We start from the raw sequence: 106,513 nt of genomic DNA on the forward strand, positions 1-106,513 counted from the left end.
GCCTGTAAAGTTGCGGCGGTGTAGCGTAAATCCCCCGGCGCAAGCCCGCCCAATTCAAATTAGGCGGGTAGGGGGCGTATAGCATTTAAATTAGGCGCGTTCCCGCGCCGAAGCTAATGCACATGCACCGTCCGAAGAATATCCCAGGGCGCATTGCGCTAAATGACGTCGCAAGGACGTCATTGGTTTCGACGTGAACGTAAATGGCGTCCAGCCCCATTCACGGACGACTTACGCAAACAACGTAAATTTTTTAATTTTGACGCGGGAACGACGGCCATACTTAACATTGGTTGCCCCTCGTATAGCAGGGGCAACCTTACGCCGCGCAAACCTTACATAAACGTTGTAACTTCACTGCGTCGACCGCGCGTACGTTTGGGAATTTGCGTATCTAGCTAATTTGCATACTCGACGGGGAAAACGATGGAGGCGACACCTAGCGGCGAAAAAAATAAATTCATTTTAGATCTGACAGCGTAAGAGCCTTACGCCTGTCGGATCTAATGGATATCTATGCGTAACTGATTCTAAGAATCAGTCGCATAGATACGACGACCCAGATCAGGACTTACGACGGCGTACATGGCGTTGCGCCGTCGTAAGCCCTTTGTGAATCTGGGCCTATATCTGGAAAAGGAAATGATAAAAATTGTATTTGTGTAGATTGGCGCATGATCGCGCAATTGTCATTAAAAAAGTGAGAGCGCTGAAAGCTGGTCTGGGCAGGAAGGGGGTGAAGTGCCCAGCGGGCAAGTGGTTAAAATCGCCCCAGAAACATTTAGAGGCCCCTCCCCCCACCTAAATACACGTGTCGGGGGCGCCTACACACGAGACCATCAATTGCGCTACATCTTGCAGAATCCCAAGCTGGCTGGGGTGAGAGCAATCATTCTAGGCCCATTTTTCATTCATTTAGAGTTATAAAGGCAAAAAACTATGTTTATTTTTATTGATAGTAATTATAATAATAATAATAAAAAAAAGATTTGTGTTAAAACTTATAGGATAAAGAATTTGAAAGCCTGAAGCAGCCCCCGTTGCTCATGGCAACAAACACTGTTCTTTCTTTAGACTCATGAATGTAGAAGGACTACAGACTTCAAGCAGACTACGTGGACAGTGTGAACTACAACTCCCAGAACCCCCTGCTTCTCACGCCTGCGCACTGCTATCCGCTGTTCTCGCCCAGTCACATAGTGACAGGAATCCAGTACAGGCCTATCAACAACTCTGCAGGGTGGCAACCGTTGCTATACAGACACTCAGGACCGGGCCCATGCTACATCCATGCAATCATTTGCGTCCTATAGCGAACTGACAGGCGCTAAGCCAATCATAGCACGCCTAGCCTAAAATCACCACGCCCACTAAGTGACGTTTGCGTCTCCTAATCAACGCCCCGAGAGCTTTGACTGACGCGGGCCTCAGCCAATCGGGCGCCTGAATCGCTTTGCATTGCGTTGACGACAAGGAAGAGGGGGGAGGGACGTTAGCAACAGTTGCCCGGGTGAGGGACGGAGCGGCCATAGCCACGGTAGTCGTGGCGACAAGAACCCCGGCAACAGGAATCAACAACAACAACCCCCGGCGCCACCGGGCCCGGTCCCCCGCCGCACCGGGCGGCATTTTTTCTCGCCGGCAGGGCGGTGCCAGTGTTTCCCCACCTCGGGCACACGCAGCTGTCCAGCCTCGGAGTGAAGCCCCAACATCACGCTGACTGAGCGGACACGGCGCCGCCGCCACGGGGGAAAGCGCTGCTTAGGTAAGGGCTCCGAACCGCGCCGACTACACGGAGGGAAAGCGGGCGGCATTCGGTCGTTATGACGACGTCAAAACGGTGCTGTCACCCCCTCCCCTTTTTTAAAATGGCGGCGCCTGCTACGAGCGGGAGAGGCGCAGGGCCGCGCGTCGCCATGGAAACCTGAGAAGAGGTGGGCGTGGCCCTGCTTGCTGCGCTCGTTGATTGGCCGAGGCCTTCATGACAGGCGGGTCTTAACAAGCAGGAGCCGAAACCATCACAGTGTGGAGTGTGACTGTATAGGAAGTGACTTATAGCTGGAACTCATGACTGGTCTGGAGTTATGTAAGGAACGTGCAGCGACAGCCAATGACAGGAGACATCAGTACACGCCCTTGGAGTATAGACACGTGACTGAAACCTTACTAAGTATAGACAGGACTGTGCCGAGGGGGCGGGGTCAGAGGCCACGTGATAAACACACACACAACTTCCCAGCCTGACCATCTATTCCCAGAGATCAGGGCAAAGGTTACAAATAGAACTCATTGGGGCTCATTGATTGGCTGCTTCCCTTCATTACCTTCTATTTGCTGATCTTTACAATAAAAGATCCCTTTCAATCCATAAAGCATTTAATGCATCAACGTTATTAGTTTTGTCTTTAGGGGTATTGAGCTTTACAACTTGTTCTTTAACCACTTGTCCACCGGGCCTATTTTGGCACTTCTCTCCTTCATGTAAAAATCAACATTTTTTTTTGCTAGAAAATTAATCGGAACCCCCAAACATTATGGGCCAGATCCACATACAGCGGCGCATCTCTCCGCCGGGCGCAGCGTATCTAAGATACACTACGCCGCCGTTTCAAAAAAATCAGTTACATTCCTGGAATGCCGAGATTGCTAACGGTCACATTTGTTTGTTATCTCAATTAATTATCAAATGGCTGGTGTCATGAGTGATCACATGTGCAGCACCATGGTGGTTGCAGATCAAACAGAAGCAGCTTCCTCAGCTGTAAAGCATAGGAGGGTTTAAAGCGGAGCTCCACCCTAAAGTGGAACTTTCGCTTATCGGAAACCCTCCCCTTCCGGTGTCATATTTGGCACCTTTAAGGGGGAAGGGGGGTGCAGATACCTGTCTGAGACAGGTATTTGCACCCACTTCCGGGGGTCCACTCTGCGGGTAGTGCGTCACTCCCCCCCCCCAGCACACGGCTCCCAGAACACAGCGGGGACCAGTGAGCACGCCGCAGCGTGACTTGCGCATGCGCCGTAGGGAACCAGGCAGTGAAGCCGCAATGCTTCACTTCCTGGTTCCCACACTGAGGATGGCGGGGGGGGGGGGCAGCAGGGTGACGAGCGATCTCTCGTCTTCTGCTGCCGACGTCGCTGGACTCCAGGACAGGTAAGTGTCCTAATATTAAAAGTCAGCAGCTGCAGTATTTGTAGCTGCTGGCTTTTAATATTTTTTGTACGGCGGAGCTCCGCTTTAAGGCTATCAGCAGATCGGCCATTACAAATTCAGCAGTGCCTAAAAATGAAGAGCAACTGAGCATGTGCAGAGCAGGGTGAGATCGTGTATTACTGGATTGTAAACAGTATAGACACTTATATGTAATGTTTTATATAGCGATACCTGCAAGAGGGGCCGGCCTGAAGTCATCTAGCAGGACTTCATTAGTTCCACTTTAACCACCTCAATACCAGGCACTTTCACCCCCTTCCTGCCCAAGCCATTTTTCAGCTTTCAGCGCTGTCACGATTTGAATGACAATTGCGCGGTTATGCTACACTTTACCCAAATGAAATTTTAATCATTTTTTTCCCCACAAATAGAGCTTTCTATTGGTGGTATTTGATCACCTCTGCGGTAATTTTTTTCGCTATAAACAAAAGAAGAGCGACAATTTAAAAATAATATAATAAATATCCCCAAAAATATATAAAAATAAATAAATAATTTCTTCAGTTTTGGCTGATATGTATTCTTCTACATATTTTTGGTAAAAAATTTGCAATAAGCGTATATTGATTGGTTTGCGCAAAAGTTATAGCGGCTACAAAATAGGGGATAGATTAATAGCATTTTTTTTTTTACTAGTAATGGCGTATGGGGTATCCTATGTCTCTGTGCGCCCCCACCTCCCCCGCCGCGTAATCGCGCTGGCCGGTAATTGAGGCCACGGCTTTGCGGCCTTCTGCAGGCCTATGCTTCCTTCCCCAGGCGACAGGTCGCAAATTCTAGTCACAATTGCGTCCTGGCGCCCGGATTTTGTCGAACCCTGATATACTGAGATTGAATTACACACATGGTGGACTTTTTTTTTATTAATTAGGGGACTTCTGAAGGCAATTGGTTCCACTAGATTTTAGTTAGGGGTATCAAAGTAAAGGGGGCTGAATACAAATGCACGCCACACTTTTTATATCATAGGCCCGGATTCTCAAAGCACTTACGCCGACCTATCTCGAGATACGCCGCGTAAGTGCACAGATGCGCCGTCGTATCTATGCGCCTGACTTTGAAAGCGAGATACGCCTGAAATTATGCTTCATCCAACCGACGTAAGTTTCCTACGCCGTCGTATCGTGGGCGCATATTTACGCTGGCCGCAAGGGGCGCACACATTGATTTACGCTTCGAATATGCAAATGACTGAGATACGCCGATTCACGAACGTACTTGCGCCCGTCGCAGTAATATACGCGTTTTACGTGAGTTGTACGTCCAGCGTAAAGTTATGCCTCATAAAGCAGGTGTAAGTCAGCAGCATCAATGCACCAGGGAACACAGCCGTCGTATTTTACGTAGTACGTGAATAGGGCTGAGTGTAGGTTACGTTCACGTCGTAGGCAGTGATTCGACGTATCTTAGGCGTTTGTTCCGACGTGATTCTGAGCATGCGCATTGGAGAGCGTCCACGGGACGGCGCATGCGCCGTTCGTTCGGCACATCATTTGCATGGGGTCACGGTTCATTTAAATGGATCACGCCCACTTCCACCTACTATGAATTAGGCCGGCTTAAGCCTACGAATTTACGTTACGCCGGCGCAACGTTGGGAGAATTTCCTTTGTGAATACTGTGCTCGCCGCTCTGCGCAGCGTCGGCGTAGCGTATATTCGATACGCTACGCCCGCATAAAGATGCGCAGAGGTATGTGAATCTGACCCATTATTTGTGAAAAAATAAAAATTGAAAACCATTTATCATTTTCCTTCCACTTCACAATTATGTGCCACTTTGTGTTGGTCTATTACATAAAATCCCAATAAAATACATTTACGTTTTTGGTTGTGACATGACAAAAATTGGAAAATTTCAAGGGGTATGAATACTTTTTTAACCACTTCCATACCAGGCACTTGCGCACCTTCCCGCCCAAGCCAATTTTTAGCTTTCAGCACTGTCGCACTTTGAATGGCAATTGCGCGGTCGTGCGACGTGGCTCCCAAACAAAATTGGCGTCCTTTTTTCCCCACAAATAGAGCTTTCTTTTGGTGGTATTTGATCACCTCTGCGATTGATTTTTTTTTTTTTTTTTTGCGCAGCAACTAAAAAAAGACTGAAAATTTTGAAAAAAATTACGTTTTTATTTTTTTCTGTAAATTTTTTTGAAAATAAGTACGTTTTCTCTTTCAATTACGGGCACTGATATGGCGGCACTGATGGGCACCGATGAGATGGCACTGATGGACATCGATGAGGTAGTACTGACGGGCACAGATGAGGTGGCACTGATTGGCGGTGCTGGTATTCGGCACTGATGGGCACACATAGGCGGCACTGATGGGCACACATAGGCGGCACTGATGGGCACACATAGGCGGCACTGATGGGCACTCATTGGCGGCACTGGGCACTCATAGGCGGCACTGGGCACTCATAGGCGGCACAGATGGGCACTCATGGGTGGCACTGATGGATACTTTTGGGTGCCACAGATGGGCACTGTGGGGTGGCACTGATGGACACTGTGGGGTGGCACTGATGGACACTGTGGGGTGGCACTGATGGACACTTGGGGTGGCACTGATGGACATTGTGGGGCAGCACTGATCTACCCATGTTGCCAGTCAGTGCCCATTTGTGGGCACTGATTGGCATCTTTTTATTTTTTTTAAAAAGCTTTTTTTTTTTTTTTTTTAAGACTTTTTATTTTTTTTCAATGCTTTTTTTTTTGTTTTGCCCACCCTGGTGGTCCAGGGTGGGCTTCCCTGGTGGTCCAGTGTGGCGATCCGAGGGGGGGCTGCGCTGATAAACAATCAGCGCTAACCCCCACCCTGTCAGGAGAGCCGCCGATCGGCTCTCCTATACTCGCGTCTATCAGACGCGAGTGAGGAAGAGCCATCAACGGCTCTTCCTGTTTACATCGTGATCAGCCGTGGTTGGACACGGCTGATCACGTGGTAAAGAGTCTCAGCCGGAGGCTCTTTACCGAGATCGGAGATGCAGGGTGTCAGACTGACACCCCGCATCACCGATCGCCGCGATGCGCACCCCCACAGGCGCGCGCGGCATGAAATCCTGCAGGACGTCCATGGACGTCCTGTCAGGATTTCAGAACCACTTCCCGGACGTAAATCGGCCATAGGCCGGGCGGGAAGTGGTTAAGGCACTGTAAATCATTATAATATGTTCTGTGCAGCACACCTGTAATGTCTCTTGATCTCCTCAGTCTCCCGTAGGGTTGCAGACCTGTTCACCAACCAGGATGGCGACTCAGACCTACGTGGCAGAACTCCAGACGACTTCACCTGCTTCTGGCCAGGCTACACCTCAACAGTATGTGGCAGAACTTCAAGTGGCTCCACCCACACCTACCAACCAGACAACGGGACCGCAGACGCCAGCCCCCCAGCAGTACATTGTGGTCACTGTATCTGGTGAGTGATGGCTCTGTATTAATTGAAGGGATGGATTGAAAAATCCCAACGTTTGTTACCTTCCCGTGACCAATGTACAGTGGATTACTTACTACCATTAGGATGTAAGAGGTCAGGGATGAAAACTTCCTAAAACCAAGACTGCCATTGTTGGCCTTTTCTGATAAGGCTGTTTGTCTGGTTGACACGTTGACCCTCTAAGTATATACAGTGCATCCGGGAAGTATTCACAGCGCTTCACTTTTTCTACATTTTGTTACGTTTCAGCTTTATTACAAAACATATTAACCACTTAAGCCCCGGACCATATAGCTGGTCAAAGACCAGAGCACTTTTTGCGATTCGGGACTGCGTCGCTTTAACTGACAATTGCGCAGTCGTGCGACGTGGCTCCCAAACAAAATTGGCGTCCTTTCTTCCCCACAAATAGAGCTTTCTTTTGGTGGTATTTGATCACCTCTGCGGTTTTTAGTTTTTGCGCTATTAACAAAAATAGAGCGACAATTTTGAAAAAAATTAATATTTTTAACTTTTTGCTATAATAAATATCCCCTAAAAATATATAAAAAAACTATTTTTTTTCCTCAGTTTAGGCCGATACGTATTCTTCTACATACTTTTCGTAAAAAAAAATCGCAATAAGCGTTTGTTGATTGGTTTGCGCAAAAGTTATAGGGCAGGGGGTAGATTCAGATAGATTAGCGGATCTTTAGATCCGCGTAATCTATCTGATTTCCGATCCGCCGGCGCAAATTTGAGAGGCTAGTGCAGTATTTAGAAAGCACTTACCTCGAAACTTGCGCCGGCGGATCGTAACACCCCCGGCGGAATTCAAATTCCGCGGCTAGGGGGAGTGTATTATTTAAATCAGGCGCGTCCCCGCGCCGATCGTACTCGCCGGCCGCGATTTTTCCCAGTGCGCATGCTCCAAATGACGTCGCTAGGACGTCATTGGTTTCGACTTTAACGTAAATTACATCCGGCCGTATTCGCGAACGACTTACGCAATCGACGTAAAAAATTAAAAACTCGGCGCGGGAACGACGGCCATACTTAACATGTGATACGCCGCACTTACCCCTGCTATAGCAGGGGTAACTTTCCACCGGAAAAAGCAGAACGCAAACAACGTAAAAAAAAAAGCGACGGGCGTTCGTTTCTGAATCGGCGGATCTCCTCATTTGCATATTCGTTGCGTATACAAATGGAAACGCTACCTAGCGGCCAGCGGAAGATTGCAGCCTAAGATCCGACGGTGTAAGTCAATTACACCTGTCGGATCTAAGGGAGATCTATGCGTAACTGATTCTTATGAATCAGTCGCATAGATCCGACCGTCGGATCTCAGAGATACGACGGCGTATCAGGAGATACGCCGTCGTATCTCTTTGTTAATCTCCCCCCCTGGATTCACAAAGAGTTACGCCGACGTAACTCGGAATCTAAGCCCGTCGTAAGTTTAAGTGTATGCTCAAACTGAGATACACTTAAACCTAGGCAGGCCGTCGTATCTTAGGGTGCAATTTTTCCGCTGGCCGCTAGGTGGCGCTTCCGTTGATTTTGGCGTAGAATATGTAAATGACTAGATACGCCGATTCACGAACGTACGCTTGCCCGTCGCAGTAAAGATACGCCGTTTCCGTAAGAGGTACGCTGCGTAAAGATAAAGCTGCCCCCTAGGTGGCGTAGCCAATGTTAAGTATGGCCGTCGTTCCCGAAAATTTTACGTCGTTTGCGTAAGTCGTCCGTGAATGGGGCTGGACGTAATTTACGTTCACGTCGAAACCAATACGTCCTTGCGGCGTACTTTGGAGCAATGCACACTGGGATATGTACACGGACGGCGCATGCGCCGTTCGTAAAAAACGTCAATCACGTCGGGTTACCAATCGTTTACATAAAACACGCCCCCTCATTTGAATTGGGGGCGCTTACGCCGGCCCCATTTATGCTACGCCGCCGTAACTTAGGAGGCAAGTGCTTTGTGAATACAGCACTTGCCTCTCTGACTTACGGCGGATGCGCCGATCTACGTGAATCCAGCCCACAGCGTTTACAAAATAGGGGGTATTTTTATGGCATTTTTATTTATTTTATTTTTTTTTACTAGTAATGGCGGCGATTAGCGATTTTTTTTTTTTTTTTTTCCCGGTACTGCGACATTATGGCGGACACTTTTGACACATTTTTGGTACCATTGGCATTTTTATAGCGATCAGTGCTATAAAAATGCATTGATTACTATAAAAATGCCACTGGCAGAGAAGGGGTTAACACTAGGGGGCGAGGAAGGGGTTAAGTATGTTCCCTGGGTAGGGGGGGGGGGGGTGGCCTCGATAGGGGAAATGACTGATCTTCTGTTTATACATTGTATGAACAGACGGTCAGGCATTTCTCCCCTGACAGGACTGGAAGCTGTGTGTTTACACACACAGCTCCCGGTCCCCGCTCTGTAACGAGCGATCGCGTGTGCCCGGCGGTAATAGCGACCGCCGGGCACGCGCTAGTGGCTGCGTGGAGAGCCGACATTATACTACGGGCTCTCGCGCAGAAGAGCCGACCTGCCGCCGCAGAACTGCGGCGGCTGGTCGGCATCTAGTTAAATTCATTATTTTCCTCAAAATTCTACAAACAATCCCCCATAATGACAACGTGAAAGAAGTTTTTATTTGAAATGTTTGCAAATGTATTAAAAATAAAAGACAAAACAATCACATACACATAAGTATTCACAGCCTTTGACATGACACTCAAAATTGAGCTCAAGTGCATCCTGTTTCCACCGATCATCTTTGAGATGTTTCTTCAACTTGATTGACGATCTATGTAAAGGAGGGCAGAAATGAACTCATCCTACTAAGTACTTACATGTCAATTAAGTCTAAACTATGTGAACACAAACATTTTAAGCAGCCACCAGTTTTCATGTTGACATGGTTTAGACATACCATATATACTTTTTGTGCTGAAAATGCCCCCCTCGGCTTATACTTGAGTCACCTTTTTGCACCTGATCTCCCGGACTTTGGGGACCCAGTACCGGCCGGCCGTAGGTCCCCTGGACCCCAAACTTTGCACACATATAGCTCCACTCTTCAAGTGTGCAAAGTTTGTTGTCCGGGGGACCTGCAGCCTGGGAGCACCGTTTTTTTTTTTTTTTTAAAGTCGGGCACCCCTTCCATAGACTCCCATGTTAAATGGTCATTTCTCCGGTAACTTTGGGGACCCGGTACCGGCCGGCTGTAGGTCCCCTGGACCCGAAACTTGGCACACATGTAGCCCCAGTTCTCCTCTACAAGTTCTCCTCTTGCTGTCTGGGGGACCTATGGCCGGGGAGCAACGATTTTTCAAAGCCGGGCACCCCCTCTATATACTCCCATGTTAAACGTTAGTCTGGTCATGGACACAGTGGGGCATGCACATGGGCAAAGTGAGGCATACAGATGGACACCTTAGGCTTATACTCGAGTCAATAAGTTTTTCCATAATTTTTTTGTGGCAAAATTAGGTGCCTCGGCTTATATTCGGGTCGGCTTATACTCGAGTATATACGGTAATTGACATGTAAGTACTTAGTGGGATGAGTTAATTTCTCCCCTCCTTTACACATATAGGGCCTGATTTACCAAGCCTTTACTCCATGACTCATGGAGTAAAAGCAGGAGTAGCAGCCGTTTGGCCATTTACTAAAGAAATACGCTGCTAGTGCAGTGTATTTCCCTAGTTACTAATGTGCTCCGTGCGCCCAGGAGAGGGTGCATTGTGCACCAGTACAGACCTGGCGCACGGCACATTAAACTATAAATTGCGGGGGTTTGGGCGGGAGTTTATTAAGGGGGGAGGTGGGGGGATGCAGGGGAAGTGAAGTGACATGTGTTTTGAAGTGTTTGGCGGGCCGAATTGAAAGGGAAAGTGTTTTTTGAAAACAGATCCCCGTACGCTTGCACAGTGCGCCTGAACCTCGGGAGGTTCATTTGCATACTGGGCATGCGCAGAGAGAAAAGTCAGGGATTCCCGTGCGCCCTGTCAGTACGCCGTGAAAATCTTGGTAAATACCAAGCGGCGTACCCGTGAATGCGCTGCGTGACGCGGCGCACGGGAATCTCCGAGCTGTTTTCAGCCCTGAAGGGGAACTCGGCGCCAAATTTCAAACTTGAAATCGGCGCGGGTCCCCCTTCAGGGCTACATTAGGCTCTTAGGCTTGGTCCGGAACATGAGGGGTTAAACCCGCGCCGATTCGGCGCGGGGGTCCCCCCCAGATCCAAACCAAGCCCTCATCCCAAGCATGCAGTCTGGCCCGGACAGGAATGGGGGCGGGGACGAGCGAGCGCCCCCCCCCCTCCTGAGCCGTACCAGACCGCATGCCCTCAACATGGGGGAGTGTGTGCTGTGGGGGAGGGGGGCACTGCCCCCCCACCCCACAGCACTCTTGCCCCCATGTCGATAGGGACAAGAGCCTCTTCCCGACAACCCTTGCCATTGGTTGTCGGGGTATGCGGGCGGGGCTAATCGGAATCTGCGAGCTCCCTTTAATAAGGGGGCCCCCAGATGCCGGACCCCCACCCTATGTGAATGAGTATGGGGTACATCGTACCTCTACCCATTCACATGGGGGAAATGTAAAGTAAAATAAAACACCACACACAATAAAATATTTTATTAATCAGCTCCGGAGCCCCCCCTTTCTTCTTTAGCTCTCTTAGAAGGGGGGGTTTCTTCTCTCCCGATCTTCTGCCGGGACCCTGGGCTTCGGTGATTTCTGCCGGGGGAGGGCGCCATCCCTCGGTCCTCTCCGGAGCCTTCCGCCGGATGCCCCCACCCCATTTAAGCTCTTTTTCATTAGGGAGGGGCATCCGGACTTCGGGGTCTTCTGCCGGGGGATGGCGCCTATCCCCCGGTCTTTCCGGTGCCTTCCGCCAGGGTTCCGGTCTTCCTGGTCTTCTGCCGGGGGTGCGCCAACTCCCAGGTCTTTTCTCTGCTCCCTCTTCTGCCTGGCTCCCCCGCGGAGCCAGGGCTTTCTTCCGTCTTCTTTCTTCTCTCTTCCTTCTTCTGCCTGTCTCCTCCGGGAGCACAGGGCTTGTCTGCGCTGTCCTCTCCCTTCTCTTCCATTGGATGTTGACACGACGAGGTTCCGCGCTGACATGCCGTGTCAGCGGCGGGCATGGACTTATATAGGGCAATGCCACCATGTGACCTCAACCCATGTGACATCACATTCCCTGGGCATGATGGGAATGTGATGTCACATGGGTTGAGGTCACATGGTGGCATTGCCCTATATAAGTCCATGCCCACTGCTCAGACGGCATTCCAGCGCCGGACCTCGTCGTGTCAACATCGAATGGAAGAGAAGGGAGAAGACAGCGGAGACAAGCCCTGTGCTCCGCGGAGGAGACAGGCAGAAGCGGAAGGCATCGCAGAAGCCCGGAGAGTGGCGCCCTCCGGCGGAAGACACCGTACAAGCCCGGGACCCTCCCCCAAAGGCAGGAGCCTCCCTGGTGAAGGGGGTCCCGGTGAATTACGTCGCTGAAGACGGGGGTGGGGTGCCAGTGCACCCCCCCCCGCAGAAACCGTTGTGGAAGCCCGGGACCCTCCCCCAAAGGCAGGAGCCTCCCTGGTGAAGGGGGTCCCGGTGAATTACGTCGCTGAAGACGGGGGTGGGGTGCCAGTGCACCCCCCCCCGCAGAAACCGTCGTGGAAGCCCGGGACCCTCCCCCAAAGGCAGGAGCCTCCCTGGTGAAGGGGGTCCCGGTGAATTACGTCGCTGAAGACGGGGGTGGGGTGCCAGTGCACCCCCCCCCGCAGAAACCGTCGTGGAAGCCCGGGACCCTCCCCCAAAGGCAGGAGCCTCCCTGGTGAAGGGGGTCCCGGTGAATTACGTCGCTGAAGACGGGGGTGGGGTGCCAGTGCACCCCCCCCCGCAGAAACCGTCGTGGAAGCCCGGGACCCTCCCCCAAAGGCAGGAGCCTCCCTGGTGAAGGGGGTCCCGGTGAATTACGTCGCTGAAGACGGGGGTGGGGTACCAGTGCACCCCCCCCCGCAGAAACCGTCGTGGAAGCCCGGGACCCTTCCCCAAAGGCAGGAGCCTCCCTGGTGAAGGGGGTCCCGGTGAATTACGTCGCTGAAGACGGGGGTGGGGTGCCAGTGCACCCCCCCCCCGCAGAAACCATCGTAGTAGCCCGGGACCCTCCCCCAAAGGCAGGAGCCTCACTGGTGAAGGGGGTTCCGGCAGAAGATGGCGAAGCCCGGGGCCTAATGGGGTGGTGGTGGGGGGCCCCGGCAGAAGACCCCCGGCTGACTAATAAATTAATTTATTCATGTGTGGTGTATTATTTTTTTCCATTTTTTTCCCCAGGTGAATGGGTAGGGGTACAATGTACCCCCATACTCATTCACATAGGGTGGGGGGCCGGAATCTGGGGACCCCTTTATTAAAGGGGTCTCTCAGATTCTGATAAGCCCTCCGCCCGCATACCCCGACAACCAACGGCCAGGGTTGTCGGGAAGAGGCTCTTGTCCCTATCGACATGGGGACAAGAGTGCTTTGGGTTGGGGGGGCAGTGCCCCCCTCCCCCACAGCACACACTCCCCCATGTTGAGGGCATGTGGTCTGGTATGGCTCAGGAGGGAGGGGGGCGCTCGCTCGTCCCCACCCCCATTCCTGTCTGACCAGACTGCGTGCCTGGGATAATGGCTTGGTTTGGATCTTGGGGGGGACCCCACGCTATTTTTTTTGCGCGGGTTTAACCCCTTATGTTCCAGACCAAGCCTAAGAGCCTGGTATGCACCTGGAGGGAACCCACCTTATTTTTTTTCCGGGGGTCTGGAGTTCCCCTTCATGAACAGCGATCTGTCATTTACACATGTCAGTCCCCCCCCCCTACAGTTAGAACACACCCAGGGAACATATTTAACCCCTCCCTCGCACCTAGTGTTAACCCCTTCCCTGCCAGTGGCATTTTTTGAGTAAGCAATGCATTTTTTACAGCACTGATCGCTAGAAAAATGCCAATGGTTCCAAAAAACTGTTCGATGTGTCCGCCATAATGTCGCAGTACCGATAAAAATCGCTGATCGCCCCAATAACTAGTTAAAACAACAACAAAAAAAAATTTGTAGACGCTATAACTTTTGCAAAAACCAAACACTAAACGCTATTTGCGATTTTTTGGAACCAAAAAGATGTAGAATACGTATCGGCCTAAACTGAGGGTTTTTTTAGTTTTTTGAATATATATTTTTGGGGATATTTATTATAGCAAAAAGTAAAAATAATTTTTACATATGTGGGCGGGACTTACGCAAGTCCCGCCCACATATATAAACATCGTTCAAACCACACATGTGAGGTATTGACGCGTGCGTTAGAGCGAGAGCAATACTTTTACCACTAGACCTTCTTTGTAACTATAAACTGGTAACCTGGAAAAAAAAGAAAAAGGTCACCTATGGGGATATTCACGGAATTCATTTTGGCCCCATTGCAGGAGTGTTTCCAATAGTAAAGCGTGACATGTAAGGTATCTATTTACTCAGTGTAACATCATCTTTCACATTATCCCCAAAAATTGGGCTCACTTTTGTGTTTTGTTAATTTTTAACCACTTGAGCCCGGACCATATTTCTGGTCAATGACCGGGCAAGTTTTTGTGATTCGGCGCGGCGTCGCTTTAACTGACAATTGCGCAGTCGTGCGACGTGGCTCCCAAACAAAATTGGCAACCTTTTTTTTCACACAAATAGATTATTAAATGTGCGTGTTTACTTCTGTCTTTAACACCTCCCCTTCAGGCTGGAAAGCATCAGATCAGGGGAAACCAAAAAAAAAAAGCTCTCATTCCATTGCAGCTTGGTTCCTACATGTGTGATGAACTGAGCATGCTCAAACACTTAGAAAAAAAATATCCTTTCTTTTTAAAAGGTGAAAAACACTCATTGGATGCTCATAGAGCGTGGTTTGGGTTAATTGCAGGTGTGCCCAATTACAAGCTCACCCAAACTAGAGACTGCAATTTGGTCATGTGATTTCAATTGCTTCATTACTAGCACTGTTATAAAAAGCTTGGATCGATCAGTCCTCAGCTGCCCTCAGAAGGGGCAGGATGCTGTTGCTAAACACAAATGTGGTTTGTTGCATGGGTTTTGTTTTATTTTGCCAATGGTTTTGGTTTATTTTTAAATGATGTTCACTTTGATGTATTTGTCTATGTGGCCTTATTTTCTGAAAAATGTGTAAAGCTATGGTTAATTAGAATTTTGAAATGTATTTTTGTTTGTTTGTCTTTTTTTGCTTTCCTTGTTTTGTTGACCAATAAAAATTACTTTAAAATTGTTAAGTTTGTCTTTTGTTACTTTTTCATGCTACATATGTTGACAGCTGCAGCTGAACTAGGTTAGGGCCTAACAAATTATGTGTGATTTTTGTCTAAGCTTCTTTCCTGGTGTGTAATCATGAAATGTTTGCCATGTTTATTCTCCCTGACTTTAAAGACAAAAACTGGTAAGTATTTTTTTTATTCTGCAGTGGTCCTCAGCCCTCAAGTACCCCCGACAGGACATGTTTTTGGGATTTCTCTTATCAAGAATTGCTGTCCAGACTATTTTAAAGCACATGTGCAAGATGAAGGAAAACCTGCAAACATGGCCTGTGGGGGGGGGGGGTTTGCTATTGGTGGACAGGCTTGACGTGCTGATTTACAGCACTGTGCTTAAATCTAGCGCAAGGCAATCCTATTCAAATTGTGGGTGTTTGAGGGAAGCCAAGTGAGTGTTAGAACCCCTGCTTTGTGTTTTTTTATTTTTGTGTTGAGCTTTGTGTCCCTTTTCTTAAAATTGGCTTCACTTCCTGTCACACAGCTGAACAGGAAGTGAGGTTAAAACCCTACCAGTGTCATTTCTTGGGGACACCGGTCAATCTAACTAGTGTCCCCATTAAGCAAATTGCACTCCAGCACTGCTGTGTACACCCCAAATCATGGGTCTTCAAACTACGGCCCTCCAGTTGTTCAGGAACTACAATTCCCATCATGCCTAGTCATGTCTGTGAATGTCAGTGCATTACAAGGCCTCATGGGATGTGTAGTTCTACAACAGCTGGAGGGCCGTAGTTTGAGGATCCCTGCCCCAAATGATTATTTAGTTTGGGGTTTAGTAAAGGCAAAGCCACTCTGCAGTACAAGCATAGTTGCTGAAAATCAGAGAGGAAGCACTGATGGTTTTAACATCCAATCCTGTAGAAGCAAAGTTGTTTTGTTTTCTTCCTTGCTTTGCACTTGTAGGAGTGGATTTGCCTTTAGTAAATGGACCCCAAAGTCCAAGATCCCTAATAATTTGGGGTGTACACAGCAAAATGCTAGAGTGCAATTTACATAATGGGAAACTATTTAGATTGATCTCTGTGTCCCCAAGAAAATATATTAGTAAGGTTTTACCCTCACTTCCTGTTTGGCTATGTGACAGGAAGTGAATGAATTAGAAAGGGTGAAGACACCTCACAAATGTTGTCACTATCAAGGGTGCAGACATCCCCAAAAAAATGAGCAGATAATACTTATTTGCAAATTAATAATTTTTTAGTTAACATTGGGTGGGGTGCTCTAACACACACATTCCTACATATTAGCAACGCTCTATCCTGGCCTATTGGCATGGTTATATTTTCTTAGGGCTCTCAATAAAACTCTATGAAATTTGTGCTTAAACTAGAACCAGGGGCGGACTGACAACTCATGGGGCCCCTGGGCAATAGAAGATTATGGGGCCCCTCTGGCTTACAGATGTCCACCACGCCAGGAGGTAGTGCAGAGGCGGGCAGCTAAAATCTTGGGATATTCACATTAAAAGCATGTCATTTTCGGACATATCAGGGACAGATCTAAAAAAAACACAGATTTTTACATACTGTCCCTGGTTTTACTGAGCCTGGCAACCCGGATGGGGCCCCCTAGTGGCATGGGGCCCTCGGGCAGTGCCCGAGTGACTCAATGGTCAGTCCGCCCCTGACAAGAACTATAATCAACAAGTTTTATTTTCTTTCATTTTGGATAGAGTGAGGGAGGGTTATAGGCCCTGTCAGTTTATTTTGTATTATCTGTGTCCAATTGGGGAGATTTGCCTTCACTTCCTGCCCCATAGCCAAACAGGAAGTGAGAGAAAAACTATGCAAATTAACCACTTCCCGCCCAGCCTATGGCCGATTTACGTCCGGGAAGTGGTTACACAATCCTGACAGGACGTCCTGCAGGATTTCATGCCGCACGCGCCTGTGGGGGCACGCAGCGCGGCGATCGGTGATGCGGGGTGTCAGTCTGACACCCTGCATCTCCGATCTCGGTAAAGAGTCTCTCACGGAGACGGAGACTCTTTACCACGTGATCAGCCGTGTCCAATCACGGCTGATCACGATGTAAACAGGAAGAGCCATCGATGGCTCTTCCTCACTCGCGTCTTACAGACGCGAGTATAGGAGAGCCGATCGGCGGCTCTCCTGACAGGGGGCGTTCGCGCTGATTGTTTATCAGCGCAGCCCCCCCTCGGATGACCACACTGGACTACCAGGGATGCCCACCCTGGACCACCAGGGTGTGCAAAAACAAAAAAAATATAGAACAAAAAAACAAAAAGCATTAAAAAATAAGAAAAAAGATGCCAATCAGTGCCCACAAATGGGCACTGACTGGGAAAATCAGTGCCACCCCACAGTGCCCATCCATGCACAGTGCCCACCTGTGCCACCCATAAGTATCCATCAGTGCCACCCATAAGTGCCGCCCATAAGTATCCATCAGTGCCACCCATAAGTGCCGCCCATCTGTGCCGCCCATGAGTGCCCATCAGTGCCGCCTATGAGTGCCCATCAGTGCCGCATAGCAGCGCCGCCAATCAATGCCACCTCATCTGTGCCGTCAGTACTACCTCATCGATGTCCATCAGTGCCATCTCATCGGGGCCCATCAGTGCCGCCATATCAGTGCCCGTAATTGAAAGAGAAAAACTTATTTACAAAAAAATTAACCTAAAAAAAGAAAAAGGTTTTTTTGTTTCAAAATTTGCAGTCTTTTTTTAGTTGTTGCGCAAAAAAAAAAAACGCAGAGGTGATCAAATAACAACAAAAGAAAGCTCTATTTGTGGGGAAAAAAGGACGCCAATTTTGTTTGGGTACAGTGTTGTATGACCGCGCAATTGCCATTCAAAGTGCGACAGTGTTGAAAGCTGAAAATTGGCTTGGGCGGGAAGGTGCGTAAGTGCCTGGTATGGAAGTGGTTAAGGGAATCCAGTGCCCCCCCAGAACTAGTGTGTGGGTCCCCTGAAAATTACTGGGCGGGGTTATACAAAAACAGGGTGTGACCTTGACAGGAAGGGGTGGGTCATTTTTCTATTAGGAGGTGCAGATATGTAGTCAGGCCTTGGGCAGAACCAAACCTTAATATACTACTGCATATTAGGGCTTATTTAGACCGGAACCGATTTACAGCGTGTTTTTATATTGTGGGAGGAAACCCACGCAGGCACAGGGAGAACATGCAAACTCCATGCAGATGCTGTCACGGGCGGGATTCGAACCAACGACTCTTTTGCTGCTAGGTCAAAGTGCTATACACTACACCACTGTGGTGAACGAACATGATTGCAGCTGAAAGCATGAGATCTTTTTTTTTTTTTTGCAATACCATGCTTTCCAGCCTTATTGACCCCGCCTCTCTCCATAAAGAGGACCTGTCACACACTAGTCCTATTACAAGGGATGTTTACATTCCTTGTAATAGGAAGAAAACTGATCATTTTTTTTTTATTTTTTTATTTCAGTGTAAAACATTATAAAACTAAATAAAAATAAATAAGAAAACCCCAAAAAAAATTTTTAAAGCGCCCCGTCGCGACGAGCTCGCGCACAGAAGCAAACGCATACGCGAGTAGCGCCCGCATATGAAAACAGTATTCAAACCACACAAGTGAGGTATCGCCGCGATCGTTAGAGTGAGAGCAATAATTCTAGCCCTAGACCTACTCTGCAACTCAAAAAATGCAACCTGTAGAATTTTTTAAACGTCGCCTATCGAGTTTTTTAAAGGGTAAAAGTTTGACGCCATGCCACGAGCGGGCGCAATTTTTAAGCGTGACATGTTGGGTATCATTTTACTCGGCGTAACATTATCTTTCACAATATAGAAAAAAATTGGGCAAAATGTATTGTTGTCTTATTTTTTAATTCAAAAAAGTGATTTTTATCCAAAAAAAGTGCGCTTGTAAGACCGCTGCGCAAATACGGTGTGACAAAAAGTATTGCAATGACTGCCATTTTATTCCCTAGGATGTCTGCTAAAAAAAAATATATAATGTTTGGGGGTTCTGATTAATTTTCTAGCCAAAAAATTGTGATTTTCACATGAAGGAGAGAAGTGCCAGAATTAACCCGGTGGGCAAGTGGTTAAAGTACTCATGGCTATAAAGAATAGAGTCATTGCTCATTAAAAAAAAAAAAAAAAAAAGGGGGTCCCTCCAAATTTAATTACCAGGCCCTTCAGGTCTGGAATGGATATTAAGGGGAACCCCGCCGTAAAAACCCCAAAAAAAAAAGACGTGCGGTTCCCGGCAAATATCCATTCCAGACCCTTCAGGTCTGGTGTGGATTTTAAGGGGAACTCCACCCCAAATTGAAAAAAAAAATGGCGTGGAGTCCCCCTAAAAATCCACACCAGACCCTTATCCGAGCACGTTGACCTGGCCGGCCGCAGAAAAGAGGGGGGGACAGAGTGCGGCCCCCCCCCTCTCCTGAACCGCACCAGGCCACATGCCCTCAACATGGGGAGGATGTCCCCATGTTGATGGGGACAAGGGTCTCATCCCCACAACCCTTGCCCGGTGGTTGTGGGGGTATGCGGGCGGGAGGTTTATCAGAATCTGGAAGACCCCTTTAACAAAGGGGACCCCCAGATCCTGACCCCCCCCCTGTGTGAAATGGTAATGGGGTACATTGTACCTCTACCATTTCACCCCAAAAAAAATGTCAAAGTGATAAAAATGACAGTAGCCGGTTTTTGACAAATCTTTTAATAAAATCTTCTTTTCTTCTTTCCTTCGGGGTTCTTCCGCTGCTTCTTTCTTCTCGTCCACATCTTGCCCGACGTCTTCTTCTATCTTCTCCGTCCGTCCTTCCGCCTTCTGGTCCCGCATCTTGCCCGTTGTCTTCTCCGTCCGCCTCCTCGTCCGCATCTTGGGTCTTCTGCGGTCTTCTTCTCGGTCCGCCGCCTTCTCGTCCCCTGCGTTTGAATTGTAATTGGCCGCCGTTTTCCCGCTCCTGGGACCCGCCCCCCTCTGACGCCACAAGTAAACTCCTTAGAAGGTCATGTGCGTCAGAGGGGGGCGGGGTCGCAGAGCGTCACACAGCGGGGGAATTCAATTTCAATCGCGCCGCCCGGAGAAGAAGTTCCCGCCGTGTCACACTCATGTGACCCCGCCCCCCTCTGACGCACATGACCTTCTAAGGAGTTTACTTGTGGCGTCAGAGGGGGGCGGGGTCACATGAGTGTGACACGGCGTGAACTTCTTCTCCGGGCGGCGCGATTGAAATTGAATTCCCCCGCTGTGTGACGCTCTGCGACCCCGCCCCCCTCTGACGCACATGACCTTCTAAGGAGTTTACTTGTGGCGTCAGAGGGGGGCGGGTCCCAGGAGCGGGAAAACGGCGGCCAATTACAATTCAAACGCAGGGGACGAGAAGGCGGCGGACCGAGAAGAAGACCGCAGAAGACCCAAGATGCGGACGAGGAGGCGGACGGAGAAGACAACGGGCAAGATGCGGGACCAGAAGGCGGAAGGACGGACGGAGAAGATAGAAGAAGACGTCGGGCAAGATGTGGACGAGAAGAAAGAAGCAGCGGAAGAACCCCGAAGGAAAGAAGAAAAGAAGATTTTATTAAAAGATTTGTCAAAAACCGGCTACTGTCATTTTTATCACTTTGACATTTTTTTAGGGGTGAAATGGTAGAGGTACAATGTACCCCATTACCATTTCACACAGGGGGGGGGTCAGGATCTGGGGGTCCCCTTTGTTAAAGGGGTCTTCCAGATTCTGATAAACCTCCCGCCCGCATACCCCCACAACCACCGGGCAAGGGTTGTGGGGATGAGACCCTTGTCCCCATCAACATGGGGACATCCTCCCCATGTTGAGGGCATGTGGCCTGGTGCGGTTCAGGAGAGGGGGGGGGCCGCACTCTGTCCCCCCCTCTTTTCTGCGGCCGGCCAGGTCAACGTGCTCGGATAAGGGTCTGGTGTGGATTTTTAGGGGGACTCCACGCCATTTTTTTTTTCAATTTGGGGTGGAGTTCCCCTTAAAATCCACACCAGACCTGAAGGGTCTGGAATGGATATTTGCCGGGAACCGCACGTCTTTTTTTTTTTTGGTTTTTACGGCGGGGTTCCCCTTAATATCCATTCCAGACCTGAAGGGCCTGGTAATTTAATTTGGGGGAACCCCTACACATTTTTTTGTTTGTTTTATGAATGAATCCCTTTAGAATTGTCAGAGCCGACAATTCATTATAGCCGCGTGTGAAATTTTAAATGACTTTTTTCCTTCAGAATGTCACTTTGTGCAGGGGGAGTTCTAAGTGCGGGAAAAATGCGCTATTTCACATGCTGACATTACACCCCCCCTAGGTACGAAATTTAAAGGAATATTTCACTTTTATTGTTTCACTTTAAGAATTATTAATTTCACTGCTCCCGAAAAAACGGCCGTTTTAAAAATAAAAAAAGCATTGATACATGTTCCCTGGGGCAGGACTGAGGTCCCCAAACACTTTTTAGGACTAAACTTGCAGATTAGCCTTTAAAATGAACACTTTTGATTTCTCCCATAGACTTCTATAGGGAGTTCGGCGCGGCTTTACATATTAGTTTCAATGCGCCGGCTGCTACGCTGGTTCATGCGCCTGATTAAGCCTCCACCCGGAGTACTAATTAATGCATGAACCAGCGCAGCGCACATAGCTTAGTAAATCAGGCCCATAGTCTCCCTCATTTTTGGGGGTAACATTGGACCATATAGTTTTATTTATGCTTTTTTACAGACATTGGTGCATTCGCCCCTAATGATTTGGTAAGAAAACCACAAAACGCATCTGGCCAATTCTGATGCACCATTTTCTTTTTATATTGTTTTATGTTATCCACTCCTAAGTTACCCAATCATGTTGCTTTTCAAGCGCTCCTTTATGATGGACAACTGTCTTATACCTCAATATATGTAATTTCTAAGTTGCTGATTGTTTTTATGAATTCAGTATCTGGTTAACCACTTGCCGTCCGCCGCCTGTAGATTTACATTGGCAGAATGGCACGGCTGCGCAAAGGGACTTACCTGTATGTCCCTTTAAATTTGCTGCCGTGCGGGCATGCGTGCGCCCCTTCCGCGAGCTCCGTGCCCGTGGGACCCACAGACTCGATGTCCATGGTGTCCATGACTAGACTGATGTTTAACATGGGAGTCTATGGAAGGGGTGCCCAGCTTTGAAAAATCGGTGCTTCCCAGACGTAGGCCCCCAAGACAGCAAACTTTGCACACTTGTAGAGAAGAAATGGGGGGCTACATGTGTGCTAAGTTCCGGGTCCAGGGGACCTATGACCGTCCAGTACTGGGTCCCCAAAATCACCGGAGAAATTACTGTTTAACATGGGAGTCTATGGAAGGGGTGCCCGGCTTTGAAAAATCGGTGTTCCCTGGTCGCAGGTACCCCGGACAACAACCTTTGCACACTATTAGTGAAAGAGTGGGGCTACATGTGTGCCAAGTTTGGGGTCCAGGGGACCTACGGCCGGCCGGTACCGGGTCCCCAAAATCCAGGAGATCAGGCGCAAAAAGGTGAATCGACTCGATATATATATATATATGTATGTGTGTATATATATATATATATATATATATATATATATATATATATATATATATATATATATATATATATATATATATATATATATATATATATATATATTACTATTTTTTTTTATTTATCCATGTTTAAATATAAAAACACTCTAAAAACATTTTCCATAAACAGACTTCTAATTGGAATATTAACAACATCATTTGAATGTAGATTCTGATGGTGTAGTGATCTCAACATGTTTCACCTGTTAAAGCTTCTTCAGGAGATATACAATATCCACTCCAAATCCTAAATACAAACACACATTGGAAACACAAGTCAATGCATGTCAATCACACACGTCAATGCACATTGACACAGGACAACACATTCACCTAATATGATAAAAAAATACACCTCTAGGCATACACATAGAGCTAAATGGGCTCTTAGCTGGTGCTTCAGGTTGATCATTCTGCAGTTACTTTACCCCAGAGCTATTCTCCTCACAGTGACTGTTTTCTCTACCACAGAAGGAGCCATGAGAGCCAGTGATGGAGAGCTGAGTCCCGGGGGATCCTCTACGCCGCAGACTTCTGTGCCCACGCAGGTAGTGCAGCAAGTGCAAGCTGCACAGCAGGTATGGCGCTATGCTTATGATGAAGTCACAATCAGCAGGTAGATTGGACACACAGGCCATCCCTCTGCAGAGAATACAGCCTCTGCAACAGTGCCTGGAAAAGAACAGTTACCTGTCCTGCCACAGTTTTTCTTTTCTTTTTTTTAGGTTTTTGTCCCTTTTGTCAACAATAAAAGAATAAACAGGAGGTACCAACTTCCCGATTTACTGTTTGTTACTCTTTCATTTCCCACACCTATTATCACCGCTCAAGTCTAGCACCAGCAAAGGGCATGTATTAAAAATGAGATAACTAGGTAGGGACAGAAATTGGGGAAAGGCTAGCTAAGTAGGGACATTAATTTGGAAGGGCTAGCTATATAGGGACAACCATTGGGTAATGACTAGCTCAGTAGGTACAGCCATTGGGGAAGGGCTAGCCGTATAGGGACAGCCATTGGGGAAGGGCTAGCTAAGTAGGTACAGGCATTGGGGAAGTACTAGCTAAGTAGGTACAGGCATTGGGGAAGGGCTAGCTAAGTAGGGAAGGGATTGGGGAAGGGCTAGTTAGGTAGATATTGGGTAAGGGCTAGCTCAGTAGGTACAAGCATTAGAGAAGGGCTAGCTATATAGGGGCAACCAATGGGGAAGGGCTAGCTATCTAGTGACAACCATTGGGGAAGGACTAGTTAGGTAGGTATTGGGTAGCTCAGTAGGTACAAGCATTAGAGAATGGCTAGCTAAGTAGGGACAGGCATCGGGGAAGGGCTAGCTATATAGGGACAACCAATGGGGAAGGGCTAGCTATCTAGGGACAACCATTGGGAAACGACTAGCTGTATAGGGACAACCAATGGGGAAGGGCTAGCTATCTAGGGACAACCATTGGGGAACGACTAGCTATATAGGGACAACCATTGGGGAACGACTAGCTATATAGGGACAACCATTGGGGAACGACTAGCTATATAGGGACAACCATTGGGGAACGACTAGCTGTATAGGGACAACCATTGGGGAATGACTAGCTATTTAGGGACAGCCATTGGGGAAGGGCTAGCTATTTAGGGGCAACCATTGGGGAAGGGCATGCTATATAGAGACAACCATTGTGGAAGGGCTAGAGCTATATAGAGACAGGCATTGGGGAATGGCTAGCTCACCAGGGACAGCCACTGTGGATGGGTTAGCTCAGTAAGGACAGCCATTGGAGAAGGGCTAGCTTAGTATGGACAGCTGGTGGGGGAGGGCTAGCCCAGCAAGGGCAGCCAGTGGGGAAAGGCTAGCCAAGTAGGGATAGCCATTTGGGTGCGGCAACCTACGCCACGTCCGGCGCCTCCTCCGCCCGCCCCCCTGTCTTCTGGGAGACACACAGGTCCCAGAAAGCCAGCAGGAACCAGTGGGATCGTGCAGCGACTTAACTTCCTGATTTCCTTACCGTTGATGGCGGCGCCTCCACCCAAGGGACAGATCGGCTTCGGGTGCTGACATCGCGGGCGCCCTCGAAAGGTAGATGTCCATATATTAAAAGTCAGCAGCTGCAGTATTTGTAGCTGCTGACTTTAAAAAAAAAAATCGGGGGGAACTACGCTTTATATTTATATTTATATATATATATATATATATATATATATATATACCGTATTTATCGTCGTATAGCACGCACCCCAACTTTAAGAGGGAAGTTTCAGGAAAAAAACTTTCCACAGCACCCTGCGTATAACACGCAGGCACAGTTTACCCTCTATTTTTAGGGTAAAAAAGTGAGTGTTATACGCCAATAAATACAGTATATATATATATATATATAGTCTCTTTTTTTATTTATTTTTTTATTGAAAACACATTTTTGGCGTTAGACACTTTAAAGTTTTTAATTGGTAACAGAATAGAAGCAGCTTCCTTTTCTTCTTCACTATCCAAAAATAAACATCCATTTTTATTCAGTCACTACATTCTGCGATATAAAACATGGTTAGCTACCAGATAAGACTGGCGAGAAATCATAGAGACAGCTTCCTTTTCTTCTGCACCATCTAAAAATAAACAGAGTAGAAGATCATGGCAGATAACCTGAATGGAGCCTTTATGTTGTAGCCTCAGTTCCTGAAAGCCACTTCCTGTCGCAGGATAACGGCTCTGCTCCTTGGCATTTTTATATTGTACTGATTGAGAAGAGAAAAAAACAAACAATACAGTTGGTGAGGCTCGATCCTGAAATCAGGGAGTCATGCCCCCTTGTAACAAAGTGATACTAGCTTCAAAAAGACACACAGAAGAGGGTACTGAAAATAAGACTGCTTCTTGTGGTAGATGGTTGCAGCAGGATTTCAATTTTTTTTTTTAAATGTTTTTAATTTTAAGGTGAACTACAAAAAATATATAATAAAAAAATAGGGTCCAATATTGAGTTGGCCCCGCCCTTTGCAGCTATAACAGCTGCAACTCTTCTAGGAAGGCTGTCCACAAGGTTTAGGAGTGTGTCTATGTGAAAGTTTGACCATTCTCCCAGAGGAGCATTTTGAAAAACTTTACAGGTTACCAGTTTAGAGTTACAGAGGAGGTCTAGGGCTAGAATTGTTGCACACACTCTAACGCATGCGGCGATACCTCACATGTGTGGTTTGAACGGCCTTTACATATGTGGGCGGGACTTGCGTGTGCGTTCGCTTCTAAATGCGAGCTACCAGGGACGTTTTAATTTTTTTTTTTTTACTTTATTTATTTATTTTTTACATTTTTTTTTTTTTTTTTTTTACTTTTTTTTTATTTATTTTAGCACTTTTATTCCTATTACAAGGAACGTAAACATCCCTTGTAATAGGAAAGGTGTGTGACAGGTCCTCTTTAAGAAGGAAAGCATGATATCGTGAAAAAATCTTTATTAAAGCGGAGGTTCACCCTAAATCAGGGCTCGACAAAATCCGGGCGCCAGGTCGCAATTGCGACAAGAAAATGTGACCTGGCGCCCACGCCCGCCGGTAATTGAGGCCGCGGCTTTGCGGCCTTGTGAAGTCCCAAGTTTCCTTCTGTGACCTGGCGCCATCTGGTGGTGGCCGTTGGCATTACAAGTAAAACCGCAATTCTAATGTGTAATCTTTCACTGTTTTCACTGCCATCTCCTTCCCTCTAATTAGAACCCCCAAACATTATATATATTTTTTATTCTAACAGCCTAGAGAATAAAATGGCGATCGTTGCAATACTTTCTGTCACGCCGTATTTGCGCAGCGGTCTTGCAAGCGCACTTTTTGGGAAAAATACACTTTTTTTATTAAAAAATAAGACAACAGTAAAGTTATCACAATTATTTTTTATATTGTGAAAGATAATGTTGCGCCGAGTAAATTTATACCCAACATGTCACGCTTCAAAATGTTACCCTTTAAAATTTCCATAGGCGACGTTTAAATAATTCTACAGGTTGCATATTTTGAGTTACAGAGGAGGTCTAGGGTTAGAACAGTGTTTCTCAATTCCAGTCCTCAGGCCCCCCCAACAGGTCAGGTTTTCAGGATTTCCCTCAGATGAAAAGGCTGTGGTGATTACTAAGGCAGTGAAACTGATCAAATCACCTGTGCAAAATAATGGAAATCCTGAAAACCTGACCTGTTGGGGGGGCCTGAGGACTGGAATTGAGAAACACTGGGTTAGAATGATTGTTTTCGCTCTAACGATCGCTGCGATACCTCACATGTGTGGTTTGAATACCGTTTACTCACGTATGTGTTCGCTTATGCGCGCAAGCTCGTCGGGACGGGGCGCGTTTTCTGGCTCCTAACTTTTTTAGCTGGCTCCTAGATTCCAAGCAAATTTGTCAAACCCTGCCCTAAATCTAAAGTATTCCTTAATCAGACTATGTCAGTGTGTATATAAACAGATCACTATCCATACTTTTAAATATCATTGCAATATCTTTGATCTGGAGTCTGGAACAGGCACTTCCTGGTTTGCCTCCCGCGGGAGTGGGCGTGTCGCTTTATCTCCCAGCGTCACGCTTCCCAGTAGACGATTCAGAAGACAAAATGAGGATGTTGTGCATATCGTCACAACGGGGTGTGAACTTTGTGATGGCAACGGAGAAGTGTTGACGGCGCTGCTCACCGTCAACACTGCAGAGCGGTGAATGCTGGGATATCCGCATTCACCGCTTCCCGGAAGCATTTGCTTGTGGGCTTCAACCTGCCCACAAGCAAAATGGAAACGGCCAGAACAAATTTTTAAAAAGTCACATTTCATGCCGAGGGAGAATGCGGGGCACTAAGAACATGAAACCTGTGAGTATAATTTAAAGAACATTGCAAGAGTTAAATTACCACAAAAAAAAAACATCTGGACTGCGGAACCCCTGCTTTAGACGGACACCTAAGTGTGGTATTTTCATTTGGAATCTATTGCTGTGAACCTACATCATGCATTCAAAAGTGCTGTCCATGCAAGTGAAACAGGCCATTGTAAGGCTTCAAAACAACATTAGGAGTGGCCAAATCAACAGTTTGATACATTCTGAGGAAAGAAGTTTGATACATTCTGAGGAAAGAAGTTTGATACATTCTGAGGAAAGAAGTTTGATACATTCTGAGGAAAGAAGTTTGATACATTCTGAGGAAAGAAGTTTGATACATTCTGAGGAAAGTTTGATACATTCTGAGGAAAGTTTGATACATTCTGAGGAAAGTTTGAGGAAAGTTTGATACATTCTGAGGAAAGTTTGATACATTCTGAGGAAAGAAGTTTGAGGAAAGTTTGACACATTCTGGGGAAAGAAGAAAACACTGGTAAACTCTGCAACTTAAAAAGGCCATGGAAGACAACAGTGGTAGATGATCGCAGATCCTCTCTATGGTAAAGAAAACCCCATATACAACATCCAGACAAATGAAGGACACTCTCCAGGAGGTGGGCGTAACATTGTCAAAGTCTACAATCAAGAGAAGACTTTAAGGCTGCATTCACACCTGAGTGTTTTGTTGCCTGAAGAGCGACGCTCAAAAACGCCAGAGGGGAAGAAATACATTATTCCCTATGGAGATGGTTCACATCTCCATGCCAATACGCCTGACGCCGAACGACTGAATCTCAAACAAGTTCCGGACCCTTTTTTGTCACGCGTATCGGGTGGTTTGGTCGTTTTTGAGCATTTCCATTTCCCATAGAAAGTAATGGAAACGCTCGATTCAAGCGACTAGCGCGACAACGAGCGTTTGCTACGGGCGTTTCGTCGCTTTAATCAATAGAACATTTCACCCAGGCAGAAGATTAAAAAAATCTACCAACATAGCAACAAGTGATGGAAAGATGATCATTTTTCCTATTGGCTAAAATTAAAAACCTCGAAGTACAAAAACGTCAGACGACGCTGTATGCAAACGCGCAAATAAGCATGAATACGCGCGAAAAAACGCCGGAAAAAAACGCCCGAAAAACGACCGACGCTCAGGTGTGAATGCAGCCTCAGGCCCCGTACACACGACCGGATCTATCCGCTGGGATTGATCCGCGGATCAGTTTCAGCAGACAGATCCGGTCGTGTGTAGGCCCGAGCGGACATTTTCCAGCGGATAAAAATCCAGCCGACGGATTTTCAGCGGATAAAAATTTCTTAGCATGCTAAGAAATCTATCCGCTGGAATCTGTCCTTCGGACTTATCCGGTCGTCTGTACAGACTCACCGGATAAGTCCGCCCGATCCCCATCCCTCGCATGCGTCGATGTGATTTGAAGCATGCGTGGAAGTATTTACCTTCCAGGGTCGCGCACGGCGCGGCACGTCACCGCGTATGTTTTCCGCTGGGATTTTGATCTGATGGTGTGTACAAGCCATCAGATCAAAATCCGGAGGAGGAATGTCCGCTGGAAACGGTCCGGCGGACCCAAAAAAACATCTAAAAAAGCCAGACCTGGAAAAGCATTCTTGGGACAGATGAAACTTAGAATAATCTGTACCAGAATGATGGGAAGAAAAAAGTGTGGAGAAGGCTTGGCACAGCTCATGATCCAAAGCACACAACGTCATCTGTAAAACATGGTAGAGCTGGCAGTGTGATGGCATGGGCATGCATAGCTTTCAGTGGCACTGGGTCATTGGTGTTTATTGATGATGTGCAGGGCTCAAGTCCTGCGGGAACGCGTGGGAACGGAGTTCCTGCACTTTTTTCACAGCAGGAACGCAGTTCCCTTTGCAGGACTAGAGCAGCCGAGCCACCCGAGCCAATCCTTCACTAAGCGGCGATGCCCAGCTCGAGTCACTGTCAGGAGCAGGCGAACCTTAGTAATCCTTCATGTTACTGGCCGCTTCCTGTATATGGATTCATCGGGTAGTGTGCGGGTATTCCGTCACTTCCTCGATGCCGCAATGTCTCCTGGGAGCTTTTGTCATTGTTCCCAGGAGACATTGCGGAGGTCTGCCACAAGTTATCACAGGATTTAGAAAGAACTTGCGGTTTAGTAATTATGCATATGAGCGTATCATTTTTTTTTTTTTTTTTTGGTGGGGGAGTGGATCTTGGGTGGGAGTTCCCACACTTTTTTCCCCAGGACTTGACTCCTGATCATGTGATAGAAGACAGAAGCAGCCGGATGAATTCTGCAGTGTTTAGCGATATACTGTTAGCCCAGATTCAGCCAAGTTGATTGGACAGCACTTCACAGTACAGATGGGCAGTGATCCAAAAAACACTACAAAAGCACCCCAGGAGCTTTTGAAGGAAAAGAAGTGGAATATTCTGCAATGGCCGAGTCAATCACCTGATCTCCACCCAATTGAGCATTTCACTTGCTGAAGGCAAAACTAAAGGCAGAAAGACCCACAAACAAAGAACAACTGAATGCAGTTGCAGTTAGGGGCTGGCAAAGCATCAGAAAGGAGGACACCCAGTCTTTGGTAATGTCCATGGGTTCCAGACTTCAGGCAGTCATTGCTAAAGGATCCTCAACAAAATATTCAAAATTAACATTTTATTTATTATTACATTTATTTGTTCAATTACATTTGAGCCCCTGAAAATTGGGGGACTTTGTAAAAAAATGGTTGCAGTTCCAGGTCAGGTTCACTGTAAATAATCTCACAAATGTACATTATACAGTAAAACCTTGGATAGCGAGCATAATTCGTTGCAGAAACATGCTTGTAATCCAAAGCACTTGTATATCAAAGCATTTTTTTTACAGGGTATAAAAGAGAAGAGAGGCACCTCTAAGTAGCAAAAAGTTGCTAAATGTTGTACGTTCATTAAATGTAACCATATTGCTACACTAAGAGGCTCCTCTCTCCTTTTTTTATACTCAGGTGTGACATGACACTACTCTTATATCAAGACATCGCTTGTATATCAAGGCAAAATGTATTAAAACATTTTGCTTGTCTTGCAAAACGCTCTCAAACCAAGTTACTCTCAAACCAAGGTTTTACTGTAGTTTCACTTTAATCTGTGTTGCATGTCTTCCTGTGGACTTTTTCTTACCTGTTCTTTTCCTTTCTCCAACGCCGGCCTTGCCTTTACACTACAGAGACTGCTGGTACAAGCCAGGGTCCAGCCTAAAATAACTGCTGTGTCCCCTCTGCAGCTAGCTCAGCAAGTATGTCACCATGCTGTCGCCAGTCTCAGTTATCTGTGTCTGTAGGCCCCATTGTCCTACCATCCTCCAAGTTTAGGCCCCTTTCACACTTGTGCGACTTGGGACTGCAAAGTTGCATGACAAGTCGCACCCCATGATTTCCAATGAGTACCGTTCATATCTGTGCATCTTCAAAGTAGTCCCTGCACTACTTTGGTCCGACTTTGATGCGACTTGAGGTCCATAAACGGGGGGGGGAAAGGAAATGCCGCTCTAGGAAGAAGGGTGTCTGGAAATGTAGCTCTCCTCGGAGTAGGAACAGGTGCAGGCTAAGCATAAGCAATTGGATGAGGAGAAAATCTGGACAGCCGCACTCAAAAAAATGCCGGACCCGGACCTTTAGGCAGCTAAAGGACCTGGCCAGTTTTTGCGATTCGGCACTGCGTCGCTTTAACTGACAATTGCACAGTCGTGCGACGTGGCTCCCAAACAAAATTTGCGTCCTTTTTTCCCCACAAATAGAGCTTTCTTTTGGTGGTATTTGATCACCTCTGCGGTTTTTATTTTTTGCGCTATGAACAAAAATAGAGCGACAATTTTGAAAAAAAATTCAATATTTTTTACTTTTTTCTATAATAAATATCCCCCAAAAATATATAAAACATTATTTTTTTCCTCAGTTTAGGCCGATAAGTATTCTTCTACCTATTTTTGGTAAAAAAAAAATCGCAATAAGCGTTTATCGATTGGTTTGCGCAAAATTTATAGCGTTTACAAAAAAGGGGATAGTTTTATTGCATTTTTATTAATTCTTTTTTTTTTTACTACTAATGGCGGCGATCAGCGATTTTTTTCGTGACTGCGACATTATGGCAGACACTTCGGACAATTTTGACACATTTTTGGGACCATTGTCATTTTCACAGCAAAAAATGCATTTAAATTGCATTGTTTATTGTGAAAATGACAGTTGCAGTTTGGGAGTTAACCACAAGGGGGCGCTTATGGGGTTATGTGTGACCTCATCTCTGTTTCTAACTGTAGGGGGGTGTGGCTGTAGGTGTGGCATCATCGATTGTGGTTCCCTATAAAAGGGAACACACGATCGATGACAGCGCCACAGTGAAGAACGGGGAAGCTGTGTTTACACACGGCTCTCCCCGTTCTTCAGCTCCGGGGACCGATTTGCGGGACTCCAGCGGCGATCGGGTCCGCGAGTCCCGCGGACGCGGAGCTTCGGACCGGGTCGCGTGCACGCTGGGCTTAAAGAGCCACGTACATGAATGTGCCCAGTCGTGCCATTCTGCCGACGTATATCGGCGTGAATTGGTCCTTAAGTGGTTAAAAAAAGGACGTAAAAATCCAAGCCACAGCAAACAACGGGATACAGGAACTGACGCGTTTCACACTTTCAAAAGTGCTTATTCATAGTCTATAGACCTCAAGATTACACAGGCATTGCTTCACGTTGCGTCAAAGTCGCAAGACTTTCAGGTCGTACAAGTGTGAAAGGGGCCTTATTGAATAAGTGAGGCCCCGTACACACGACCAGTTTCCTCGGCAGAATTCAGCTTCCGACCGAGTTTCTGGCTGAATTCTGCCGAGAAACCCGGCCGTGTGTACACTTTCGGCCGAGGAAGCCGACGAGGACCTCGGCGAGGAAATAGAGAACATGTTCTCTATTTCCTCGTTGTTCTATGGGAGCTCTCGGCCCGCCGAGCTCCTCGGCGGCTTCAGGGCTGAACTGGCCGAGGAACTCGATGTGTTTGGCACGTCGAGTTCCTCGGCCGTGTGTACGGGGCCTCACAATGTGCAAGGGGCACTAAACCGCAGCAACCAATCCGTATTCATTTTCCACATGCCAGCAAACTAACAAACTGAAATCTGATTGGCTGCTACAGGTTACTGCTCCATCGTTCCTGCTCAAATTCAGCCTGTTTGTTATCTCCGTCATCATGGTTCATGTGAAAAACTTGACATCTTGTGTGTTATGTTGGATCAGGGTGGGAGGCTTTTTCCGGAGCCAGATCTGTGGCCTTATTGGGAACATAAAGATTGACCCAGCATGCATTGGTGTAGTGACATGTCATACGTAGATTTTCCATTACATTGTTCGTCTATTTGTACTTGTATGTAGGTTTATGAATTGTATTTGGTTCTGATTTCACACTGTATGCTTTTTTCCTCCCCTCTATGTTAGCGTCTGGTGCTGCAGAGCACTCCGCAGGGTACCAAGGCAGCACAAGTCTCTCTCGCGGTTCACACGGTGCAACAGACGGCACACTCCCCACCTGAGGTAGGTACTGCCCATCCCATTTCATAGGGAATCTGCAGTCAGAGAAATAATAGGCCTGCTGATCTTCTGAAACAAATAATTGCCTGCATATATTTGACCTAAAAGTAGAAGTACAGCAAAAGCTTGTTTGGCCATACTTTTCCTATGTATCACAGGAGTGCAGTTCATTTTGCACTCCTATGACCCATTTCCAGTCGGTCCAGGCTCCATGTCATCATGACCATGGAGTCGGGATCCGCCTAGATCCGTGGACCAACACCTGGCTCATCCGTGGACCAACACCTGACTCAGCCTCTCAGCAAGCCGCAGAGAGCCTGAGCCGGCCGCTCCCACCCCCTTCACAGCCCAGCACTCCAGTGAACGAGGAGAGGGAAGAGCTCGGGGAGCTATGAGAACCGAGCGTTCGGCGGTGTTCGATCACTCGGTTCTCAGTGTTGGAGGAGTCGGGCGACAGATGCAGCATCAGACCGAATCAAAAAATGCCCCTACTTCTCTTTTAAGTGACTCCCCATTCTAGCTATATCCCTTTGGACTCCACTCAGATTAGCAGGTTACCAGGTCCGGAAGTTGCTGCCTACGTCTGGCCAAACAGCGCTCTTGGAGCTGGTGGGCACACATGGTACTGCACATACCTGTACGTGACCTTTTTTCCAAAAATCTAGGTAGAAAAGCTGTTAACCAGCAGGCATACATGTAGACACCTTTTCCTTAGGGTTTATTGACAAAAGCTGTTTATACATACAACTGCACAGCCCCACTAGCTGATAAGAGGACTGGAGCTCTCCGTGCCATAGGAATGAGGAGGGAGAGAGTTATGTAGGATTGGTGTTTTTAAAGGGCAATTTACACCTATGGGGCTAGATTCAGATAGCCCGCCGTAAGTTTGTGCGGGCGTAGCGTATCTCAGATACGCTACGCCGCCGTAACTTAGTGAGGCTGGTGCTGGATTCACAAAGAACCTGCACCCTAAGTTACAGCGGCGTAGCGTAAATCTGACGGCGTAAGCGCGCCGAATTAAAATTCTGAAGAGGTGGGCGTGTTTTATGTAAATAAAACATGACCCCACGTAAATGACGTCTCTAACGAACGGCGCATGGGCCGTCCGTGAACGTATCCCAGTGCGCATGCTCCTAATCACGTCGCAAATAGTCAATGCTTTCGACGTGAACGTAATTTACGCAAAGCCCTATTCGCGAACGACTTACGTAAACGACGCAAAATTCGACGCTGTCCCGACGTCCATACTTAACATTGGATACTCCTCATATAGCAGGAGTAACCTTACGCCGGAAAAAGCCTTACGTAAACGACGTAAAAAAATCCGCTGGGCGCACGTACGTTTCTGAATCGGCGTATCTAGCTCATTTGCATATTCTACGCCGACATCAACGGAAGCGCCACCTAGCGGCCAGCGTAAATATGCACCCTAAGATACGACGGCGTAGGAGACTTATGCCGCTCGTATCTTAGCCTAATTTAAGCGTATCTGGTTTCCAGAATACGCTTAAATTTACGACGGCGTATATTCAGAGTTACGACGGCGTATCTACTGATACGCCGGCGTAACTCTCTCTGAATCTAGCCCATGGTTTTTAACGCATGCATATCAACACACAGTAAGGAATTTACACAGGTTAGCCAGTGTTTTAAATAGCATTAGGTCACATCCATGCAACGTACTTTGGGTGAAAAAGTTCATATCCTTTTTTTGATGTGTCAAGATGAATTCCAGGCATGGTATATTGCTAAATAGATACAATTGTCCAGCTTGGTACTAATCTATGTGTATTCCCTACCTGGCTGATGCCCCTAGGAGCTGGAAATCACTGAAGTAGACACCACTACTCCAATAATCTCCATTAGTTTCCAGGTCCCCATTGTGAGCTGCTGGCCTGATGCATTGTGAACAAATGAGGCTGGCATTTTCTGAATGGCATTTTCTGAATGGCACCTGTACCGAGCGGCTGACCTCCTGTGTCCGGCACAAGACCCAGAAGCAAGTGAAGATCAGCAGTGTCTACTTCTGTCATTTCCAGCTTCTAGAAGTATCGGCCGGGTGTATTTTATATACATAGGGCTAGATTCAGTAAGAAGTTACGTCGGCGTATCTGTTGCCGCGTAACTTCTAGGATGCGCCGGTGTATCTTTTTTCTGTATTCAGAAAGCAAGATACGCCGGAATAATTGTAAAGATACGACCGACGTAAGTCTCTTACGCCGTCGTATATTAGGGTGCATATTTACGCTGGCCGCTAGGTGGCGCTTCCGTTGATTTTGGCGTAGAATATGCAAATGAGCCTGATACGTCGATTCAGAAACGTACGTGCGCCCGGCGGATTTCTTTACGTCGTTGACGTAAGGCTTTTTCTGGTGTAAGGTTACTCCTGCTATATGAGGAGTATCCAATGTTAAGTATGGACGTCGGGACAGCGTCGAATTTTGCGTCGTTTGTCTAAGTCGTTCGCGAATAGGGCTTTGCGTAAATTACATTCACGTCGAAAGCATTGACTATTTGCGACGTGATTAGGAGCATGCGCACTGGGATACGTTCACGGACGGCGCATGCGCCGTTCGTTAGAGACGCCATTTACGTGGGGTCATGTTTTATTTACATAAAACACGCCCACCTCTTCACAATTTGAATTCGGCGCACTTACGCCGGCAGATTTACGCTACGCCGCTGTAACTTTGCGAATCCAACCCCAGCCTCGCTAAGTTACGGCGGCGTCGCGTATCTGAGATACGCTACGCCGGCACGGCGGGCTATCTGAATCTAGCCCATAGTTACATTGGTTTAGCTTAAGCCTTTTTAGCCTTTAGCTATGCCTGGAATTCTTCTTTACAGGCCTACTGGTGACAGTGGCAGCACATGACAACATACGTTACAAATATGTTGTTAACGCATATAAAACCACATTCGCTTTGAATGTGAATCAAGCCTAGGTACTGTATAGGTATTTTCCAATACTTTCAGATTGACTTGAAGTTTCTATTTTAAATCTCAAGTTTCAGTTTTTGTTTACTGGCTTCTTGCCTCTTAAAGTGTTACTAAACCCAGGACCCTGCATTGACTATATCTGGTCTCCCACAGTACACAGAACATGGAAATGCATAGTTTTGATAAACATATACTGCTAAATGCTTTTTCTCATCAGAAGTTAGAGCAGTCTTGTGACCTCTATCAGTGTCTGGTTAAAGCTTGTAGGAGCAGTTTTTTTTATTCTGCTCTGACTGTCCTATGAGGTTACATTACCCCCGACCCTCTGTCTAGACAGTGCTGATTGGCCCTGTGCTGATCACATGCACCTTCCGAAAAAAATAAAAACTCTCTAGCACTACACACCAAACTGAGCATGTGCAGCTTGTCCCCTAGCCTCTGTCCTATCAGGAGATGGTTTGGGGACTGTGGAAGAAGGGGACGATCAGAGAAGACAGGATCAAACAGTCTTTTTACACAGTGCAGAGGATTAACCCCTTAGGTTCCACAGTGAGTATAAAAAGCATGCTTTACTGCATACATATACAGACTGATTTTACTGTTGTGGGTTTAGTAACACTTTAAATTGAAGTCATATTACCGCTCTCTGAAGATGATACGAATTGAGTTTTTACTATGAATCTGGAATGAAAACTGAGAACTCTTGTTAGGTGTAGGGTGTTATTTTTGCAGTATTACATGGATATTGTCTTGTGTTGCAGAGTGACAGCTCTCCGCTAAAGACAAATCAGAGCCAGGCACTGGTAATACATGGAACTCCACAGGAGGTAGGTAGATGCTGTATATTTTCCAGATATATAAAGCTTGCCTAAGCATACTGCTCTGTGAAGGATGGGGCTGTAGACACTGTACTTTGTTTTTCCTTTAGGGCTCATTTACACTTGATTTGGCTTCAACAAGGCTTCGGACAGGCTTTGTTAAAGCTCTCTGAACGCTAGTCAAAGCTCCTGTTACTAAATAAAATGGTTAGCTTACAGTCCTGTTTACATTACAATTTTGCTTTGCTTCAAAAATTATTCCCCATGATGCTTCAGTGGTGCTTCAAAGGGCCTTCGAAGCCTCCATAGAAGTCTATGGCAAAGCTCGCCCGAAGCCTCATCGAAGCCCCACAAAGCCTCATCGAAGCACCAAGCAAAAGCAGGTGTAAACAGGACTGTAAGCTAACCATTTTATTAAAATTAAGAAAGTTATGTTTAAAGCAAGCCTCTTATGAATTCAAAGTGTAGCCAAAGACAATTTGTTTTTCTTAAGATTTGGATAGGGTGGTGAGAGATTAGAACCACTGTCAGGTTTTTATTGCCGTCTGTGCCCTTTGTTATGGAGATTCAGGGGGAGATTTACTAATATATATATACACATTGTATAATATTTTTTTTTTCACTAAATATTTTTTGACTGTGTTGATACAGTTGTTTTTTTTCCTGTTTTCCTTTTTTATTTTTTGTATTTGCACTTTAATTGTTTGAATATAGAACATATATAGGTCGATTCACAAAGAGTTAGGCCGGCTTATCAGTAGATAAGCCGACCTGACTCCGAATCTACGCCGCCGTATGTTTAAGCGTATGCTCAAACAGAGATACGCTTAAACAAAGCTAAGATAGGACGGCTTTGTTCTATCTCAGCTTGCATTTTTTCGGATGGCCGCTAGGTGGCGCTTCCATTGTGGCCGGCGTAGATTATGTAAATGAGCATGTACGCCGATTCCCGAACGTACGCCAGCCCGCCGCAGTCGAATTATGTCGTTTCCGTAAGGCCTTAGGCGGCCCAAAGTTATTCCACCTATGAGGTGGAATAACAATGTTAAAGTATGGCCGCCGTTCCCGCCGCGAGGTTCGAATTTTTTACGTTGTTTGCGTAAGTCGTCCGCGAATCGGGAGTTACCTCGTTTACGTCCACGTCGAAATCAATAGGCCCGTACGGCGTACTTAGCCGCAATGCGCACTGGGAAATGTAGGCGCCCGGTGCATGCGCAGTAGCAAAAAACGTCAAAAAACTTGAGGTCAAGCCTCATTTCCATACAACACGCCCCCCTCCAACCAATTTGAATTAGGCGCCCTTACGCCCGCTCGTTTTAGGCTACGCCGCCGTAGATTAGCAGGTAAGTTGATTTAGAATCATTACTAGCCTAGCTAATTTACAGCGGCGTAGCCTAAAAAGGCTAATCTACGCCGCCGCAAGTTTAATCCGATTTACCTGAATCTACCTAATAGATTGTTACTTGTTAGATGATTATTGTAGGCAATGGCACAGTGGTTGAATTGATTTTATTTTCACATGTGTTAATAGCAGGGAGTTCATCACCACTACACTACAAGTTCGATGTGAGCTTTTGGTCGGAAATTCTGACTGTATGTAGGCTACATCGGACTTTTTATGTTGGAATTTCCGACTGCAAAAATTTGAGAGCTGGTTCTGTCTGTATGCAATTCCAACGCGCAAAAAAACACGCATGCTTGGAATCAATTGGACGCATGCTTGGAATCATTGAACTTAATTTTTCTCAGCTCGTTGTAGTGTTGTATGTCACCGCGCTCTTGACGGTTGGAATTTTGTGTGACCGTGTGTATGCAACACAAGTTTGAAAAAAAATTTTGTCCGAAATAAATCCACGTTTTCTTGTCGGAATTTCCGATCGTGTGTACGCGGCATAGTGTTCTGACTGTTCTCTCTTCTTCCTCTGCCAGCGCTCCGTTGTACAGACAACGTCTCAGCCCCAGAAGTCTTCTCCAGTGCACCAGCTCAATGTCCAGGCTCTGCAGCATGTCCAGAGCACATCGGAGGTACGGTTGTGTTGTCTTAGGGCTGAGGTTTTATTGTCTACTAAATCGGAAACACGCTAGACACTGTTTTATACACTTTGGGTGTAATTTTAGGAACTTGTGATTGTTTCTCATGTTTACATATATAAAAGGAACCTGATGAGATAGAAGTGTAGGAGCTACATTGGTGCATGTTCAGGATTGTTGTCATTTATCCTTCTTTTACAACTTGATGCCACTACCATGGAACAAGCATGTGTATATAGTGGGTGTTAATGACCATGCTAGAACATACCTTAACCACTTAAAGGAGTTCTCTGAGCTAAAACTTTTAACCCCCGCTGTGCCCGGGCTGTAAAACTATACAAAATAAACCTTCACTTACCTGCCTACGATCCCCCGTTGTTCCGATATCGCCGTCCCGTTCTCCGGTCCCGGTCTCTTCCACTTCCTGGGGGTCGGTTACTCACAGTGCGCTCAGCCTATCAGCGGCCGCAGCAATGTCCCGTTGCGGCCGCTGATAGGCTGAGCGCACTGTGAGTCACCGACCCCCAGGAAGTGGAAGAGACCGGGACCGGAGAACGGGACGGCGATATCGGAACAACGGGGGATCGTAGGCAGGTAAGTGAAGGTTTATTTTGTATAGTTTTACAGCCCGGGCACAGCGGGGGTTAAAAGTTTTAGCTCAGAGAACTCCTTTAATACCCGGACCAATATGCAGGTAAAGGACCTTGCCCCTTTTTGCGATTCGGCACTGTGTCGCTTTAACTGACAATTGCGCAGTCGTAAGACGTGGCTCCCAAACAAAATTGGCGTCCTTTTTTTCCCACAAATAGAGCTTTCTTTTGGTGGTATTTGATCACCTCTGCGGTTTTTATTTTTTGCGCTATAAACAAAAATAGAGCGACAGTTTTGAAAAAGATGCAATATATTTTACTTTTTGCTATAATAAATACCCCCAAAAATATATAAAAAAACGTTTTTGTTCACTCAGTATAGGCCGATACGTATTCTTCTACCTATTTTTGGTAAAAAAAAAAAAAAAAATAGCAATAAGCGTTTATCGATTGGTTTGCGCAAAATTTATAGCGTTTACAAAATAGGGGATAGTTTTATTGCATTTTTATTAATATTATTTTTTTTACTACTAATGGTGGCGATCAGCGATTTTTTTTCGTGACTGCGACATTATGGCGGACACATCGGACAATTTTGACACATTTTTGGGACCATTATCATTTTAACAGCAAAAAGTGCTATAAAAATGCACTGATTACTGTGAAAATGACAATTGGTAATTAACCACTAGGGGGCGCTGAAACGGTTAAGTGCAACCTCATATGTGTTTCTAACTGTAGGAGGGCCGGGCTGGACATGTGACGTCATTGATCGCCTTTCCCTATTTTAGGGAACAGACGATCAATGACGGCGCCACTGTGAAGAATGGGGAAGGTGTGTTTACACTCACCTCTCCCCCTTCTTCAGCTCCTGTGACCGATCGCGGGACTCCGTCGGCGATCGGGTCATGCGGTCACGGAGCTTTGCCGCACGCCCGCGACCCACGGCTGGGCATTTAACAATCACGTACAGGAACATGATTGTGCCCAGCCGTGCCATTCTGCCGACGTATATCAGCGTTAGGTGGTCCTTAAGTGGTTAAAGCGAAGGTCCGCCAAATGAATATTTTTTTTTAAGTCGGCAGCTACAAATAATGCAGCTGCTGACTTTTAAAATAAGGGCACTTACCTGTCCAGGGTGCCCGCAATGTGGGCACCGAAGCCGGTCTCTGCCTCGGCTCTCGGATGCTGCCGCCGCCATCTTCAGTAAGGGAATCAGGAAGTAAAGCTTTGCAGCTTCACTTCCTGGTTCCCTACAGCGCATGCGCGACTTGCGCTGTGCAATGCCACTGACCAGTGGCATTGCACAGCGCAAGTCGCGCATGCGCAGTAGGGAACCAGGAAGTGAAGCTGCAAAGCTTTACTTCCTGATTCCCTTACTGAAGATGGCGGCGGCAGCATGCTTGCTGTCTTCTGAGACCCGTGTGTCCACCAGAAGACAGCGGGAGGGGGTGCACCAGACATGGCGTAGACTCCCGCAGATAATGCAGGCATCTATGCCCAGAAATGGGTGCAAATACCTGTCTTAGACAGGTATCTGCTCCCCCCTCCCCATGAAAGGTGCCAAATGTGACACTGGAGGGGGGAGGAATCCGGACAGCGGAGGTTCCATTTTTGTGTGGACCTCCACTTTAAACAAGTCAGCAAAATAAGTTTTCCAATATCGTATTCTGACAGCTTCACTTTAAAAGCTTTAGTGATTTGGGTCATACCAATAATGGTACACTTTATGGCTAAAAGTAAGTCCAAGCGTTTCCAGAAAATTGTACTCTTCCAACCTTGTGGCAACAGTTTGGCGAAGGCCCTTTTCTGTCCTGGCATGATTGTGTCCTGTGACAGCCAGCCAGCTCCAAAATGACGTGGCGTGATGAGTTTTGTGCGGAGGGACTCGATTGGCCTGTACAGAGCCCTGCCCCCCCCCTAACTGAACACTGGAACACTGATTGCGAGTCAGGTCTTCTCATCCAAAATCAGTACCCGACCTCACAATTGTTTTATTTGTTTGGCTGAATTGGCACAGATTCCCACAGACACAACCCAAAATCTTGTAGAAAGCCTTCCCAGAAGAGTAGAGGCTCCTATAGCTGCTCAGGGGGGTCAACTCCATGTCTGTGCCCATGGTTTCACAATGGGCTCATATAGGTGTCCAAAGAACTTCGGCCTTGCAGTATTTCACCCACACACTTGTCAAACCTTACAATACAAATGTTTGACAACGGAGAAGAGAGATAACAGAATTCTGTAACAAGAATAAGGCCTCATTTCCATGGACGTTTTTACAGCCACTTTTCTGAGCGTTTTTTGCAGCTTAAAAACAGCTCTCCATGTTAGTCTATGGCCTCATGCCCACCATGACGTTTTTGAGCTGTAGATGGCTGAGCCGTTTTTAAGCTGCAAAAAAAAAAAACAGGATCAGTGCGTTCTGAAGCTCCAGCTTTAGAGCTGTAAAAAACGTGCAAAAACGCTCAAACGCGCAAAAACGCTACCGCAGCGTTTTTGAGCTCCAGCTCAAAAAAAAAAAAACGTGGACAGGCGTTTTTAAGCTGTAAAAACGTCCATGGAAATGAAGCCTAAGGGGACAGCGCATTCTCAGTGGGCTCATTTTTTAAGGTATTATTTCACCATTTACGTTAAAGTACATTTTATTGCAGCTTTAATATTTTCACACACCTGCCCTTACATATCCTTGTTATTTTCTTATTTGCTCGGTTTTGTTAAATATATTATTAAAAGTATTTTTTTATATCTGTTTGATAAGTTAAAAAAAATTACCTGTTGATCCTGCCAGAAATAAAGTAAGCTGATCACTTCCTGTGCACTCTGCAGTGTTATCAGTCCTTTCCCTCTGTGAGACACAGGACAAATCCCCTCTATGTTGTGTAGATGGGCAGATGGGGAATTGTTCTTTAGTTCCCTTCTAAGGTGACAACACTGTTCCAGTGTTGTCACCTCATCACCATTTGGTGCAGTGAATGAGCATTGTCTCCCTAGGACAGGAAGTGTGTTCCTGGCAGGAAACTAGGTGAAAAAAAACTGAAAAAATAAAACAAATGCACCACATCTAAGGACTAGTAAGTTGCAATATATGACAATATTCTTCTTGGGTTTAGGTACACTTTAAATGTAGAGGTATATCAAGCCAGCCACAGAAGGTTTGAATCCTGCTGAACCGGCCGAGATTGAAACCATTTATGGGTAGGCTGAATGTACCCATGTTAGATCGATCAACTTGGGTACAATCAGCCTGCTGAATTTTACATGTGATTTTTTGCTAGCGGCTGGTGTAGCTGCTAGCAGTAATTACTGTGTTCTTCCGGTGGGGAAGGCTTCCCCCCGCCGGGAGAACACAATAGCTCCGGGGGAGGGATACCCCTGTCAACACTGTCTGTGGTTGCAGGAAAGAAATTTGCTCCGTCTATGGCCGACCTTAGTCACTAGAGCTGGAATAGATCAGTAGACAATGCAGTGGCTCTACCTTCTACCTTCTAACTTCTTAACAGCTTTTGTCATAAGATATTCGCCACAGTACATTGTTTTCAGTGATTAGGTAGTAATGCCCTTGCTATAGATGTAGGCAATTTACATACCTCATGAAGCCTAACTGGAATACTCCCAAGATGTTGCTAGGATGTTGCTAACTGAGGTCTGCCTTCCTCCTCCATTACAGGACACAAATCCCTGTGCTGACGCTCGTGGCCAGCGGCAATTGCGATTGTGCCCGCCGGCCACCCTGTGCTGCGAGCCCGCGTGCCTCTGGCGGCGCTCAAGCTCCCTCTGGTGGCTCTCTTAGGCAAAGCCGTATATGTACAGGATTTCACCCAGGAGAGCCATTCTGCCGCAGGATATCGGCTGTAACACTGAGACCCGAGCTATCAAACACCGTTGATCGCTCGGTTCTCAAAGCTTCGTGAGCAGAGAGCTGGTGACTGCCAGTCAGCACTTTCTGCTCTGCCCCGCCCCACGCTCACTGGAGCCCTGGGCTGTAGAGTGGGTGGAAGCAGCCGGCTCAGGCTCTCAGCAGATCACTGAGCCGGGCGCCAGTCCAGGCATGTGGGCAGATCCTGACCATATGGTCAAAATCTTTCCCAAGCCTGGACCGACTCTGTGAAGTCAGCCGACAGCAGGCGTCAGCCGACAGCAGGCTTCAGCCTGCTGTCTGCTGAAAACAGGTCATAGCCGTGCAGAACAAACTACACTCCTGTGATCCACAGAAGTACAGCCAAAGCTTCTCTTTGAACGGTCAAAGGATTTCACATTTCTGTCCATCCTGTCTTCAGGTTTACACAGCCGTGGTTACAGCACAGCCAGGTGGATGACGCCATTTTCCCAGTGGTGTCATCTCTCCGCCCCCTTCCTGCTGACTGGGAAATGAAAGAGCAGCAGCAGACTCTACGTACTGTCTTTCTTCTCCTATTGGCACAAGCTGTTTATTTGAAATGGGATAATGAAAAAGAAAGTATGCCAAGAAATAAGTCGTGCTGTAATAAATCTAGATAACATATGTTTTATAAATGGATAGCTATTTGTGAGCATTATGTGAAGCCATTAGAAATATATACTGTCCTTTGGTCACTGTATACCTGTGTCTTTATTCTTCAGAGCTCAGGCACACCGGCCCCTTGTAGTACAGCTGCGGAGGAGACTTATCAGCAGGCTGTAGACCTCACTTACACCTTCCTGCTCAGTTCAGCTCAGGATCTCTACACCATGCAGCCTGTGGTTTCAGGGTCTATAGAGGAGTGGCTGGAGCTACTGTCTGTCATGCCTCGGCCTCTACCCGGCTCCTCCTCCGTATTTACAGACAACCCTCAGAGAGTCAAGGTGCAGAAGGTTCCTCAGGTATTGCTGTTTGGCACATCTGCTACAGCTCTAGAAAGTAGGTGACAGGGAGACGAGGCTAAGACCAGGGTCAGGACTTTGTGACTGGATACTAGGGAGGAGGAGTGGAGACTGTCTGACGCTTACCCGGACCTCTGTATCATACCAATGTTTGACTTGTATCTCTCACTGGCAGGTTCAGCAGATGCAGCAAGTCCCTGTACAGCACATATATCCTGGGCAGGTCCAGTATGTGGAAGGAGGAGATGCCAACTACACTGCAAGCACCATGTAAGACCAGTGTGTTACAATTTGTATAAAGAGGACATGTGGCTGGCATAATGATGCTAAATAGTTGGGCAGGTGGAGAGGGTAGTTGGTGACTTCTGCACCCCCTCTCCTCATTAACCGCTTCCATACAGGGCTTTTATACACACATCCATACCAGGCCTATTCTGGCACTTCTCTCCTACATGTACAAATCATCATTTTTTTGCTAGAAAATTACGCAGAACCCCCAAACATTATATATGTTTTTTTAGCAGACACCCTAGGGAATAAAACAACGGTCATTGAAACATTTTATCTTGCACGGTATTTGTGCAATCATTTTTCAAACGCCTTTTTTTTGGAAAAAAATTGTTTCATGAATTAAAAAAATAACAAAACAGTAAAGTTAGCCCAATTTTTTTGTAAAATATGAAAGATGATGTTACACCGAGTAAATAGATACCGAACATGTCACGCTTTAAAATTGCGCACACTCATGGAATGGCACCAAACTTCGGTACTTAAAAATCTCCATAGGTAACGCTTTGAAAATGTTTACAGGTTACCAGTTTAGATGTACAGAGGAGATCTAGTGCTAGAATTGTTGCTTGCACTCTAAAGCACGCGGCGATACCTCACATATGTGGTTTAAACAGCGTTTACATATGTCGGCGGGACTTGCGTGTGTGTTCGCTTCTGCGCGCGAGCTACTGGGGACAGGGGCGTTAAAAAAAAAAATGTTTTATTTCTTTCTTTTTTTTTTTACATATTTCTTTTTTTTTTTTTATTATCACTTTTATTCCTATTACAAGGAATGTAAACATCACTTGTAATAGGAATGTGTGTGACAGGTACTCTTTATGGAGAGATGCGGGGTCAATAAGACCCCACATCTCTCCTCCAGGCTGGAAAGCATGAAATCGGTGAAAAAAAATTCACCGATCTCATGATTACTGTTGCTTAGCAGTCGCAATTGCGGCTTTGTTTACTTACGTGGACCCGCGCGTGACGTCATCACATCGCGCCTGGGTCCTCCGATGGTCATAGAGATGACTGGTGACCATCTGGTCACCAGTCATCTCTATGCTTCCTGCCAGCGCTGGACGATTCCTTCTCCGGGCCCCCGATGGCACGGGAGAGCCCGGAGAAGCACCGGATGGCGGCGGGAGGGGGGGATGTCCCCTCCCGCCGCCTATAAGAACAATCAAGCAACGGAACCACCGCTATGATCGTTCTTATGTTGCACAGAATCGCCGGCAGAAGAGAAGGATATCTGAATGATGCCTCTAGCTGCAGGCATCATATAGATATCCCCCCACAAAGCAAGCCCAAGACGTCATATGACGTCCACCCGGAACGGTAGAGGTCCTTTGTGGACGTCATATGACAATGGGCTGGTATTGAAATGGTTAAAGGGGTTGTAAAGGAACTTTTTTTTTTTTTCCCTAAATAGCTTCCTTTACCTTAGTGCAGTCCTCCTTCACTTACCTCATCCTTCGATTTTGCTTTTAAATGTCCTTATTTCTTCTGAGAAATCCTCACTTCCTGTTCTTCTGTCTGTAACTCCACACAGTAATGCAAGGCTTTCTCCCTGGTGTGGAGTGTCGTGCTCGCCCCCTCCCTTGGACTACAGGAGAGTCAGGACGCTCTCTACGTTGCAGATGGAGAAAGGATCTGTGTGTTAGTGGGCGTCCTGACTCTCCTGTAGTGCAAGGGAGGGGGCGAGCACGACACTCCACACCAAGAAGAAAGCCTTGCATTACTGCGTGTAGTTACAGACAGAAGAACAGGAAGTGAGGATTTCTCAGAAGAAATAAGGACATTTTAAAGCAAAATGGAAGGATGAGGTAAGTGAAGGAGGACTGCACTAAGGTAAGGGAAGCTATTTTGTGAAAAACAAATTGTACCTTTACAACCCCTTTAAGCCTTGTCCTCTCCCCCCACTTTTCCCCCCTTTATTTCCTCCCCCCTTTTTTATCTCCTACCCCCTTTTTTTTATGTTCCCTCTCCCAGGATGTAAACGCCCATACCACATTTATGTTCTGTTGATATTTACCTGTATAACTTCCTGTATGGGCTCACAGAGTCTTTTTTTTTTTTGCTTATGTTCTCTACAAAAATGTTTTCAATAAAGTTTTTATAGAAAAAAAAAATAGTTGGGCAGTAAGGTTGAACAGAGGAGGCAAGACATTAAAATTCCCTAAAGTAATACAGTTCTGGGCTACACTCCTTATGAAGTTGCGTTGGTGGATAGTGCCGCTCAAAACTACAGTAAATGGAAGAAGGTCACCAGCACTCTGTTGTAGATTATCAATCAACACGGGTCACTTGGGTCAAACAATGCCAACATTTCGGGGCTGTCTAGAGTCCCTCCTGTCACTGTGTCACTTTAAGGAGAGAGCGCTTCTCAGCCCTGATAGGTTGGCCTTCTTTGACCTATGTGATATTACATGAATAAATATGTAAATCTAATATCTCACACCCACGCAACCAAAGTGCAATATTTTGATAATGCAAAAAAAATATATAATAATATAACCTAAAATTAAAAAAATTGCAACCTAAAACAAAAAATACAAAATACAATATAAGAGCTGCTCGTCGGCAGAAGATAAGTCTACAAAATGTTAAAGCGGTTTGCGCAGAGCACCATATTTGGGCTATTCAGATGAATTCTTAAAGTTCTTCAGCTTAGTGTGTGTGTGTATGTATATATATATGTATATATATATATATATATAAAGCATAATTCGTTCCAGAAACATGCTTGTAATCCAAAGCACTTGTATATCAAAGCATTTTTTTTTACAGGGTATAAAAAGAGAAGAGAGACACCTCTAAGTGTAGTAATAAGTTGCTAAATGTTGTACCTTCATTAACCTCCCTGGCAGTATGATTATTTCAGAAAAAAGGTGCTGAAAGCGGTACCATTATTTGCAAGGAAATTTGGCGTTTTATATTGTAGGCCTGTAATTCTAAGGAATAACTCACTTAATTTTTTTTATGACGAATTTCCCCACAAATCGCTATCGCACATTTCTGCAAGTGATTATAATTTATTATCGCTGTTTTCTAGCTGCTCTAAAACCGTTTTTGACATAAAGGGACACTTTTGGACAATCTACAGTTTCCAGGCAGAAAGAACAGTTTTTATTTTATAAAAGGTACATGTAGGGCACTGGGCAGACCACTAGGGACAAGGGGGGTGTGTATTTTTTACATACAGTACTGTAATCTATAAGATTACAGTATACTGTATGTAATGTGTTTGTTTACTTTTTTGAATTTGGCGCCGTTCTCCGCTCCCGTGCGTCGTGACGTCGCAGGGAACGGAGATCGGCGGCACAGGAGGGCACTGTGTGAATCGAGCGAGATCCCGCTCGCTCACACAGCGCGGTGGCATCGCTGGATCCAGGGACAAGGTAAGTAACTTTGTCTGTGGCTGCAGCGAGGCGAGCCCGAGTCTGGCTGGGGGATATCGCTTTTGGTATAAAAATCTTACCCCGAGCCAGACTCGGGAATACCACTAGGAGGGTTAAATGTAACCATATTGCTACACTTTGAGGCTCTGCTCTTCTTTTTTATACTCAGTTGTGACATGACGCTACTTTTATATCAAGACATCGCTTGTATTTCAAGGCAAAATTTATTAAAACATTTTGCTTGTCTTGCAAAACGCTCTCAAACCAAGTTAGTCAAACCAAGGTTTTACTGTAAATGTTATAGAGTTGCGCTAAATTATAAAAAACACTAAAAAAGCAAAACCAAAAAACAGAGGTTAGAAAGAATTTCTTTTAACCTTTTAGCTAGATTCACGTAGGGCGGCGTATGTTTGAGCCAGCGTATCGTATTTACGCTACGCCGCCGTAAGTTAGAAAGGCAAGTGCTGTATTCACATGTCCTAAGTTACGGCGGCGTAGCGTAAATGTGCCGGCCTAAGCGCGCCTAATTCAAATTGTGAAGAGGTGGGCGTGTTTTATGCTAATGAATCGTGACCCGACGTGATTGACGTTTTTTACGAACGGCGCATGCGCCGTCCGTGGACATATCGCAGTGTGCATGCTCCAAATTACGCCGCAAAGACTTATATTGGTTTCGACGTGAACGTAAATTACGCCCAGCCCCATTCACGGACGACTTACGCAAACGACGTAAAAATTCGACGCGGGACCGACGTCCATACTTAACATTGGCTAGGCCAGCTTTTTGTTGGACTAACTTACGTAAACGGCGTATCTTTACTGCAACGGGCAAGCGTACGTTCGTGAATAGGCGTATCTCGCTGATTTACGCATTCTAGGCGTAAATCAGCGTACACGCCCCTAGCGGCCGGCGTAAATAGTCAGCTAAGATACGACGGTGCCCGGAGTCGTATCTTAGCTACATTTAAGTGTATCTCAATTTGAGAATACACTTAAATGTACGACGGCGCAGATTCAGAGTTACGACGACGTATCTACTGATACGCCAGCGTAAACCTCTCTGAATCTGGCTATTTGTTTTTTTGGTTTAGGTTTTTTCGTGTTATTTATAATTTAACGCAACTCATTAATATTTGCCAATTTTTCTAAATGGTACATATGTCTTGCAGGAGAGTTGCTGCTTACAGTATTTAAATTATAGATTTTAGCACAGTTTTTTCTAATATATAGATGTATATCTATAGAGATATCTATATATATATATATATATATATATATATATATATATATATATATATATATATATGTATGTATGTATGTATATATATATATATATATATATATATATATATATATATATATGTATATATATATATATATATATATATATATATATATATATATATATATGAGAGAGAGAGATATTTATATCCATCTCTCTCTCTCTCTCTCTCTCTATATAATGTTTTGGGACTTTTTGATAGCACGTTGTTTGATGCTACACTTACCTTTATGAGAGTGCGATCAAGTCCTTAAAGCGGAGTGCCACCCAAAAGTGGAACTTCTGCTTATCTGTCTCCTCCCCCCATCCAGTGGCACCTTTTCGGGGGACGGGGGTACCTGTTTTTGACAGACACCCCTTCCCCACTTCTGTAGATAGCACTGTCCCTCAGAAGTTCAGCCCTCTTCCTCCTTCCTCTGCCGCCCGGCCAGTTATAAAACACTTTGCAGTAGTAGGGAGAAAGAGAAAACATAAAGGGAAAACATAAAAAAAGATATCAGGTGACAGATTTCTTGACTTTCCCCATAAGACTTTCCTCAAGCAGCTCTCTCTATCTTGCCAGATTCAACTCTGAACACCATTATCGGGATACCATCAGGCCCCGTACACACGTCCGAGGAACTCGACGGGCAAAACACATCGTTTTGCTCGTCGAGTTCATTGTGAAGCCACCAAGGATCTCGGCGAGCCAAGTTTCCTCATTGACCAACGAGGAAATAGAGAACATGTTCTCTATTTGGCCCGACGAGTTCCTCGTCGGCTTCCTCGGCCAAAAGTGTACAGACGACCGAGTTTCTCGGCAGAATACGGCTCCGATCGAGTTTCTGGCTAAATTCTGTCGAGAAACTCGGTCGTGTGTACGGGGCCTCACACTTAAGGCCCATTCAAACTTACAGACCCAACAGGGGCTTTTGAAGTGGACTGTAGGGTAGCTTGTTGCCTACTGACTATGGGCCCTGGCATTTGAGGGAGCTACAAGCATTCAGGAAGATGTCCTGTTATATAATGCAAAATGACATAATCACATTTATCAGTTGAGGAAGCCATGATGGTCTCTGCCAACTTGAAACTCCATGAGAAGATGTACAGTGCCTTGAAAAAGTATTCATACCCCTTGAAATTGTCCACATTTTGTCATGTTCCAACCAAAAATGACAATGTATTTTATTGGGATTTTCTGTGATAGACCAACACAAAGTGGCACATAATTGTGAAGTGGAAGGAAAATGATAAATTGTTTGCAAGATTTTTTACAAATAAATATGTGAAAAATGTGGCGTGCATTTGTATTCAGCCCCCCAGCCCCCTCAATACTTTGTAGAACCGCCTTTCACTGCAATTACAGCTGCAAGTCTTTTTGGGGATGTCTCTACCAGCTTTGTACATCTAGAGAGGGACATTTTTGTCCATTCTTCTTTGCAAAATATCTCAAGCTCTGTCAGATTGGATGGAGAGCGTCTGTGAACAGCAATTTTCAAGTCTTGACACAGATTCTCACTTGGATTTAGGTCTGGACTTTGACTGGGCCATTCTAACACATGAATATGCTTTGATCTAAACCATTTCATTGTAGATCTGGCTGTATGTTTAGGGTCGTTGTCCTGCTGGAAGGTGAACCTCTGCCTCAGTTCCAAGTCTTTTGCAGACTCTATAAGGTTTTCTTAAGATTGCCCTGTGTTTGGCTTCATCCATCTTCCCATCAACTCTGACCAGCTTCCCTGTCCCTGCTGCAGAAAAGCATCCCCACAACATGATGCTGCCACCACCATGTTTCACGGTGGGGATGGTGTGTTCAGGGTGATGTGCAGTGTTAGTTTTCCGCCACACATAGAGTTTTGCTTTTAGGCCAAAAAGTAAAATTTTGGTCTTATCTGACCAGAGCACCTTCTTCCACATGTTTGCTGTGTCCCCCACATGGCTTCTCACAAACTGCAAACGGGACTTCTTATGGCTTTCTTTCACCAATGGTTTTCTTCTTGCCACTCTTCCATAAAGGGCAGATTTGTGGAGGGCACCACTAATAGTTGTCCTGTGGACAGATTCTCCCACATGAGCTGTGGATGCAGTTGTGCCATAATCTTTCCATTTTCAGATGATGGATTGAACAGTGCTCCGTGAGATGTTCAAAGCTTGGGATATTTTTTTTTATAAATTAAACCCTGCTTTAAACTTCTCCACAACTTTATCCCTGACCTGTCTGGTGGGTTCCTTGGCCTTCATGATGCTGTTTATTCAGTAAGGTTCTCTAACAAACCTCAGAATGCTTCACAGAACAGCTGTATTTATACTGAGATTAAATTACACACAGGTGACTTCTGAAGGCAATTGGTTTCACTAGATTTTAGTTGGGGGTATGGGTAAAGGGGGCTGAATAAACGCACGCCACACTTTTCAGATATTTATTTGTTAAAAAAATTGAAAACCATTGATCATTTTCCTTCCACTTCACAATTGGGTGCCACTTTGTGTTGGTCTATCTCATAAAATCCCAATAAAATACATTGAAGTTTTTGGTTGTAACATGACAAAATGTGGAAAATTTCAAAGGGTATAAATACTTTTTCAAGGCACTGTATTTGAAAAAAAAAAACTGGTTAATGAGTTTTGGACAGCCCTGGGTCTTCTTGAATACTTGTGCTGAACTGTCTGGGTTGGCACTGACCTGAGTCACCTAGGTTTGTTTAGATGACTAATTGTTAATTGGCTTACTGTTTATGTTTATGTTGGCTTTTCATTAGATGTACTGATGATATTACTGTTTAAAGTTTGCATTGTTTAGGATAATGTGATCAAGCTCTTACCTGATTTTGTGTGATATATATTCTGTGTGAGCTTGCAAAAAAGTCAGATCCAGTTTGTACCTAAGCTAATGTCGTCTAGTTCTTGGGTGCAATGCTTTGCTATAATTCCCGGGAAGGAGAGAGTACACAAATGTTTTTTTTTCAGTATTTTCTTCTGATAGTTGAAATTTTATCCAGTGCCTTTTGTCTCTCAACCACTTTAAGTAAGAGATTCTATGGTAAGGGCTAAAAATCTTCACACCTCATTTGCGTATTTATCTGTGTCCCTACAGCCGCTCTGGTTCCTACACCTACACCGAGACCCCACTTTACAGCCAAGCCACAGGATCTACTTATTTCGAGTCTCAAAGTGCCACAGGGCAGGGAAGCTCTCCTACACCCTCACCAACTGTGGCCAGTAGCCCCATGTATGTATCCGGAGGGCAGATCCTTGCCAGTGCCACCCCTCCTGGGTCTTCTGGTGGAGCTGCAGCAAGTGGAGGATCAGGATCTGGGACCTATGTCATACAGGGTGGATTTATAATGGGCAACTCTACGCAGCCCTACTCTCACACCACACGTGCCTCTCCTGCCACAGTAAGTAGGCCAGTGTTTGTGTTTGAAACCATTCTAGGAACCAGCTGTCATGGGCTTATTGCACTAGGCCCATGGCCACCTAATCATTCTTCCATTCAGTATTCCTGGCAATGCTGTATCCTGGCCTAGGCCAACAAGGGGCAGGCCTAGGGCAGCACTTTGCAGGGGGGTGGGGGGGGCAGCACGGAAAGAGTCCCCGCCGGCTTGTGCTACACTGTCAGTGTAACACAAGCTGCTTCTAATTTTTACTGTCCTATCAGCCTGGACCACAAACCTTCCTCACTGTGCTATGTTTTCTGCTGCACCATTGGCATGGCTATATCTTCTTAGTCCTCTCCATAAAATGATCTTAAATTTGTGCTTAAAGTAGAAATATAGGCAACACTTTTTTTATTCATTTTGGATAAAGTAGGGAGGGTTATAGCCCCTGTCAGCTTATTTTTTACCATCCCTGACCCAGTGCAGAGATTTCCCTTCACTTCCTGCCCCATAACCAAACAGGAAGTGAGAGGAAATGTATGCAAATTTAGGGAATCCATTAGCCCCCCCCCCCCAGGCCCTAAGAACTAGTGTCCTTACTCAAAAATTTCAGGGTGGGTCTTAAAGAGTAAGGGGAGTGACATTGTCAGGAAGGGGTGGGTCATATTTAAATTAGGGGGTGCACGAGTTTAGTCAGGCCTAGGGCAGCACAAAGCCTAAATACACTACTGATTCCTGGGTGTCTTATGTAAAATGCATCCACTATAGAGGTAGATGTTCGTTACGGTGGGTGAAACTTTCAGTACTAAACATTTACCAGAGTGCTGGATGAACCCTGGACTCTGCACACAGCAGTGTGTATTTAAAGGTAAGCCAACACTGGCATCTATATATGGCAGAGTACGGACGGGTATATGGTTGATGCTTTTACACATTGTATCTATGAGTATTTATGCAGCCCAATGGTGCAGTGTACAAATGCATTGTTTTCTTATGGATCCTCTTCCTACTTTCTGACTCGTTTCTTCTGTGCCAGGTGCAGTGGCTACTGGACAATTATGAGACAGCAGAGGGAGTGAGCCTCCCACGCAGCACCCTTTACTGCCACTATTTGCTGCACTGCCAGGAGCAGAAGCTGGAGCCAGTCAATGCTGCCTCCTTTGGAAAGCTCATCCGCTCAGTCTTCATGGGATTGCGCACTCGACGGTTGGGAACCAGGTACAGACTAAAAACCGAAGGTTTAACTTACTAAAGGCGAGTAGACTGTGCACTCTGCAAGAGCAGTTGCTCCAGACCTTAGTAAATGAGAACATTCACTTTTCAAAGAATACCCAATCATGTGCAAGGAAAATAAAAAAACAGCATTTTTGCTTGCACATGATTGGATGATGAAAGTCAGCAGAGCTTCTGCTCATTTACTAAGCTCTGGAGCACCTGCAGGAGTGCACAGTTCTGCACTCCAGTGTGCATAGGGAGTGCTTAGTCCTGCACTGCAGTGTGCATAAGGAGTGCTCTGTCCTGCACTGCAGCGTGCATAGGGAGTGCTCTGTCCTGCACTGCAGCGTGCATAGGGAGTGCTCTGTCCTGCACTGCAGCGTGCATAGGGAGTGCTCAGTCCTGCACTGCAGCGTGCATAGGGAGTGCCCAGTCCTGCACTGCAGCGTGCATAGGGAGTGCCTAGTCCTGCACTGCAGCATGCATAGGGAGTGCCCAGTCCTGCACTGCAGCTTGCATAAGGAGTGCTCTGTCCTGCAATATACATAAGGAGCTCAGAGTCCTGCACTGTGATGTGCCCTCTTTATATATGTTAAGACTAACATTATTATTTCTTTTTACTAGAGGAAACTCCAAATATCACTACTATGGTCTCCGTATAAAAGCCAGCTCTCCCCTCCTGCGGCTCATGGAGGATCAGCAGCATCTTGCTATGCGGCAACAGCCATTCTCCCAGAAACAGAGGTAATTTTCTAGTCTCCTCCCTCTCTGGTATTCCTAAAAATCATTGATCAGTCATTAGTGATTCCTGCTTCTCTTCTGTGTCTGTCATCCTTTAAATCCTGCCTCCAATCACCCCCTGCCACTAACACCCCCTGCCTCCAATCACCCCCTGCCACTAACACCCCCTGCCTCCAATCTCCCCCTGCCACTAACACCCCCTGCCACTAACACCCCCTGCCTCCAATTTCCCCCAGGCCCCCTGCCTCCATCGTCCCCTGTCTCCATCCCCCTCTGCGGTGCCACCAACAACCCCTGTCTCCATCCCCCACCCTCAGCGGTGCCACCATCCCCCTCTGTGATGCCACTAACACCCCCTGCCTCCAATCACCCCCTGCCTCCAATCTCCCCCTGCCACTAACACCCCCTGCCACTAACACCCCCTGCCTCCATCCTCCTCTGCGGTGCCACCGCAGCCACCATCACCCCCTGCCTCCAATCACCCCCTGCCTCCAATCCGCGCAGTTCCAAGCCGAACCGATCTCGGCTATTTTTACTGGCGCATTTCCGCAACCACGGACATTTACGAACGGGGGAAAAAAGTGCCCAATTTTACGAACTGTCCGTAAAAATACGGACGGTTGGCAACACTGGGAACAGGATGCCTGCCAGCCCGGAAATGAGGCATGCTCTTGATTGGCTGGCTGCAGCTTTTATACACTTTAAGAAGCTTGTAGTCTGCAGTGAAATCAGAGTAAGCAGTTTTAGTAGAGGATAGGAACCTGGACAACTGTGCAAGACTGAATTTCAGCTTTAAGTGGAAGGGATTGAGTCTATTACTGTTTGTTGGGTTGGGCACCGAGTAGGGCTCTGGGATGTGTACCCTTAGGCATAGGCGTGCACAGCCTATTGCATTAGGGTGTGCACCCCAAAGCTCAAACAGACAAAAGTATTGGGACACCTGCCTTTACACACACACAAACTTTAATGGCATCCCAGTCTTAGTCCATAGGGTTTAATACTGAGTTGGCCCACCCTGTGCAGCTTTTAAATTTCTCTTTATTAATATTTTTTCAACAATACATACATTACAATACAAAAAAATAAATAGATACAAATTATTTAAAAACACTGATAGTACAAACAAACATAAACGGTCTCAATATAACCCCTTCATAAAATTTGACTAATATTTATAGTAATTGTTATTCTTATACCCTATGTACATTATCCCTAATCCTATGTCCCCTGACTTCTCGCTCCAAAATAGACAAAGTGACAGACAATAATAGATTAAATGAGGATAGGGATAAGAGAAAGAGGGACAAGACAGGGCCAAAGATGTAGGAAGAAGAAGACGAGGGAGAGAGAAAGAGAAGGGAAAAAAAAAGGGGGAACCCCCAAAAAGTGATATCTAATTAAGTGTATATTACTTTGGGATATAGAAAGAAAATATATACAGTGCAAGTGAGCAATCTAATGGCCCGGATTCAAAGAGATTTGCCCCTTTTTTACGGAGGCACAGGGCAGCATTTTTGCCCTGCGCCCCCGCAAATTATCTGCGCTGCGCACGATTCACGGAGCAGTAGCTCCGTAAATTGCGTGTGCGCTCTTTAAAATTGCCCTGCGTAAGGGCGCCTAATGTAAATGATCCTGTAGGGGGCGGGAATCATTTAAATTAGGCGCGCTCCCGCGCCGAGCGTAGAGCGCATGCTCCGTCGGGAAACTTTCCCGACGTGCATTGCGGCAAATGACGTTGCAAGGACGTCATTTGCTTCCAAGTGAACGTGAATAGCGTCCAGCGCCATTCACGAATCACTTACGCAAACGACGTGAAATTCAAATTTGGCGACGCGGGAACGACGGGTATCCTTTAGCATTGGCTGCCCCTACTATTAGAAGGGGCAGCCTTACGCTAAACACGCCGTACGGAAACGACGTAACTTGTGTACGCAGGGCTCGCGCAACATTGTGAATCGGTGTTAGTATGCAATTTGCATACTATACACTGAGCACAATGGGAGCGCCCCCTAGCGGCCATCGCAAGAATGCAGCCTAAAATATGCGTGACATAAGAGCCTTATGCCACGCAGATTTTAGGCTGCAGTCTGCGTTACGATGTTCCTGAATCAGGAGCATTCGTAACGCCGGCGCAAGTCAGCAATTGCGCTGCGTAACTATGGTTACGCAGGCGCAATTGCTCTCTGAATCCGGGCCAATGTGTATATGAGAAAAAAAAAGTGATATCTAATTAAAGTGTACATTACTTTAGGAAGGCTTTCCTATCCAAGCCCATATATATGATGGGAGTGGAGAGAGCTCAGTGAAGGAGAGTGACATTGCAGTGAAGTCAGTAGCAGATCACTCACCTCTGATCACTGCAGGACTTTCACTCATTGCATTCAGCTCTTGTTCAGGTTTCTCCCCGCATGGGAGCTGCTTCATCCTGCACCCAGGGCCATCTTAATAGCATTGGGGGCCCCTGGGCAAAGTAATGCACTGGGGCCCCCACAGGCCTGCACTACCGCTCACCAAATGCAACCCATTTAAAAAAAAAAGGGTCTGCGCTGCAAATAGGTAAGGGGTATAGTGTGGCTCCCTCTCTGGTGGTGCGGGTACAGGGGTATAGCCTGGCTCCCTCTCTGGTGGTGCGGGTACAGGGGTATAGCCTGGCTCCCTCTCTGGTGGTGCGGGTACAGGGGTATAGCGTAGCTCCCTCTCTGGTGGTGCAGGTACAGGGGTATAGCGTGGCTCCCTCTCTGGTGGTGCGGGTACAGGGGTATAGCGTGGCTCCCTCTCTGGTGGTGCGGGTACAGGGGTATAGCGTGGCTCCCTCTCTGGCTTCCCCCAGCACAGTCCTTTCTTTTACTCTTCTATTATGTCAATTCCTCTGCTTTCTCTTGGTTACAGGGCCCCCCAGCAGAGTTCATGCATGCTGGGGGCTGAAGCCTGCTCTCCGTGGACACACCTGGGGCCGCCAATCCTCCGGGACTACATTTCCCATGATCAGTGTTGCCAACCTACCAGACTGAAATTCACTGACGCGAAATTCAATATTTGCTGGCACAGCCACGTTTTTACTGGCATTTTCTAAAAGTTACAGAATTTGTTTTCCGTGCAAATTTCAGTACTTAAGCTACAGACAAGTACAATATGCAGTTAGTACAGTGGTTTAAGACAGATATTAAGGTAAAAAAACAACAACATATTTCTTATGTTATTTTTGATATAGTAAGGATGAGTTATTGTAACTAGGGGTGTAACGGATCGTCACCGATCCGTGATCCGAACGGGCCACCCCGTTCGGATCGGCACACCCCGTGATCCGCGGAGCGCTCCGGAGCCTAGGCCTAGGAAAGTCCCCGGCTTCGGCCTAGCTCCGGAGCGATCTTGCTCCACCCAGTCTGCTTGCCAGAGCCCAGCGTGACACGCCTCCCCGGGGAGGCGTGTCACGCTGTGCACTGGGCTCTGGCAAGCCGACATGGAGAGGGAATAGTAGCAGAGAAGCACTAGTGTGAGAGGAGGAGGGGGGGGGGGGGGAGAGCACATTTCACGGGTGGATTAAAGAGGAAGCAGGTGAGGCTGTTTGGGACTTGTTAAAAGTACAATCTTGATGTTTTTACAGATATATATATATATATATATATATATATATATATATATATAGAGCTGTAAAAACATCAAGATTGTACTTTTAACAAGTCCCAAACAGCCTCACCTGCTTCCTCTTTAATCCACCCGTGAAATGTGTGTGTGTGTATATATATATATATATATATATATATATACACATACATACATACATACATACATACATACATACATATATGTATATATTACACACACACATTTTTTTTTTTTTTGCACTGATCCGAAAATGATCCGATCCGAGGATCGATCCGATCCGTGAGTTTTTTGATCCGTTACACCCCTAATTGTAACCCATCAGATTGTCACCACTGGAGAGATTTCCCCCTAATTTCTGTTTAATAGCCACCAGAGAAAGTGAGGGGAAATCCCAGGTAGCCACCAGGATCACAAGAATGTATGTCCTCAATTCCAAAGACCTCCTGTCTCCATCCCTCCCTCTGTTGCAGGTGCCGCCAGCCTCTTCACCCTCCATCACTTCCATCCCTCTGTTACTCTATCCCTCCTTTATTTCATCTTTCCATAACTCCATCCTTTTATCTTTTACTCCATTCCTTCCTCCATCATACAATCCTTGTGCCCTATATCCCTCCACCTTTTCTATCCTCCGTCACTTTCATCCCTCTAGTATTCTGTCTCTCCCTCTTTCTTTCTTTCTTTCCCTCTATCCTTTGCTTCATCATTCCATTTCTGTGTCTCGCTCACATCCCTAGCTCTGTCCCATCATCCATCTCCCTGTCACCCAATCTATACCTCCATTCTTTAGGGCTCTTTCACACACACGTTGGTTTTCATGGACTTTGCTTGCTCAGCAGGGATGGCTTCGTTGAGCCCCGCTGAGCCGACAGGTCCGTCTCTGCTCACTGTGGAGAGATGGACCTTTTAGAGCTCCGCTCTCCTCTATGGGGGATGGGATAAAAACAGATCCGCCTGTCCGTTTTCATCCCATCTGCCAGAGGGATGGAAAATAGGGTTTCCATCCACCTGGATTAACGGATTTGGATGTCAGCGGACATGTCACTGCTGACATCCGTCACTCCATAGAGGTGAATGGAGCGTCCGATCAGGTCCGCCTGAAGAACTGACAGACAGACCTGATCGTGTATGTGTGAAAGGACCCTAACTCACTCCTCATTCTTTCCATCTCTCTGTCCATCCACCTCCCGCAACACTCCACTACTCTTTCCATTATAAACAAATAAAAAGACTCCAATGCACTTCCACACCAAATCTGCTCACTACTTACAAAAAAATATATGAATAAACACCTTAAGACCATCAAGCATAATAATAAAATATATAATTATCATACATTTCATAAAACACACTATACAACACTAGCACTTTTCATCTACAAAACCAGCCTGATCTGTGATATTGCTCCTACCATGCTGGGATTTGTAGTGCCACAGCCTGACACATGAGGTGGTCATACAGGAGAGGAGGCTGTGCTTGGTGAGCAGATAATGGGTAGGGACAGGGAGGTGTAATAGAGATTGGGGGAGATCTCAGAAAACATGCTCCCTTTAGAAGCAGAGCAGTTCACAGCCACACATAAAAACGATCTTGTGTAACAGCATGAGACAGGAGCCTGCTACACAGAGCCCATCCTCCTCTCCCCCTCCTCCTCCCCACTAAGATAAGCACACAGTCCTGTCAGTGGCCTGTTGTTCAGCTAGCTTACCTTAGGCTAGGCTGAACTCGTCCTCCACTGCAGGCTGCATGGCTCCACTCCTCCCCCTCTCAGCCTCTCCTGTGAGGAACTTGAATAAGGCGCGCTGAGAGAACGAATTTGAAGGGAAGGACAGCCCTTTGTGCACCCATTGGCCGAGGAAGCAGCTGCACCGCCCCCTGCTGCCTACTCAGCCAATGGGTAGCTAAAGCTCACCGTGCACTGTGTGTGTCAGAGGCAGAGGGGAGCGATGCGACTGCCATACAAATGTAGCTTGCGGCATGCGGGAATAATGACAACCCGCACACGCCGCGGCCATTCCGGGACTCATCCCTGATTGGGAGGTATGGATTAGGGTGTGCCTGGGCACACCCGGCACACCCCGTGGGCACACCTATGCCCTTAGGATATATATATATAGTGGAGGAAGCATTGTCCTTTTCTCTGCCCTCCTGCTATATTACCCAGAAGTCTACTGGGTCTCCCAATGACCTTAATGAAAAAAATATTTTACTGTGCATATCAAAAATGGTTCTAAAGGCTCCATGAATTCTCAGAATTAAGGTAAAAAGCAGCCCCCCTTATGCTTACCTTAGTCCGATCTCAATCCAGTGATGTGCATGAGAACAGAGGCTCCTCCTGGCTCTCTCTCTCTCCTCATTGGCTCAGACACAGCAGCAGGTGCCATTGACTCTTACTGCTGTCAATCACATCCAGTGAGAAGGGAGCGGTGCCAAGCTGATCTCTGTATGTCTTATGGATGGACACGCAGAAGCGGCTCAGGAGCAAGCATGCACTTTGCTATGGGGGCACTTGGCATGGGGGGAGGGGCCAGGAGTGCCATCGGGAACCCCAGAAGAGGAGGTTTAGGGGCTGCTCTGTGCAAAACTGTTGCACAGAGCAGGTACGTTTTAACATGTTTGTTATTTAAAAAAATAAATAAATCTTTATATTCTTAGAATCACTTTAAGTGAACTGTGGTAATATTGTAAGCATTGGTACAATCCCTGTAGTCAACTACAAATTGTGGTTCTAGAGTCTGTCAGTTTGCCCATTTTCAGAACGGTAACAGATTCTCTTGGTAGGGGTACCCTTGTCCAGTTTTACCCATGTTCCCCACGCTTTTATGCTTCCATTAGTGCCCTTGAAATGACCTTTGCTCCCTGGTAGAGAGGAGTATATGAACTCCTTCGCTTCCCCCCCCAGGATGTAGAGCTCTGACCTAAGAAACCATTTGCCTCACCCAAACACTGTCATGGAGTCATTGACCCTGTATACGTTCCGACATTGACTGTTGCGGTTGTATACGTTCCGACATTGACTGTTGCGGTTGTATACGTTCCGACATTGACTGTTGCGGTTGTATACGTTCCGACATTGACTGTTGCGGTTGTATACGTTCCGACATTGACTGTTGCGGTTGTATACGTTCCGACATTGACTGTTGCGGTTGTATACGTTCCGACATTGACTGTTGCGGTTGTATACGTTCCGACATTGACTGTTGCGGTTGTATACGTTCCGACATTGACTGTTGCGGTTGTATACGTTCCGACATTGACTGTTGCGGTTCTTAAAAAGGGAATAAAGTAAGGGCTCCGACAGACATGGGGGGGGGGGAGCTGAATAGGCCATTTGTTAACTTAAAAGAGAATCTAACATAACCTGTTAACCTGTTCCATGCTTACTAGTGCCACTTTGTGCATCTTCCAACTTTTGTTTCTTCAAGGATGAAGCCCATTCAGAAAATGGAAGGAATGAGTAATGGGATAGGAGGCCAGCAGTCAGCCTCTGGCCTTTTAGATATCAGCTCCCAGGTTCAGCAGTACCAGCAGTTCTTAGGTAGGTGATGAGTGATGAGTCCCCCCCCCCCCCCATGTACATACATCACCAATCCCTGATAATCCCCCATTGTCTTCTGTGCAGATGCCTCCCGGACTCTGCCTGAGTTTACAGACATAGACCTACAGGAAAAACCTCTTCCCGATGGAGTCATTTTGGCCGACATCAAGGCCTTCCAGCTGCTTTATCGAGAGCACTGTGAGGTAAGTGATTGCATCTTGTCCTCTTATGTTCTTTATGGACTAGGCTCTGGACCTTCTCCTTTCTGTCCATAAAACACACTCAAAGCTGAATTCCAGGAATTTGTCTACTTCATCAAGTTCCTACTGACACCATTGATCTTTTTAGCTATCTGTAAGGCCTTGTACACACGACCGAACATGTCCGTTGAAACTGGTCCGTTCGGTCGTGTGTAGGGCCGACCGGACAGTTTCCCGGCCTAGCGGACAGGTTTTCAGCGGACAAAAGTTTCTTAGCATGCTAAGAAACTTGTCCGCTGGAAGCCTGTCCGTCGGACATATCCGATGGTCAGTACGAATCATCGGACATGTCCGCTGGCCCGAAATCCCACGCATGCGTCGAAGTGATTTGACGCATGCGTGGAAGCATTGAACTTCCTGGTGCGCGTACGTCGCGGCGTCATCGTCGCCACCGCGTATTCTGTCTGCGGGGAATTTGGTCTGATGGTGTGTACACACATCAGACCAAATGATCCCAGCGGACATGTCCGATGAAAAGGGTCCGCGGACCGTTTTCATCGGACATGTTGGGTGGTGTGTACGAGGCCTTAGGGGGCAAGTCTTCCCAATGATCACAAGTGTAAGGAACGTTCTTCTCACTGACTATCACACTAATGCAGTGGCTCTCAACCTTCTAGTGCCGTGACCCCTTGATAAAATTTCCCAAGTTTTGGGGACCCCCTAACGACCCCCTAACAGTAAAATGATATTCGTAGTGTGGGTTGTCCGCACCCAAGGCAAGTAATTTGCGACCCTAACCCACGGACATTTAGCCCTCCCTGAGTCCCCTCCACTCTTACGGTATTAAACCCCTTATGGTACATTTTAGGATGTGCCACTCTTTCTCTTTGTTCTCCTTTTATCTCTCCCTATCCTAATTTTTTGTTTTTTCCCCCATCCCTCTCTCTAGCCGTATTTCTTGTTTTTTCTCTTAGGCCCCTTTCACCCTGGGCGGATCAGTAATGATCCGCCCCGTGAACCTCCGCTTGCTCAGCGGGGATCGCTCCGTTGATCCCCGCTGAGCCGGCGGATGACAGGGCGGTCCCCTATGGGGGGATCGGATGAACACGGACCGTCTGTCCGTGTTCACCCGGTCCGATCCGCCAGACGGATGGAAAAGTAGGTTTTTCCTCCGTCACACTTTGACGGATCGGAGCGGGTCGGATGTCAGCGGGCAGGTCACCACTGACATCTGCGGCTCCATAGAGGAGCACGGAGCAACCGTTCAGGTCCACCTAAAAAACTGGCAGGTGGACCTGAACGGGCCGCCCGTGTGAAAGAGCCCTTATTCTTTCTCTCCCTTTTTCTTTGCCCCTCCCCCTCTTTTCCTCTCCCTTCCATGTATTCTCTATTTTTACTACTAAAGGCTCGTATACACGATCCATTTTTAATGGCCATAATTGTCTGATGGACGTGTTGTGTCGGATAATTTGACCGTGTGTATGCTCCATCAGACACTTTTTAGCTGAATTAATGACAACAAATGTTGGCTGTTCATGCTCCCCAACTGTCTAGCAATAAATCTGTTACGTCGTATTATCCGATCGTGTGTACACAAGTCCGTCCAACTAAAACATGTACAAAGTATAAACATGGGATCAGTGGCCGTGCTGGTGGAAGGCTGGGAGAGCAGCGCGGGCTTCAGGAACAGCCCAATATTCAGTGACCCCTGGCAAATCGTCATTTGACCCCCAATGGGGTCCCGACCCCCAGGTTGAGAACCACTGCACTAATGTATAATGAGTTGTAGATAGAGTATTTTTTGGAGGGGGGTTCCCTGAGAACAGAAAGTTATTTTAAGGGTTCCTCCAAGCTGAAGAGGTTGAGAAAGGCTGCTCTAGTTGTATCTCTGTAGCAGAGCTCCATAAAATAAGGATTGTTGGAATAGGAGAGGTGTTTTGTGAAATACACTTGCCTCCATTCCCCTCTACCAGTCATTCATATGAATGTCTCTGTATGGTTGACATCTGGGGTGATGCTGCTGGTGCTTCCAAAACAGGATATTCCCTATTGGAGTTCTTTGAGAGTGGGAAGATCTGGGCTTCTGGGATCTAGAATTCACGACTTATGAAAAGACTATACAGTGAAACCTTGGATTGCGAGTAACGCGGTTAACAAACATTTCACAATACGAGCAATGTTTTGTTTTGTACCACATTTGGCCTGAGGTGGGGGGGAGCCTGAGCTGAGCCGAAGCAGTTCGGAAATACTCTGGCCCAGATTCAGCAACGATTTTGCCCTGCGCCCACGCAAATATTTTGCGCTGCCCTCGATTCACGGAGCAGTAGCTCCGTGAACTGCGAGGGCGCGCCGGCAAATTTGCCCGGCGTAAGCGCGCGCAAGTTAAATGATCCCGCCGGGGGCGGGAATCATTTAAATTAGGCGCGCTCTAGCGCCAAGCGTACAGCGCATGCTTCGTCGGGAAACTTTCCCGACGTGCATTGCGGCAAATGACGTCGCAAGGACGTCATTTGCTACAAAGTGAACGTGAATGGCGTCCAGCGCCATTCACGAATCACTTACGCAAACGCCGTGAAATTCAAATTTCACGGCGCGGGAGCGGCGGCTATACTTTAGCATTGGCTGCCCCTACTATTAGAAGGGGCAGCCTTGCGCTAAAGTAGCTGTACGGAAACTCCATACCTGGCTTGCGCAGGGCCCGCGCAAGCTTGTGAATCAGTGGTAGTATGCAATTTGCATACTACACGCTGATACACAATGGGAGCGCCCCCTAGCGGCCAACGCAAGAATGCAGCCTAAAATCTGCGAGGCATAAGAGCCTTATGCCGCGCAGATTTTAGGCTGCAGCCGGTGTAACGAGGTTCCTGAATCAGGAGCACTCGTTACACCAGAGCAAGTCAGCAATTGCGCCGTGTAACCTATGGTTACACGGGCGCAATTGCTTTCTGAATCTGGGCCTCTGTTCCCGAGCCTTTCCAAGGTTTTCCGAGTTCAGCCGAGCTGTCCCCGAGCCTTTCCGAGGCTCTTCGGGGCCCTACCACCTCTGGCCACATGCGGTATTGCATGCCATAGAAGTCAATGCGGAACTAATTATTTTTGTTTCCATTAACTTCTATGGGAAAACTCGCTTTGATATGCGAGTGCTTTGGATTACGAGCATTCTCCTGGAACAGATTATGCTCGTAATCCAAGGTTCCACTCTATATAGTCCAGACTTATAGTTGTACTTATTAAAGCAGGAATAAGAAGAAGAATGAGAACAAAAGTGGATTTGTTGCCCAGAATGACCAATCCGGTTTCATCTGTTTATTACCTGGGAAAAAGAAACAAGCTTCTGATTGGTCACTGTGGACAACCACTCTACTTTTTTTTTTTTTTTTGTTACTTTTTTTTATTTATTTTTATTTTTTATAAAAAGGCCCTATGTATTTAGGTAAATGTATTTATGTGCTGTGCTCCTTTCTTTGCATTCCACTATTATCTGATTAGCAGAACTGCCGTTTATTCATAGCAACTCGTCTTACTAATGACTTCTCGTGTGCCACAGGCTATAGTGGACGTGGTGGTGAATCTTCAGTTCACCCTGGTGGAGACCCTGTGGAAAAAATTTTGGAGGTTCAACCAGACTCAGCACAGCGACAGCCCTGTGTGCGTATCAGTACAACCACCAGACACCTTTGTATATCAATAATTTCTTTCCCCAGTTCCCCGCTCCCCCACTGTTTCTCCATACCTATGTTTCCATACCTCTACAATGATCCCTTTCTTTCTTTTTCACTCTACAGAGATGATGAAGCAGAGAAACGATTGCCAAAGGACAGTTTGGTGCTTTTGTCAAAGTACGAGCCTTTGCTGAAATGGAGCCGGGACTGTGACCACTTGCTATACCAGGGCCTTGTGGAGACCCTCATCCCGGATGTGCTACGTCCAATTCCCAGTGAGTGTTTTCCTGTAGGCAGAAAAAAAGTCATAGCAATCCAGGCACATCAAAACTGAGCACAAAGTTCAGTAGCTAAAGAGGGCCTATTATTATTTTTCTAATAGGCAAAATTACCTAGCTTAACGTGGGCTTTGAATGCCTCTTCTTCTAATTGTGGGGGCTTACGCTAGGCATTGTGGGTCCTCTTCAATGGGATCGCTATCACTAGTGGATCTAAATCTTCTTCTTTTTATTTTTCTCTATAAATTCAATTTGTATTGAATATTCAAGCTTACAACAAAAGGCAGTACAGAAAACCACTGCCAACAAAAAACATAAAGCAATAAAAAAATAAAAAATAAATTACACTCAACATAGATATAGCTCTGCAACTAAAAATCGGAAAGCTTTAGCTGCATATTATTTGTAGACCGATGAAGCCACAGGATCATCATGACAGGCAGAAACTATTTAAAGAAAAAAAGGTCAGCCGTGTCAGCCTCAATGTTTCTCTCTTAACAGGTAGGCTTGTGGTATTTTCTGTAATAATATGTTGTGTTTTCTAGCATGACTTGCAGGTAGCAGTTTCCCAAACTCTGTTTCCTCAGGTGCCCTGACACAGGCCATCCGAAACTTTGCCAAGAGTCTAGAGAGTTGGTTAACAAGTGCAATGATGAATATTCCGGAGGAGATGGTCAGAGTGAAGGTAAGATGAACAGGAATCATTCCCTATTCTCAGTGGTGCCCCCAGTGGGTAATGGTGGAACTGCAACTCGGAGACATGAAGAAATTAAGATGATTGCAACTATGTCACGCTCAAGACTGGATGATTGCATAAAATCCTTTCAACATCAAAAAAATGTCCTTCTGAATGAATGTATTGCCGCATACACACCATCACTTTATGTGATGAAAAAAAACGACATTTTCTGTGAAGTAAAAAACGACGTTTTTGAAACTTCAATTTTCAAAGATGAAGTTGCCTACACACCATCGTTTTTCTCACAATGTTCTAGCAAAGCGCGGTTACGTTCACCACGTTTTTCCATTGAAGCTCGCTTCATAACTAGCTTCTGGGCATGCGCGGGTGTAAAAACGTTGTTTTAAACGACGTTTTTTGCTACACACGGTCAATTTCTGTGAAGTAAAAAACGACATGCTTCAATTTTTTTTTGTCTTTTTTCAGAAGACATAAAACAACGTTTTCCCCCACACACGGTCATTTAAAGTGACGTTTTTAAAAACGTTGTTTTTTTCATCACATAAAGTGATGGTGATGGTGAACATTATTCTCTCCAAGAGGTGGCTCATGTGATTAGTTTCTCGACTATGGTCACATGTCTCTCCAGTTGCCAGGATTACTGTTTAGGCAGAGATGCAGATTAGACAGCGGTGTCTAAACGTCACTCCTCTGGTCACATGAGCCATTGCCAGAGTCTTGTGTTTAGAGATGGTGAAGGGAAGTTCTGCTTTAAGCATTCCTCTCCCCCTCCTGTGCCACATTTGGCATGGCATTTTTTTTGGGGGGGGGGGCAGGTACCTAATTTTGACAGGTACCTGCTCCCACCCAGGGCCACCATCAAGGGGGTACATGCATTACACCTGTAAGGGGCCTGATGTTCCCGAGGGCCCCTTACAGGCCCAGCTGGTCCCCCTCCTGTTTTTTTTGCATTACACCTGTAAGGGGCCCGATGGCCACTTATTATCTCGCGGCAGGAGGGAAGAGATTACACTTGTTTTTTTTTCGTCAGCACCCCCCTTGGTTCTCTGCTCCAGGGGGGCCCTGCCTAAAGCTGTGTAAGGGGCCCCAAAATTTGTGATGGCTGCCCTGCTTCCACCTTCGTTCGGGCCGCCTAGGTGACTCAAGCTAAAGTTCTCCCCTCCCCCTCCCTCAAACAGTGCGCACCTGGCTGTGAAGCTGTAAGCCAGGGGTGCCCAACCTTTTGAAGAGTGAGGGCTACTTAAGCGACATGGTAACCAGTCGCATGCCACACTGAGCGGAGCGGGCTGGTGGCAGGTCCTTGTTCGCTCTGCATATGCAACGTGGACATAGACACAGCCCACTCTACTCTATAGAGCCCACTCTACTCTCTTTTTTTAGCAGATTGGATTGGAGGTAGGCGGTTGTAAATGGACATCTGTCACTTCTTAGTGGTGAATGGAGGGTCCGATTGGGTCAGACTGACCGTGTGAAAGGGGCCTAAGACTGCTTTCAAACTGATGCACTGAGGTTTACCAGCACCGAATGTGCAGCGCGGTGCATGTGGTGCACTTTCAGAAGGTGCACTAAACTCCAAGGCCCGGATTCAGAAACAAGATACGACGGCGTATCTCCTGATACGCCATCGTATCTCTGAGTGCGGGCCGTCGTATCTATGCGCCTGAATCAGAGAATCAGTTACGCATAGATATCCCTAAGATCCGACTGGTCTAAGTGTCTTACACCGTCGTATCTTGGGCTGCATAATCACGCTGGCCGCTAGGTGGCGCCTCCGTATAGTTGCGCGAGGAATATGCAAATTAGGTATTTACGCCGATTCAGAAACGTACGTCCCGCCCGCGCATTTTTTTACGTCATTTACGTTAGGCTTTTTTCGCCGTATAGTTACCCCTGCTATATGAGGCGTAGCTAATGTTAAGTATGGCCGTCGTTCCCGCGCCGAGTTTTGAAAAATTTACGTCGTTTGCGTAAGTCGTTCGCGAATAGGGCTGGACGTCATTTACGTTCACGTCGAATCCAATACGTCCTTGCGGCGTACTTTGGAGCAATGCACACTGGGATATTTTACGGACGGCGCATGCCAAAAACGCGGGGTCAAGTAAAATTTAAATAAAACACGCCCCCAACATCTCCATTTGAATTAGGTGGGCTTATGCCGCAACACATACGTTACACCGCCGTAACAAAGGGCGCAAGTTCTTTCTGAATACGGAACTTGCGCCCAAAGTTACAGCGGCGTAACGTATCGGAGATACGTTACGCCCGCAGAGAGATGCAAGCATCTTTCTGAATCCGGCCCCCAGATTATAACAGAAGTCTTTGGCTCAGTGCAGTTAGCCCGCTAGTGCATTGCTGCGCACCTGCCGATCAGTGTGAAAGCAGCCCAGTAATCACTGTAGAACACATATGCCCATCTATATACTGTGACCTTTAGTAATAAACTTACCTTTTAATAACAGTATTCTATTCCATCCCAAAGCAGGAGGTCACAGGCCACATTAGAGGGCTACGCGGGCCACATGTGGCCCCCGAGCCACTGGTTGGGCACCCCTGCCGTAAGCTGTCACAGCCAGGTGCCCACACTTATAATGTCGACGCCGGGGAGAGGCGAGGGTTTGGGTGGCCGCATCGCTGGATCCTATGACCGTTAAGTGTGTGTTTATTAACACTTTTTTGTAGCTACTGACTTTCAATAAACATAAAAACGAGTGGAACTGCTTCAGCAACAGGGACAAATCTGCAACAGGGACACGGACACCAAAAGGAAGCTGACAGGGGTTCTAGCCCTCCTACTTTACTAAGAAAAACACTTTAATATCTCAGTGATATGCAATTTTATATACGGTACTACACTGAATGTACCTGATGTTTCATGTTATTACGTACCTGTATTATCTTTTTTTCCTAATGCTATTTTCTACAGTGCCACTGGAAATGTTGGCACTAAAGACATTTAAAAGAAAATAGCATGCTGAAACTGTTTCTTTTCCATGTCTTCTCCTATGACCCAGGTTGGTGCTGCAAGTGCATTTGCCCAGACTTTGCGGCGCTATACATCGCTAAATCACCTGGCCCAGGCCGCCCGCGCTGTGCTGCAGAATACCGCTCAGATCAACCAGATGCTAAGCGACCTGAACCGTGTGGATTTCACCAATGTGCAGGTAGACACATTTCTGTCTTTTTCATTTTTCACCTCTTACTTCTTCTATCAAGTATTCAGAACTCTCACATCCTTCTGTGTCTTCTCACATGGGGAAGTAATGTGTTTCTGGTGTGGTTCTCCTCTCTCTGCCTATTATTATATATCTCTGTACTAGCCAATTCTCTGGCAGTGTCCTCCAGCACAGTCTACTCTCTCTGCCACTTGTGTGTCTCTGGTGTTGCCCTCCAGCACTGAAGTATGGTCTCCTCTCATCTCTCATGTGTGTCAATGTACAAGCCATGTCTCTGGTGTTGCCCTCCAGCACTGAAGTATGGTCTCCTCTCATCCCCATCTTATGCCTTTTGTGTGTCTTTGTACAAACCACGTCTCTGAGGTTGTTCTTTAGCATGGACACACATTGTCTCCTCTATCCTCTTCTTGTATACCTCTGCACAAGCCATGTCTCTGTCCTCCAGTACAGAAGAGCACTGCCTCCTTTTCCTTAAACTCTCGCCCATCCACAAGTCTCTGTACAAGCCATGTCTCTTAGGTTGTCCTCCAGTACCGAAGAGTCCTGCCTCCTCTCCCCCCTACTCTCTGTCTCCTCTGCGTCTTTTGTACAAGCCATACCTTTGAGGTTGTCCTCCAGCACAGACAGACGCTGTCTCCCTTCTCTGCCTCTTGTATACCAATGTGCAAACTATGGGCTAGATTCAGGTAGGGGGACGTAAGTTTGTGCGGGCGTAGCGTATGTTATTTACGCTATGCTGCCACAATTTAGAGAGGCAAATGCAGTATTCACAAAGCACTTGCTCCGTAAGTTGCGGCGGCACAACGTAAATCTGCCGGCGTAAGCGCGCCAAATTCAAATTGTGAAGAGGTGGGCGTGTTTTTTGTAAATAAAGCATGACCCCACGTAAATGACGTTTTGAACGAACGGCGCATGCGCCGGCCGTGAATGTATCCCAGTGCGCATGCTCCTAATCACGTCGCAAATAGTCAATGCTTTTGACGTGAACGTAATTTACGCAAAGCCCTATTCGCAAACGACTTACACAAAACAAAAAAAAAAATTCAAAATTCGACGCAGGAACGACGTCCATACTTAACATTGGCTATGCCTCATATAGCAGGAGTAACGTAACGCCGGAAAAAGCCTTACGCAAACGACGTAAAAAAATCCGCCGGGCGCGCGTACGTTTCTGAATCGGCGTATCCAGCTCATTTGCATATTCTACACTTAAATCGACGGCAGTGACACCTAGCGGCCAGCGTAAATATGCAACTAAGATATGACGGTGTAAGAGACTTACCCCAGTCAGATCTTAACCTAATTTTGGCGTATCTTGCTTTCTGAATACAGAAAGAAGATACGCCGGCGCAGCTTTGGATTTACGCGGCGTATCAATAGATACGCCGGCGTAAATTCTTGCTGAATCTAGCCCTATGTATCTAATGTTGTCCTGCAGTCCAGAAGAGCACTGCCTCCTCTACCTCCAACTCTCACCCATCCATGCATCTCTGTACAGGCCATGTCTCTGGGGTTGTCCTCCAGTACTGAAGAGTCCTACCTCCTCTCCCCCCACGCTTTCTCCTGTGCACCTTTGTACAAGCCATGTCTCTGGGGTTGTCCTCCAGCACAGACGGATGCTGTCTCCCCTCTCTGCCTCTTGTATACCAATGTGCAAGCCATGTGTCTGGGGTTGTCCTCCAGCACAGACATGTACTGTCTACTCACTCCTCCACTCTTCGCCTGAATTTCTGGTGTTTGACCATTAGCTTTGAAGTGCACTTGCTCCTATGTCTCTGTACAAGTTGTGTGTCTAGTACTCTCCTCCAGCACTAAAGCACTGTCTCCTCTCTATTCTTCCCATACATCCCGTATCTCTGGTTTTCTCCTCCAGCACTAAAGCACTGTCTCCTCTCTATTCTTCCCATACATGCCGTATCTCTGGTTCTCTCCTCCAGCACTGAAGCACTGTCTCCTCTCTTCTTCCTATACATGCCGTATCTCTGGTTCTCTCCTCCAGCACTGAAGCACTGTCTCCTCTCTATTCTTCCCATACATGCCGTATCTCTGGTTCTCTCCTCCAGCACTGAAGCACTGTCTCCTCTCTATTCCGTGCCGTATTTCCAGTTCTCTCCTCCAGCACTGAAGCACTGTCTCCTCTCTTCTTCCCATACATGCCGTATCTCTGGTTCTCTCCTCCAGCACTGAAGCACTGTCTCCTCTCTTCTTCCTATACATGCCGTATCTCTGGTTCTCTCCTCCAGCACTGAAGCACTGTCTCCTCTCTATTCCGTGCCGTATTTCCAGTTCTCTCCTCCAGCACTGAAGCACTGTCTCCTCTATTCTTCCCATACATGCCGTATCTCTGGTGCTCTCCTCCAGCACTGAAGCACTGTCTCCTCTCTATTCTGTGCCGTATTTCCAGTTCTCTCCTCCAGCACTGAAGCACTGTCTCCTCTATTCTTCCCATACATGCCGTATCTCTGGTGCTCTCCTCCAGCACTGAAGCACTGTCTCCTCTCTATTCTGTGCCGTATTTCCAGTTCTCTCCTCCAGCACTGAAGCACTGTCTCCTCTATTCTTCCCATACATGCCGTATCTCTGGTTCTCTCCTCCAGCACTGAAGCACTGTCTCCTCTCTTCTTCCTATACATGCCGTATCTCTGGTTCTCTCCTCCAGCACTGAAGCACTGTCTCCTCTCTTCTTCCTATACATGCCGTATCTCTGGTTCTCTCCTCCAGCACTGAAGCACTGTCTCCTCTCTATTCTGTGCCGTATTTCCAGTTCTCTCCTCCAGCACTGAAGCACTGTCTCCTCTATTCTTCTCATATATGCCGTATCTCTGGTTCTCTCCTCCAGCACTGAAGCACTGTCTCCTCTCTATTCCGTGCCGTATTTCCAGTTCTCTCCTCCAGCACTGAAGCACTGTCTCCTCTATTCTTCCCATACATGCCGTATCTCTGGTGCTCTCCTCCAGCACTGAAGCACTGTCTCCTCTCTATTCTGTGCCGTATTTCCAGTTCTCTCCTCCAGCACTGAAGCACTGTCTCCTCTATTCTTCCCATACATGCCGTATCTCTGGTTCTCTCCTCCAGCACTGAAGCACTGTCTCCTCTCTTCTTCCTATACATGCCGTATCTCTGGTTCTCTCCTCCAGCACTGAAGCACTGTCTCCTCTCTATTCTGTGCCGTATTTCCAGTTCTCTCCTCCAGCACTGAAGCACTGTCTCCTCTATTCTTCTCATATATGCCGTATCTCTGGTTCTCTCCTCCAGCACTGAAGCACTGTCTCCTCTCTATTCCGTGCCGTATTTCCAGTTCTCTCCTCCAGCACTGAAGCACTGTCTCCTCTATTCTTCCCATACATGCCGTATCTCTGGTGCTCTCCTCCAGCACTGAAGCACTGTCTCCTCTCTATTCTGTGCCGTATTTCCAGTGCTCTCCTCCAGCACTGAAGCACTGTCTCCTCTCTATTCTTCCTATACATCCCATATCTCTGGTGCTCCCCTTCAGCACTGTCTCCTCTCTATTCTTCCCATACATCCCGTATCTCTGGTTTTCTCCTCCAGCACTGAAGCACTGTCTCCTCTCTATTCTTCCCATACATGCCATATTTCTGGTTCTCTCCTCCAGCACTGTCTCCTCTCTCTATTATTTCCATACATGCCGTATGTATGGTGCTCCCCTTCAGCACTTTCTCCTCCCACTTCTATGCCGTATCTCTGGTGCTTTCCTCCAGCACTGAAGCACTGTCTCTTCTCTATTCTCCCTTTACATCCCATATCTCTGGTGCTCCCCTCCAGCACTGAAGCACTGTCTCCTCTCTACTCTTCCTATACATGCCATATCTCTGGTGCTCCCCTCCAGCACTGAAGTGCACTTTCTCCTCTCTTCCCCTACGTTCTTCCTCTTGTGTTTCTGTACAAGCCAAGTCTCTGAGGTTGTCCACCAGCATTGAAGCAAACTGTGTCCTCTCTCCTTAGGAGCAGGCATCCTGGGTGTGTCGGTGTGCGGATCGCGTTGTCCATCGGCTGGAGCAGGACTTTAAGCTAACGTTACAACAGCAGAGCTCACTGGAGCAGTGGGCCGAGTGGCTGGATAGTGTCGTCTCTCAAGTGCTGAAGCCACATCAAGGATCACCCAGTTTTTCCAAGGCTGCCAAACTCTTCCTCCTCAAGTGGTCCTTCTACAGGTGGGTGATTAAGGTTTTAAAATGAGGCATTCGTTTTGGAGAGAGGGTGGAAAGGATAGAAGCTCTGACAAGTTTTTTGCCGTCTGGATCCTTGTTGGGCAGATTTATCTGCTTTTTCTGACCCATCGGCACCAGTCACTAAGACAGGAAGTGAGGTTAAATCTCTTCCCTGGTGACACAGTAATAAAAATCTGCCAATTTGCAGACATTTCTGAGATTCCCCTCCATTTTCTGTTGTGCTGTAGTTGTGACGTGTGAGGGAGAGATATGATTGGACACAGAACCAGTCATGTGACGTGACACAGACTCTTCTGTTTTCATTTCCAGCTCGATGGTGATTCGAGATCTCACTCTGCGCAGTGCGGCCAGCTTTGGCTCCTTCCATCTTATCCGCCTGCTGTATGACGAGTACATGTACTATCTGATAGAGCATAGGGTGGCCCAAGCCCGGGGAGAGACCCCCATCGCTGTCATGGGAGAGGTAAGGTCCACAGCTGCTCCGCTCTTAAGCCTCAAAATGTTGGTGATCTTCATATAAACATGTACGCTCCCGTATACCCTCTTCCTTTTACCTAAGAGTAATGTCTTTTGTTTTTTTAGTTTGCAAACGTGAGCAGCTCATCGCAACCCATGGATCAGGACAAGGGTAAGTAGCTGACGATTCCCATCCCCCCCCCCCCATCCTGGTTGCCCCAAGGCGGCTCCCTAAGCAGCCTTATGCTGGTGCCGGTTTTCAATTGATTTGTGCCCTCCGTCGAAAAGTGCCCGTGCATACGCAGAACGGAAGAGCACTCCAGCTGAGTTGTCGATCAGCTGGAGTGACGTCACCATAGCGCACATTATAGTAGGTTTTTTTTGACTGGCGATACCATTTCACAGCTGAAAGCTATGCAAAGAGTGGAGGGACTCCGTAGATGTCAGATTGTGCCTTTGTTGTAAAACCGCGGCACAACAGTGAGGCACAATATGACAAATTCGGTGTCCCTCCGCTGTTTGCATGGCATTAAATTGTGGCAGAGAAATGGTTTTCGCCCGTCGAAAAAACCCTACTACGATGTGCGCATGCGCTATGGTGACGTCACTCCAGCTGATCGGCAACTCAGCTGGAGTGCTCTTCCTGTCGAAAAAAAGGCTCAGACGATGTGCGCATGCGCTATGGGACGTCACTTCAGCTGATCGGCCAACTCAGTTGGAGTGCCCTTCCGTTCTGTGCATGCGCGGGCACATATCAAAAGAACACCGGCCCTGATGCTGCTGTCCAAAGGTGTCTCTGTTGCTGTATGCTGCTATAGGCACTCTAATACACGTGGTGTGTTACTGGCCAGATCCCCAGGTGAGGGAAAAGTATATACAGTATATAAAAAAGCTGTACATGTTTAATTTTTGTCTTTTTAATTCTGCCTGGCCAGATGAGGAAGAAGAAGAAGATGATGAGAGTGATGAGGAAGTAACCCATGAGCTTTCACTAAATATCGATTCCTCCAATTCCCTCGAGCCACCGAGCAAGCTCGCACGTACGGACTCCCAGGGGATCTTTGTGCAGGTCCCGTCCACTACCTAATCAGCACCTGATTGGCCAACGTTACACCAGAGCCTTCTGGGAGCGCACGGATTGGACGGGGGAGGGGGATATTACCTCCGTACCAACAAAATCCCCACAATGCACTATCTATGATATGAGATCATTACAACTACAAGGATAAGGGCTGTAAGACCTGGCTGTGTCCTCTATACCAGTCACCGATGACCACTATATGTGTATGTATATAATCAACTATATATACATACAACTCGCCCACAAAGCACAGACTGCAAGGAAAGCGAATTGTATATATCTAGTATACCATCCATTGTGAGGCTGTGCATCCAACAATGTGTACATAGCTCGGCGAGCTTAATGCAAGCTTATCTCGTGCGTGTCTATATGTATATTCATATTCTATATATAGAGTAAGTGTATTTTAAAATGCAGAAGTCCTGCCCTTATAAAATCCTGCAAAATTTGGAAACTCGAAGTCCACCAGTCTTATACGAGAACCCGTATGGTGCCAGCCGGGTAAATTCTCTGTGCCATGACAAGCGTACGGGGAGGTCGTAATTAAAAACGTCAGCGTTCAGTGTGCTGTACACCAAGATCTGACAGAAGGATCCCTCTGAAAGCTCAGCGATAACTTCAAGGGAAAATACAATGGTTTTTGGGATGTTTTAAAAAAAAAATGGTTTGAAAGCTTGATGTTTTTTTTATAGCTTTTATGTTTATTTTTAGAGAAAGTTAATATTGGTTACAGACTGCATGACACAGTTTGTTTGCATATCATGCAGGGTAGTCTAAAGCCTCGTACACACGATCGGATTTTCATCGGACAAAGCGCAGGACTTTTGTCTGAAGGGCGTTGGCCAGGATCTTGTATTGCATACAAACGGCAAAGAATTGTCGTCCAACAAACACGAAAGTAAGTTTTTTTACAGCTCTTTAGCACCACCCTTTGGGCAACTTCTGCTAATGTTGTGTTATGGTGAGCATTGCTTCTGAGCATGCGTGTTTGTACTTTGTATGTACATGCGATCGGATAATCTGACAACACACAATTGTTGGCGGACAATTTTAAAGCATGCTGTCCCACGTTTGTCCGTGGAAAATCTGACAATTGTCTGATGGTGTGTACAAACGGTCGGATTTTCCGACAACAGCCTGCCATCACACAATTCCCGCCGGATAATCCGATCGTGTGTACGAGGCTTAACAGAAAGCTCAGCATTGCCAACATGTTGGCAGAACTGTTTATCGTCTAACAGACAGGACCTAAAACCTAAGGCCGGTGATGTGCCAATATGGTTCCCGGCTATCCAGATGATTCCTGTAAGGACTGCGCAGGCGCAATCCTTGCCGACGGAAATCTCCGAACCTGGCCGGTATCCAGGGCTACGTGGAATTTGAGGAAAGTGGCCAGTTGGCCTCACGTCCTCGCTTCGCTCGGACGGCTCGCTCGGCCTCCTGGCTCTTTTTTTTTAACATCCTCCAATCCACTGGGATGTTAAGCAATGAGCCTGGATGACGGCCGAGGTTCGGAGATTTCCGTTGGCAAGGATTGCGCCTGCACAGTCTTTACAGGAACCATCTGGATAGGGGAACCATAACGACAAGTCACCGGCCCTAACGGAGCAAAATTTGCTTGATTGCCCAATTAACAAAGAGGGGTAGATTCAGATAGAATTTACGCCGGCGTATCCATAGATACCCCGCGTAAATTCAAATCTGCGCCGGTGTATCTACTTTCTGTATTCAGAAAGCTAGATACGCTGACATTTGCCTAAGATACGACTGGCATAAGTCTCTTACGACGTCGTATCTTAGGGTGCATTCTCTAGGTGGCGCTCCCGTAGTTTTCAGCGTAGAGTATGCAAATTACCTACTTAAGCCGATTCACAAACGTACGTGCGCCCGGCGGTAGTTTTTTTACGTTGTTTGCGTAAGTCGTTTTAGTCGTAACGTTGCTCCTGCTATTAGGAGGCGCAGCCAATGTTAAGTATGGACTTCGTTCCTGCGCAGAGTTTTGAATTTTTACGTAGTTTGCGTAAGTCGGTCGCGAATAAGGATGGACGTAATTTACGTTCACGCCGAAACTAATGACGTCCTAGCGACGTCATTTGGAGCAATGCACGCTGGGAAATTTAGCCATCGGTGCGGGGACGCACCTGATTTAAATACTACTAATTCCGCCGGGGCATTTCCGATCCGCCGGCGCAAGTTTCGAGGTAAGTGCTTTCTGAATACTGCACTAGCCTCTCAAATTTGCGCCGGCGGATCGTAAATCAGATAGATTACGCGGATCTAAAGATCCGCAAATCTATCTGAATCTACCCCAGACAGTGTTGATGTGGGAAGCTCTCCTGCGGGGCAATTGTCTTCTCAAGTCGGGGGAAGCAGTCCCACCAAGAAAAGACAGTGATTATCGCTAGCGGCTATAGCAGCCACTACCGATAATCGCAAGATAATCCAGCAGGCTGGTTGGTACCCACATTGATTCATCAATCAACTGGGTCCACTCACCATGCCCATTAACGGTTCCAATCGATTCGAACTGTGCACGGCCCGCCTAAAGCATGCAAAGGTTCAATTGGAAGTTGAGCCCTGGGATGCTTGCTTGTTGCAAGACAGTGAGGTCTCAACTTGAGTAAAGTCAGGGTCCTGAGGCTATTCTGCAACTTGGGCTGTAGGAGAAAGGCAGCTGGCGTCTAAAGCTTCTCATGCAGGCATATTAATGCCTGCATCCATTAGCAAGTTAAATATAATGGAGGAAAGAGGTGATTTGCTCAGGTCATAAGATAAGAACAGCTCTTACCAGCACACCATGGATCAATACTCACAGGTCGGGGCCACAAAGGACCTCTTCGTCATGCATGATGAAGGTCATGTGACACCAGAGGTACAACAGACACAATCCCAAATTGCGTCTGTTCGTGGAAACGCTGCAAAACCGTAAGACCTGTTTCACGCGGGCTTCGACTTGTATAAAAGCAGTGAGAACGGCAAGCGTTGACAAATCATCTGCAGGGCTTTCAGCAAGCTTTATTGAAGTTTTTAAGTGCCATTCGGCTCCAGTTTGTGAATGTTGAACACAGATCCTAATGGGGGTGCCGATTGCCACTTTACGCAAAAAAAAAGTCCTGCAAGCAGCTTCTTTGAGGCGCTTTAGGAGCGGTGTATACACTGCTCCTAAAGCGCCCCTTCCCCTTGAAATCAATGGGAAGCACCTCGGCAGCGGCGCTTTAAACCCTTGATTCAGCTGTTAGTGGGGGTTTAGAGGTGCCCCCCTAGCACCCGAAAAACGCCAGTAAATCGCCACTAATTTTAGCAGTGATTTAGAGGCCTTTTTCGGGCGCTTTTAACCCCTGCTAGTGGCCGAATCAAGGGTTAAAAGTGCCCACAAAGCACTGCTGCTCATTGATTTCAATGGGAAGGGGGGCTTTAGGAGTGGTGTATACACCGCTCCTAAAGCGCCTCAAAGACTTTTTTTTGATGCCCTGCCAGCGCAGCGCCCCAGTGTAAAAGCACTTGAGCTTTCACACTGGGATTGCAGATGAGGCTTCTTTCAGGCGCTATTTTTAGTGCTAAAAAAACGCCTCCAGTGTGAAAGGGGTCTTATATATCAACTGATCTGGGTGAAAATGTAATGGCTGCACACTTGGCAGTGCCACTGTATTTAGACAGGTGCAGCAGCTGCCTGAATACAATAGCTAGCACTGGAGACACTTCTATTCACGGGTTTAGCATGAATGGAGGGAATCAATTGATTGCCTCTTGTTCAGCCCATGGCCATGATTGATGCCTTAAAAAGGAATATTATTGTAGTCTTGGCAGCCCTTTGTCTTGGTCTCTTAAGCCGGCCATAGATGGAGCGGTTTTCTTTTAGTGGGTTGCCGGAAAGAAAATCGCTTGCTTCCCTCATCAACAAAATCACTGTTGATGGGGGAATCCCTCCCGCGGAGCCATTGCGTCCCCCGTCCCCCCTGTCGGGAGAACACAGTGATTACTGCTAGCAGATATAATACCCACTAGAAATAATTGCAGTTAATTGATCAACGTGGGTACATTCAGTCTGCCCATAGATGGTACAAATCCCTGCTGAACCACCCGAGATTCAAACTGTCTATGGCTGGCGTTAAGCCTAAGTAACAGACGTGACCTGATGGTTTGGTGAATCAGATACTTCTGAATAGGAGCCATTCATTGTGAAAATTGTCCGCATTCAGAACTAGCTGTTCTCTGCTGATTTAAAGAACGGTCACAAATTAGAAGTATTGAGATTTATTTATATCAGTTTAGCTTTAAAATGAAGATAATGCAGTCAGTACATGCACGCTATGTCCTAGAGTTGGGGAATGGACTACAAGTGTGTGGGTCTTGTTGTGACATTGTCACCAACATGTCGGAATCATCCACCTTTTGCTCTCATAATGAAGATTTACACCTATTCATACTATGATCCTTCTGTTAGATCTTAAGTTGCGACACTTTGAAGGCAATCAGTTTAATTATGACTGACCTGTATATTTGTACACACGGAGCACATGTTGTTCCTGTGGCCAAATTTCCCCTCTAGTAGGTGTGATCAAAACTGGAGCCGAGCCCCACCCACTCCTTGCCGAGCTACAAATCAAGGCTTGCTGGGTATGTAGTTCCTCAGGGCCTCGAGGTCCAGCAACGGCCTACCTCTAATCTAAACTACAGTCTATTGCCTTAAACTGCCCCATCAACAGCAGAGTGACTCCCAACTCTGACTGCTTCTTCGTTGCTTTTGTCTGTGCTAAAAAAAAAAATGACTAATCGTTCATCTGTTGGATATTGTGATGTCACAGTGGGAAGCCTCAGTGCTCCGCCCCACCTTATGGCCTTACCTGTCTCTTATTTGTCAGACCTGTGATGATGGTTAGTCTGTATGAGGGAATACGTTGTATTTTGTATACATCTCTTTAAATCTTAATTTTTGTCTGGATGTTGTGTGAAGGACGAGATGATCAAAGAGAGGGATAAACAGCAAGCAAAACATTTTCTAACTTTTTGTAGTATTTCTTAAATGCACAATAAATTTTTGCGGTGTTCTGTATGTTACTTAACAAGCTTGTTCGTTATCAGGATTTATGATTTTATTGAAAGTTTTTAAAGTAGAGAATATTCCCACGCAAGGGCCAAAATGGTGGCAGAACGTAGGGCGCCTGCCCCACAAACCATAAAACATTGTAGAAAACAAGACTACAACTACACCACCCCCCCCCCCCCTTTTTTTAGTCTGACTTTAGCAACTTGCGGCAGGAGAGAGAAGAGAAGACTTGATTTTGTTTTGTTTGTCAGAAACAACCCCCCGTCCTGCTTATCATCTCACGGCAGGAGAGAGAAGAGATGACACTTTCATTACCACAAACCCCCCCCCCCCGCGCTTATCATATCCCGGTTCTCTTCTCCAGGGGGGCCCTGCCTAAAGCTGTGTAAGGGGCCCCAAAATTTGTGATGGCTGCCCTGCACACTATCATCTCAAGGAATCCGAAGAGATGAGATGCCGCCCCTTGTTCAGAAATCTCCCCTCCCACATTCTAAGCAGCATGAAACATGAGGTGACATCACTTAAGGGCCGTAAGTTACATCAGTTAAGGAATATCGGGCGGTTCTATAGAAACCGTACATTTGGCTCGTGTGTACAACAGCCGGTCGAAGGGGCATGACCACAAAAAAAATGTCTGACGATCGGCAGCCAATAGCTGAGAGTGCCAACTAGTGTGTGTTCTGGCAGGGGGGAGAAGGGGTAGTCGTACCGGTCGGGGCGGGTAGTCCCCGTCAGTACAGGGATCTCCTCCCGGGGCTATTGTGTCCTAACATTGCAGTTACTACAGTGGCTCCTCTCGCGTTCTTCAGTTGTTTTTTTTCCATTCTGCTGGGGATGAAACACAGGCGCCACTCTAAGTGCAATCATTCAAGAAATCTTTAATTTCGTATTTACATTAAGTACGATCAAAACAGGCATGTAGGAATGTGGGCATGGATTGCCGAACGTCCGTGAGGTCAGTGCATCCGTGGGCTGTGGTGTTCTGTGAGCAGGCTGCGCCGGTGTTAGCTGACACTTCTTGTGTCTTGGAACGCACGCAGGGAGCCAAGGGGATGGGAGATAGCCAATAGGCGACGCGTTCGCGGAGCATGAGCTCCTTCTTCAGGCCTACAAGGAGCGCATGCTCTGCAAACGCGTCGCCTATTGGCCGTCTCCCACCTGGAAGTGATGACATCCCCTTGGCTCCCTACGTGCGTTCCAAGACACAGGAAGTGTCAGCTAACACCAGCACAGCCATCAGCCCACGGACGCACTGACCTCACGGACGTTCGGCAATCCATGCCCACATTCCTACATGCCTGTTTTGATCGTACTTAATGTAAATACGAAATGAAAGATTTCTTGAATTATTGCACTTAGAGTGGTGCCTGTGCTTCATCCTCAGCTATTCCAGACGATTTCTTCTTACCCTTCCACTGGGCTGCCTCCAAAAGTTGCTTCTTAACCACTTGACCACCGCCCCATGTCAAAAAGACGTCCTGTTTTTAAAGTTGAATATCTCGATAACGGCAGCAGCTGCTGCCACAACCGAGATATTCATCTTTTCAGGGGGCGGTGGTTTACACGATAACGGCGGTCTCCGCGGCAATCGCCGTTATCGGTGGCAGGAGAGGGGGCCCTCCCGCCGCTCTCCCGCGCCCTCCGCCGCTTACCGGAGCCGTCGGTAGCGGCGGAGGGGATCGGATGTGTCCGGCAGCTGAGCGGGGACGGGACTGAAGGAGAAATCTCCTTCACCCGTCCTCATAGCTCTGCTGGGCGGAAGTGACGTCAAAACGTCAGTCCCGCCCAGCCTCTTAAAGAAACATTTTTTTTTTTGTCATTTGAAAAAATGACATTTTTATTTTTTTTTTATTTTTTTTGCATTTAAGTCTAAATATGAGATCTGAGGTCTTTTTGACCCCAGATCTCATATTTAAGAGGACCTGTCATGCTTTTTTCTATTACAAGGGATGTTTACATTTACAATTTTTTTTTTTTTTTAATTTCAGTGTAAAAAATTATAAAACTAAATAAAAATAAATAAGAAAACAAAAAATTTTTTTTTTAAAGCGGCCCATCCCGACGAGCTCGCGCGCAGAAGCGAACGCATACGCGAGTAGCGCCCGCATATGAAAACGGTATTCAAACCACACATGTGAGGTATCCCTGCGATCGTTAGAGCGAGAGCAATAATTCTAGCCCTAGACCTACTCTGCAACTCAAAAAATGCAACCTGTAGAATTTTTTAAACGTCGCCTATCGAGATTTTTAAGGGTAAAAGTTTGACGCCATGCCACGAGCGGGCGCAATTTTTAAGCGTGACATGTTGGGTATCCTTTTACTCGGCGTAACATTATCTTTCACAATATATAAAAAAATTGGGCAAAATTTATTGTTGTCTTATTTTTTAATTCAAAAAAGTGATTTTTATCCAAAAAAAGTGCGCTTGTAAGACCGCTGCGCAAATACGGTGTGACAAAAAGTATTGCAATGACTGCCATTTTATTCCCTAGGATGTCTGCTAAAAAAAAATATATAATGTTTGGGGGTTCTGATTAATTTTCTAGCAAAAAAATTGTGATTTTCACATGAAGGAGAGAAGTGCCAGAATAGGCCCGGTGGTCAAGTGGTTAAGAACTTTATGGACTTGTTCAAAGTCATTGCTTTTATTATCATTATCATCTTGCACCATTTGCATCTCCCCCTACCCTGAGCAATTAGGTTGGTGGTACACATTTAGTTTGGCACAAGCGCTGACTTTTATGCTTGTTTTTGTCACTGTTTTTTCCATTCAGCCCACTGGGTTGAAAGAAAAAAAAAAAAAAAAATGGATAGTGTGTACTAGGCTTTAGTTATATGTATCCTACATTCGAGCCGTGGAATCATCCTGAAGGACCTGATTTGGACCACACCTTGTCAAACTTTTTAGGGTAACCTGTCTTGTAGTAGGTGTCTTTATACCAGTGTTTCTCAATTCCAGTCCTCAGGCTGGCAGGATTTCCATTATTTTGCACAGGTGATTTGATCAGTTTCACTGCTTAGTAATCACCACAGCCTTTTCATCTGAGGGAAATCCTGAAAACCTGACCTGTTGGGGGGGCCTGAGGACTGGAATTGAGAAACACTGCTTTATACAAAGACTGAGCTGTATTGACCAGCTGACTGTTGGAGTATTGGGCCTTTTCTATGTAAGGGTGTTGGCCTTCCTAGTATAAAATGAGAGACGTCATAGTAATGGCCACTGTAGGGATTAGATCCCCAACATACAGACACAGAGAGGGGGAAAGGAACTCCTCAGACCATGTCGAGAACACTGACTCCAAATATTGGGCAATGGCAGGACAAGTCCAGAAGACATCAGTAAAATCTCCCAAGGGGTGACAACACTTTTGAGGGGTATTCAGATCCACTTTATGGACTCTGTAGAGGGTGAAGTATCCTCTGTGTACTATTTTATGGATGTTTTTAATAACTTGTTAATGGAAAATAATCACCTTTTAACACTCAAATCCATAAAAAAAAAAAAAAATCACTTGGCAGACACATGAACTTATGCAGTTGTTCTATTTGATTTTAAAGCAGAGCTAAACTGCAAGCAGTTCTCTATTGCAGAAGAGACATTCCATCTGCCTGCTAGCAGTCTTCTATTGAATATTATCAGCTCAGAGTGCTTTTTGGCACACTGTGCCAGTATGCCCGACTCCCATGTGCAGGATCAGGTCATCCTCCGCTGGAAAATCAAGAGGCTAAAAACCCAGCCCCCTCAAAGCAGCCTGAGGAGAAGAGGACAGCAATCAATAAGGGAAATAACATCACTGAAGGTGGGGAGTATCTTGCCGAGTTTAGTTCCAATTTAGACTGGTAAAAAATCTGAGCAATTTAAACTGAGCACATAATGACAAAGATATAAAGCAAAAGCATGTCCATGCCTAAATGGTTGAAAGTGTAACTTGATGGCCAGAGAACCAGCTTAGAATACTTAGGTGTCTCTACTCCAGGAGCAGGTGGGGAAAACTGGAAGGGGACTTGGCCAACGTTCCTCTAATCTTCTTTTGCTAAGGTGGACGCTCTGGCCTTCAGTGATATCCTTGAGGGCAATGTCATGGGTAGGTCCAAAAAGAAGTCATCCATTGAAGACCAAGTGGGTAAGAGACCCCTTGAATGCAGTGTCCACATTCCTGACTTTATCCAAAGTGCACTTGTATGGACAACAGACCCATATAGGAGACACGTTAAGATGCTTCCAGCAGACCATCCCAGCTGAAGCAAAAAATCTCCAGCCATCTGCTCAATGTACTCATTCAGAAAAGGATCAAGTGCCAAGGTGGAGAGATAACGTGAGGCATTTAGGCCATTCTGCCATATTTTGGTAAACTAAGGTCACAGCCAGACTAGGGTGCCAGCAAGAACTTGGTTTGAGGCCTAGTTCACACCTGTGCATTTTGCACTACAGTCCATCCAACATGGTTTCCTATGGAGTACAGTGTGCAACACCAACCTTAAGCGACAGCGGGGATCGAGAGCAGAGGGCGATAGCCAGAGGTGGCAGAATGGAGTTCCAAGATCCACCCAGTTTGCATCCGGTACAGCCACTTGGCAAGGCCTGGTGGGCCTTGTGTTTTACATATGTGCCATAGAGGAATACCTTGAATAGCAGTTGTAATGGGGAAGTCTTTGCAGCTGTAGGAACTCCGAAAGACCTAAGAAACTGGAGACAGCAGGGTAATACTCTAGATGCAGATAGTTTATACCAGTGATGGCGAACCTTGGCACCCCAGATGTTTTGGAACTACATTTCCCATGATGCTCAACTGCACTTCAGAGTACATGAGCATCATGGAAAATGTAGTACCAAAACATCTGGGGTGCCAAGGTTCGCCATCACTGGTACTACATCAATAAAGAACAAAAACAAACAATCTCTTAAATCTGTGGCAAAAGCAGAAGACTGCGCTTCCTAAGGGGACCCAGAAACAACTCACAAAATGGTCATGGCAACAAACGGGCTGGCTGCCTCCAAGGCTGTGTGTAGATTAGCATTGGACTCTGTAGGTAATGCCGTGGGAGCAGGCTTAGAGTCTCAGTGGTCAAGACCAGCAAGGAACTGGGTGAATGTGGTCAGACTTTAAACTGCTGCATCAGGAGTAGTTGAGGACTCCGATAAGGTAGACCTTACAATCAGTGTAACAGGATTCCAGACGTCAGTGCCTTCAAAAAGCACAAAACAAAAATTTCCCTAGAACGGTTAGGGAAATGTGAGGTGGAGTCCCCTGTTAGGGTAAGACCGCCTTCCTCTGTGGCTCAGTATGCAAGTGTTCTGGCTGTGTATGGCAGTAAGGCAACTAAGCTCAGGATAGAAGGCAAAGCTTCAGGTACTAAACAAAAGCCAGACAGCTGGTAGACGGTGAGGATCAGAAGGCCTCAGGTGACGCCACGATGCTGGATGGTGGTAAAGAGTGTGGAGCGTGTGAAACACTCAGTCCCTCATTGTTTTGTTTTTTTTTTAACAGGGAAACAGTCCCTCATTGTTAACCCCTTTCCCTAGTAGAGACCAACCGACATCAGGAACTATAAAAAGGTGCCCAGCAATCTAAACCACAAAGTACATCTTTTTGCTCAGCCCAGTTAACTTAGAGTCTACAGAGACAGGGAAAGTGCTTTAGCTCTGCCAAAGGCTCTGGACCTGAAATATACTCCACAGGTACGGTAACTTGTTCCCAGAACGGGGATTTCAACGTGCCCTATATGGAACTCATTTCCAAACTGGACTGAACTCTGCAACATCCAGTCCAGCAGGGTCCGATAATGGCATTACAAAAGCCACACTCATAATGACCTGCTCTGGAAGTGATACACAGAAGAACCCAACAAAAAATAAGACTTTCTCTTCCGTTCATAGACGGACACAGCCTTCTTTGACATTAGGGTTATGCTTCTTCCTACCAGGAGAGTTTAGGCAGAATTTGACAGCACTTAAAGTGTTAAAACCTTTCCTTCGTGCTGCTCCTCCCAGGGGGCGTGGCTCCCCCGGGCATAACCCACACCCTGCTCTAGGAGCCTCAGTCTTTTTCTGCCTAACGACAGGAGAGTCAGGCCCTCTCTGGAGTTCCTGTACTCGAGTTTTTTTCTGGCGATTTTTCTCGCTTTTATTTTTTTGTTCCTGCATTTTTGAATCCTGCGATTCTTCCATCAACAGCCGACTGGGTGACAGGCTGGGTCCTGGACTCTTGTAGTCCCCCCATGTTCGGCCATCGAGCGTGTGCCAGCCCTTAGCTTAGCTTTGGGACGTCCACGACAGGCCCCGTTGCTCCAGGGGTGGCCGGGGAACTTCGGTTCTAGGGCTCACATATGACCGGTCTCTATGGCTGTGTCACAGTGTGTCTGGCCGACAGCCATGCCGTTTACGGACGTTGGTTCTGTCTGGGATACCTCCAGCCAGGTAGTCGCAGGATGGGTAAGTAGTGGCCCCTTACTCAGGTAAGTGGTCTGGCTGGAATGTTTCCCTGGGGAGGTCGACTGAGGGTCCGCCCTGCTTTCCTCTCTCCCCTTCCCCTGACTGGGTAGTGGCTGTGAAGGGGGGCCTCCTGGGTTTTCTTTATTACCACCGGGGCCTGTGTGTTGTTGGGGGACTGTGTTGTTACTCTGGGGGGTGCTGCTGTGTTATATGAGGTGATTTTTACCTTAGACGGCGGCCATCTTGGATTCTTCCCTGAGGTGACAGACACAGCACAGCCTCTGGTCTTTTGTGACAGTTTTAGTGCTGTGAAACGCTGCGTTTCTTCCCTGAGGTGACAGACACAGCACAGCCTCTGGTCTCTTGTGATGATTCTTCCCTGAGGTGACAGACACATCACAGCCAGCACATCAGAGCACACCTCAGGTTTTCTACTCTCTCTGCAGCTGGGTGGGGTGGTGAGCACCAGGGGCCCCCATGCTCTGCATTAGCTGCAAGGAGGTGACCAGTGGGGATTTTTTGTCCTGCCTTGCAGGGTGGGTGACACAGCACTGGCGCTATGGAACCTGAGCCAGGTCTCCCTCTCCACTAGGCCTGAGTTAACCCTTAACGCCCCTTCCCCTGCCACATCTGTTATGTTGGCTGTCCTGGGTTTCTTGCCAGGTTTGAAGCAGCTAGTGCCCGGATGGGGGGTTAAAAAGCGCCCCCTCCCTGAGCCTGCTTCTGGGGATGTCTCTGACATGGAATCTGGTTCTGGTATGTCAGAGGCTGCGGGCTTGACCCACATGGATAGTGAGGATGTCTATGCTGCAGAGTCAGTTGCTGGCAAGGAATTTGTTGGAGCTCTTGTTTCTGCAGTGCGTGAGACTCTAAAAATTGAGGTTGTGGCGGAGACACCACCGTGTCAGCACCTTTTGGATTCCGCAGACCGCCACGCACCGCTGAAGTGAAGTGACAATATGTTATGCAAGGAATGGGATGCCCTGCAAAAAGTTTGAGGGGGACTTAAAAAAAAAAAAAAAGAAGTGTGTCTCTCCTCCGCCAGTGGACCCCCTATGTCCAGACTGAGCAGGGCCGCCACATTGCCTGTGGAAGGGGCTCCTGCGTTTCAGGATCCCGCTGATAGGAGAGTGGAGGCCGTGGCCCGCTCCCTATTCACGGTGGTGGGTTCGGCGGTGAGGCCGGCTCTGGCCGGGCCATGGTCAGGCCCCGACTGACAGGGCAAAGCTCCTGCTGCAGGAGCTGGAAGAAGGGGACGCTTCCGAGTCCTCTAGGGACCTGGCTGAACGATTAGTTCAGGGTCAGAAGTTTCTCTGCGAGGCGGCCATGGATACGTTCCGGGGCTTCCGTCTATGCAGGGTTCTGCGCCGCCTTGCGTGGCTGAAGAGCTGGTCTGCGGACTAGTCCTCTAAGGAGGCCTTGGTGATGGCCTTTAAGGGTGAACGGTCCTTTTGGGACTTCCCTGGATGGCATCATTGTGGATGCCACGGGTGGTAAGCGCATGCTGTTCCCACAGTCTGGGAAGGGCTAGGGACCTCGCCCTGTGCAAGGACCCTCCTTGACTACCTCCGAGCGTTTTTTCGCCTGCCCTGTGCGGTGGGGGTAGGTCTACATGGTGCTTAAATCCCCGCCGCAGGGTAGCAGCGCACCTGATACCGCATGCCTAACAAGTCTGCGGACGTACCTGCTTCCGCCTGTAGGTCTGCTCCTGCCCGTCTCTCGGGTGGGAGACTGGCTTTGCACGTTCATGGCTCGGTGGAGGTCTCTCCTCTCCGACCGTTGGGGTTGCGAAGTGGTTTCCTTGGGGTACAAGATTGAGTTTCTCTCTTGTCTGTCAAACAGGTTTTTTCCCTCCGGCCTCTGGCCTCCTCCGGTTCGCCGGTTGGCTCTGTCAGGGGCTGTCCAGGACCTTTTGGTCAGGGGAGTGATTGTGCCAGTTCCCTCGTTGAAACGGTCTCAGGGTTTTTTACCCCATTCTGTTTGTGTCCCCACGGAGGATGGGGCCCGGTCAATCCTGGGCCTCAAGTCCCTTGTTTGTTTTGTCAAGGTGCAAACTTTCAGGTGGTGTCGATTCGCTTGGTAATAGCGGCACTCCATCAGGGGGATTTTTTTCTGGCATCCTTGGATGTCATGAACGTGTACCTACATGTTCGCGTATCCTCAAAGCACCAGAGTTTCTGTGCTTTGCGGTCGGGGGGGGGGCCATTTTTAATTGGTGTCCTTCCCATTTGGTGGGTTTTCGCCAAGGTGCTTGTCCCGATACTGGCCCGGCTGTGTCAGCGGGGGTTTGTTATCATTGGATGTCTGGACAACATTCTCCTTCGAGCTTCTTCGAGCTCTGCATTGGTGGAGCCGTGTCTATCACGTGTTACCTGGGCTAGTCCTGGATTCCGCCGGGGCGGGAGTGTTTTTCTCCTAACGGACAAACTTCAGACTCTGCTATCTGCTGTGCAGCAGTTGCCGACCCAGAAGCGGTCATCTCTGCATTTCTGCAGGAAGGTTCTGGGTCCGTTGGTGGCCTCGTTCTAGGCGGTTCCGTATGTCCAATTCCACGCCAGGGTACTAAGGAGGGAATTGCTGTCACGATGGGACTAGCTTCCATCATCTCTGGATTGCCAGATTCAATTGAGTCCTCTGATCATGTCTCCCCTGGTGTGGTGGCTGGCGTTTCCGGTGCTTCGGGCCGGAAAGTCGTTTTTTTTTTTTGCAGGCCACTGGACAGTGGTCACGACGGATGCCAGCCTCTCAGGTTGGGGAGGGGCGCTTGGGGCACCCAGTTAGCCCAGGGGCACTGGACTCAGGTGGAGTCCTGCCTACTGATCAACGTTCTGAAGCTCCGAGCAATCAAGCTTTGCCTTGCCAGGTGGTCCCTGGATCCACAGGGCCGACAGGTCAGGATCCTGTCCGATGACGCCACGGCCATGGCGTAGGTTGATCATCAGGGAGGCACACTGAGTTCTGTTGCAGCGACGGGGGTCGTGCACATCCTTTCGGTGGGCCGAAGGGTCCGTTCCGGCTCTATCGGCCGGGTACATTCCGGGAATACGGAATTGGCTAGCCGACTACCTAAGTCGCACTGCACTGGGCCAAGGAGAGTGGTCTCTCCACCCGCAGGTGTTTCGGGGTCTGTGCCGAAAGTGGGGCACTCCGGACGTGGACCTTCTATCGTCCCGTCTCTATCGGTAGGTGCCACGGTTCGTGGCCAGGTTTAAGGACCCGTCAGGCGCGTTGGTGGCTCCTTGGGGTCACTGTCGCCTACTTTACACCTTCCCTCCTCGGAAGCTTCTTCCTCGCCTGCTGCGCAGAGTGGAAGCTGTAGGGATTCTATTAGTCCTGATTGCCCCAGATTGGCTGCGTTGCTTCTGGTACGCGGACCTGATGCGTCTGGTGGCAGACGCCCCCTAGTGTCTTCCCCTGGGAATTGATCTTCTGTTACAGGGTCCGATCTTCCACCCTGTTTCACAGCCACCGGCCTTAGCGGCGTGGCTGTTGAGAGCCAGGGGCTTCGGGACCGAGGCCTATTGGGCTCGGTGGTCTCTGCCGTGCTGCGTGCACGGAAGTCTACCTCACGTAGGTTTTTTCCTCATGCATGGAAGGCCTACATCTCTGTGTGTGGGGAGATGAACTGGCACTCTCGTACATGCGGTGTGTACAGGGTTCTGCTGTCTTTGCAGCAGGGTGTGGTTCAGGCTCTCGCCTTACGTACGGTTAGGAGCCAGATTTCTGCTCTGGCTGTTTTTACTTGCAGCGACCCTTGGCGTTGAACTCCTGGGTGCGTACGTTGGGTCAGGGGGTCTGGCAGGTGGCCCCTCCGGTGCGCCCTCCATGGGACTTGATTTTAGTCCTTTCAGTGCTTCGGGATGCTCCCTTTGAGGACATTCGGGAGGTTTTTTTGTTTGTCACAAAAGGTGATTTTATTTCTGGTAGCAATTACCTCGATCAGACGTGTGTCTGTCTGATCTGGCGGCCTTGTCTTGCAAGGCTCCCTGCTTGGTCATCCGTAAGGATGAGGTGGTGCTGCGGCCACAGCCGTTTTTTCTCCCCAAGGTCGTTTCGGCTTTTCACATTGATGTGGACATTGTTCTTCCATCCTTATGTCCTTGGCCGAAATGCCAGGAGGAGGCCACTTTGCATCCTCTGGATGTGGTTCGGGCCCTACGAGTGTACTTATATGGTACGGTTCCGTTCCGGAAGTCGGGCTCACTGTTCGTGTTGGTGGCTGGCCCTACAAGAGGGCCTGGCAGTCTCGTCGGCCACCGTTCCTAGGTGGTTCCGACGGATGGTGCTTCAGGCCTATGCCCTGAAGGGGCGTGCGCCCCCCTTTCGGGTTGTGGCACATTCGACCAGGGCGATCGGGGCCTCTTGGGCTTCCGGCATCATGCCTCTGTGTTACAGCGGTGTTAGGATGCATCCTGGTCGTCAATCCACACTGTTTCAAAGTTTTACGAGGTGGATGTGTGTGCATCTTTTGATGCCTTCCTCAGCCGCAGGTGTTACGGGCGGCAGTTTATGTTTGGAGTTTCTCCGTTGAGCAATTCCGGTTTTTGTTTGGGGTGTAACCTGGTTTGCTGTGTTACTTTCCCACCCCTCTAATTTTTTGACACTGCTTGGGGACGTCCCTAATGTCAAAGAAGGCTGTGTCCGTCTATGAACGGAAGAGGAAAAAAAGGATTTTTGTACTCACCGTAAAATCCATTTCTCTGAGTTCATAGACGGACACAGCCTTCATTGACCTTAGGTTATGCTTCTTCCTACCAGGAGATTTAGGCAGAATTCTACAGCACTTAAGGTGTTAAAAACTTTCCTTCATGCCGCTCCTCCCAGGGGGCGTGGCTCCCCCAGGCATAACCCCCACTCTGCTCTAGCAGCTTCAGTTCGTAACAAGCAGTACAAACCAAGGAGGGGTGGGTGCTGTGTCCGTCTATGAACTCAGAGAAATGGATTGTACGGTGAGTACAAAAATCCTTTTTTCTCTTTCGTTCATAGACGGACACAGCCTTCATTGACCTTAGGGACGTCCCCAAGCAGTGTCAAAAAAATTCGAGGGGTGGGAAAATAACAGCAAAAACAGGTTACACCCCAAACAAAACCGGAGTTACTCAACGGAGGAACTCCAACCGTAAAACTGCCGCCTGTAACACCCTGCGGCCGAAGGAGGCATCAGAAGATGCACTCACATCCACCTTATAAAACTTTGAAAAAGTGTGGACCGACGACCAGGTCGCAGCCTTACACACCTGTAACACAGAGGCTTGGTGACGGAAAGCCCAAGAGGCCCTGGTCGAATGCGCCGTGACCCGAAAGGGAGGCGCCCGCCCCTTCAGGGCGTAGGCCTGAAGCACAACCTGTCGGATCCACCTGGAAATGGTGGCCGACGAGACTGCCAGGCCCTTACTGGGACCGGACACAGACACGAACAGCGAGTCCGACTTCCGGAACTGAGCTGTCGCCGACAAGTAAACTCGAAGGGCCCGAACCACATCCAGAGAATGTAAAATGGCTTCCTTCGGGTTCTTCGGCTGAGGACATAATGATGGAACAACAATGTCCTCGTTAATGTGAAAGGCCGAAACGACCTTCGGAAGAAAAGAGGGCTGCGGGCGCAGCACCGCCTTATCCTGATGGATGACCAAGTAGGGGGCCTTGCAAGACAAGGCCGCCAGTTCAGACACTCGTCTGATAGAGGTAATAGCTACCAGAAAGACCACCTTCTGCGACAAGGTCAGCAAAGGGATCTCCCGAATGTCCTCAAAGGGGGCACGCTGAAGCGCCGAGAGGACCAAATTCAAGTCCCAAGAAGGTAGCGTAGGGCGCACCGGGGGGGCCACATGCCGGACCCCCTGCACAAACGTGCGAACCAAAGAATTCGCTGCCAAGGGACGCTGAAAATAAACAGCCAGAGCAGAAATCTGACTCTTGATCGTGCTCAAGGCAAGAGCCTGGTCCACTCCCCGCTGTAGGAACAGCAGAATCCAGGACACCACGTAAGTACGGGGGTGCCACTTCATCTCCTCACACATAGAGATGTATGCTTTCCATGTACGGTGGTAAATTTTTCGAGAAGTGGACTTCCGTGCACGCAGCATGGTAGAGATTACCGGGCCCGACAGGTCCCGGTCCTTCAGGCCCCGGTCCTTCAGTACCTGGTTTTCAACAGCCACGCCGTTAAAGCCAGTGACCGTAAAGCAGGATGGAAGATCGGGCCCTGAGACAGGAGATCTTCCCTCAGAGGCAGACGCCAGGGGGCGTCTGCCACCAGACGTACCAGGTCCGCGTACCAAGAGCGACGCGGCCAATCTGGGGCGATCAGGATCGTTGGAATACCTTCGGCTTCCACCCTGCGCAGCAGGCGGGGTAGGAGCCTTAGAGGAGGGAAGGCGTAAATCAGGTGATATTGACCCCAGGGAGCCACTAACGCGTCTGCCCACGGGTCCTTTGACCTGGCCACAAACCGTGGTACCTTCCGATTGAGACGGGACGCCAGAAGGTCCACGTCTGGAGTGCCCCATTTTTGGCACAGGACCTGAAACACCTCCGGGTGGAGAGACCACTCCCCTTGATCCAGAGTCATGCGACTTAGGAAGTCGGCTTGCCAATTCAGAACTCCCGGAATGTATACCGCCGACAGGGCCGGAACGGACCTTTCGGCCCACCGAAGTATGTGAGCGACCTCCGTCGCCGCGGCCGAGCTCCTTGTGCCGCCCTGATGATTGAAGTACGCCGTGGCCGTGGCGTTGTCGGACTGGATCCTGACAGGACGACCCTGTAGCTCCAGGGACCACCTGACAAGGCACAGCTTGATTGCTCGGAGCACCAGGATATTGATCGGCAGGCGGGACTCCTCCCGAGTCCAGCGCCCCTGGGCTGACTGGGTGCCCCAGACGCCCCCCCAGCCGAAGAGGCTGGCATCCATCGTGACCACTGTCCAGCGGCACGGAAGAAAAGACTTCCCGGACCGAAGCACCGGAGACGTCAGCCACCATGCCAGGGAAGACTTGGCCAGATGGCTCAACCGAATCTGGCGATCCAGAGAAGATGGGACCCTGTCCCATCGTGACAGAATCTCCTTCTGTAGTACCCTGGTGTGGAATTGGGCATACGGAACCGCCTCGAAGGAGGCCACCATCAGACCCAGAACCCGCATGCAGAAGCGAAGAGATGACCACTTCTGGGTCAACAACTGTCTCACTGCAGATTGCAGGGTCAGCAGTTTTTTCGATGGGAGGAACACTTTTGTCTCCCCCGAATCCAAAACCAGCCTCAGGTGTTCCAGCCTCTGGGACGGAACCAACACTGATTTTCTGAGATTCAGAAACCAGCCGAACTCCTGCAGAGTCCGACACGTGATGGACACGTCCTCCTCTAACTCTGAGCCTGAAGAAGCTCTCAGGAGAAGGTCGTCCAGGTATCCCACGATAGCGATCCCTCGCTGCCGTAGCAAGGCCAGGATCGGGGCGAGCACCTTGGTGAACACCCGTGGTGCCGACGCCAGCCCGAACGGGAGGGCCACGAATTGATAGTGGTCCTCCCCGATCGCAAAGCGCAGATACCTTTGGTGGCTTGTGCAAACGGGAACATGCAGGTATGCGTCCATGATGTCTAAGGACGCCATGAAGTCCCCCTGGTGGAGGGCCGCTATGATCGATCGGACCGACTCCATCCTGAATCGCTGCACCTTGAAAAAAGGGGTTGAGGGCCTTTAGGTCCAGGATAGGGCGAACCCCTCCCTTCTTGGGGACCACGAACAGATTGGAGTAGAACCCCCGAAACCGTTCCAGCGAGGGGACCGGCACAACCACCCCCCTGTCCAGAAGATCCTGGACAGCCCCGGACAGGGCTAGCCGACGATCCGTTTGGGGGACAAGAAAGGAACTCTATCTTGTACCCCGAGGCGACCACCTCGCAAACCCAACGGTCGGATAGAAGAGAATTCCACCGATCCACGAAGTCGTGAAGCCGTCCCCCCACCCGAGACCCGGGCGGGGGCAGACCTTCATGCGGAAGCAGGCTTGTCCGCAGGCTTGTTCGGTTTTTTGAACCAGGGGCGCTTACGCCCGGCAGCAAGGGCTTTTGCACCTTGCGGACCTTTTCCAGCCGCGCTGTCGCACGAAAAAACCGCTTAGGGGGTAGTAAAAGTAGGACCTTGCTTGCGGCGAGGTTCCCTACCCTTCCCCGACTGAGGGAGCAAGGTGCTCTTACCTCCAGTGGCATCCTTAATGATGTCATCCAGGGATGCCCCCAAAAGCCGTCCGCCCTTAAAGGGCAAATCTACCAAGGCCTTTTTTGAGGACTGGTCAGCCGACCAGCACTTCAGCCATATAAGGCGGCGCAGAACCACTGCGTAGACAGAAGCCCTGGAAAGCAAAGGAATCTAATCCATATCCGCCTCGCAGAGAAACTTCTGACCCTGAATCAACTGTTCAGCCAGGTCCCTAGAGGACTCGGAAGCCCCCTGGACCTCCAGGTCCTGCAGCAGGAGCTTCGCCCTTTCAGTCAGCGTCTGAGCTACCAGGGCTCCGGCCAGAGCCGGCCTTACCACCGAACCCACCACCGAGAACAGGGAGCGGGCCACGGCCTCCACTCTCCTATCAGCGGGGTCCTTGAAAGCAGGAGCCCCCTCCACAGGCAACGTAGTAGCCTTACTCAGTCTGGACACAGGAGGGTCCACCGACGGAGGAGTGACCCACTTTTTTAAAAAAGTCCTCCTCCAGGGGGTAACGGGTAGCAAAGCTTTTAGGAACAGTAAAAGCCTTTTGCGGTGTATCCCATTCCTTATACAACAAATTGTCCAAATAAGGAACACAAGGGAATACCTTAGCGGTACCCGGTGGTTTGCAGAATCCAAAAGGGACTGACACCGCTGGTGTCTCCGCCACATCCTCTAAATGAAGAGTCTCACGTACCGCAGTAATAAGAGCTCCAACAAATTCCTTATCAGCAGACTCCGCAGCAGAGTCATCCTCGCTGTCCATGTGGGTTAAGCCCGCATCCTCTGACATGACAGAACCAGAAGCAGCAACAGCGTTATCAGATTCTGCGTCAGAGATATCCCCAGAAACAGCCTCCGGGGGGGGCGCTTTTTTACCCCCCAACTGAGCACTGGCTGCTTCAAACCTGGTGAGAAAAAGACTCCAGGACAGCCGACACCGACTCAACAGATGTGGCAGGGGAAGGGGCGCTAAGGGTTAATTCCGGCATTGTAAGGAATGAGGGGCCTGATTCAGGCTCCATATTGCCGTTGCCATTTCACCCCTACTGCCAAGGGCAGGAAAAAAGTCCCCCACAGGTCACCTCCCGGCCGCTAGAGCACAGTATGGGGCCCCCTGAGACTCACCACCCTCTGGTACAGATCGGTCTGTGAAGGCAAGTGTGTGCTGAGGAGAAGCTGCAGCGCTGCGTCTGTCCCCTCAGATGATTTGCGGTCTTTTTTCCCCGCCGAAACGGCCACTAGAGGCCGAACTAGTGCTGAAAACGGCGCCGGCCACAAAAAAATGGCCGCCGAATAATACAAGCGCGGCTCCGGCAAAATGGCCGCCGTTGCGCAGTTTTAAAAAGACAGTGTACCCAAAAATGACAGTACATCAAAACAGCACACAGCACACACAAAAATGCCCAGAATGTCCACCACAGTCCCCTGCAGTGACACAGAACAGCCCCAGCCATACCACGAGTGAAAAAATGAGCCCCAGAGAAAAAAAAACCCTGCACAGCCGTCACCCAAAGGGGGAAGGAGGGAGAGGAATAAGGGAGAGAGGAAAGCAGGGGAAAACCCTCAGTCGACCTCCCAAGGGAAAACATTCCAGCCAGACCACTTACCTGAGTAAGGGGCCACTACTTACCTGTCCTGCGACTACCCGGCTGGAGGTATCCCAGACAGAACCAACGTCCGCGAACGGCATGGTTGTCAGCCAGACACACTGTGACAAGGCCATAGAGACCGGTCATATGTGTGCCCTAGAACCGAAGTTCCCCGGCTGCCCCTGGAGCAATGGGGCCTGTCGTGGACGTCCCAAAGCGGAGCTGAGGGCCGGCACACGCTCGAAGGCCGAACCTGGGGGGACTACAAGGGTCGAGGACCCAGCCTGTCACCCAGTCGGCTGTTGATAGAAGAATCGCAGGATTCAAAAATAAAAATAAAATAAAAAAGCGAGGAAAAAACTCGCAAAATGCAAAAAAATTTGCAAGAAAAAACTCCAGAGTCCAGGACTCCAGAGAGAGCCTGACTCTCCTGACGGTTAGGCAGAAACAAACTGAAGCTGCTAGAGCAGAGTGGGGGTTATGTCTGGGGGAGCCACGCCCCCTGGGAGGAGCGGCATGAAGGAAAGTTTTTAACACCTTAAGTGCTGTAGAATTCTGCCTAAATCTCCTGGTAGGAAGAAGCATAACCTAAGGTCAATGAAGGCTGTGTCCGTCTATGAACGAAAGAGAAAATAGGATTTTTGTACTCACCGTAAAATCCATTTCTCTGAGTTCATAGACGGACACAGCACCCACCCCTCCTTGGTTTGTACTGCTTGTTACGGACTGAGGCTCCTAGAGCAGGGTGTGGGTTATGCCTGGGGGAGCCACGCCCCCTGGGAGGAGCGGCACAAAGGAAAGGTTTTAACACTTTAAGTGCTATTAAATTTTGCTTAAACTCTCCTGGTAGGAAGAAGCATAACCCTAATGTCAAAGAAGGCTGTGTCCGTCTATGAACTCAGAGAAATGGATTTTACGGTGAGTACAAAAATCCTATTTTTCCCAGCAAAGCTGAATAAATTACATCTATCCTCATAGGACACTGGCAAAACACTGAGGCATGCTGCTGGTTGTAGGACGGCTTATTCTGGCCAATCTACAATTTTTTTTTTAGTTTGCCACAATCCAATCCTTATGTAGGTGGCAATATAACCTGACAGTTAATTACTTCCTATGCCCCTCAATGGATGGCAAAGAGATAAGGAATTGTACATTCATGGCAAAGTATGCATGTCAACCCCCAACCCCACAGGCATGTATACCAAGCCCACTCCCTAGCCACTGCCCTGCACTGCTGTAACCAATAAAAGGAGAGCTTACAGGAATGGGGGAATCACATGACCTCTTCTATCCGACAGTACTCCGTCTTAATGGCCAATCACCACCAGGCCCAAACATTGTCATGTAGGGGGATGCCATGAAGTTTAGACAGACAGGGGTGCTGCAGCAGGGACATGGCAATGGGGAGTGTGGCTGGATATATATATATATATTATATATATATATATATTGTGTATGTGTGTATATATATATATATATATATATATATATATATATATATATATATATATATATATATGTATATATATATATATATATATATATATATATATATACACACACACACACACACACACATACACATACACACACATACACATGTATATATATATAAAATATTGTCTACGCCTGGGGAGGGGTTGCCATCTGGGGTAGGAATCCTTGATGCTCCAGCTGTGGTGAAACTACAACCCCACCAGACATTTCAAGACTCGGACAGCCTGATGGGATTTGTAGTTTCACCACAACTGGATTGCCAAGGTTGCCTACCCCTGGGTTGCCATGTGCAGACACTATGGTAAAGAGCCAGTGGGGTGCAAATCTGCATAGAAACCAATCAGCTTCCAGGTTTTATTGACAAAGCTTAATTGAAGAAGCTGAGATTAGAAACTGATTGGCTACCGTGCAGAGTAGCACTCTGCAGTTTTAGTAAATCAACCCCTATGTATTAAGGAAAAGTATAAGGCTAAGGTTTAATAAGATAATCCTGACAACATGTAGGTTTATTTTTTATTTTTAAACACCCAGAAAATAAAACCATTCACAAATTGTTCATAAACTGAAATACTGATTTATTTTCACAAAAAAATGAACAGTTACATATAGTGAAAACAAAAAAAAAAAATTCTAGAGAATACACTTTATATACACAATTACATACACATGCTCTTCTTGAAAAATGACTGCTCCTGTCCGGACAGAAAAAAAAAAAAATTAAAATGAATGCTGTGGTGATCTGTCCCCTGCAGCGAGAGGAATGCTCGTCACCTCAGCGGGGAATGCCACAGACCTCTAAAACGCAAGTCCACCTATCCTGCTACAGGACACGGTACCTTTCTTCATAATGGGCGTAATGGGTGGCCCCCACTCCTGCTAGAAGTGGCCACTAGATGGCAGAACAACAACACAGGACTGCTATGAAGCTTCAATCCACAGGATCCCTTTATCCAGGTGCACAGAGACATGTGTGCTGAGGTAGTGTTCAAGTCTCTGGGGAAGAAGCCAGATTACAGCACGATCCATGTGTAGCGAACATTGTCAGCCAAAACCTTGAGTGAACAACCTGCAGACAAATAACCAGCGTGTCAAACAAACGGTGATTAGTGACCATTAAGAAAGGAACAACCCAGGACAAGGAAAGAAGACATTTCAGTCTTTTGGGGTTATGTCATCTTCATCCTTGTGCCACCACTTATGTGAATAAGTGCCAAATACGGATGCCAGCCCTTGAACCGTCACCTATAAAAACAAGTCAGCAATGACAGCTTTGTATCTCTATCCCTTTTCAATCTGTGATCACCCACATGTAGAATGCAATGAAGAAAACCTGCATTGTAGCAATCGCACTACTGATCTCATGAGAAAAAGCAATGCGATGGCCGACTCAGACGACAACATAAAATATTTTGGATGTGCAGATCCACAAACTACTTAACCACTTCGAAGCTCATTGGAGAATAGGGCGGGGCGTGACCTTCGTTGTTTCGGGGTGGACATCATCCCAGATCGGGCCGCGTTGCAGCGCAATCTGTCACTGGCTGTGTCCGATGACTAATCAGTGTGCTGGCTCGCTGTCAGTACCATGTACCACTGACCAATCACAGCAGATCACATTAAAATTGTAAACAATGAATGGCGTTGATTCATGTCATTCATTATGTACAATTGTATTGCTAAAACGGTTTCATGAATTAAAAAACAAAACAGTAAAGTTAGCCAAAATTTTTTGTATAATTTGAAAGATGATGTTACGCCGAGTAAATAGATACCCAACATGTCACGCTTTAAAATTGCGCACACTCATGGAATGGCGCCAAACTTCGGTACTTTAAAATCTCCATAGGCGACGCTTAATTTTTTTTTACAGGTTACCAGTTTAGAGTTACAGAGGAGGTCTAGTGCTAGAATTGTTGCACACGCTCAAATGCACGCAGCGATACCTCACATGTGTGGTTTGAACGGCCTTTACATATGTGGGCGGGACATAAGTGTGTGTACGCTTCTGAGCGCGAGCTACCGGGGACAGAGGCGTTTTAAAATTTTGGTGGCCGGTATTGAAGTGGTTAAAGAGACTGTCACTTTGTCTATTGAGTGTAAAGAGTCTTCTGAAAGCAACAGCCTCTACCCACTTCTATTCACCTTCTTCCAAGTTTCCCCACCACACTCTTTTACGCCATCCGATCCGTCGCACAAATTACCGACGTTTCCAGATTTGACATGGAGTTTTGGAAGGACAGAGCAGAAGGGAGCAGAGGAAAGATGAGTGTAAATGGGCCAGACGGGGTGAGCTCGCAAGAGACTGCCAATTTATCCTGAATAGACCAAAGAGACCTACTGTGTAAATCTTAATTGGCCTATTTATAAAGCTTGAGTTGTTATTTTACTGGTTTGTCCCCTCAAGGGACATATATTCACTTTCAGTTCTTTTTTGTTGTGGTTGTTGATCAGCCAGACTTACAGGGATGACAAGAAACAGCAAAACACAAACCATTGCAAAACAAGCAAAATTCTACATTTGCATTGATCTGGTAGATACACTGTATTACCAAAAGTATTGGGACATCTGTCTTTACATGACCTTCAAAGGGGCCCCAGTCTTAGTCAGTAGGGTTCAATGTTGAGTTGACCCACCCTTTGCAATTATAACAGCTTCAAGTCTTCTGGGAAGGCCGTCCACAAGGTTTAGGAGTGTGTCTATGGGGAAGGTTTGACCATTCTTCCAGAAGCACATTTGTGAGGTCAGGCACGGATGTGGACGAGAAGGTCTGGCTCACAGTGTACGCTGCAATTCATCCCAAAGGTGTTCTATTGTGTTGAGGTCAGGACTCTATGCAGGCCAGTCAAGTTCCTCCATGTCTTTATGGACCTGGCTTTGTGCACTGGTGGGCAGTCATGTTGGAACAGGAAGGGGCCATCCCCAAACTGTTCCCACAAAGTTGGGAGCATGAAATTGTCTATAATGTCTTGGTATGAGGAGGACTTGAGAGTTCCCTTCACTGGAACTAAGGGGCCAAGCGCAACCCCTGAAAAACAACCCCACGCCATAATCCCCCCTCCACCAAATGGTTTGCACCAGTGCACAAAGCAAGGTCCATAAAAGACATGAATGAGCAAGTTTAGGGTGGAGAAACTTTACTGGCCGGCACAGATTCCTGACCTCAACCCGATAGAACACCTTTGGGTTAAATTAGAGCGGAGACTGTGAGGCAGACCTTATAAATGCCCTTCTGGAAGAATGGTCAAACATTCCCATAGACACTCCTAAACCTTGTGGACAGCCTTCCCAGAAGAGTTGAAGCTGCTATAGCTCTAAAGGGTGGGCCAACTTAATATTGAACCCTACGGACCAAGACTGGGATGCCATTAAAGTTCATGTGCGTGTAAAGGCAGGCGTCTCAATACTTTTGTATCAAACCCCCTTCAGACTCCCCATACCTTTATGCAGAGCCTCGTTGGTCATACGATGGACATATCGCACGCTGTTTTCTGGAACCAACCATTTCATAACGGTGTCTACGCAACTCTTCCGGTACGAGCTCCAGACACTGCCACTGTGGGAGCAAAACAAGTCAGTCCACTCGCTCTACATACAGAATAAATGGAAGACAGACTATTGTTATCCACTGCCTAGATGGGGGGGAGCAGATAGGACTTGCCTGGTTTGACCTTTGACTTCAGTGAGGTCATCGACACTCAGCGTGCTGAAGACACCGGTGTCCAGGTCCCAGGCCACTTTCAGGCTTGTGTGATGAGTCTTCGGCCTATGGAAAAAGAGAAGATCACTAAGCGGGTCCTGACACAGATAGACAGGGAGAAAAGATGTCACATCACCTACCTGAGCTGAGTGTCCTCCTGAGGAGGCGGGAAAGCCAGGAGTAACAGGCCGATGTTCATGATTACTTTGTTGGTGTCTGGACACATCTGAGGGACAGAAAGAAAATGGGAAAAACTGTACAGGTTTTTTAAACCAAATTTTTCAGTAAGAATACACCCAGTTATCACTGTTTAACCCTTTTACTGCTGCCACTGTGTAAGTAAGATGGCAAATCAAAAATATGACAATTGCTCATTCAGGGACTGTTTTCTTGAAAGAGCAACCTCTGACCCATAGATACTCAATGTCACTGCCGTCTCCCACACACACACACACACTAGTCCTTGGTTGGATTGGAGTCCATCTGGTGTTTCTGGGAATGAGGGCGCATGTGACCTTCCGGACCTTTAACCCAGGAATCAGTGCCCTGCCAGTCCGTCATCGGGTCCAAACTTCGCCATATGTCTGTGTAAGCTCACACAAGGAGCATAAAGCTGATCTTCAGCTTTTATCAAAGTTTAAAATTGTTTCTCCAGTCCCCCCCCCCCATAAAAAAAAGTCAGCAGCTACTGTAGCTCCAGATGTTTAATAAAAAGGACACCTGCCTGTCCTCACCCGAGCAGATTCTTAAATCTGATTCAGTTCCAGAAGCTGGTAACTTCACACCCAGTTGCCCACTGCGCATGCCACGCTGCACTCTGTGACTGGTCCTGCAGTCTTCAGGGGGCCTATGATGTGTCCCAGAAGGCTGTGTCCCCCCCCCACCCCACTCGGTTCGCCGAGGCTATCGGACCAAAAGTGGGAGCGGCATCTGTCAAAACCAGGCATCTGCCCCCCCCCCCCCCCAAAAAAAGTAGCAAATGTTAAAGCGGAACTTTACACTGCCTAAAACCCCACCCACCTTTTTATTTTTAACCCCTACTAAACTGGTTGCAGGACCGGCACTTTTAGTGTACTTACCCGTCCAGCGTTGTCCTGCCGAGATCCACTTCTAGTCTGCACCCCCCTCAGTCTCGCCCGCCATTCTTCTGTGGCTCCATCGGTAAGCTGCCAGCTTTTCTAGGTTAAGTCAACTGCCTCGCTGTTGGCGTGCCGCCTGACCCCGCCCCCTCCTCCTTCCCCTATGAAGGATTATGCCTCCAGGGATATGAGATATACTCAAGAGGCGATGCAGGCAAAGTGCACGTCATTCACCTAGACAAATGACGTGCACAGGGCTGCATGCCAGGTCTTTTTAAAGTGGAGTTCCACCCAAAAATGAAACTTCTGCTTTTCGGAAACCCTACAACCCCCCCCCCCCCCAGGTGTCACATTTGACACCTTTCAGGGGGGTGCAGATACCTGTATAAAAAACAAAAAAAAAAAACAAACAACAACAGGTATTTGCACCACTTCCGGGTAATGACTCCCGTGGGAGTCACGCCCCTTTGCGTCACCCACCCCCCCTGTCTTCTGGGAAACACACTGTTCCCAGGAGAGAGCGGGGACCTGTGATGGTGCGCTGCGCTATTCGCGCATGCGCAGTAGGGAACCAGACAGTGGCTTCACTTCCCGATTCCCTCACCGAAAATGGCGGCGGCAGCATCCGAGAGATAAGCGATTGCTCGTCCTCGTCTGCCTTTATCGCGGGCGCGCTGGACAGGTAAGTGTCCATTTTTTTTAAAAGTCAGCAGGTGCCGTATTATTAAAAAAATAAAAATAAATTCTGCAGCAGAGAAGAGGGGTGGATTGGAGGAAACATGGCCTGGAGGTTGAATCTCCACTTTAAATAGTTTGGTTGGACCAAGGTGTCCAAACTATTGCCTTTACTAAGACGCAGCAGCTGGGAGCGCTGTATATAGCCTCCGCTACATAGAGTATACAGCGCTGTATTCCAGCAGTGAGATGGGAACTTCCTGTCCCAATCCCGGAACAAAAGCTCAGCCTTTCACAGGAAGCTTTGTATTCTATGAATGAATACAAAGCTTCCTCTGATTGAGGTTATCCACTCGCTTCTCCGACTCATCCAATCAGAGAAACCTTTGTATTCATTCTCAGAATACAAGGCACCCTAGAAAAGGCTGAGCATCTCTCAGCTAGACTCCGATTTGTCCCAGGAGTGTGAAGAGAAGTTCCCATCCCTTTGTCAGAACACAGTACTGTGCACTATATGTAGCGGAAGGCTACACACAACTTATACAGCGCTCCCAGACACTGCATCTCATAGTGGAGCTAAAAGCTCATTTGGACCAGCTTATTCCAAACAAAACTATATAAACATGACTAAAAGATGCAGATAATCTTTAAATAAGGGTTAGGTTTCACATACAGAGTGAATGTAATTGTAGTGGCGAGCAAGGAAACTGGTCACTTGAAAATCCCAGGACAGTTTCCAGTAAACTGATTGGCTTCCATTCCCATACTGGTCCAGGACTAAAACAATGGAGTCTTTCACTGCATGAGATACAATAGGGGTCATTGACATTGCACTGAAAGTGCAGTCGCTGTAGATCCGAGGGGGACATGCAAGGAAAATAAAAAACTGAATTTTAGCTTGCACATGATTGGATGATAAAATCAGCAGAACTTCCCTTCATTTCAGATCTACCCCTCAGATTTACAGCGACTGCACTTCCAGTGCAATTTCAAGTGCCCTTTGCAAAGTGGATTTGCCTTTTGTAAATAACCCCAAATGTGATAAGCATATAGCAGCCACACACACGGCTTACCTCCAGGATGACAATATCATAGTCACTAAAAGAGCAGAACTGTTGGGACCAGGATGCATCATGTCGTATGACCTCGTTAATTACGTACTCAAAGTCCAGTGTCAGCTGCTCCACACAAAGGTGCTGGCCCTAAAAATAAATAAAGAGAGTGCAGAGATAAGATAAGATTGGAACGCAGGTTTCAGATGACACAGCAGAGAGGAGGATCACTGCTCACCTGAAAACACGCCTTGTCATTCAGAGGCTTTAGGTGCTGACCCTTCAGATCAGTGACCAGGAAAGGTAGAGACATCTTGTCATCTTCATATTCTGCAGACAAAGTATTAAAAGGCGATCAAACCCACTAAAGAATAACTTGGAAAACACTTGGCTCTGGATTTATCTAGGAAAAATAAATGAGTGGTTTGTCCGTTTAAGATCCCTGTCACACGACAAGCCCGCTCGTGTCCGCCTGTCCATTTTTCAGGCGGATCTGAGCGGGCCATCCATTGACTCCTATGGGGAGACGGATGTCAGCGGAGATGTGCCTGCCGACACCTGCCTGCCATCCAACCAGCTAAAAATCAGACGTATGGCGATACGTCTGCCATCCGTCTCGGCAGATTGGATGGGATCTGATGAGAAACTGACATGCTGTCCGTTTACGTCCAATTTCCCCATAGAGATCAGCTGTGCTCTGATAGGTCCCTCCCCGCTCAGTGAGCAGAGACGGACATGTCATCTGCCGGCTCATCGGAGATTAATGGAGCGATCTCCCTCTGAGCTGGCAGACTCCGCTGATATGGTATGCAAGGGGCCTTAGTCTGCAGCTTTAGATCATCGGGTGGTCTTTGTTCTGGCACTTCTCAATGATGTGACTACCGCTCAGATGTACTCCAGCACAGACATAGTTGCTGGTCCCCATTTGACTGCTGTGCATGTCCCCGAATGCAGTGTGCGTTTAGGGACACACCCCTTCATGGCTGTCAAATTGGGACCAGAGGCTGTGTCTGTTCAGCTGCTGCGTCCCAACATACATGAATAGTAGGACCATTTTGTTTGAATTTGCTTATTGCTCTTCCCTTAGTGCACTTTTATAGCGCTGTTGTGAAGACCACCAAATAGATGTGAATATGTATCACATGCCCAGCCCATTAAAGATCCTACATTTTGTACTTATTTCCAATAAAATTACCACTTCTTACTACTTCTGCCGTGCGTCTTATTTACATATTGCACTTTCCCTCAGTTTCTATTTGAGGTGCAATGCCAATTATGCATACATGGACAAGGGGTAATATACCTCTCTATACCAACACCCCATCGCTCTTACCGCTCGCTCGATCACTCTCGGGCACCTCCCCCAAGACGTATCGCAGTCTTGAGTAGTTGACATAGCTGGGTTCCTCGGTGCGATTGCTCTTGTGTGCCGAGCCTTCACCAGCAGCCCTGTGCCATACAGGAGAGTCTGGTTCGGCAGGCTGTGGAGGGCTCTGTCGGCTGGGCCCGGCCTTCTCTCCCTTGTCCTGGTGCTCTATGCCTGAAGCCTCGCGAGCTCGCCGGAATATCCCAGCCACAAACTCACGTGCGCGGGTGACAGCGGGAGGAGTTTCTGGAGCAGGGGGGGAACTGGGGTCAGGTAGGTGAGGGGACTGGCTGCTTGAAGAAGGGGTACAGGGGCTGTCTGAAGGGGAGGAGTTAGAGTGGGTGCTGTTGTGGCTCTGCTTGCTGTAGAGGATACGGCTCGATTCCTGGTCACCTTTTATAAACAAATGAAGAAAGAAAAATAAAAAAGATGCTCTTCCCATTACAAGCTTTAAACAAAGAACAAAGAGCAAGTCACAGTCTTGTAATATGGAGGTACATAAGACAGTGCTGATCAAGTGCGAGTCAACA

General features: G+C 47.5%; 2 protein-coding genes across 5 annotated transcripts in view; one reads left to right on the plus strand and one right to left on the minus strand.

Annotated features, from left to right (window-relative positions):
- The first annotated feature begins 1,410 nt into the window (after positions 1 to 1,410).
- On the plus strand, positions 1,411 to 75,868 carry RFX1 (regulatory factor X1). Of its 3 annotated transcripts, XM_040346595.1 has the most exons (20): positions 1,411 to 1,765; positions 6,426 to 6,633; positions 23,039 to 23,145; positions 32,882 to 32,977; positions 36,676 to 36,741; positions 38,662 to 38,757; positions 44,368 to 44,462; positions 52,219 to 52,522; positions 53,538 to 53,719; positions 54,341 to 54,460; positions 61,486 to 61,598; positions 61,683 to 61,801; positions 65,346 to 65,446; positions 65,584 to 65,735; positions 66,326 to 66,423; positions 69,450 to 69,599; positions 73,575 to 73,783; positions 74,111 to 74,264; positions 74,384 to 74,429; positions 75,193 to 75,868. In XM_040346595.1, the coding sequence occupies exons 2-20, from the start codon at positions 6,462 to 6,464 to the stop codon at positions 75,342 to 75,344; spliced, it is 2,532 nt and encodes an 843-aa protein (XP_040202529.1). In that variant the 5' UTR covers positions 1,411 to 1,765; positions 6,426 to 6,461; the 3' UTR covers positions 75,345 to 75,868. The 3 variants fall into 3 exon arrangements, with proteins under 3 accessions (XP_040202529.1, XP_040202530.1, XP_040202531.1); XM_040346596.1 differs by lacking the exons at positions 1,411 to 1,765; positions 6,426 to 6,633; positions 23,039 to 23,145 and adding an exon at positions 30,511 to 30,702; XM_040346597.1 differs by lacking the exons at positions 1,411 to 1,765; positions 6,426 to 6,633; positions 23,039 to 23,145; ... (1 more) ...; positions 36,676 to 36,741; positions 38,662 to 38,757 and adding an exon at positions 43,674 to 44,192.
- A 22,949-nt stretch (positions 75,869 to 98,817) lies between these two features.
- Positions 98,818 to 106,513, minus strand: part of DCAF15 (DDB1 and CUL4 associated factor 15) — a 24,721-nt gene continuing 17,025 nt past the window's right edge. Inside the window, exons 7-13 of one of the 2 annotated variants that reach the window (XM_040346599.1) lie at positions 105,951 to 106,376; positions 104,856 to 104,947; positions 104,639 to 104,767; positions 101,952 to 102,037; positions 101,773 to 101,877; positions 101,552 to 101,667; positions 98,818 to 99,355 (exon numbers count right to left, since the gene is read on the minus strand). In XM_040346599.1, the coding sequence (XP_040202533.1) occupies positions 99,309 to 99,355; positions 101,552 to 101,667; positions 101,773 to 101,877; positions 101,952 to 102,037; positions 104,639 to 104,767; positions 104,856 to 104,947; positions 105,951 to 106,376 (1,001 nt within the window). In that variant the 3' untranslated portion in view covers positions 98,818 to 99,308. The remainder of the gene's footprint in view (positions 99,356 to 101,551; positions 101,668 to 101,772; positions 101,878 to 101,951; positions 102,038 to 104,638; positions 104,768 to 104,855; positions 104,948 to 105,950; positions 106,377 to 106,513) is intronic. The other variant, XM_040346598.1, reaches the window with a different exon arrangement.

The sequence above is a fragment of the Rana temporaria genome, chromosome 3, assembly GCF_905171775.1.
Source record: "Rana temporaria chromosome 3, aRanTem1.1, whole genome shotgun sequence".
Classification (NCBI taxonomy): Eukaryota; Metazoa; Chordata; class Amphibia; order Anura; family Ranidae; genus Rana; species Rana temporaria.

Bases quoted from the DNA above. Each gene is read 5' to 3' on its own strand.
- RFX1 (XM_040346595.1), top strand. From the start codon at position 6,462: ATGGCGACTCAGACCTACGTGGCAGAACTCCAGACGACTTCACCTGCT. The intron at 52,523-53,537 runs GTAAGTAGGCCA...CTTCTGTGCCAG, and splicing joins CACGTGCCTCTCCTGCCACA to GTGCAGTGGCTACTGGACAA. The intron at 65,447-65,583 runs GTGCGTATCAGT...TTCACTCTACAG, and splicing joins CAGCACAGCGACAGCCCTGT to AGATGATGAAGCAGAGAAAC.